Source organism: Boleophthalmus pectinirostris, unplaced genomic scaffold (genome assembly GCF_026225935.1).
Source record: "Boleophthalmus pectinirostris isolate CB_2022bp ecotype Guang Dong unplaced genomic scaffold, ASM2622593v1 HiC_scaffold_10, whole genome shotgun sequence".
Classification (NCBI taxonomy): Eukaryota; Metazoa; Chordata; class Actinopteri; order Gobiiformes; family Gobiidae; genus Boleophthalmus; species Boleophthalmus pectinirostris.
The window spans coordinates 15348523-15464507 of NW_026570971.1; the positions used below are offsets into that span (position 1 = coordinate 15348523).

The following is a 115985-nucleotide window of genomic DNA, read 5'->3' on the forward strand; positions in this document are numbered from 1 at the left end:
CTTCTCCGTGGTTCTGGGTGGAGCTGAGCAGGTCCGTGGCAGGACAGATTGGGAAGTGTTCTGATCCCGCTGGATCAGGAGGTGTGGACGAGGTGTGTGATGGGGGGTATGAGGGGTGGGGGTGTGGGCCCGCTGCAGGTCAGTGAGGTTGGCAGGCCCAGGCAGGCGGCTCCACATGGCGCAGGGACTGAGGGACGCAGACAGATGGCACCTGGTGGGTGACAAACAATTAACAAACCAACAAGAATAGCTGGATCGGCAGTATAGCCACAAGCACAGGAGATAGCAGAAGCGGTGCATCTGTGCTCAACACTTCTCTCTTTACTTTCCCTGTCTGCGACTTGTGTTTGCTATAACAGTAGCATTTTACCCATGTGTCTTTTTCACAAAAACACTCTCGTTGTCATGCCGCTATAGAGCGAGCTAAATAAAGCCGTGTTGAGCATATGCAGCCAGCATATGTTTCTGTTTATTTCAGAGCACTTTGGAGATAAGAAGTGGGGGATCTAAATGCACTATGAATGTGTGCAGTTAATATTTGTTCAAATGTATCCTCTTATTTACAGATGAATGAAACCACCGCTGAAGGAGCAGTTTCCTCTGGTCAAGGTGAGTGTGGCTCCAGACTACAGTCATTGTGTCTCTGTGTCTGAGGTGACCTACTATTCTGACCACTCTACTTACCTTGTTTAAATTTCCTCCAGTATTCCATTTCAGATCATTTTTGTTTTGTTTTATTGGACATAAAACAGAATCTTACAGAAATGTTAACCCCACAAATACAATAGTGTTCTCCACTCCACAGAGGCATAGGCAAACTAACTGGCATTTCTACCAATTCAAAATGATTGCATATTATTATCGATTGTTAGAAAGTACTTAAAATAATTTTGATTTGATGTCAGTTACGTATTGCACTATTTAAATCTAACAACAAAGATGACATAAAAATGACAATAAAGATATACATTATAATTTAAGAAAGGGTGTGTGTATGGTGCATCAAAAACACCGGTTTTGAAGTTGTCTGTCAGCAGCTCCTCTTTATTTCAGATGGAGTGGGCCGACCTCCCACGAGCTCTCCGAGATGTGACACTTTGGAGATGGCGAAAAGGAGGAGGTCGTGGAAAAACATTGGCACACGTACATGGATGCGCGGTCACATATTAGCACATTTCAAGCCAATGCGTGCACACTTCCATTTTTAGGACTCCATCCCAATGCTCTTTTAACACTTCAACGCGCTCACATATCTGCAAAAGTTCTCCAACAAAACAGATGCACGAGTAGAGCATCCATACCTATTCATAGAGTCAACAATGGGGTCTGGATGTGCATAATGGATGAAACACAGAATGTGACATCTCCTAGAATTCATCAGCTGAATATTTGATGCGTTGGAGTTTCACCTGAGAGCGGAACATATGACCCAATCAAAAGTTAATGTGCTACACGCAATCTGTTGAAAGGATGAAGTGACGGAGGAAAGGCGGAGGCTCAGGACAGAACTCACTTCTGAATTTAAAAGTTGTCAAACATTCATCCTGGTATTGGTGCCAACCTTATGCTGGGAATTTCAACTCAATAGCATCAGCCTGTTCATTGTATTAATACGTTTCATTTACTCACGTGTTTTGTACAGTTACAAATAACCACACAGAGCAGTAAAAATATAATAGAATTAAAATAGTTATATGATTTTAGAGAGATAACATGTTCTAAATCTGCCTTTAAGTATTACTTTCTATAGTAACACTATAGACATAGAAACAAAGAGAAGAGATCTAATTCAGTAACTGATGACATGGTAAAAAAAATTATGTTGTCAGACATCTTTTGTTTGTTTCTTTCATTCTTTTACGATAATTATGGGAGCTGTATTTTTGAACATGCTGAAAATAAATCATGTCAGATTTGATGGTGCTGAAGTTACTCTTCCACGGGGCATCCTGGGACTATGTGGTCTAAGGGTGTGCGATCCCAAGAGCAGTCAGCCAGACCTGTTCTAGACTCAAGGCTGCCATTTGTCACAGGGATGGTTCAGGGTTATAGATCCAAACAATCAAACAAGAGCATCTCATGTCCTTTTGCCCTCGTAGTAAGGAGCGGTCCATTCCCAACACATCCTGCCCTAGGGTATGTGTTACAGTTATGGTCTATTTTATATCCACCAAGTGTTCCTAGGAGATCCCAAGCTGCAGTATAGTGTTGGTGAGGGCTCCACAGGTTGTGGCTACTGTGAAAATGAACTCTTTTTAACTGTGGATATCTGATACAAGTGGTTAGTGTGTAGGTGAGGGGGGGCCTGCAGGTGTGACTACTTGGAGAGTAGTTGTTGAGTTAAAGACAAGAGCAGACAAAATTGGATTAAATTGTGTGTCAGTTGACTGTGGGGAGGTAATGAGGCTGCTCTCTGCTGCTAAAGGTGAAGTGAAATGGGAGCAGTGCGTGGCAGCGTCCCTGTGGCACACTGATTACTGTTTCCTAATGTGGGGCTAATGGGATGTCAGGGGGGGCCGGGCCCCGACAAGAGCCCTGTTCAGAGCACACAGATGAGCAGACACTAGCACTAGAGCACACTAGCCCAGGGGGGCATGGATGCAGGCCGTGATACAACAAAGTGTCACAGATTTTAAGGTTCTAGCATAAACAAACCTGCAGTGTATGGATTTTACTCAGGTCAGTGTGCAGTCCTCAAGTAATGATGGCACTTCCTTTGTCAGTTAGCATTGCGTCAGTGAAATGTTGCATACTGTTACGTAGGTCTACTGCCAGCTTCAGCTGCTCCTTGTATATTTGATGAGACTAAGAGGAGAATGGTGTTGCAGTGGGTCATGACAATTGCAGAGAGGCGGCTTCTGATGATGAAACAAAAAGAGAAGCAAAGGTGGCCCCAGGGCACTGTGTAGATGAGGGGCTCCTCTGACCGTTTACATGCACTCAGTATTGGGCAGGAGGTGCTATGGTGACTGCAGCCCCTTCTGTTCTATGGCATTACTAGCACATAATAGCACAACTATAAACTCATGCTTAAGAACAAAAATGCTCAGAAAAGCTGATCTTGCATGATATGTCCAAATGAATGTCAAGTTTGGGGCAACGTGTGCATAGAGTGGGGGTAGAAGGCTGCACATGAATTAGAGACAGGAGCAGTGTCACAGATATATGAGCTGGGGTATGCATATATGGAGTGAGAATAACAGTTTAATAACACAAGTCACAGATGGGAATACATTTATGAAGTCTACTCTAGGCATACGTGTGGGCTGTGAAGGCTTTCAAACATGCTACTCAATGTTCTGTCTATTACTGTATGCACTGATGATCCAAGAACCAGACTCCAAATGAAATCAAAGAGTACCCTCACGCTGTAAAATATATAGCTATTCCTCATTAAGAGTCAAAGTATGTGTGGAAAAAAAAGAGTAATGAGTGAAAAGTACTACTCACATCTGATGTCTTGCATCATATGAGATACTGATATATAAATAAACAATAAAAAACCCAAAACAGAACCTTGTGGCCCTCAAACTCGCTCTTTACATAATTCAAATAAGTATTCTGAAAATGGCTGTCATGTACCAAGTTTACATTGCCAGAGTGCTACAGCAGTAATTTTTTCACCAGGGAACAGTGGCCAGAAGTTCAAAGCACATCTATGTCAAACCATTCAAACCAAAAAAAAATCTGAAAATTTTCATAACATGACCAAAACAGAAGTTTGAAAACATTTTACAAAAGGCTGACCCCCAAAATGAGTGGGTTCATTGGTAAGAATAACCCCTCAGACTGCAGCACAAAGGCACAGTCTGTGGGCTTTGTAAACTTTTACCAACTCTTCAACACTTATGTTTTGTGGTTAAATGTCCTGAGAATATTTGAGGAATACACAATTGTGCAACAACCAAAGGCAAGTATGCAAATAACAGTGAAAAAATGTCCTGGTTAGACATAGCATGTTTGAGGTGTAAAGGTGCATGTGCCTTTAAAACGAATAATCATGACTGATTGTGAAAATGAACTTTTGCATCTATGTCTTCCATTCCCTACAGCCATAAATACTAATGTGATAATCAATTAATTCGTAAAAAGCTATCTGTTGCATAATGTTATTTTATGGCTCAGTAATTTATTATGAAAATATCTATTATAAAAATATTTGTTTTTGCTTATTTTAAACAAAAAAATCTACAGTGGTCCAAAGCTGACACATCACAGATCCACTTTACATCTTGAGCCATTTCAGCTGAAATCACACTTTCTTGTTTACTGCACTCAACTGATTTCCTGATGTACTCCAAATCCTCCAGTGACTTTCTTTCTCTGAGCACATTCTTATCTTATATTGGTGTTTCTTATCTGTCAATAGTCTATTCTGAGATGTGCTGTTTATACAGTGTCAGTGCTGTGTGTGTGTGCTGGAAAATGATGAATGGTGCGTTAGGCAGACCAGTGGGATCTGCGTGGAAGGAGATTGCACCTGTCCTCTCTGTTTTGTTTGGTTTATTGGCAGCGTGCACATTCTGGATCTCACAGTTTCTCAGGTACATTTGCGTCCATGAGCGCCCTGAACAGCACTGTGATTGTCTATGTGGCTCTGGCCATTATTCATAATGGAGAGACTGGCGGGCCGGCCAGCTCAGCCATCGCTCCTGCACTATCAGAGAGCACATAAAGGAGGCAGGTGTGAGAGGAAATGAATGTAAATCCATCAGTCTTATTAGAGCTACGCTCCCACCCAAAATAAAGAGTCCCTCTCTCTCACCCATCGGCACTGTGCTGAGACTCCACCCGCGATCTCCACAGCACACACCCTGACTCTGAGCTGTGCAGTGTGCAGGTGCATCATGGGTACACTGTCCATTAGACTCCTGCTGTGAGCACAGCCAGCAGCGCCACTAACAGCTTTACCTCATCTGCCTCTGCTGCCCCCTCAAGCCTGTGGAGACAGTACTCACTTATTTGAAACACAGCAAAAAAGCCATTCAATACAACAGATTTTTCTTTTTCTTTTTTGCATTACCTAGAATTACACTGTCAGCAGGGCTTTACACTGGTATTTTTGTCAACTATAACAAATAAACTAAAGACAACAGTATCAACAGTATAGGGATTAGTCTATTTAATGCAGGAATGTTCTGCTGCAAAGATGACTTCACAGAGAAAGTGTGAGGTGCAAAGTGTAGAGGAAGAGTGAATGAAGAGGGCTGATTTCTCCACAGCCACGTAAGAGCTTTTGTTTTGTTCACTGACATACAGAGAAAAGTATTCATTACATAAGATAATTAACACTATTCTCTGTTTTTGTCAGTGTACTTATATATATATATATATATATATATATATATATGTATAAATATAAATATATTTATGTTGTCTCCGATCTCTGTCCAAACCTTAAACCACACTCTATAGCTCTAATAATATAACTTAGCCAGTTATTTCATTTGAGCCACCAGTTACAGCTGCTGTGCTGTTTGTTCAATACTCACACAAAGAGACTGATGCAGTGTGTCCAATTTAAAATCTTAGATCAAATCTGTCCCAACTTTTGAATGACTGACCATCATCATCTGATTCACACATTATCTGTCCAAGAGACGGTGCATATTTATTTCCAGAAAGTGTTTACATCAAGTTTGTCCTGTTTTTAACTTTGTTTGAAAAAAAGTGTCTTGGCGGACACACAGCACACACTGGTGGCTGCAGGGAGCCAAAAGCACTTTATTTCTGTTTGGAAGCCTGTGTTTGGCAGCGACTGTGGGCTGTGGTGCTTGGCTTCGCTCCTCTGACATCTTCTCCTCTTGAGTGTGTACATATGCATTTAAATATGTTTAAAATTACTCTGTGTCTTTCCCTCTTCAAACTACTGCTGTTATAGTTTATTTATCATAAAAAGATATAGAATACAGTTCATGAGGAGCATATTCCAGAAAGCAAAACTATGCTATTCCTATGATTGTCTATTTCTGCTTTGTGACTGTATGCACACTGTTTTCATGGTATGCACACTGTGTAACATTGGGTCCCACATTTGTTCTATATGGTTAAGGTTAAACTTAAACATGTGCTTTATACTAGACAGTGAACAGTCTTATTCAGTGAATAACAGGCTGTGGGACTGCATAACAAGTTCACTTTAAACAGCACTTTATACATATTTGTAAGAAATTCCTTATTTGTACAACACACTGCAGTCTTAGGCCTATTTGAAATCCCATTTGGCTCCCTTCATGTATCTAGTAGATAATATATGCATGAGGCAGTGAGGGCCAGAGGTGGACAGCAACATGTCCCTGTATGCACCCATGAGGTATTTGCTCTCATCAGCCCCATCCTCTGTGGGCCACGAGGCCTTTAGCTCGAGTGTGCTGGAAAGGAGCAGCAGAGGCCAGCAGAGACGGGGGCACCCTGGGGTGCTCCAGAGCAGCACGACGCTCTAGGACTACCACAGACTGGCACTGGATTCTTGGTAGCCTTCATGAGCCTCTCATCGCATCCTCATAAGAAAATGTTGTTTTTTACTTTAGATGTAAATTTGTCCCTATATCAATCATATACTGTAAGAGTTTTGCAGCTGTGGACTTAACTGGGAAATAGATAAAGAGCACATCAGGTGTCTGCAAAGATGAGCTGTTCCCAGTGTTACAGCAGCCAAATAAAGCTAACTAGCTCCCCCTTCTGTTGAATCACAGACTCCCAAAAAGGACTCCCATTAAAACTGAAACGTTCATCTGTTTTTCAGGATTAGGTTGTACCATATTTTTTTGTATTTATTGTGATTTGTTATATATGTATACATTATTTGTCTTAACCATCACACAGTATATAGGCTGTGTCCAGAGGACAACCTCAGGTCCTCTGGGAGTTTGGGTCATGTTATGTTTAGAGACAAGTGTCTCTGATTCAAACGAAGAGTGAAAACATCCCCAAAATGAGACACAGTGTTCCATGCAAGACTCTCCCTTCTGTACCTGTCCCATAGCAGTGAGCACAGCCGCTGTGCTGTGATGTGCCGCAGGTCAGATGAGAGGGGGAGGGGCTGGGCACTCAGGTGACCACTGATGATTAGGGTTCCAGCTGCCTGGGCCAGATTGTGAGCTGTACCAGGCGAGATGTGGTGCCCTGAGAGGAGAGGCGCATCTGTCTGTCCCTCCCCACAGACAGCTCCACCAGCCGGCCAACTCCAACCAACTGCTAACAAGGTCACCAACTCTTCTTTGACTGGCTCACTCCCACCCTCCATGTGGCCAGGACTGTGCTGCGCAATATGACAGAGAATATCTTAGAGCATTCTGTTAAAAGAGCATCATGCAAATGTTACTGGAGCACTATAGTTTTGTGTTAGGAGGAAGTGGGTACAAAAGAATCACCAGGAGAGGGACAATTCCTCCAGAAGGCATATTGAAACTTTAATTCCAACAGCTTGTTCCACAGGTAGATCCCTGTGACATCATAAGCCCCAATATACTTCCATCCTAAAATCTAATCTTTCACACAGCACAGGGTTGTGTGTCATATCTTATAGAATTTCAAGCCAACCTCACTTAAAATGTTTTTGATTGGCAAAATGACGAATAGAAGAAAATAACCATGACCTACATAAACAAATCTAAATATGCACACTCCATTGATACAAAGTCTTGAGTATTGTTATATATTTGAGTGAGGGAAGTTATTCTTTAAAGGTAGTTAGGTACAGTGTGCACACTTTACTCTCACTGGTTAAAAGAAAGTACAAGCACAACTGAACCTGGGTTTCCAGTGTATTCTTAGTTCCTATATTGAGAATTCGGAACCTTCAGAATTCACTGAGTGAGCTGCAGAGACTGCACTAGCACTGGTTAAAGATTGGCTGCAGGTGCTGGGTTTAGGGAGTGAGAATTCAGATCAGAGACAGTAATTTTAGGTTTAAACCAGCTGGATTTCAGCACTGAAACTGGCAACACAAACGTGAAACTGAAAACTGATGTGAGGCTCATTCTGCTTTCTGAAATGAAAATGAAATGAACAGCCAACAATGTTTTTGTCATTAAGAATAAATCAACATTACATTCATTATCCGTCAAATCAGTGTTTGATTTGAAAAAGTGGACACATCATGTTTGTGAGACTTGGGGAAAAAAATTCTACACTGCAATGATAAAATGTCATTTGCCTATCAAATTTACCAAAGTGGTAACGAAGACAACTATATTTTAAAATACAATCTAACTACATTTTAGGATGACCTGTCCAAACCTGTCAAAAACATTCCTATGTTAGTACAAAAAAGTCTAATCTGCTAACTGTGTGTACATGCATTGAAAAAAATGATCACATCTCTCCTTTATTTGGGATACTCTGGATGAATCTGCTGATTGATCATTCAGATCTTATGACTTTGTGCTTGAGATCACGAGAGCTGGACCAGATTGCATAGCTGCTTTAAATGTAATCTGTCATTTTAAACTGTGAGTGGCTCTTTAACTGGTTTCAGAATGTAAATGTGTAATTAAAATGTTGGCTGAATGATGGTGTTTTGTAATTACAAATGTATAAGTGTTAAAAAACAAACTGGTAACATCAGCATGTATATAGAGTAACCCATGCAGCACAGTGCAGCGGGTACATGTATTTTACTGAGCGTAATCCAATTGAAGCCCTGCTGTGCATGAGTCAGAGATGAGCAGGGCACTGCACACCCAAACAGGTGTGACACAACTTTCTGCCTGAGCCCGAGCACACAGCCGTGGTCCAGGGCACAGCACCTGGGCCATTGTTGGAGCACAAAATGCCTTTTAAGTGCAAATTTCTCTTGGTCCTAAAGGAGACCTGGCCTCTGCACTTGTCTCACTCATTTCAACCAACTCATTTGCATAATGGGCAGAATGAAACGAGGCCAAGACAAAAAGAAGAAAGCACATAGTGATAGCGCTGTTGTTGTACATCTGCCAACAACAAAGCCTGATCTTGAGGCGCATTTGAGCACTTTTAATAAAGATCAGAGCCTCTATTAAACTGCCTCAGTAAAGCTGTCTGAATGGGGAGCTAGGCTGACAATTAGAGCGCATGTAGCGGCTAAGGCTGTAGTGGCTTGGTGACATTGGTCAAGGTCTTGGGTTTGATTCCCAGAAAGGGGTCCTTTCTGTGTGTATGCATTCTCCTTTTAATCACAAGGAGCATACATAGATTTCCTATAGTAACTTCATAAACTCTCCATAAACATGAAAAGTAGGCCAATCCTCCAGTTTGGTTCTCCTGAACTAGATCCTGGCTCAAGATATGAAGATGGGTTATCAGACATTGTAGTGTGGTTGCCCACTGCTGCGGACTCAGACGTTGGTTCAAGTATGGATCAAATACAAACACATCCAGAGGGACTAGAGTGTAAAAACTCTCCATGTATCCTGGAGCTACATGTGTTCTCGCTCCCTTCTTGATCTTCCTCAAAAGCCTTGTGTTTCTGGTTCCACTTTATGTCTCATGTGCATTCAGCCGGTCTCCTCTGAACCTGCCATCTCCTCTGCACCTGCTGTCTCCTTTGGACCTGCCATGTCCTCTGCACCTGCCATCTCATCTGGACTTGTCATCTCCTCTGCAGCTGCAGCTTCCTCTAGATCTGCTGTCTCCTCTGCACCTGTCACGGACCTGCTGTCTCCTCTGGATTTGCCGTGTCTTCTAGACCTGCTGCCTCCTTATGTCATGGACAGCTAAGCTGTTGACCATAATCTTGGTCAAAAGTGGTAACACTAGTATGATTTTTTTTTTTTTTTTTTTAATGTTTGGCACTGTGCAGGCTGCCTCCTCTCACACAGACATGTACACACACAAACACACGGATGAAAGGATTCCTATGGAGAGCTAAACGGCTAAAGCTCCTTTCAGAGGTTGATTTGTTTCCCTTCCCACTGGGAGGCGGTGTTAGAACATTTGTAGGTTAAAGTGATATTTCCAAGAAGCCTCCGCCCATTTTATGTGAGGTTTCTTTTTGGTGGTGCCACTTGGGCACTAAGGTATTTACTTTGGTTTAATCTTGGGAGCTTGGTAAGGCCGGGTACACGTCTACATGACTGTGACATGGACACGTACACACAGAAGCTAAAGCCGGGCGCCTTGTTCTGTGCAGAGGTAGATTATCTGTGAATTCACAGAGAGATTTCTCGGGGGATGTTTTGGCACAGAGTAATAAAACTCAGAGAGTGTTGCGTTTGCCAAGCTGAGACATCTGGTCACCTTATCACAGATAAGTGGGGGTTTGTCCTGGCATCTGCTAGAATGAATCCATTTTGCAAACACAGTTATCCTAATCTCCTAAATATGCCGTAACAGTGGAAATCTATAGATACTGTATGAGATGACCTGTCTTTTGATGCTTACAAACATCTATAATGTTGAGAAGTGGCACAAAGAGGAGTGAAGGCACCAGCCTACACCTGCCCCTGTGCACCAAACCACTCTGCCACACTCCTCACATCCCGCATGAATATTTATGTGGGCGGATTTGTCTTTTGTTGCCTGCCTAGTCAGCAGTCACAGAACACATGGTGAGTTTTGGCAGGGGCCGGCTGAGGTAGAGGGGCCGTGGACGGAGGCAGGAGGAACCAGGACCTGTGAGGCTGACTGACATTTCCATCTGTGGCAGGGGCGCAGTAATTATCGGGGAGCGCAGCGCCCGCAGCAGCGCACCATCTGCTCCAGGAGACGGCTCAATGAGGTATGAGCACGCGCCGCTCTCCACCGGGCCACTGCCTGCCTCTGACATGAGGGCTCGCATCTGCTCTGAGGAGCGGCCTGCCCAACACAAGCTACACCCCCACCCATAACCCCCACCCAACAGCACCACTGCCAAGGAGCACTCCACTAGCTTCTTACTCAGAAGCTCAACACTCCTCTGATCTGCCCAAGGACATCTCATTCTAGGCACTGGTGTGGCTCTAGTACCTAGCGTAGTGCCAGCACAGTGTCTCCCATACTCTCACACCTCCAAAGGGTGTGTCCCAGGGTGGGGTCTCCTTTCTATATGGTGCACAGAAAGACTTGAACAACAAAGCAGAATTTTTATACCCAAAGCTGGAACTTCACTTCATCAAACAGCTGCAAATCTTTTCCAAATATTCAGACACATTTCTGTTCTCCTGTTTACTCTACCACACTCTCCTACTGTCACTCAGGAGGCCCCTCTATACTGTGTGAGCGTGAGTGGATAGGGAGGGTTCATGTGACTGTTTGGACAGATTGGTAGAATTGAAAATGCAGCACGGGCCTGTGATGTGGCAGTAACGAGCTTGCCACCCCACTACTTTTCTCTGCACATGTGTACACCGTAATCTATCAGATCAGCTGTGGAGGGGGCAACAACCATCTCTGCAAAACGCTCGGATCATTCTCAAGTCAAACCCCACTTGTGAAGAAGTTTGAGGTGCGCATAGCTTAAGACTGTACACAAATAATACTGCTAAAGTACATGCTTACAGTGTAGCCGCAGCTGTCAATTACCTACAAAATATCTCTGTGATAAGGACGATTTGAATTTGAACCTCTCTGCACTTGGAGAGGCTTTTTCAGACGTCGTAGCACTTATGAGAAATTTGTGACAGCATCAACAGCTCCTATTCCCCATTCAAGCGCATTAACTCTGTGCCATGTGTCTAACAAACGGAGGCCATTCTGTAGCCGTAATGACAAGGCTGCTGCGCTCCTCTCCGCTCCCCCGCGCTCTTTTCAAATTGCTCTCTAAATGAAGTACAGCTGTGTGGACCAGGTGCTGTCACCCCCTTTCAGAAAGAACAGGAAATTATGAAATCCCCAAATCCTGCTCCAACGGTGGGCAGGAGGGAGGTGTGAGAGTGAGGGCCTGGTCCATGGGTCTACAGCTTCAATCAGGCCTATGTTTCAGATACAGACCTTCACACAGCACATTCAGGGCCACCTTTGTCTTTAGGTACAGCATTTACAGCTGGATATTCTGGAGAAATAAATGATAAGCACCACTGTGTACTTTGGCTTATTGCACCTGCTGCTTTTTTCTTCTAGGTGCTGGGCTGTGCTAGGCCTTCCATGGACGTATTAAGGAATTTAGAATATTTTAACAAAGCCTTTCATATCATTGTTTGTTTTGCTTTGTTATTCAAAATCGGCTTTTCAGAGCTTTTAACCAGAGCTTGTTTCTCCTTCTCATTTACCCTCTGGAAGTATTTGGAGTGATTCATGCATGTTTGAGCAATTTTTACTCACTTATTTTCAAGATGCCATTTTGTCAATCAACCATTGTTTTCACCTCCACTGGCATATGCCCACTGCTCTGTACTTCATTCCTCCAATTTATTTTCTTAATTGATGATAGGTGTAGAATTTGGTTAGGATTTTCATCTCATTTTCATTTTCATTTTGGTAAAAAGATTTTTTTTAAATCTGCTACTCGCTGACGTGATGTGCAGCTATTCATCAGAGGTATCGACTTTTTGTTGTGATGACGTTTAGGACGTCAGCTCCCAATGGGCACTGCAGTTTTCTAAAGCTTAAATCAGCGGACTTGCTTCTTTTATTAAGTTGTTTTAGATCCATTTAAAATGTGATAATTATAACATAATGATCCACGGGTGTTTCAAGGGTGTTTCATATTTTGTTCATTGTAAATTGCTATTGCCACTTCTTCATAGTGGAATTGTAGAAAAAAGTATGCATCATTTTGTACACCCAACATGTATGACCCGGAGTTTGAATTTTTGGATTAGTCATGAGTACAGACCCTAGGCTGATAAGTGAAAACAGACATTTTCATGGCACCCAAGCCAATATGCATGAAGTGAGGTTCTGGTGAGGGAACACCATCAAAAGCTCCCAAAAGTATGTCCTAAAATATAACCTAATATTTTGTTAACATAATGTGGTTGCCCTTTGAATGATTTTAGGTGAGACTGCATGTCCAGAAGCAGAAACCTTGGTTATAACCTAAAAGGAATATCTCTGATCTGAATTCTCTCTACCTAAACCCCTGTGGCCAGTCATTAGTCAGTGCTAGTGCAACCTTTGCAGCTCAGGGAGGGAATTCTGAAGGTTCTCAGCTTTCACTTGAGACATAGTCTGCCAGTACAGGACACAGGTTCTGTTGTGATGTTAGTACTTTTTAGTAACCTTTAGTACCTTTATATAATGTCTGTTGTTTTATAAGGTTTTTATACCCTTGCTACATGCAACTATCAATCAAATGTTAATCCATGGTTATGGCTGAGTTAGGTTCAACAAGAAAACTGCCAGATTCATGCAGAGAAAACATTACAACATGATTGAAATACTGACATGTCTCCTGAAAAGTAGCAGGGTTCACACACACGCATGCACACGCATACACACACACACACACACACACACACAGAAAACTGAAAGCATTCCTCAATATTCTCACCGCAGGCTGTGCGCAGGGGCCTGCTGTGGGTTCGGACAGTGCAGAAGTGGCTGCAGTGTTTGAGGTTGACTTGTGTGTTCCATAGAGGCCCAAGAGCTGAAGGAGACTGTCCATGTGCAGCTGTCGAGGTCTCCATAAAGCCCCATATCCATAATAGACAAAGCACTCATCAAGCGCTGCTTCATCTGGCCTCCCAGATGCCCTATCACCAGGGGCCAATCCCATCCACGACAGAGCTGCACCAGCCAGATGTGAGCTGGCAACATGGCCCTGGGGTCAACACATGGCAAAGGTAGACCCCATAAATGAATTATACTCTGATTATCATAAATGAGGCATCTCAGCATGCGTACTAGTGCAGGAGATGGAAGTCACAGGGCACGCTGACGGGTCAGTACAGTGTACGGCAGGGCTGCCACAGTAACTAGCATTTATCTCATTTAAAACTGAACATTTTAGGGCCACATAAAACAGATTCAAACAAACACCATTGTGGTGTAGGATCTGTGTCTGTGTACACTGTGTATGAATGTGTGTGTGAATGGTCCCTTGACACAAAGCACTTTGTATGCCTTGAAGGTGGAAAAGAGCTTTATAAAATGTGACTTTTTTTTTTTTTTATTATTTGAAAGTTACTGCAGACAAAGCCTTGACATGAATCAGTTGTGAAGAAGCAAACTGATAGTTGTTATGCGGTGTGTGATTCCTTGCCATATGCCCTGTATTAGTAGAATTCCACAGTGTTCTAGGTCGCTTGTTGAAATCTATTCTGTTTTGTCATATGCCAAAAGGACCTTTCCCCATCTCTGCCTCCTCTCCTCAGCTCCACACGTGCGCTAACTGGCTGCCCTGGCTCCAGTCTGCCCCTTTTCAAAGTGCCATGCCAACTTCAGAGGACCCAGGTGTATGACTGCATTATCAATTCCACTAACAAGCGTGCTTACTGCGATCACAGGGCGCGCCGTGGCTCGTCTGAGCCAAGGCTGACCTGAATTGGAGACAGGCAGCCCCCTGCTGATAGAAGCACCCTCTGATGGGCAGTCCCTATCCCACACTTGGCCAACGCTCCGCCTGCAGGAGGAGGCAGCTCTTTGAAATCCTGCGGATCCATAAAGAATTGAGAAGCAGAACAGAATCAAAGGCTGAAGGAAGAACCAATATTCAGTCAAGATGCAGCGTAAACAAATGTCTCACACAGGAACATGGGGCCTCCTGTCCAGTCCCAGGTGAGAGCAGTCTAGTGCAGCCTTTACATGACTGAGAGGAGAGAACAGTATCATTCCAAAAGCTAGTTTAAGTCCTTCAAAGTGAGATAATAGACTCCTTCTCCTTTCTCACTCTTCTGGAAAAAACACTGAGCTGTTCTAATTGAGCTGGAGCACACAAGCAGTAATTAATATCTGTAGTATGCCCAACAGTTGTTGGACATACTAGGCTTTTTCTTCAGTGCATTGTTTCTAGACAAGTAATTTTTACACCTCAATGACATGTCAAAGCATCAACATTATGTCACTCCCCACTATGCAATGGGCAGTAGACGGTGGATTTACTTGTAGCTTCAGTTCTCTCATTTCCCCTTATACTATTTACATGTACAATAGGGTCTCCCCTGAACTGCCCTGGTTATATTAAGAATAAATACATCAAATAAAATCTTCAAATTTGATCAGCTCACATATGGAACTTGTTTTGGGTAATTTGTCTTCTGAGAAAGCAGAGTGCAGGCTGCTCATTGTACTATATTAGACTCATTTGCCCATTGGACAAGCACTGTATCAGCGAACCCCCAGTCAGGCCCCAGTGTCACCCCATCACAGCTCACTCAGGCTGTGGCCTCAGGGGGACACTACACAACTGACTGCCCTGACCATGATTCCAGGTAAAGTAAAGTTAAAAGGGGTAATAGCTATGGCCTGTGCAGGCATATTTAGGTATTTACACGGACCAAAACAATAAATCCCTGAAGATGCTAAGCACCACATCTTAGGCATTGATCTACACCATACCAAGGATGTTCCTCACTAAGTGTAGATTAGATAGCAGTATGATGGATTGATAATGCGTACATATCTTGTCAGTGCCACAGCTTGTTAGGGTGAAGTTTGCGTGTGGTGAGTGGGGAGCAGACTGGCACTGTGTTCGTCCACCTGTCTCAGTCTGCCAAGGCTTCCAGGGCTGCACTCAAATCTGTTGGCCAGATGGGGGCCGGCTTTTTACATGTCACTAGAGGGACGCCCAGGCAGCACAGTCCACAGCCCACAATGCAGTGCGTTTGAGGCGCATGGAAAGGGGAGTGCAGTCCTGGCGGTCTGTGCACACCTTCTGCCACACTGCTCCACACCAACTCGGCATCTTTTATTTATTGTCTGAAAGAAGGCCGGACCCTGACGGCAGCACGCGCTCACAAATGGGCCTCCTTCTGTTACTGAAAAGTCGGCAATTATGGAGCGAGAGGGGAGGGACAGTTGGGATTTGCATATGTCGTTGAGAGAAGAAACTACATCTCCCACAAGGCCCGGCAGTGGAAATGAACCAGCTGTCTATGGTTTGTAGATCAGAACCCATCCTCTTGATTACGAAATCACAGAATAATAAGGAGCAGAAAGTTGCGGGCTTGTGTTTGTTCCTGCTCTGTTGTTCCCTGGAACAGAAGTTATTTTGCTCGTGCTGCCTCTGAGCGCTTCGCCATGTGCCAATGTTTGGTGCACTGTGCTTCTGCTCGGAAGAATGTGACGGCTGCAGCCCTGGCCTTCCAAAGCTGTCATGTGAACTCCCACCTTTTGTTTCATTTACATTCAGAGGCACAGCTCCCTGTGACTGCCCCAAACCCTTTCACACCAACTGGCTTCATCAAAAATGCACAGTTCAAACTAATTATTGACATTTGGCCATTTGCGGAACTTTCCCTCTATCCAAGCTTGCCATCTTTGAAGCTTGGCCTTCTGACTGAGAAGGATCTCCAGTCAACAGTTCGCATAGCTTCGCTTTTGGACTAATTGCGGGACAATGTGCTGGCTGCAGTCTGCATGACCATGTCTGCAACTACACAAGCTCCGAAAATTACCTCACTTTGGAAAAATCTGCAATGTCATTTCAGCTTACTTGCTTATAGAGCACAAGATTTAAACATAATTCCTGTTTTTAATATATATATATATTATATATAAAATGTATAGATAGATATATTTTACATCTTCTTTCATTTGAGTGCAATGCAATAGGCAGCAGTTGTTGAACTTTATAAAGTTGTGGTGTTGTTTGTGTGGGTGTTGCAAAAGGCATCTGTCTCACTGGTTAAAAATACCTCTGTGTCTGAAGGCTAACATCTGCACAGACTAAAATAAAGAAGTCATGTGATCCCAGTGTCACATGAAAGCTTCATTATCTGTGAAGAGGTAGATTTGAGAGAGACGCCGACTGTGGCCAGAGCTGCCACAGCTGCTCAAGGACAAACAACAGTATTCTTTATTCTGCAGACTTGACTTTTTGAGCTCTTAACCATGTCATGGGTCAAAAATATACATGGAGTAGTTTCATGCTTGCATGTTTCAATAATCCTGCATGTAAGTGCAACCTTAGTACAAAAGACAACCAAAATAGTTTTCTTTTTCCTTTATCATCTGACTTTGTTGAGCACAAATGGAAAATAAGAAAACAAATGGCATTCAATGCCATAACATGCTCAACACAAGATTATAGCACACCTCTAACATAAATTAAAACATTAATGCATGCAACAACTCACCAACCAAAGACTCACCAAACCGTGGTCTTCCAATGACAAAATAGTGCTGCAATGTATTGAGGATCTTTAAAGTCTATTTCTATTTGCCGCAAGAACAAGATTTCTAAGGCTAACAAGAAGCTAGCCCTAAGTTGTATGCATGCACACTCCCGCCAAACAAGGGAAAAAATAAATTAGAAGATTACAAAATTCACATTGTTATATGTTACTTACCCCTCCAGCACTTGTGATAATGAAGTCCCTCAATTTATATCTCATGCACACCGATCATAGGTGCAGAAATGACAATGAATTACTGTGGTCATTTATATGATGTGCAGTCAAATGGCCTCGGCTAATGCAGGTCCACAGCTCATCAGTGCTCTTAAAGGGCCCATAATACTCTACTCTCTCATCTATGCTATAGTGTTGCTTGCTCATTACAAACACAACTTGAGTTGTGTTTTGTTTCATTCATACCTTTAACACACAAACCCTGCCGAGTTCTTCTCTCAAACAGAAAACACTCCATCTTGTGATGTCATGGCCTAATACAGGAAGTGCTCCAGTGTGTTACTAAACTCCATACACCTTGACTTGTATCATTTGGATAATTTCAGCCCTGGAATTTCCAACTTGCTGTAGGTAGCAGTAGCTGTTAACATGAAAACTACCACTTTATGACATCACAAAGTGGAACAGAGCATGTTGAGCTTTAGAGTTGTAGACAGACTAATATTAAAGGGTTACATGTGTGAATGAAACAAAACACAACACCAGGTATGTTTTTCAGAAAGTAAAATTCTGACATGACTACTTGGCCACACTTTTCCATTGGAACAACCTGAAACAAAGTATGTACATTGGAAATATCGGAATGCCCTGTCAGTAATTATGTCAATGTTCAATGTTATGTCTGTGCTCAAGCAAGCGATTTGACTAGGTAAATAATGGTGAAGATGCATGACATTCATAGATTATTCAGGGATTCGGAAGAGGGCGCTATGTGCTAATTGATAATCCAGTCAGGTTTGAGAAAGGGTTAAAACGACTGAATATTACTAGTGCAGGTGTCAAACTCAAATTCACAGAGGGCCAAAATTAAAAACTGGGAATAAGTCGTGGGCCAAACTAAATATTTATTGAAAAATTTCAACAACATCTGCATGTTTTCTCTTCTTTTGTTAAACCTTTTTTTTATTAAAATAAATGTTTAATAATAGTTTTGCTTAAACATTGAATCCAGAACAAGCATAATATAAAATAATAACAACATTTTAAATAAATAATGTCTCTATAGTCTATCTGTAGCCGGCGGGCCAGCTCTAATACATATTTGATATGACCTCGAGACCAAATATAATTATATCGTTGTTACGGCCCTCACCCCAAACGAGCTGGATCGTAACAATCGTGGGCCAAAATTGGCCCCCGAGCCTGAGTTTGACATGTCTGTACTAGTGGTTTTGCGTGGTTTGGACAAGTGACTTGCCTTCTCAAAGTAACCAAAAACATAATGGGCCATTTGTAAGAAATACGGTAATTTTTGCTGAATTATTACAGGTTTCTGTTATTCCGGTATTTTCACTTAGAAATGTAATACCCGCAAATAACTTAAAGCATGAATTAGTTTGGTTTATAAATACTGTAACAAGTAAAAGTACCAAGTGAACCCTGCACAGATGAGACGTGTCGATATTTGTAAAGACATGTGTGCCGTTTTAAAGCACTCTGGCGCCCTCTTGTGGCAAACCATCTGCATAACGCAACGAGTCACAGTGCCCTTAAGTTAGTTATCATGCAACAGTATACTCTTCTCTACTCGAGAAACCTGTTTAACATTATTTGACAAAATTATTGGGCTAAACTTCAAATACAGTCTCAGATGACACAGCAATGAATGGGGGGGAGAAAAAAAACACAGACACTTAAACAGGTCGAATGTTTATAATGAACAAAACTGCCATTTTACAAACAGGTAGGCCTATACAACCAACAGATTTCATAGAGACAAAGTGATACAGGCTCAGAGGGGGCAGAGAGTGCAGGAGAGGAGGAGTTGTGCTGCAGCCCTTGGGAGTGTCCGAGCGCTGTGCCACGGATGGCCCTGCTGTAGGGGAAGGTTGCATATCAGAAGATTCTGCGTCACGTGGCAGTATAAGCAATGTGTACGACCAGTCTCCGTACATTGTTCCAACCCGCTCCATGTGGCACACAGTAAACATTTTAGATAATCTGTATCTAAACAAAACACCACATACCTCACATATTCAAAAATGACCTAAAAGCATCCACAGCAGCCCACCACTGTATAACTGCCTGGACTCAGAGTAACATGATGGAATATACTGTATGTTGAGATGAGGGGCTAAGGATTAGACTTTGCCTTTGTGTATCAGTCACAATTTGACCAGGTTTGTCAAAATAGCGGCAATGCAAAATGGCATATTTTTTACGATTCTTGTGAAATCGGTATTTACAGAGTTAGCCAGAGAAAAGAAGCAGCTTGAGTTTTGAATATGTTGGAGGCTCACTGTGGCTCACACGAACTAGTAGCAATGTTAAGTTTGCAGCTGGAGCTATAGGGTGCTGTAGATTATGCATCTCATGTTGTGTCTGGGGACAATGCAGACATCTTATCTGGAAACTCTCACTGAACACAACCCAAATAAAAAACACCTGTAGATTATAGCCATCATCAGAGGCATTTGAAGGACATCATTCAATCTTAGGAGTATAAAGGGTTTATAGTACTAAGGAGTGCACATGCATCCACAGGCTTTCCCTGGGAAACTTCAGACCCCACATGGAAATTGCCAGGTTTTGGCTAGTCTCATTTTAAGGCTACTTTTTTCTATTTGGCTAATCCTGCCAGGTATGAACTGGGGACATGTATTCGGCTGCTCCAACAGTAATGCACTTCATTAACACATTTCTACTGCATTCAAACAAACACAGTGCAGGCTAAAGGACAATAGTGTAAAGAATGGTTGGTACAAAACTGGTTCTGTAAGATCCATACCAGGACCTGGTTATGTTGTTATGAAGGTATGCTTCTGTTTTGGTTTTCTCTGCCATTTAAAATAATTCTGGTTTAGGGAAAAAGGACTGAATAGCATAAAAAACGGCCAGTCAGATAAAAACAAAATCTGTGTGTTGGTTTTCACTTTCAGGGCAAGAACAGGAAGAACACATGAAGATGGCACTGGACTTAGAGATTTAAAACCGTAAAGTGAAATATTGTCCGTCAATCCAACACAAGCTGACATTGTTTACGTGTGAAATAAAAGTAGTGTGCTCCTCGAGATCCACATACTTCAGAGATGCCCAAGGGAAACAAACAGCACTCTCCAACACAGCAGAATAAAAAATAATTGAACTTTGAACCATTTAAAAGTGTTTCGAGTAGAAACACAGCTGTCCGCTGTTCTGCCAGTTTAAAATAATGACATCATCAAAGAACTGTACATGAACAAGAGCGCCACTGCCAGGACAAAAGTAAAACCATCTTCTGTGTGCTAATGACCTCACACCCACCTGTTCAGAGGGAGACTCGAATGCTACATCGAAGTGTGGTGGTGGAGAAGAGCTGTAGATGTTCTGAACAGAAATGCTGCATATAAAATATCTGCTGATGTAATCACTGGGTCACACCAGGGCCTGGACATGGTCCTGTCCTGATCTCCCAAATCCACCTACAGCCCAGCACACAGAGTCTCCAGACGAGCTCCAACCTTCACCTCGGTCATGAGGCCCGGCTCCTCGTGGCACAGCCCAAACAGAAGCGCATGAAGCAGGTGGAGGAAAACAAAAGGAGGGAGAAACACAGCAGTGTCTGGAGAGAGCTGCCAGTGTTAGGTGGGCAGTGGGTCATCATCCCCTTTATTGCACTTGCATTTACAGCACAACACAATGGGCGTGGCCAGCAGCAGGAATGGAGAGGCTACCAGGAGCAGGAGCCCGAAGCCTGCAAAGATCCCCACCACCTGCACAAAGAAAGCAGTCATGTTGGTGGGTGGGTCTGAAGTTTTATTGAAAGTGCAGCTGTAGTCTAGAATTTATGTACGTTTGAACAATATAGTATTTCTTCAAAAAACATAAACACTTAAAGAAAACATAAGCACCACAGTTTATAAATGAGAAAAATGTCCTACCACTCTCAGTGAACACCACACTTCTCAAACACAATCTGAACCTACATTGCTGTTTTGTAATAATGTTTTTTCCCAGTTTTGCTCAAATAGTATATTTAAATAGAAATCACTGTGTGTTATCCCAAAGTATGTTAGTAATATATGTGTGTGTAGTCTGCAGTGTTCCAGTTGTGTATCTGGTGTTCTATTGTTACTTGCTTTTTTAGATGCCAGATGCAATCGAAATATTAAGCAGATCTGTAGATGTTTATGTTTGTTATAAGACTGGAGCAGTAGCAGTAACATACAACTGATTCTGCTTTTGCCACACAAAGTTCTTAGTGTTGTGCAGGAAAAAAATGTATTGGAGGAAAGTGGGCATTAAACTGGGACCAGAAGAGGGCGCCATATAACAGTTGATTCTAAAACAGATTGGGTTGCAATACATTATTTTGGTAGACAGCTATGTATTTTTAATTAAGTTGACCGTGCATTATATTATTTTAATAATCAACGTGCCACACCTTATTGCAGTGGTCGGGAAAGATGCAATAAGTGAGTGAATGGGGAGAGGGAGAATAGGTGGTCTGTGTTAATAATGCAAGCCCAATATCCAGTGGTTAGTCTAATGGTTAAGCAGATTGTGAGCATTCTTTCTGTGTGGCGTTTGCATGCTATGCTCATGTTTGGGTAGGTTTCTCCCAGGTGGGGCAGCCCAAATACAGAGAATTCCTTACAGTAATCTTCTATTCACCACATAGTTTGAAAAATCTGATACTGGTCCGTGTGTTTAGAAAGTGACTCATCTGGAGTGGTGTTGTGTCAGTTGATCATTTGCAGCTGTAAACAGGCTGGGCTCATGCAAAAAGCACACTATTGCTCTAGCTCATTTCACATAGTGGTGCTGTTAGGGAAGTGTACATGTGCCCTCCCTGTCCATGTCTCACCTGCGTTCTGTGCCAGATGACTGAAGCCCGGGAGTGGCCCAGTTTGTTCCGACAGGGCCCTTTGTCGTAGTGGATCAGGAGGAAGTCGTCCTGAGAGGGCACATACAGTTCAGTCAGGGCATCAAGACATTGACAGCTGCACTTACCAACTCACAAATTTACAAACTACAGTACAGCTGGTTCTTTTTACCTTTAGAAATTCATGAATGCTACTGTTTGACCCTGTTGTATTTGTCCTAAAATAGAGCTTTGACTGGAAACTTCAGCAGCAACTATAAAAAATCTGTGCACAAGGTTACAGTTTGCCCACTCAATACTTCTAGCCTAGGACCCATTTCTCAGAAGTACATTCACACTTTGTAAAAGGACTGGTCACTTCAGATCTGACAGACAAGCCACATGGTTGTGTTAACTCTAACTTCAGCTAAAAATGATATTATTTTCATGAACACTTTTATTTTAGTGTGTCCTACAGAGACCAGGATAAAGGATAAAGGCTAAAGTAAAAGCTGAGACTCACATCAAGGGACTCCAGGCAATACCAGCAGAATGCATGTTTGCAGTTCTTGCACATCATCTGTGCACAGCCTTCATCACGCTCTATGTACACTTTGCATTTGGGACAGCGCTTAATAGGAGCATCATCCTCCTCGTTCTTATATAAAGAGCTGGAGAGACAAGTGAAAAAGAAACATTTTTGATAAGTACACATCCCATCATGTAAAAGTATTCACACTTCCTTCAAGGTACATGCTGATAATATTTAATGTTGCCTTTTTGTTCATTTTCAGCAACTTGGGTTTAAACTAACTTTACTGATGCACAAGGGAAATTACTTAGACACAATAGTTAGCTAGAAGAACAGTTATAATACTCATAACAAAAAGCACAAACGTACGTGTACCATTCGTTCTTTTGAATTTCAATTAAGAACGAAAAACAATAAAATGGGAAAACAGTTTGTTATTTCATTATTCAGGTTTTCTGTCACAAAAAAACCAGACAAATTTCAACCTCTATTTCTAATATGTAATTTAAAGTTTATTAAAATAACACTGAACACTCTCATTTTTTTGCCCCGGAGGTTCTGTTGCTAGAAGACAATAAAATATCTAAATTAAAATATGCACCAGTTATTGGTGTTATTTGAAACATTTAAATTAAATATTTGAAATAGAAATCTGTTTTTTTTACACTAAAACAGAATAATGAAATAACAAACTGTTTCCCATTTTATTGTTTTTCGTCTTTAATTGAAATTCAAAAGAACGAATGGTACACGGACCCACAAAGAATGGTGCTTTTATTAGAGTTTATGCCAAAGAATATGTGTGAAAATATATGTGTCAATTAGACAGAATTATATATGTGTATGTAAGAGATAGAGTGAGGCAATACAGTGTAACAATGAAGCTGCTACCATCTTCATCTTTTGACATGACATAAGGTTATCTGTTACATAAGGGCGAGTTGTAATACAAGTTAAACAGTGATTTGGAATAAATGATCATTAGCATACTTTATGTTCGAGGTGTCAGGACTCCCTACCTGTTTTCCCCGGGGAGGAAGGTGGCGATGGGCAGGCTCTCGCGGCAGGCCTGTCCAGGGTGCCAGTTGGCCTTACAGGCTGAGCAGAACTCCAGAGCGCAGACGGCACACTGCACGAGCTGAGGCCGGGGAGGAGAGTCAGTCTCCTGCAGCTGGCACACGGCTTGGCACGAGGACGAGGGGCACCATGTCCGACAAGGGTCCAACAGCACCTCTACAACAGCATCATCATGAGCACAAGGCTAGCATCGGCGGTCACTAACTACACAACGCAGAGAAGCACCACTCCTCATATTAATGTCCATCTTTTCTACTTAGAGTTAGTGCTTTTATTCTTTAAACTTTAGATCAGACCACAGCTAAATGCAGGACAGTCTCAACTGGTATCTCCTTAAATGAGGTTGCATTATTCAATTATTCTATTTTTACAATGACAATCACACCCATGTGCGACATCTACTGTCACCCACGGCCAAAGAAAAAACTCCATTCACTCCTGGTTCACACTGTGTGCTGTAACAGAGATGAAACAGCCAAAGCCTGGGAAAACTGTTTATTCTGCAAAATACCAGACACTTATCATTTGCCTAAGTCTAGCTTCCTGTCTGGCTTGTCATTTTCTTCAACTTTATGTAAACCCCCACGCAGCAGTCAGTAAAAATAGACTCGTGGGGTTTTTTTACCACTGTGCTGGATCCACATATTCACTGAATAAACACTTCATTGTTTTATATTTCCTAAAGGGGATTAGGGTTAGGATCAGAGTCCTATTTCATTATCTGATTATCACTTACCTCTTTCAAACTGAAGCTTCTTGTATCTCTGCATCATCTCTGTGGCCACCATGCATTCAATCTGAAGCAAATCAGGACAACAAAGAATGAGCAGGTGACAGTCTGAATAGTATTAGCCCACAAGATCAAGAGAGAGAAAGAGAGAGAGAAAGCCCTTTGACTCTGTGGAGCCCCAATGAGCTCACACTGAAGCCTGTCTCTGGATCACAGGCCCTGTTTGTCTCTGCTGTCTCTGGGACAGTGCTGCATTTCTCATAAAATCTCAAACATGACTTGAGCTCAGAAACCACTCAAACAGCAGGGGTGTGCAAAAGTATCAAAAATATCGATATATTGTATTGTTTAATGTGATGATACAATATCAATATTGTAATACAAATCTTGTGGTTTGGTTACAAGTCTAAAAGCCTACCCTTGTAATCATTTAAAGTTATAAAATGTCAAATATTATTTGAAAGATAAATAGGCACATAAAAATATCATGGCTCCTTGTTAGCCGTTATAGAAAAATTTTTAGGCTGATGCTAAATTACTAGACGCCATACCCTGAATGTCTCTCAGCCCCGTTCCCAACTCTTCCACTTTGTGACATGTGAGGCTTTACCTCATTCTCCAGCAGGTGTCCTCGTTTGGGGCAGGCTGAGTCGGGGCAGCTAATAGCAGTCTCAAGACCTTCTTTAATCAGGAGTTCCACATACTGCTTCAGGCACTGAGGGAAAACAACACATAAGAGCAGAATTACATAGAGTTCCTCTGCCCCCACCATCACATTTGTTTGACTGGTCTGATCTGTCACTGGAGCCTCTCTCACCCCTGCCCTTCTCTTATTCAGGATTACATAAACATTGTGAAACTGAAGGGGAAGACGAACTGGCCTTGAGACGATTGGTTAGTCATTGTTATTGCTATAAAACTACATTTGTTTTGACTGCACCACTGTTTCTCCTTTGGTGCAGTCCAAGGCCAGGCAAACAACATAGTAGCGTTTTTGATTGATTATCTGACTGCTCTGATCACATGGGAGGATGGTGTGACCTGGTTACTCAGCATGGACTCGGAGACATCATCTCAAATCACTCACAATCAGCAGCTTTTCTTATATTATTTTCACTTCTAATATGTTAATGAGCCCAGTATGTGTTACAGTCCTTTGTCGTATGCTGCTGTTTGGAGTGGCTCACCAGTGTACAGAAGACGCATTGGCACTGAGAAATAGTGGTCATCTGCTCCAAAGGGAATTCCCCAAGGCACAGCTTACAGGAGACCAGAGGGTCTGCAGCCAGCTCCCAGGTGGGCCGATAGCGCGCTGTCGTCATCTTCACCGCTTCACACCTGCCACGGAAAACACAGGAGAGCACAACATACAATAGTAAAAACATTTAATTGATGGCACCCTCATTTCTTAGAATAGACAGTGTGAGTCAGCTAATTCTTAATGTTATTAGAAACTCCAGGAGGATGAGGTGGAACATTCTCTGGCTCTGGCTCTGGCGTACATTGTGAAAGCGTCCGGTTTGTTGGCTGGGCGTCACTGTTGGCTTATTTTAGTGTCCCCAGCAGTACTCAGCTGTTTACAGGAAGTCCACTACAGGACCAGGATTCTGAGGAACAGGCTGAATGAAGGCCTTAAGGCTGAGCTGAAGTGAGTTGTATGTTACAGTGGTACATTTGTGTGCCTTTACACCATTGGTCCCTCTGACCACAACACACACAACATTCTAGGTGCATAGAAAGAAAATTAAAATTCTGTCAAATAGACAAAAGTTTTTGGTCCTGTTTTTTTTCACATTACATGCTATGGATCCTACCTGGATGAATGAGGGATTACACCAGTATTCAATAATATTGTGCATCGATTAATCAACAAAAGCTCTCAAAATGATTAGGAGAAGTAATAGTAAACAACATAGTCATAGGTGAAGAAGCAGATTAAATTGTCCAGTCACTGCCATGACTGACCACAGGAGCCTGCAGTTCAGTCGAGTTCATACATATCTCTAGTTGTTGTAGAACAAGCTCTGAATTTATATAACGCTAGTTAAATGTAAATATTCCAAGGCACTGAACGTGTACAGTCCTGTCTTCAGCCTGCAGTCAAGGCCATAACATACTAAAGTGTACTTTATGAAGCTGTGAAATGGACTGAGTTGCTTTGATAGAAGAGGTTATACTGAATTATAATAGTTTGGTTTTCTGTAGCACATACAGGGGTAAAGCACAAAACATTACCATCCATAAAGAAGAAATAGGCACAAAGAAATCACAAACAAGAAAATAAACAGGTATCAAACCAATGTGAGCTACTGTAATAAGGCAGTTTGCTGCTCTTTGTATGTCGCCTTTGTGCTAAGACTGAAGAAACAAATAGGCATTGTTAACAAGAACTGATAAAAGAAAACTTACGTGGTCAAGGACACACAAGTGGTTGGTGAGAGCTCAGAACAGCTACAACTCACACTCTCAATGCTGTTTAGTGGTCACCATGGAGACTGGAACTTTATTTATTGTACACATTTAAACATAAATGACTAATTGCACTGGTCTTTTATACAAAGGTGGACACATGACGCAGGGGAGTATGTACCAGCCCCAGAACAGTGAGTGCTTCCATCTTTAGACACATTATTGCCAGCTCTACACTGCTATTTCCTTCCTCAAGAAATGCCTCAGTAAAAGTAACAAGGAGGAAGTTTGAAAAGTAATGTTTTGCCAAAAGAAAGAGCCCTGGCAGGGCACAGGAACAGTTCAGCCATCACACACAGTCTGTTATGTTGTTATGCAATACCGAGGAGAGAGAGAGGGGGGCTACACACAGTGGAACATTTACAGTGCAGCAATCCTCCCACATCAACACAAGATACAAAAATAACAGCACAAACAAACGTTGCAGAGTTTGGACCAGGCTCAGTTCAAGACCTAAAGGTCACTATAAAACTCTCCCACATAAAGGCTATATCAGCCAAAATACCATGTATATTAAAAATAACAGAAAATCTGTGGATCTTTCAAACAAAGCTTTCTAGAGTTATATTTCTGCAATTCAGTCTATTTAATGCTACGGTCTACTCCCAGTTTTTTTTTTTTTTTACATTTGACAATTCAACATCAGATTTTTTAAGCTTTAAGCTCTTTAATTAAGCTTGAGCAAAATTCCTGCCATGTCTTAATATTAATATTAATATTAATATTGATATTAATAATATTAATATTATGCTATGTGCAAGCTAGGGCTTTAACATACACTCAAAAGTCACTTTACAATTTTGTGCATTATTCATTCACTCCATACTGGCTGGCAAGTTACTACTGTTACCACAGCTGCCCTAGGGTAGACGGACAGAAGAGAGGCTGTCTATCTGCGCCCATCGACCATGACCAACATACACCACATTCATACTAAGCATAAGACAATGTGGGTGAAGTGTCTTGCCTATGGACACAATGGCAGTTTTCCCCACAGGGAAACCACTGTGGCACCTGATATTCCCACTGGTCTCCCATCCACGTACTAACCAGGTCTGGCCTCGTTTAACTTGACAAGATCAGGCTTTGACAAGGAAGTTTGGCCACACATAATGAGGATAATGAGAGTCAACTCTTCAGTGGAAAACAGGAGCATGTATGAGAAAGGAGGAAATGTGGTGGCCTATAGCTGAAGAGAAGTGACAGGCCTGAGCTGGTTCAAAAGCAGAAACAGATCAACAAAAGGAGTGTGTGAGTCAGAGCAGCTGTACAAGGAAATGAGTGAGTGAATGGCACTGGTATGAGTGTTATTTCAATTCACTTTCTTTGTGCATAAACTACTTAAAGCTGCTATTTGTAAGCATATTTGATTTTTTTTTTTTTTTTTTTTTTTACCAGTAATTGGCAGATATATGTTCCTCTCTCCACTTACCTGACCTCTTTTCTGGCTTACCTGTGCTATCTGGTCTTCTACTGTCTGTTTGTCTGTCTGTTTGTCTGTCTCCCCCCCCCCCCCCCCCCCTCACACGGGACTAGTGTCTGTCTACCCCCTCACATGGGTGCACTGTCTGTCTGTCTGGCTCCCCCCCTCACACTGGGCCAGTGTCTGTCTCCCCCTCACACGGCGCTACTGTCTGACCCGTGACAGCCTCACCCCTGCTGGTCCGAGCGTGCTAGCTGCCCCTGGAGTTGGCCTGCTGCTGGTGCCTGGCTGTGTCTGGAAATCACAACATCTCCTCTGGTTTCTCTGAGTGGGGAGACTTTTTGTGAGACGATGCACTGCACTAAATGCAAAGGTCAGAGCTGCAGCAGACACAGATCTGTGTCAAAGACTGTTTGTACAAAACAGGCTAGCTCCTACCTGGCTCAGCTTCGTGATGGTTGTCGCTGGGACCAAGGCGGAGGATGAGCTCCTGAAGTGGATTAAAGGGCGTGCGGCCAGGCGGCAGAGAGATGGCGGGACTGGGGGTATCACTGACAGGGACTGGTGTTCATGTCTGATCCGAGTGCCTCAAAGCGCGGAGCAGGGGTTGGATGGCCTGCTGTTGTCGTGTCCAGCGCCATGGAAAAGCATGAAGCCCGTACTAGAGAGATAAACAGAGCGCAGGGAAGCGCCATAGGCTGCTGCGACACTCGCCTCTGACAGCGCCGCTCTGCTCGGGCTAAACACACACAAATACCAGGTACGCCGTGTCCTCTTTAGTTTGCTACATCATTTCCACACAAACATGCGGTTGTGTGAACGCAGACAGCTCCGTGGGCGTCGTGTTTATTAGATCTGCGTTAGTGCTGCCGTGCAGAGGAGATCAGCTGCTTCTCGTTGGAGAGACGCCATCTTTCTACTGTCCTATTCTGCCGCCCAGCGGACACAGCGCGCACTGCAGCAACCACACATACACCGCAGCGCCCTCTGCTGTCTCAACACACGCATATCACCTTCAAGAGAGGAGAGACACGACAACCTGAATTTGTGTCACGGAAATCAAAAAACGAACAGTAGAAAAACAATAAATATGCCCCCAATATCAACATAAATAACTTATTGATTTTTTAAAATAGACTGCATAGAACATAATAACTGGAGTTGATGCCGTTTGATCCGCTCCAGCTGCCATTTTTGCCTCGATCCTTGTTTTCTTTTCACCTGAGCTGCTATGCTGTGACGACAGGACTGGGCACTCTTCATTGGATTATGTGATTTTCAATAAATTCCATAGAAATGGCTTCAACTAGGCTATTTGGCATTTGGCCTTCCCGTTAGTAGTGTATCCATAGACTATATAAATGAGTGAATCCTCAAATGGTGGTTTTCTTCGTGACAACACCTGGGCTAGACCTAGGCCTATACCTAAGATAAATGTTTTATTTCTGGCTAGGTAGATACCGAACAATTTTCCAAAAAATTTAGGCCTACATGTGAACTTTAGTTTGTAGTCTGTAGATCTACCACTGGATGGCGGTAGGAAGCCACAAATGTTATAGTTTGAGAATAAACCTATAGCAAGATTGTGATACACGCAAAATGGGTCCCCAGCCTGGATCTAGACATTCGCAGAAGCAATCGTCACAATGTACAGATTAAGACAACATGTGGTGTTTTGCGTGTCATGGGAATTGTGATTTCTAACCCTAGTTGAGACGCTTTTACTTCATACATTTTGACATTGTGTCTGAATCCTGTTTGCCTTATATCACTTGTCCGTCCTTTGAAACATCCAAATTCACTTCACTGATACAAAACAAAAACAAAACACAAACAAAACAAAACAAAGTGTGCTGGCAATGCGATTGTCTTGCTTTATTGCGCTTTTCCAAACTCTTTAAGCCGATTTACAATGTCGTGCATTATTAATTCACTCCACACTCGGTGGTGTTAAACTACTGAAAAGCTACAGCTGCCCTCGGGGTACACTGATGGAAGAGGCTGCCATTCTGCGCCGTGGGCCCCTCCGCCCACCCCAAACAGTCACGTAAACAACACTAGGCAAGGTGTTTGAAGTGTAATTACCTAAGAAAACAACGACAGTTGAATGCCAGTTTGGCACACGATATCCCCACTGCTCTCCCATCCAAGTACGAACACGACCTGCTTCCGAGATCTGACGAGATCAAGGTTTAACAAGAAGGTTTGGCCTCGATGTAAAAATAATAAATAAATTAAAAATTATATATATATATATATATATATATATATATATATATATATATATATATATATATATATATATATATATATATATATATATATATATATATTCTATCTTCAGCTCTACCAGGCAGTCGGTATAATAGGCTAAATAAAGAAATAAAGAAGACAGTTACAAAAGCACTATAAATACATTAATATTAAAAGAATAAACACAATAAAACCTACGTTAAAACTACAAAACGCGTAAAAACAATAAGGAAAGAAATAATAGGCCTAATGTTATCTTGCAATGCACACATGGTGTTGTTGGCTTATTCACACCGTTGGAACAACACACTCAGACATGTTCCTGGCCTAACCTATAGTTCAAAGCTTGGCCTCTCTTGTTAGTCTGATAGTTAGATAGCCTAGTTAGTTACTTTTCCCGCACCATAATGAAGAGCTTGACCCCTGAGACCCTTTGTCCTACTGCCCACTATCAGCTCCTCCATACAGCCTGAGCTCCGCGGGCCTCTCTCTCGTCGGAGCTGCCCCTGTCAGGGAGAAATTGATGGACGCTGTTGTGATTGTCTACACAATCCCAAGGTGCCTTTCCTCCGGTTTCCTCCGGACTCCTCCTGCTCCACACTTGATTAGGACAAATCAATGGGAAGGGTCAGAGCTTGTGCCAGGCCATAGCAGAACCCACTTAGTCCTGCATCCAATGGAAATCACACATGTCTGTTAGTGGCATTTTATGAGAGCACGCACTGAATTAGCATTTACATGTTTTTATTGATGATGAACCATATGTACAACTGGAGTAATTTACAATAATAGCAACAGATCAGATCAGTAAATGAAAATAGGAATTTGTTGCGCACTCAAGCCTCAAATGCAGACAACATGGAGTAAGCTAAGTTTGAGGGAACAGTGCCATTAAAAGCTGATTGAAGTAGATTTCAGAAGGCATTTGTGTCTTCTGAAACTTCACACTTCACTGCAATTGGCTAAACTCACCTGTCATTCACTCACAGCCAGAGGTGAACCAACAGGAGGAGAGGGTGGGAAAAGTGTTGGTGTCTCTATTGTATATTAAAATAACAGATTGTCACAGGGATGAGGGCACGATTCGATTTGTATCGCTCTAATGCCCTAGCCAGGCAGTTGCCAACTAGTGCCTCTATTCAATTTAATTTCTCTCCAGCGACTAGGTCAGGAATCGGAATACACTAGATGGTTTGCAAGAACCCTGGAAGTTGTAGACTGTACACCGGCCAATCAGCGATGAGCTGTGAAGCCATGACTTCAAAACTCAATAGCCTGTCTGGGTCCCTTTTTGTGGTACAGCACCGCAGTAAACAAAGTGGTCGATATGGACTTAGACGAACCAGACATTCTGTGTTGGCAACAATTCCAGAGATTGAGGATTTAAAGCCAGAACAAAGAGAATGTTTGGTGAAGTTTATCAAGGGGAAAGATTATTTCACTTCTTCCTACAGGATTTGGCACATAACATACGTCATGACCAAATAGAAGCGGTTGGTTAAATAAAAAAGTACCCACCTACCGTCGAGTGAAAGAATGCTAATGCTGTGAGGTCAGACGGTTTCCACGAAGTGAAACTGGCTGATGACTCAAGCTACTAATGCTCAGCCCAAGTAACTGAAAAACCACCCTGGAGAAACAAAAGTTCTATTTAGATCAACTTTGGACCATCTCCAATAATATTCAGACAGGAGACTACAGTACTGACCCCTAAAATCTTACAAAAAATGATAAATCATTTGCACTGAAACAAGCCCAAGATTCCAGGACTCTCGAGACAGTAATCCATCTCTCAAAGCAAATGAAACACGCTCACTGGACATTCCCGTTCAATAAAGTGGTCTGATTTGGCGGAGAAAACACAAACCAATCAATCAGAGTGAATGACCCTGTTGTCCACACACATAGCATAGCAGACGATTACTGTGTTAACCCCTGCACGGTTCAGACAGGACTCACATCACATCCACAAGGCCTCATTCTCCTACTTTAATTAATACGTTTGTGGTAATGAGAATACACAAGGTGACTACCCTGTGAGACTGGGGAGAGCAGGGGAGGGGGGATTAAAAGATATCTGCCATGGTCCGACTCACAGCGCACCAGGAAGGAGATCTGAGCCCAATTGAAATGATTGTATCAGATAGAAATCAATAGCAATCCATGGCTTCCTCAGTGCTGCCTGGCTCCAGATGAGAGCTTCATGCAGGCAATCTGTGAGCCATCAGAGAGAGCAGATCGATACATGCTCCTACACCACGCTTAAGTTTCAGCTACGCAGCAAAAGTCTGAAAACCAGAGCAAGAGGAGCCAGCCAAACATATAGTCACCACTTCAGCAGCACCGCACACAGGCATAGGACCCAAGCCTGGCTATTGCTCCCATGGTTCAAATGATCAGTTTCCTCTGTCATGTCTCTGGTATTGGTCTCTGTTCTCTGTCATTTAAAGGGTCTATATACAGTATAATATTTTCTGATCTATGTTATAATGTTGTCATCATCACAAACAGACCTGGAGTGGTGTTTTGTTTCTTCTCTTCTCAAACAGAAAACACTCAGATTTTGTGGAATATAGGACTTTTTATTTATTTATTTATTTATTTAATTAGAATTACTTGAATGAGGAAAGTGGGTTTTTTTTGTTTGTTTTTTAAGCCCAAGACAAAAAAACAAAACAAAACAAAAAACAGGTCCTGCAGATTAAAATCATCTTCCAGAATTTCACTTAAGGGTTTTCTAACACTTACTTGTAGCTTTGTTGCCCTACCATGTTGTGGGATTTATATTGATTTTGTTGAGCACGTGCAGGGAATCTTCCCCAACACCTTCCAGCAAACGCTCTCATACTGAGCCTTGAGGAGTCCAGCCCTCTGCTCTGTGTGTCTGAGCTGGAAACCTGTCACACTGCACATAAAACAATATATGAGATGGGGGGGTGTTTCTTCCTCTAATCAGAGTACAACTAGATAATGAAACTCTGATTAAGCTTATGAGGCACTGAACCTTGAGCAATAAGCAGGAAATGATTTTTTTCCATTTCTTGCTCTGTTTTTGTCCAGAGCATCAATGGTCCAGCTCCTTAGTGTGAACACTCTGAACTGGACCAGATTTGTGAAAAAAGATTTCTTCTTCTACTGAATGAGAGTTTGATCTTAAGTGATACAGCTCTCTGAATCCACTCTCTGTATGACACGTATTATGAACAAGAGAAAACCAAAAGAGCTTGTGTCAGTCTGGACTAAAGCTGTGCTTGGGTTTAGAAGTGATTTTTATAGAAAAATGAGCCTGATCCTGCACAGACATGTATTGATTTGTATGAGACTATAGCTGGTGTGTGGTGGCTGGTGCAGCACAGCTCTGAGCAGATGTCTAATGGTGTTTAGAGACACTCCTTTATCATGTCAGGACAGAGCTGACAGTTCAATGCTGCAGGGCAATTCAAATGAGAGCCTGCCTGATTAGAATATCATCATCATGGATAGTAGTTATGTCTGGCTTCATATAATTATAATTAATTATGCAAAACCAGTGCAGCTGCTACTGGCTAGAGTTAACTGACTTTCTCTCAATATCTCACTCTTGGATAAATGACAAAAAGATTTAGGAAATAAGCTCTTTATCTGCTTGCTTGTCGCCCATTCAAAGGGCAAGGCACCCCCTGAGCACAGGTGGCATTGAGCCTCAGCTCCAGCTCTGCTCCAGCCAGAGCAACCCAGTGCCAATCTGTCCAGGCTGGGGCCTGAGTGGGCCCAGTCTGCCTTCTCTCTGGGAACCTGATCATATCATTGCCATTGTATAAAATTATTATATTATTAGTATAAATATGCATCTAGTCACTGCATATGTGCATGCATGTGTACAGTATGTATGTGTATGTATCTTGCAGAAAAGATAAAGTTTGACTGCTATTCCTGCCCTCCTACACCCTGCTTTATTTCAGACTACTCCACACTCCTGTGGTGGGTATGTCCTGCCAGATAACCACATTAGATGCAAGTCCAAAACTGTTGGTCGATTTAATAAAGTGCAGCATAAAGCATGTTCAGTGTGTGTCACCAGTGACATTATTTAAAGAGAGAGCTACAGCTCACCAAAGACATTCAAGCTGGTAAAAGCATTCACATAGTGATCAAATGCACAAGAATGAATGAGCTAAGTTCATGTGGGAAAAAGGCCACATTCAAAGCAAAGGTTATAGAGAGGTTTAAAACAGAACATTACTGAGCTCAGCAGAGCACATCCACAGCAGAGCGCACAGCTGTAAGTGTCACTAAAGCTTTCGGAAGTGGCAGCTTGAATGTCATTTTAGTTCTCATTCATAATGAAGCAGCTCTCACAGAGGATTGTGGGCAGCCTCTCCTCTGACCCAGGTAAGCTAAGGAAGTGCATCTCTGCAAGAGCAGTTCAAAGAGGTTAAAGGTCATGCCAACTTATCAAACTTTAGGTACAATGAGCAAAGCAATAAAAATATTAATTATAGCAAGAGTAGCTTTAGCTTTGTACTTTAACTGTATTGCTTTGCTTTGTAAATTGTAATAAAATGCTATTGTTTAAAGTGTATTTGTAGCAGTCCAGCTGAAGCCAACTTCAGTTTCCCAAATGTCTCTTTATATTTGGACTTAGCTGAGGGGAAAACCTGACAGTTGCACTCAGTTACATTATTATTTACTGACTTCAAAATGGTCCATATCATCTTCCGTGGTGCCCCCTGTAGTGTGCAAACGCAGCCCCTGTCCTTGTACCTGGCTCTGGCATACAACTCTTTCCTCGCTTCCTTCCGGCGTTTGATTTCATCTAAATAATGCAGCCACAGGAGCCATTGGGGGGATCCATTATGGAGCAACTGATATAGAACGCTACATGCAGGGGCAGACACTCAGCACTTACACCGGGCATGTGGTGCATGGTAGATATGGGGTTTGTGTGCTCTCTCTTCTAAGTGCTTAACCCTTTGCTCCATGTGAAAGCAACACACTGTCTTTGCACCGAGCAGATAGAACAGTATTTACTCTTCTTCTTTCTCCCGCAGTAGACCATCCTCTCGATGGGACCAGGGCATATTGCATGTTACATGTAGAGTGAGGTGAGTGCATGAGCTTGTCAGGGCTCATGTCATAGACCTGCTGCATTAGAAAAATAGCCTTGAAACTCCTTGTGAGTGTGTTGGTGGAGATTGGGATAGTGTCATACTTCTGATTTAGTAGCGACTCAGTGTTTTTTGTATAATATTTTTTGGCAGATGTACTGTATTTGGCAGATATACTGTACTGTGTCTCATGCTTGCAACATTACTGCTGTACTTTTTCAATCACATTGGATTTATGATGCATAATCCTATATTATGCTGGCAGTAAAATGAAAACAGACAGCCAAAGCACACACTAAATGCAGAAATTCACACTTCCATAAGAACACATGGACCCAATTAAGTAGGATTATGGAAAGGGATCATATGTGTGTGATTGGACCTTGTGCGCATGTTACAACAACAGAGCTAATAACACAATTTTTCTTCCCTCTGAAACCCATGGACAAGAGGTGTCACCTTGACTGTGTGTTTGGTGGTCAAAGGTGCAGACTGGCACCTAATCTATAAAATAGACAATATATTGAATTCAAATAGTTTAATGATCATACCAATCTAGTCACCTAAATCTGCAGTGCATTGTTACCTTTTAAAATTCAAATGTATTTAATGTGCTGCTGCTGAGGCTGTGCTCTGATTGGTTAGACATTACATCAGGGTGATGTAATACTCCCAGGACCGGCTAGTGTGTCAGTGAGGCAGAAAAAGCTTATAGAGCTGAAGAAGTCGCCTGTGGCCAGTGAGTGCGCACAGTGAGTGTGCACACTGTAATCCCCAAGCACAGGAGCACAACAATTTCTGTGGCATCTATGACTGCAGATAAGCTCCTATGTACGTGTCCACTCATGTGGCTCTGTGCACAGTGTACAAGCTCGGCTCAAATTCTATCATTGTTAATCATTATACAGAGAACAACTGCATGTGCTCATTCACAGTCAGCTCAAACACAAACTCTATTTACCTGATTTAAAATGTAACTTTACTAAATATGCTTTGACATAAGTGTAAATAATCATTTTGCTCTATTTGTGGACTTTTGACTCACTGATCCAATGGATCATTTACAAGGACACTGGAAACAGAAAATGAAAGGTCATCTGTGACCGAACAACTGTGAGGTTCTGCCTCCCCTCCCTCTTCTCACCTTGTCTCCTTTCTCCTTGTCCCCTCTCCTCCCTCCTCTGGTTTCCAGGGGTGAGGTCACTACTCGTCTGCTTAAGGCAATCAGGTGATGCTGCAGACAGTATGGTGCTGTATGCATTATGGCGATAGTTGAACCTGTGATCGTCCTGTTGGTGGGCTGACTCTCGCCACTGTGGTTCTAATAATGTGATCATAATCTAAACATAGTGGTTGTCAGTAGATGTGATCAGTTGTGAGCAGCATTACTACTACATGAATATGATGTCATGATCCAGGCTTTTAGGGAGGAGAGCATTAAACGTGTGCAGAGGAGCAGGACTAGATGAGGTCACGTGATGTGCTGTCTTTGTTCATGACCCTCTCCTGGACTGTGAAGTACTTCTCTGATGAGTGATGGGACCAGGGGGCGGGACACATTTTCTTCACATTCTAATGGCTCCTGAGCTCAGGGAAGGAGGGTGAACCTCGATGGAACAGCTCTTTCAGCTCCACATTTTAATGAACTGCTGCACCCATTGTCTCTTATTAGGTGAAAGCGACCATTAGCATTTTAAATGACCAGCTATCTTCATTATAATCAGGCCCCCATGCATTGGGATCTATTGATTGGTTGGCAATGTCAAAGTCTTTGTGAGCAGTTTCTAGTGTAGACCTGTGTAGGCTGACTAGAGGGCGTGTTCTAGCACCCCCTATACATTGCATAATGTTATATTAATACATACATACTTATTAAGACTTTTAGAAACAAGAACAAAAATGCATGTATGTCTTTCACCTTTCCAATGTTTTCTTAATAAATAAAGTCTAAATTTGACCCAAATTATACTTTTTAATCATAATACTTTTTAAGTTTTGTAGGATGACCAGATTTTTTAAATAAAAAACTGGGACATCACTGGTTTGTGTTGGTTGGTAATACTAAAATTGTGAAACAAGTCCTTAATTAAGGAAAATTGTTCTGCACTCGGCACTAATGTGAGTCAGTATAGTCACATTTTCTTTGTGCTTTCGTCATTTTTAAGCAGCTTTTTTCTTCATTTCTAACCAAATGACAATGTATGCCTCGCTTTACTGGTGGCAGGGATCAGATTGGTCAAAAATAGGGACACCTGGGACATTTCTTGTATAAAACTGAGACAAATCATTAGTTTTATATAAATCTGCTGGGGCAGGGGACACAGGGCTCACGACTAGAACTGTCCTGGGTGTATCTGGTCACCCTAAGTTTGTGGTGTTGGGAGACCTGGCTAATACAGACAATAGGAAACTACTTTTGTACCATCTCTTTATGTAATGCTTTGGCTATAGCTTTGTTAGATTCATTATGCATTGGAAATCTAAAATGTTATATTTATACTGTGCATCAATAAACAGGAAATAGCTGTTACTAATGTGCACTATCTTTATTTTGCTATAAGCATCTCAGTTTGATAGATATGTTGCCATCACTGAAAATCTATCAGTTTATCACAAGATCAATTTAGAGTTTGGTGAGAAATTATTTTATTTTATTTTTTTTATGTTGTCTTGTTTTCACCTGAGTCTGCATTCTATTATGTCCAATCAACTGCTGTGCTGTTTGACCTCTTTAGCTAAAAGTGGATCTGGAGCCAAAGAGGGTCACAGGGCTTTGAAAGGTACTACCCCCAGGGTCTGCTTCAGACTCCTCAAACAGGCCTTTTTCCTCGAGACAGTGGAAACATTTCTGGACTGTTCCTATCTGCTCCAAAGTGAACCAAAGAAAACAAGGTTTAAGCTGCTTAAACTGCTAATGGAAACATTTTTATGGAGAAGCCAAATAGTTACATTGAGAGGAAAACAGTCGAAAAACAGTCAACATCTATGAGTGTTTAAAGTGCTATTTATACTCTTTAATACAGGGAGAGCTGTACCAGGGAACACTAGGTCAAATTAAAGAAAAAGCAGAGAGAGTTCCACTTTTGTGTTTGATATAGTTTCCTTCTGGTTAAAGTACAGCTGTTCTCATTTGACTCTTTCTTAGTGCCTCACTCCTTGGCCCCTCCCTGTGTGTTTCTCAAAGCCCCCCTCCTCATCCTCGGCCTCTGGATGGTTGTGTGAGGGGTGACAGAGCCGTGGCCTGCATTACCCTGAGGGCGTGAGGTTAGCACACAGCCCCAGGGCCGGCAGCTGTCAATTAGTGATAACTGCCCAGGAAAGACGCGCTCACTCACGCACAAATCCCTTTCTCTCCCTCCCGCCGGCCTTAATCAGGTCCATCCCCTAGCAACCGTCCTTAAGTCTGAATAGAGCAGCAGAGAGGGAGGGGCGGGATTTGAACCCTCATCACAATGACAGCCCAAACCCCCAAACACACACACACACTCACATGCTGGGTATCTTCTAAAGGCAGAGTCTAACCTGGAGCGTAGTTTGCATTAAAGGGTTCTCCATCTCAGCAACTGCTGCTTGGTCATTCAGTCTTCAGAATAATTTAAATCAAATGTGCACCTACTGAAGTTGCATCGTTATTATAGAATTTGTACACATTGTACAAGTGGTACTAACACATTTAGAACTGGTTGAAAGTTGGCCTGGCTCTGATGGTGAGTCAGTCATCATGGATCTATACAGTCTCTATACTGGCCAAGGCAAATCACTGTTTGTTCTTCTGGTATTCCCATCTCAGTTCACATTCCTCTTCTTGATAATATTGTTGTTTTACAGCCTATACATATGTGTAAAAGGATACAGGTCTGTAAAGCCTATATTAACATCTTTAAAGTTAAACTATGCAACTTTTCTCCAAGGTGTTGTTTCTTTGCCTGTTACACAGTGTGATATTTTAAGTTTTTAAGTCATGTTACAATGTTGTTACCTCATTAAAAACATACCTGGGGTTGTTTTGTTTCATTCACACATGCTTGAGTAATCTTGCATTGAAAAATGCAGTTGTTTTCCAGTTAAAACCTTTTACAATTAGATCATTAGAGATTGACAATTCCAGGGCTAAAATCATCCACATGATTCTAGTGAAGATGTATGGAGTTTAAAAACACATTTCCTGTATTACCACATGATATCACAAGCTTTTACAGAGTGTTTTCTATCTGAGTGAAGAACTCACCTAAATATGCAGGGTTTGTGTGTTAAACATCTGTTTTAAAACAAAACACAACTCCAGATATGTTTGTGTTGAGGAAACAACATTATAACAGAGATCAGAAAATATCATAACGTAGGCCCTTTAAACTTCCTTTGTATTTCATTTCAGGAATTTCTGTTTTTCAAAAATACCTTGAAAACATACATTCTTGTGAGAGGAAGGTCACCTCTCCACAGATCTAGCCTGTAATTTGGCCTATTGGCATCGCCAAGCAATATCACCTCCATGGAGAAATGTAGGTGGCGGTCCCTCCACCGGAAATGTTACATAGTGCACCTTTAAACTGGCACATGACGCACAGAGTGGTGAACAGCTGAACAGTTCAGTGCGGTCCTGTCCCACAGTAGGCCCACACTGTAAATGTAGGCCAGACTGTGGAGCTGCTCTTAGTGATGATCGGTACATGGTTAAAGTCAATCAATGAAAAGCCTCAGCACACCTCTGCCCCCTGCTGGGCTCTCTAAAAAGGGGGCTTAGGGGCTAATGACTGGAATATGCAATTTTGGAGAGCACTGGAGCAAGCCTTCTGGAGCATATAAGAGTGAAGCTTCTGAAGATCCATGTAAAATCTTAATACTTTTTATATAGAAATTATAGCTGATTTGTACATTCTTTCCATGAAAAACTCTTTGGTTTTTAGTTACTCTGGCACATACTGTGAAAGTGTCATTGGCCCACTACTCTCAATCAGTGTCAATGTAATTTGAAACCATGTGTGAGCCCTGAGCTCACGGCCCCTCCCTCCTCCTCTGCAGTCCATGCCCCACTCTAATGCGACTGGCTGTTTTAAAGGATGCTCCTCATAGAGTAGCCCCAAATAGTAGCCCCCCCCCCCAAAAAAAAAAAAAAAAAAAAAAGAGAGGGGTGTTAGTGAAACAGCAGTCGTTGGGTTACTGGGCAAAAACATGCGTACTGTGCCAATGATATGATATTGAATGATTTATACTTTATTAGCCTATTATTTGACTCATTCTTTGAAGGTGGTGGAGACCAATCAAAAGCAGTTGGCAAATGCAGAGTTACATTTGGTCAGGGACTACTTTAGCTGGTGGATTGGCCTAATGCGTGATTTAAATTAATGAAGGAAACTGGTAACCTCCCAGCAAGATGAATTCTTGTGATATTTGTGAGTTCACAAACCCAGGAGAATCCATCTGGCCCAGCTCCTGATTTTGAGATTGCCCAGTCAACCAATAGTGCAGCCAATCACAGGGCAGCATTGAGGTTTGGACAGAAGCCAAAGGTGAGGTGCTCAAAGCAACAAAAACAAACACGATGACATCGAAAGATGTATTTCAGCCTATTTTAAAATGTGAAGAGGCATGATGTCTATAGTTTTCTCTCAACTGGATTTAATAAAAGTTTGATGTCACCGAATAAGTTTCAGTTTCCTGATTTTCCCAGTTGCTTTCAGCAAAACCCATTCCACATTGATTTGCAGAACAGAGTGCTGCTTCACATATCAATCTGGTGATAGTCAGGTTGGACACTGGAGGAACTGGAGAAAAACACTCAGCATGGAGAGGATATGAAAGCTCCAAGCATAAAGGCTTTATCTATCCCAGAGATCGAACCTGTCCTTCCACTGAGGTGAGATGGCTAACCACTAAGCCACAGTGCCAACAGAAAATCACAATTGTTTTTGTTCAAAGCCTTTAAACTGGGTTATCAACCCAAATCCAGTGCCTAATCCAGGACTAACCCCACCCAGCCTCCCTCCCATCTCTAAACCAGGGCGAAACCTTCTCCTGAGTCCTATCAGTCGTAGTCATTGTGACTTAAGCGGTTAAATAAGAACCTCAATGTGAAAACCATCTCCCAAAGTCAGAGAAATGGGATGTGGAAAGCATGGATAATAAATTGCAATGCTAACTGGGGGCCGTGGTGGAGATGGCTCTGTGAGAGGACGAAACAGCCATAAACGAAAAGATGTACAACAATAACTAACGGAAGTTAAGAGCGCTGACAGCTGAAGGCTTTCCTCTTGTTTAAGACAGGCTGAGTTTGCACTGCATCCAAAATCAAAATGTCAGACACACTGATTCAACAAATATAAGAAAAATGTCTTTGCAAATGTATAAAACTGTGAGTCAGATTAGGTGTGCAGTCTGGGTCACCTTGGAGCCTCTTTGCTGCTGTCAGAGGGCATTTTCTGTGCTGAATCATATAGTGCCAACATTTGAGCAGCACATTTAAACATGATTGAAAGAGAACCGCAATCTGCTCCCAAAACACAGGTCAGACCCTACCCCCATTTGCCCCCACCGACCATCCATCCATCTCCACCCCGCGCTCTCACCCCTGGCCCTGTAGGGCAATCTCGGCCTCCCATCTGTTGTCTGCAGCCGGGAGCAGCCCACTTCCCCTGCCATTCGCATTTACAATTCAATTAAAAGCAGCAAGCCCCTTCTCCCTCCGCCTCCTCATCTCGGCTTCTTTATTCGGATGAGCACAGCAGAAAGGCCCCTGCCCCATGTTGAGATGCTGTCATGACACACATGTTTTGGGCCAGGCGGGAGTAGAACTAGCTCCAGTAATCATGCCATGTACACTCTAAGGGTTTGTGTTTGAGACAGAGGCAGACTATGCCTAAGTGAAAAGAAAGCCACACTGCTGGGTTGAACAGAGAACAATAAGAAGTAGAGAAGTGGGGTAGACTTTGCATTAGAATAACATATAGCCTCCTGCACTTATGTAACAAGCTAACTGCAACGGAAAATGAACAAGGCCCAGTTAAACAGTACTATATTATTGATTGATTGATTGATTGATTGATTTTTCACTTTCAGACAAACAATTAAGTCAATTTATTTTACAATATTTTGTTTTATTGTTGAACTTATGTGAAGAATCTTCTATATCTACAGCCCTGGCAAATCCAGAATGACATCTCTCTGTATCTGTAATACAGGGGGACACCAGGTCACTGTCCCTCTGTCTTGTCTCAAGCCCAAACTAAACACATTTGGTTGAAATACATCGATTCTCCTTGATACTGCAGAAATGTTTTTCTGCCTCGTGATTTTCTCTCCAAAATTCTTGCAACATTTAGAACAAAATATACAACTAAAATAAGTTATAGTTTTCCGCTGCGATTGTTGATTTTGCAAAAACCTGCGCTGTTTGTTAGTACCTTCTTTGTTACGTAAACTGCTATGTTTGTTTTTGTGGCGGACTATGCTTTTCTCTGCCAGATAAGAGATTCACAAAGACCAGACTCACATGTTCATGAAATATTGAAGAAATATGTATTCTGGATTGTGGGCAATCCATTCTCTGAATTCCACAAGAATTCGCTTATACTGTTTAGTCAAATAAACTACAAATACAAGAATTTCATAAATAGCTTTTACTGACTGTTTTATTAGTATTTTTTGCTGCCTGTCTTTCCCATTTGTGATTCATAAGCATTTGTCACCTAAGTCTACCCTGAAATCCAGCCTCATCTCCAGTGAAGTCCACTGGCTTGATTTGCTTTGGGTTAGTGTCCTCATTCATCCAGCAGACTGTGGACTGGAATAATTAGGCCTGTTCTCCTGACACCTGATCAACAAATAGTGATTTATGAGGCCGTCTGCTCCAGAGGCGCAGTATTGATTCAAAGACTGCAGAGAATAGCTGTTTGCATGGACACATTCCCACACACACACAACCCACACCTGTATTTTGGGTGCCACACTTAAACAAATGTACACATCCTGTTTGATGGATATGATGACAGGCAAGGTCCAGTAAAATACATTTTCAGTGCTCTTTTACTTTATAATGCTGATGCTACATTATAAGTCTTGATGTCTGAATAACACATCTGGAAAAGGCTCCAGGAAGGCACTGACCAGAGTCTTGGTTGAGATTGAATGAAGTTGGACTGGAGGATCCACTCTGTGACAGGAGAGAGAGCTGTGAGGGTGTGGGATGCTGAGGCTGTGGAAGATGTGGAGTTACAATGTTATACTGTATAATATTGTATATAAGAATGTCTCAGATACACAGACTATGAGCACAGGATCTCCACAGGGCTCTATACTTTCTCCCCTGTTTTTCCCCTGAACAACAGCTACACATAAAACCACCACTCAAAGCTGACCAAGTCTGCAGAAGACACCTCCATCACAGGGCTCATCAGATAAGTCTGCCTATAGGAGGAAGGTGGATCGGCTGGTAACCTGGTACAATGGTAACAACTCAACGCTCCCAGATCAAGAAGGTCCAGCAGAGGCTGTCTGTCCTGCCGAGGGCATCTGAGGAAAACCAAGCTGCCTTCCCAGAAGATGGTGGAGTTCTACATGGCCATCATTTAGTCCATCATCATAACTGTAATTAACCAGCTTTATTTAAAAAAATGTTTAGTCAAATTTTATATTTTAATTATTCACCACATCAAATGGGCCAAAGTAATTTGTGAATTTTGTTCAGTGACAATGGCTATAAAGCTTTTGTGATTCTACTAATCAGCGGTGGTTTAGATGTTTTCACAGATTTATTTGCATTGCTCATCTTATTCATTAAAAGTACATTTTTCATACATAAAGCACACTCTGCACTCCTCCTTTTGCTGTTGAGCCTGTACTGTGGAGGAGAAACTGTGCTGCTGCTTTTCTCAATGGAGCTTGTGCCACACACTGAGCAGCTCCTGTTTCCTGTCTCCATGGAGACCACCAGTCCCACCAATCACAGCACACGGAACGGTTCAATTTGTTAAAGGGGCAGTTCCTCTTTTTGCAGTGAAATCGAAATTCACCACATTTAACTAATACATATGATTTCAAATAGCTTCTAAATACCAGTGAATCACTGCAATAGGTGGTAGATAGGCATTTATTACAAATAAGTCAAACATACGTTCCCAAAAGAAAAGTCATATTCCACTGTATCAAACAGGCTGTATCAAAATAAACAGTGTTTTAAGTGCAACAAACAGAAACACATATTTATGAGACTATTTAAAAAAAAAAAAAAAAAAAAAGGCATTTTGCAGTTTTTCATTTCATGAAATGAATATGGAATGTTCCCTTTTCTTTCCCTTCTGGACCACACCAGGACCCTCTGGACCCAATCTCACAGTTTGCTGTAACATTCAGTACATTTGATCAGTTCCAGCTGATTTGCTGCAGTAGTTGATGGCCTGTATGGAGTTCATATTGCACATAAATAAATTGGAAAAAGCATGTGCCATTTAACAGAAAATATAGTTTACTTTGATTGGGACCATCAACGTGTTACGAGTATGATACATAAAACTCCTAACATTACTATGATATAGTACAAGTACCATCTTCAAACTAGCTTGAGGTGTATGATCCCCAGTATTTTGTTCTAAAAAGCTGGACTACTGTACAAACCTGGTTTGAATCAAGGCATTTGAAGTGTTAAAGGAGGAGCCCTTTGCATGCACCAAAGAAATGGTAAAGGGACCAAGTGCCTAAACTTTCTGAAAACACGTAAGGACATTCCCCTTGTGCTTTATACAAAAATATGTTAAAATATATTTTTTCTTTTAAAAAATGAGGTCTGGTTTTATCAAAATGTTCATCAGGCTGCTCAAATTGTATCAAAAAAGGAAGTAAACAAATGGTTTGGAAATGAGGTGACCCTGAAGTGTGTGGCTGTTGTCCTCCTGTGCTGGTGTAAAAGATACTGTTACAGGAGCCCAGGGCTGGGTCAGGCCAGTGCATGTGGATGACTACACATGCACTCTGCCTCCTCTCTGTCTAAAGACAAAGCATCACTCCTCAAGGAGGTACTTTCCAATGTACTCTATAATGAGATAGTCTATATTTGACCAATGCAGCAGATAAGATATAAAACTGTTCATTACAGTAGGGCTATAAGTAAAGCTATACGTTGTAAAGTAAATCTTGTCTGGGATAGTGGAGGCTGAGGTCTGCAGCCACTTCAGGAGTCTCTGACAACAGGGTAATCCAAAGTCTGAATCAGTTTTATGAGGTGCCTGAATTAGAACTGATTTAGATCCAATTCTATAATTCAATAATAAACAATGGCTATTATTAATAAATACAACAGTGCCAGTGAAGAGTAGTTCACTCTGTCTGACCACAGTCCACTGTTCCAGGTGTTCACAACCACTTTAGTATGTGAACACCAAGTCAGAAAAGTTTGTCTCTAACCAGTCCCCTGCGATCATTTCACTCAGTTCCGGGGTGCAATAATCGGGGAACTCGAAATGCGAGCCCATGCTGCCCTCGCTGTACGAGTCTAAGTCCTTATCCACCAGAGACAGGGAGAGGTTTCCTGAATTGGGGTTCCCCAGCTCAGAGCCTGAGCCCAAGCATAAGTCAAAGAGCAGCTCATCCCTATCCCCCGCAGAGGAGGATGAGGAAGAAGAGGAGAAAGAGGAAGAAGAGGAGGTAGACGCAGACCTGGAGGGCGCGTGCTGCTGCTTGGTGATATTCTTGATGTTATAAAACAGTCTGCTGCCGCTGCTCCGTACCTCTTCGTACATGCTTGTGCCCTCGGACTCCGCTGACGAGCTTAAAGTTGGGCTCGCGGGTACTTTGGCAACATGGTAAGGTTTAGTGCGCTCTTCTTCGCGCGCGTAATACTCATCCTCGGAGTCTTCATCCTCTTCGTCTGAGGGTTCACTTTTCACTTGAACTTTGTAAGTGGGGAACACACAGTCATCGTATCCGTGCGAATGCTTACTTGGGCCCTTACTACTTTTAAGTTTTGCGCACTTCTTGATATTGACCTTAGACAGTTTGCCGCACTTCTCTGGAGAGGGAGCCAAACTCTTGGAGTTTTCCTGTTTCGGCTTCTTCTTGGGTCTGTATTTATAGTCTGGATAATCTGCCATGTGTTTTAACCGTAGCCTCTCCGCCTCACGGATAAACGGGATTTTTTCGGTGTCCTTAAGCATCTTCCATCGCTTTCCCAGCCGCTTGGAAATCTCCGCGTTGTGCATATCAGGTGACTGCTCCATTATCTTTCTCCGTTCAATCTTAGACCAGACCATAAAGGCGTTCATGGGTCTTTTGATGTGTCCGTTGGCCGTCTTGCACCAGTTGGGATTGATTGCCACAGGGCTGCATGCCATGAACTCACTCTCCTCCGAGTCGGTGGCCTCTCTGGACATGCTCCCGTCTGTCTCGCCGTGGTCCATGTGCTGCACCATTCTGTCTGCGCACGGAACTCTCAGCCGGCACTCGTCTGCACTCTCTCCCGTGGACGCAGACGTCTCGTGTGGCTGTGCTCTCTATTCGGAGTTCCAAACTGCCTTCTTAACTAGTGCACGGCTTTTGTATGTTCTCTGCGTCACGTCAAGCGCACCAACCACGACTCTTCCACTCCGCCCCAAGGACTAGATCCAAGACTCCCCTGAACCTCCGTGAGCCCCCCCATCCCGCACCCCGCCCTCCTTCTCCCTATAGCCCCCACTGGAGAAGAGGGGGCTGTGGTACATAATGTCTGAAACGAGACGAGAATATTAAACGCTGTTCGTAGCCTACAACGTATTTCTCAAACCAGCATTACAACTACAGTCCTACTTCCCTTTGCGTAGCCTCTGCCCAACATAGGGCAGGATATTATATAAAGGATAATAGACCTACATTTTGAGTTATATTGTGGAAATAATCTCAAATTAAGCCGAAGCATTGTGCTGAGGATAGCTTTGATTGGACAAAACAAAACAATTTCAAACAAATCATAATAATAAATCATAATTTATCCCAATGTAGGCCTAGTGTTGGCCCCTGTCCTCGATTTGAGAAATATAGGTCAGTGGTACAGGAAATTCCACATTAGTCATTACTGCGAGTTATAGGTTAAAAGCATCAGGAATACTAATAAAACACTAAACATACAGGACTGCAATGGTGGGGAGCTCCTCTTCGCCATTTTCAGATAATTTTAATTAATTTACTCCAATTAAACTATTGTCAATAAAAATAAATCATTGAAGGCTACAATTTGAATAACATTATATGTCATGATGATTACACAAGCAAATGTGCGGGACATGCAGAGCTAGATGAAGGCCGTGCATTGATTTTACCCATGCGAGCTGCAAAGCTGTCTGTGTGGCTAGACACCCTGCATGCGCTCACGCCCCTCCCCCCGACAGCGGTTACACGAGCCGGAGGGCTGGAGGCGCTTTACTGTTTTTATCCTTTAGAGGGCACCCTTATCCTCACCTACACTCCATTTAGTGGGTGGGTTTTCGTCTGTGCAGCGCTGATTTAAAACTGTGGGGCATGTGAAACTGACTTTGTTTACCCTTATTTTCTGAATCAGTGGATTTAGAAGGTGTGTGCAACAGGTAAAGTGCGCGTACTACACACATATCATTTTGTACCTTTGATCTAGAATAAGGGGTGATATAATGTGATGATGTCATACTGTCAGTATTGATTTTTACGAAAAGTCCAAAAAGACAGATGCATAAATTTGATCACTTGATCATTTCTATGTGACTGAAACCCAGAAATGGCAAATACACACATCTTTTTTATTTTATTAATAATTCGTGGTCTAATACACATTTTTATGTTCTCCTTAATTTGGTACCTTTTGTCCATGGACACACTCGCTCAGAGAAAAGCTCTGACTGATCTGTTTTATTTAAATTAATAAAACAATGTTTCATATTTGCAGAGAGAAAGGCGTGTGTCCTCATATGACTTTGCTTCTGTGTTTCAGATGGACAACACATGCCAGGGTTAGACATGCCATCTGGAGCATGACTTGGTCAGTGAGTTACATGGATGTACTTCTACAGCCCAGTCAAACCATGGAGAAGAAAGGTACACAGGGTTTGATCTTTGATAAAGTGTACCATGTGCTGATCCTGCTCTGATCCTACAGTCTTATGATGACCGTCACACTGGTGAGAGAGTTGGACACTAATCTGACCATGCTCAGCTAAGGATTGATTGAGACATTGCAGATCTACTTTATAGATAAGACAGTACAATTTGCAGCTATAAAACACACACCTACAATTATATGTTTTGAATAATAGACTCAACAATCATAGTTACATTATTATTAATAACATTATTTTTAACAATGTATTATTCATCAGTCTTGAGGGCTAAGAAGCTCTTTCCACCCATGATGGTGCAGGCTAGTTTTTCATGACTAATATCCAAAGTTTGTTAATGGGTTATTCAGGAGGAGGTACTGTTTGTTGGAAACCTGTTCTGAGGGCAGATGTTTCTCCACCAGTTCAACCAACCATGTGTAACACAGAAGTACTCGTGTGTTGGTCAAGTCCACGTCTCTGCTGATAAACCCTGAACTCCCTCTTACTTTCCCTTTTTATTTGTCTTTCCACAAGACACATGTAAATACAGTCACACAGGCCGCTCCTCATGCATACATGTAGAGGTTGTTTGCTCTCTGACCTTCACCTCCTCAGCACAACTCAGATGACCCTCTACCTGTCCAAGTGCACATACACCTCCCAGTCGATCTCCTGTGGTTGGGTTGGCCTCCTGTTGTTGACAGGTGCCATACTGCTTATGTGTGTAGGTCAGCAGTGTGTGCATGTGTGAGTGCCACAGACTGTGTAAGAGTGCACATGTTAAGTGTGTAGCACACAGGGGGCTGTGGGGGGATCCAGAGGTGGAGCGGTGAGAAGATGCACTTCAGATGTAGGATATGCATCCACGTGAAATCTACTCTTTGTACAAGAATGTTTTTTATAAAAACTTCTTAAATATGTGATTCTCCTAAACACTGGGGAAATACAGATGTACAGCATGTGTACTGTCAACTCCAGATATATTAAAAACCAAGGATTGCAGTAATGACCTATACCACTCAGTGTAGTGACAAGGCCTCACATGTGAGTGGGGCTGGTTAGGTCTCCTGAATAGCTTGACTGTGTTTTGTTGAGCAGCTCGAGCTGTGAAGAGTGGGCCACACATACCTTCCTCTGTTTTTAGGACTATCCTTAGCCTAGTCATAAATGCCCTGTAAGCCCCCTTACAGAGCATGCACCAAAGCCCCCAGTAGCATTTCTATGCCTGAATAGGAAGGCATCAGCCACAGTGACCCCAGCGACCCCTTGCAGCTCAGTACTCATTGTCCCTAAGCCCTTGCACCCTCCGAGCAAGAGAATCCACTTTACCCACCACTGGTCATCCAGCTCATTGGTTGCAGGTCAAAGGCCAACTGGGTTGTGAAAGCATGTGAGTGTTTACAGCTGCCTCATACAAGACAAAAACAGTACTGTGTCCCAGACCCAGCTCAGTACAACCACCCCATGGCAGTAAGAATCTTCAGACTAACCTGGCTGCATCTGGTCTGTGCTTATCTGTAAACTCACTCATTAACACTTCTCTCTCTGGTGCATCTTCCTCCGCCTTCTCACTGACCACTGATGATATCCACAAACTTTAGTTCAGATCTAATGACAGTACATTTCACATTGACTGTAAACCTTATGACACATTTCCTCATTGTACATTGTACTTTGTGAGTGCAATGTTATGCCATTTGAAAAATATCAAAACATAGTGTCTGTGTCCAGATTAAAAACAATCATTAGTCCCTTATCCTCCCAGCCATGCTCCCAATCAACAGTCATAACTGAACATCACATTCAGATCGCAAGAGCCACTCCCAGGACAAATGGCAGGAACAATATTCCAAACCATGTCATTTATATATTCAGCTTAAAGAGGTCATTATTTTCTCCAATTGGGCTGCTACTATTGTATTCACTGTTTATGAGCTAAGTAATGTAAAACAGTCTATGAGATACAGTATGTAAAAAATATTATTTTAAAACATAAGTTTAAGATTAGGTGCACATACATCTTTGAGTCAGGGCAGATGTTTTGAGTCAGCGTTTAGTGTTCTCAATCTGTGGTACTTGTAACGCTGGTGGTACATAAGCATACTCCCTCTCTCCGGTGCATAATCTTTTGCTTTAGCCCTGGATTACAAATGTGGTTTGCCCTTGCTTTATACCTGGGGCAGATAGTGGACTGTACTGGTGTGAACAGTTTGACTGGTTATGTGCGTCCTTGTTTTATGTAGGCCCTAAACCTATATTGAAAGTGGAAGCATGTGCACATGTTCAGGTGTATAAGCCTGTAATACTCTGTTGATGATTAATATTATCTTTCAGATGTGCTTTTTTCAGTGAGGACTGATGTGGTGATGACACAACCCTATGACATAAGAAGTATAATTCCTGTTAGAAAGGAAAGAAAGGAGAGAGGAGTTTATTGATTTCCAGAGACGGGAACCTAACAGTTTGTGAATGATGTAATTGACGACTATTGACCAGAGGAACGATAATGGGGCGCTTACAGATGGGCAGAAGGTTTTTCTAGGACAGGAATTCTGGGACAATACCATTAAAGACTCAACATATATGTTTATTTAAACAGCTTAAACCCTGTATGAGTGATGGTGGAGGTATTTATGGACCTGAAACTGTGTGCAGCTGAGCTTTGATGAATCCATTTCACAAAAAACTGTGAAAAACATGATGGAATGGATTAATTACAGAGGTGTTCTGAAGAATGTCCATTAAAGAATAAAAACATATTTTACAAAACAGCCGAGGACAAGACAGAACTAAAAACACACAGCTCACCATCTAAAAGACATTTCTTCTTTTGTTACTCTTTAAAATGTACTTTTAATTCTGTTGTTCTGAATATAAACAGCTGACTGTTCCAATACAGTTCCACCAAAGTTGTGCTTTACTTGTTACATCTGACTGTAACTGAAGCAGTGGTGCCCATAAAACACAAAAATCCCTCATGTGGGTGGGTAGTAGACTGAGAAGGAAGTCTTGGTATCTTCTGATGAGATGACTTTACCAATCTGCCAAAGCATGATTGATGCTCCACTTTAAGGGGGAATTTAACAGCACCTCTTCAGTGCTCTATGCCTACCCAATTATGCTACTGAGCTAGTAACCTTGAATTTATGTCACCATGGCAACAAAATCCTGGTCATGCATTATGGATACCATTGAAATTTGACACTGCGAGCTAACACAAAAAGAGTCTGGGACTTAATCAAATCAGCCCATTCTGCATGACACAAAGTGAAGAAGGAGCTCCCATTGTGCAGAGGCTGAGGCTGGAGAGGCAGGCAGGCCCCGGGAGGGTGGCCTATGCAGCAGCTGCAGGCCCCCGCCTCATAGTCGGCCCCATACACATCAGTGGACATGCTGACAGATGGCCCTTATTGCAAAGACTTCCAACCCAGGAAGCAGCTGGGCTGTCCGCTCACCTTGTTGTCATGGAACATTGAGCAGAGAAGGAGAATGGTGACGCAGAGCTGAAGTGGGTGGTGTGTGGGTCACCTTAGCCATGTCAAAAAAGCAGAGAAACACTTCATATGTATCTGTGGTTTGCACACTAAATTAATAAAATTAGCTAAAAATGAAGCAGCCCTGCGGTAGTGTCTTTCACAGGAGCAAAATGTACACAGTTAATTTGTCTATACACTTATAATGCATAGCAAGGTGTCTTTGCCAAAACACAACTGTTTGAAGGAGAAAAGGTGATTGTATTAATTTAGTGACTCACACTGAACCTTTGTCATTGTTATACAGCATGTGAGCTGAGTGCCCTCCATAACCTTCTCCTGACAGATATCATGCCAGGAGTTAGAAAGGTCATGACAGTGCTTCTCTGCTGTGGTGTTTGCATAAACTTCATGCAAATCAGCTTTAGAAACAAGGATGATAACTGCCTTTATTTCAACAGAAGCTTACTGCTGTGGAGTCAGACAGACCCATGTCTCTTTTGAATTATACTACACATGTTTGTGGTGTAGTTTAGTGGGCAGTGTGCTGTAGTTTAGTAGACCGTGTGTGGTGTAGTTTACCGGACAGTGTGTGGTGTAGTTTAGTAGACAGTGTGCGGTGTAATTTAGTAGACAGTGTGCGGTGTAGTTTAGTGGACAATGTGTGGTGTAGTTTAGTGGACAATGTGGGGTGTAGTTTAGTGGACAGTGTGGTTTAGTTTAGTGGACAGTGTGGTGTAGTTTAGTGGACAGTGTAATTTAGTGGACAGTGTGGGGTGTAGTTTAGTGGACAGTGTGGTGTAGTTTAGTGGACACTGTGTGGTGTAGTTTAGTGGACAGTGGGGTGTAGTTTACTGGACAGTGTGTGGTGTAGTTTTGTGGGCAGTATGGTGTAGTTTAGTGGACAACGTGTGGTGTAGTTTAGTGGACAGTATGTGGTGTAGTTTAGTGGACAGTGTGGGGTGTAGTTTACTGGACAGTGTGTGGTGTAGTTTAGTAGACAGTGTGTGGTGTAGTTTAGTGGACTGTGTAGTTTAGTGGACAATGTGTGGTGTAGTTTAGTGGACTGTGTAGTTTAGTGGACAATGTGGGGTGTAGTTTAGTGGACAGTGTGGTGTAGTTTAGTGGGCAGTGTGGTGTAGTTTAGTGGGCAGTGTGGTGTAGTTTAGTGGACAGTGTAATTTAGTGGACAGTGTGGTGTAGTTTAGTGGACAGTGTGCAGTGTAGTTTAGTGGACAGTGTGGTGTAGTTTAGTGGACAGTGTGGTTTAGTTTAGTGGGCAGTGTGGTGTAGTTTAGTGGACAGTGTGTGGTGTAGTTTAGTGGACAGTGTAATTTAGTGGACAGTGTGGTGTAGTTTAGTGGACAGTGTGCAGTGTAGTTTAGTGGACAGTGTGGGGTGTAGTTTAGTGGACAATGTGTGGTGTAGTTTAGTGGACAATGTGGGGTGTAGTTTAGTGGACAGTGTGGTTTAGTTTAGTGGGCAGTGTGGTGTAGTTTAGTGGACAGTGTGTGGTGTAGTTTAGTGGACAGTGTAATTTAGTGGACAGTGTGCAGTGTAGTTTAGTGGACAGTGTGGTGTAGTTTAGTAGACAGTGTGTGGTGTAGTTTAGTGGACAGTGTAATTTAGTGGACAGTGTGGTGTAGTTTAGTGGACAGTGTGTGTGGTGTAGTTTAGTGGACAGTGTGTGTGGTGTAGTTTAGTGGACAGTGTGTGTGGTGTAGTTTAGTGGACAGTGTGTGGTGTAGTTTAGTGGACAGTGTGGTGTAGTTTAATGGACAGTGTGTGGTGTAGTTTAGTGGAGAGTGTGGTGTAGTTTAGTGGACAGTGTGTGTGGTGTAGTTTAGTGGACAGTGTGTGTGGTGTAATTTAGTGGACAGTGTGTGGTGTAGTTTAGTGGACAGTGTGTGTGGTGTAGTTTAGTGGACAGTGTGTGTGGTGTAGTTTAGTGGACAGTGTGTGGTGTAGTTTAGTGGACAGTGTGGTGTAGTTTAATGGACAGTGTGTGGTGTAGTTTAGTGGTAGTGTGGTGTAGTTAGTGGACAGTGTGTGTGGTGTAGTTTAGTGGACAGTGTGTGTGGTTGTAGTTTTAGTGGACAGTGTGTGTGTGTAGTTTAGTGGACAGTGTGTGTGGTGTAGTTTAGTGGACAGTGTGTGGTGTAGTTTAGTGGACAGTGTGGTGTAGTTTAGTGGACAGTGTGTGTGGTGTAGTTTAGTGGACAGTGTGTCTGTGGTGTAGTTTAGTGGACAGTGTCTGTGGTGTAGTTTAGTGGACAGTGGAGTGTAGTTTAGTGAACAGTGTGGTGTAGTTTACTGGACAGTATGTGGTGTAGTTTAGTAGACGGTGTGTGGTGTAATAGATGTGAACACTAAGAGTGGTCTTATTTTAAACATAATTTACGTTCTGTTTATATAATGGCTCTGAGTACATTTGGCAGCAGTTGCAGTCGTATAAACAATGTGGAATAAAACAGTTCAATGCGGCCAGCAGCCATTGAGTGCAGCACCTGCTAACAGCACATAATTAGGAGTATGTTTTGAAAAGTGGTTGAGATATGGGGGGCATGGATTGAATGCTCCTGTCCTACACTGTATGGAAATAGGAGTTTGAGCCAGCCTTCAATTTTGAGGTAATGACAGGACAATGACGTGCGTTGGCCCGGGGGAGGGAGTGGCTGTCCCAGAGGACACTGCACAGTAAGACTCTACAAGACAAATAGATGGTCAATATTTGCACAGTAAGTAGAGAGAGCGAGCGATGAGGGGGGTGAAAGGGGTGCATAATACTTGGGTAGGGGGCCTCTGCACTGCTCTGCGAGGAACAGATGGGGCCTGATGAATTCTGAAAGGGAGGCAGTACCTGCCCTCGTCACCAAGCCGTACAATTATCACACGGCTCTGGGTTCATTGTCGATTAGAGTGGCAGTTAAAGGCAGGCAGCAGCTGAGGCAGATGGCCTGGATCTGAGGGGGGTGGGGGTAGACCCCTCCCTTTGCTTCTGCATGGGCCTGACACTTCCACAAACAGCATCTTGCAGCTTTTGATTAATTATGGTAATTCGTTTCTTCTAATTCCTATTTTTGTATTATTATTTGAATGTATGTTATGTTATTTCCGTCATCATGTGAGGTTGTAAGCTTTCTCTGGAACCAGCTGCAGGAGGATGTGAACTGCTGCAGAGCTCATGTCCAGAGCTAGATGGAGAGGGATGGGGCTGGGGTTAAATGTCCTCAAATCGATAAGTCTAATTTTGGATAATGCTCTTGGGGTGTCAAGAGTACTCCCAAAGGGAGTGTGGTGAAAGTGTATGTCAGTTACAAAAGACAGATCATATTTCACATTTGGTTAAAACAATATTCATGGCTAATTTAAAAACATAAAACAGGCACAATGCAAAATTCTCCAGCTATTGCCCACTCCTGTTGACCTGTTGCCCCAGTGCCACTGAAGGTGTGGCAAATGCAGAGGATGAATTTTTTTACAGAGATAAATAAAGTTTACCAAATGTACCTTACTGTTACAGACAACATTTGTGAAATATAAAAGTGCCATGCTTTAAGTACAATTGAGTTAATACTCAGAGATATTCCTGATCTCAGTCCATAAATGTAAGCTGTCTCTTTTCGTGGTGTTCTAGACTCTGGCTTCATTCATCACAGGAGCGGGCCCCAGGGTGCATCAGTAGGGGGCTGCACAGACAGCAGTCACACTCCACTCTTCTAGCCACACAAAAAGCTCCTGTTGTGTTCAGCACAAGCCTTTTGGGCTCGGGCCCTGCCCCCGTCCTCTGCCTCTCTCCACCCAGTAGGGCATCATTCCTTCTACTTTGTTCCGCCAATGGTGAGCCTGGCGTCTGGGCCTTCCTGATAGCACAGGAGATGTAGCAGCCGATCCATCTGGCTGCCGTGGGCATGCCAATAAAGAGAGAGGGGTAGAGGTCCTCATTCAAAACAAAAGATATTAACAAAGCTAACAGAGCTGCTCCAGGAGAGTGGAACTACAGGACCATAGGCCCAGGGACTGGAGCCATGGCCTGTCATCAGGCAGAGTTGGGTTATAGACATGTATTTATTTCTTCTTTTCTTTTCTTTTTTTTTTTGATAACTGCTATTTCTTTGAACAATCTGGCTTCAGTACTTGTAGACAAAAGTAGAGCAATACAAAAAAGACATTAAAGTGTACAGGCAGTCAGGTAAATCAAAGGCAATTTAAAAATGTACTTTAAAAATCTGACAAAGCACTTTGGACTGTGCTTCTGTATGGTCAGCAGAGGGCAGCAGTGAGAATGAACATGGGGAAAGGACAGTGGTTGAGGAGCCTCTCCACTCTCTAGAGGCCTCAGGAGTTTAGGTCCTATTCTGACCTCTTTGCAGATGGACCCAATCTGAAACAGGAGGGACATATACACACCTGCTGCTCTAGAAACACAATCTGGTGGGAGTTTTTGTTGTTGGTGGTGGTTTTTTTTGGCTCTGAGGCTTTATTAGCTGAGTTTTACTAACACATTGAATTGGACAAAGTATAACACGACCAAAATAGCACAAATCTGTGGCAGGACAGTATACAAAACTATGTGCATTTGATCCAATCATTTCTGCAGTTTAGGATCCAGAGGTGCTGTAGAGTGGCCATAGGTCCTGTGCACATCAGAGTACACAGATATGTGGCTATTATCATGTGACTGCATGTATATGAGTGTAGATTTACAGTAACTATACTTACATGTTCAGGGGGAGAGTAGAGCCCTGCACACAGAGGGAGCTGTCATCTTCTCCCATTGTCTTGACCTCACTCTGAGCAGAGAACAGTTTCTGTAGGTGACTGCAGGCTTAGACATTTGTTGTTTACATGTCACATTACATTACATTCTGTCCACATTGTGCATTACTTATTGTAGACTATGCCATTTTTAACTATTCTGTTGTTTTAGTCTTGTGTGTACCTGGTCTGTGGGCATTCCCATGCTGAGCCAGCCATCCTCCTGCACTTCTGCAGCCCCTGCCAGCTCACTCCTCCTTCTCTGTGCCGCGAACACACTGCCCTCTATGAAAAGGCATTTGTCTTGTACACTACTATGTCCTCTCCATAACTCTCTTCATTATCATCCTCATCATAGATTATGATTTGCAGATTGTGAAACTGAGCTCACCAAGCACTGAGGAGGCACCGGACAGCTGCCTCTCTTCTGCCCTCATCTGGCCACCGGTGGTCTTTTCATATTTCTGTGATAGGTGCACACGGGCCAACTCAAAGATAAACAAGATTTTAAATGATTAAAAGCCCACACATAACAAATATGTCTTTAAACTAAGACCAACTGGAAATCAACCAGCACTCACCAGGTTTTGTGATTTACTCTGCCTTCCACTAGGGATGTGTGCAGGACAATCATTACATCATTACAATAGATTCATAAAAACATTCTAAAACATCTTAAATATAAGTGCCAGTTCTTCCTACCCTCCATATGAGCCGAGTTTACTGCTGAGAGGTCTGTAGTGGAGGCGCTGGTCATATGGGAGAGCTTTAAACTTCTCTGTTCCCACAGCAACATAGTGCTGCTGGTTCCTGAGCTGAAATGGGCCAGACAGAGGCCGGCCATCCATTGTGCAAAGTCTGGAAAAATATATACATCATTCCTGATTCCACTGATTCCATTTTGCTGTGGTTTTATTTATTTATTTTTTTTAATCTGTAACACCTTTTGAATACTGGCACAAATGCCTTTTCTCCAAAATACATATAATATAACATGTATGTGTCTAAAATCAGCTAGCGACATCAAAAACACAAAGTTATCTTACCTGTATACTGCCCCAGATCGAAGACGCACTTTCTCTGTCACCATGGCCAAAACATTGTCCCAGCTTTTCAGGGTGTACTTTGGTATACGTATTCTCACTGGAGGAACCAAAACCTCCCCGTTTGTAAAGACACTACGAGACAAATCAGAAATGATGACTAATTATGTCATGTAATATCGCCTAAAGAACATGTTCGAGCTGAAAGCCTCTCCCTACTGTATTGTGCAGGTGCCATCTTTAATTTTGCTCCATTGAGAAGACACCTGGATACGGCTATGGACTACAGGGTGGATCTGGAAGTTACACGAGAGGTGAGAGCAGAGTAATTTGTTAAAGCAGGTTTCACTCTTTTAGGTGTTAATTTATTGCTTACAGCACGTATCAAGTTACTCTTACAGACAGCTTCTCATAATTACACTATGGTACAGGCAAAACTTATTTGAGTAAACTTATTTTTTAAATTAAAAGAGTTCATGCCTGTATTTTTAAAGTTGAGATGTAACATAACTGAGCCTGTCACACATTGCAGACAGCCATTTGTGTTACATTACAACTGTTTGTAGTTATTTATTTATCAGCAGAGAGTGGTCGCTAGTTGTAGGATCTGGTAACCCACAGTGAGGAGTTCATTCAGTCTTCTACATAAGATCATTGGCCTAAGAACCAAAATGCAAAGTGTAAACAGATATGATATAATTAGAATAAAGTAAAAATACAATGGCATTGATTAATATTAGATTGAAATGTGAAACTATGAACTTTTCTGAAGACACAGGTCAATAATGAAAACATTATGAAAAAAATAAAGAACAATCCTATGCACTGACTTTAGTACCACATCATAATAACTGCATTATTTCCAATTAGTAAACTACTTAGTTAAGGGGTTAGAAGTTAGGTTTGTGGTATTAATTAAGTAGTTATTAAACCTGAATCATTCTTATTGGTTCATTATAAATTCAGTCTTTGTTTGTGCTTTATTAAGGCTATTAAAAATTATTCTAAAGTGTAACCCTCACTTTTCCTACTTTTTTACTCTTCATCTTGTTGCCATTTCAGAGCAGTTTGGATCAAACCTGTTCCCCATAACAGCTGCAGTTAAGAAAAACTACAAAACTTAACTTCAGAAAGCTCTTTACCTGCACATTCACTTTAGTTTGTGGTTTCCTGGCTGTTATTTCAGAGTAACTGTAATGCAAAGAAAAAAGTCAGACATTTTAACCAAACACATTCTGCTATGTTTATACTCCCACAGCCCCATACTTACTGCAGATGTTTGAAGCTCTCATTGCCTGCTGCCACGTACCGCCCGCCTGCCTCCACCTGGTCCAGCCTCCGTACCCTGAGTCCCTGCACCGTGAAGAGCCTCCGCACAGCTCCGAACTGTGGCTCCTGTCCTGCACCCGTTCGCACCGATGACAGGTAATCCAGCAGAATATCTAGAGTGGACAGTCGTGGGTGTACCACTATCTTTCTTCCAACAAAGTACCCATCTCCATTCCTGTACACAATGATGGCTTTGGTATTAGGGAGCGGACCTGTCTTCATTCTGTGGCTGCTCTTGTGAAAAATGCTTTCAGAACTTTCTGGCAGCAGCAGCAAGTAACAGGAGAAAGCATCTGATATGGAAACCAATTCTTCACATGACAGCTCGCCTAACATCAAGGAAATCTATCCAGCAACCGTGCACGTGCATGCATTCATCATTGTGTTGTCACTGCTCTTTTACTGTTTTTTAAATATTCCCAGCTATTGTTGCTGCCAAGGTCTAAACCTCATTCTTTAATAAAACAAAATGAAAAGAAAATCCAGTTATTTTTGATCCCAATTTTAATATGACATTGATCATATAAATCTTAATAAATAAACAAAAAAGCCTTACATTATAATGTATTCAGCTATACAATACCAGGTCATCTAAATGCACATTTTCTCTCAACATTAATTATTCATTGCTCAGGGGAGTAGCTCTGCTTTAATAGAACTGTGCCATACATAGTCAAATTCATCTTGTAGATAGACATCTGTTTGGAGGCCTAATCTCCTCACTAAAGCAGCAGGAGCTGGTAAAATATGCTGTAGTGGAGCGCTCACTGAGGACATGGGCCACACCACTTACTCTACCGAGCAGGACTTTCTCCAGTGTTTAAGTGTGTCCAATAATAAAGAGCTCTCCTTCTCACTCCATGATGCTGTTGTGTCAGATGCTGTCTTTTGTGAACTCACAGACAAAGTACATAGTAGGGGTACAGGACACATCAGTCCACTCTCCAGAGGAGAGCAGGTCTGTACAGTCCTCATCATCATAGGCATTGTTGGGTTCTCCTCGCCTCCAGGCGCTGAAGGTGCTCATGGGAGAGGAGTCCACGTAGGTGAAGACCCCCTCACGGTCCACATCGTTCAGGCCGATGTAGACTCTTCCCACCCCCTGCTCTTGGAGGTACACAGCCAGGGCGGAGTTGGACACAGCGTCTTTGGGCATGGCCAGGTGCCCTCCCCTTGCCTGGCAGTAGAGCTGAGCGTCCCAGAAGCGCTTCTCCTCCTTCACCAGCAGATACACCTTACTCTCTGTCTCTTTTATGCCAGCAACAGCTGCAGGGGAGGGCAGGGCTGAAAAATGACCACTTGTATTTCTATATTTTTTGCTTTGACCAGTGAGTAAGCACACAGAGGTAAGGAGCAAACATACCATTTTTAATGAATTTCAGTTCAGAGGATAACTGGGCAACAAGGAGGTCCATCTCTCCAATCATCTTTCTTATTGGAGCACACTCACACGGCAGCCCTGAAGACACAAACATGTGCAGTTATGTACTTTTAAATGTCTCCTGTATAAATATGCACACATGCTGCACTGACCTGGCTCTCCATTTGGACCTCTTGGACCAGGGTCTCCCATTTCTCCTTTGTTGCCTGTTTCAGAAAAGTAATACATGTATATTTTCACATTTTACATTTTATAAAAGATGAAGAAAGTAACTCAGGGAGACTTGGAAGCATTCCTATAGAGCCTACTACTAACTTTTGAGTGAAGATAAATGAGTGTGGAGCACTTATCTGCTCGGCCAATGACCTTTCATTCCACTGGGCCCCACTTTTCCATGGCGTCCCAAAACTCCTTTGTGTCCTTTAATCCCAGGTGGACCTAAACAAGAGCCCACATTATTAGTACATTGATTTGTATTTATCAACCCCCATTCTTCAGTTCTTCAACTGTATGAACACAAAGTGCACAGACAGTTACAGTACCCATCTCTCCTGGAGGGCCCACTCTTCCTGGTCTTCCTGGAGCCCCTTTCAGGCCCTTGTCCCCTGGCTCTCCTGTGAAGCAAAGAAACAACAGGAGGCAATAGAGAAGCAGATTTTACACAATGAACATAATGTCTCACCTTTGAGCCCTGGGACCAGAATCTGAATGGTGCAGGACTCCTCCAGCTGCTGAGCGTAAGACATGTGCACTAATGTCAGAGCAGACAGGACCAAAGCAGGCAGCAGGAGCATGTGAGGAGCCATGCTGCAGTCAGTGTCACAAGAAGAATAGCTCACTTTTAGTCACAGTAAAGAAGAACCAAAAATTAGATATAAAGTAAAAGACAAAGTAAAAGTAAAAGAGTAAAGGAATCTATTGCACTCAGTTGATGTTGTGAGTTCTTACCTGTGGCCAAGCTGTGTCCGGTTGGAGCTATAGTCCGTGTGGAGCGTGGAGAGTGTGTGAGGAGGCTGAGGCTGTGGCAGGACAGTGATAGCGTTTGGAGTAAACAGTCAGATAAGGCCTCTCGCTGAACATAATTGGCTGGGAAAGTATTCAGGGGTGTCACAGGACTGCAAGGGTCACAAAAATGTACTTGTTAATCACATATTTTTAGATTCATGATGTTGTATATTTTGACTTTAAATGTTCATCCATCAACATTGTTTTGCTGTCTCCACTTTATTGTGTATTTAATACATAGGCCTGCTACTATGAGATTACTGAGTTTGTAATGTTTTTGTTTTGTTTTTTTTTTGTTTTTTTTGTGTTTTATCTTTTGGGGTCCTCTTGGATTATAGTGTGATTAGTTTTTTTGTTTGTTTGTTTTTTGTTTGTTTTTTTACTTCTAACTTGTTTCTCTCATGCATTGCCACTTGGTGGAGCTATTGTCACAGCAGAGAAAAAGTAGCCCTAAGTATCTATACGCCACGTAAATTAATGCAAAAGTAGAGGAGCTTTCTTTGAAAAAGTGCACAATTCTACTGAAACAGTCCTGATGAATTAGGCCATACTTTTTAAATCTATAATTTAGCGTATGTATTTAAGAATTTGTATGATGTCGTATTGTTTGTAATAAGATAGGTCTCCGTTCAGACCGATCAGGTGTCCTCATTAGAAAAACAGCCAGTGGAGGATAAGATGTCTTCTTCTAACGCTCCAAAGTGTTGAGTTGCTTTCTGAATTATTTAGGACCCTTGAGGCGCAGAATTCGCGGATGTAGACGATGTCAACAATTCACAGTCAGAGCGTTATGGTCCCGTCCTGTGCTGTCTGCTGAGCCGGAGGCTGGTCTAATTTAAAGAAGGCAGGCATGGTAAAGTTTTAAGCAGAGCATCATTCTGTCATCGGGGTGTTCACATTTTAGGACAGTTTTCACGCAGCCTTAAATGCTGAGCTCCACACTTTGTGAAGTGGCAGTGGGCTGCTTTTAATCGCCTATAACAGCACGCATTTAGCCTCACAAGGCGCAGACACGATGTAAATGACCTGACATAGGATCTTACAGGAGTCTGCCCACGCACCTTGAGTGGTGCCGACACCAGTGACGTCATCGGGCTCACCGGCGCAGGAGCCCAGGCTCGCGCGCCCACAGTCCTGCGCTTTCCTGGACGGATAAGGAGGAGCAGGCCGACCGCTGCTGCGCATGAGGAGCACACACTGTGAAAACGGAATCAACTCTTTGAAGAATATTGCCTGTAAGTAAGATTTCTGTCTGTGCATACCTGTGTATCCAGGTACTTTGTGAACTTGTTCTGTATTTTAGCTGTAGTCACTAGAACAGCCGGTCTTTTACCGCTAAGCCACTTGATTCACTGCCAAAGTCATGGACTTCATTACGTTGATTTAACCAGCTCCTCTTCCCAGTGCAGAAAGGCCATGACATGTACACACTGCACTTCTGACTTGTCTGTGTTGCCAGTAAATTTGCCTTTATGATACATTCATATTCATTTACATTACAAGCCATAAGAGGGACCATTAGGAGCCTACTTTAAAAAAAAAAAAAAAAGAATACTGATAGAACATGAAATAAAATATAATTTTTACTAGTTGTCACCACGTCACTCATCATCGGATAAATCCTTGTTCATCACCACTAAGTAGTGTTGCATCATCACAGTTACAAGATACTTGACCTGTTACAATGATCTTTTTAAACTATTTTAAAAAGATAAAGCTGCTATACAGCTGCACAGAGTAGAACAATAAGGGCTGCCATATATGTAAATGCTCTGGACATGTAGTGTGTGTGTGCGTGTTCTTTTGGCTGTCCCATGTCCTCCTCTCAGGCAGGAAGAGGAAACAGTCTATTTGTGTGTCACACTTCAGGGCCCGGCCTCTGCTGCTAACACTCAGTATATCACAATATAACCCACTGAACTTTACTGTCCAACACTGGACTGTCCAACAATCTGTACTTTAACTCTTTAACACTGTTAACAGTGCAAAAAGGTAGACTGGACGTACTATACAAGTGTAAGAGTGTCGACTGTAAGAGTGTGATGCTACTACATGAGATATATTTGGTATTTATCTCTTCTTTGGACAGCCTTTATGTCGGTCTCATGGGTGTTGTGGGGTTTCATTTAAATGCAACACACGGTGTTAAAGGCCTTACAGGAATATCTTGGGGTAAACATATTACATTGAGGATGGTTGGATGGTTGTTTTAAGCCCTGGTTCATTTGTTTTGAGCAAACCAAAGGTTTTCTCAGGGGATTTTTGTGTTTGGTGGAAAAGCCTTTGACCTGTTGTCTTCTATGCTCTCGTTTACATATCTGCAGAGAAGTTCAATGCAAACTTAGTAGCCTGTTTTGCATTACGCACGTCATTCCTTTTTGCCTACTGACATTTCCTCATTGTTACCTTGTCCACAGACGTGAGCTGTACAGACAACAGGTGAGCCATGGAGGACGGGAAGCCAGTGTGGGCACCACACCCCACCCATGGGTTCCAGCTGGGCATGATCGTAGACATTGGAGCGGACGCACTGACCATCGAGCCGCTGCACCAGAGGGGCAAGGTCTGTGTCACTCCCCAGTCCCAAGTCACACTTAACTTGCTGCTTTCAGTAACCCCACGGGGTCAGCTCAAAGTGCATCAGAGCACTGAGGGAATCTAAAAGTTATTATTCTATTATGTGTCAAAAATGATCCACTCTTTTACACAACTGAATGAATGAATGAATGAAGTAGTCAGCTGAATGGAGGAGTGACTAGAGTCACTGATATCACACAGTGTATTCAAATGTGATTCTTCAGAAATGACAGTGGTAAGCATATAATACAGTCATAAAACAGTGACAGGAACGCTCCCTGTGGTACACACATTTGTGCTAAACATATGTCAGGTACAGCTGACCAGGATGAGGCAGTGTTGTGTTGCTCTGGGACTTCCTGAGCCGGTCAGTGGGGCAGGACTCAGACAGCAGACGGTCACTGAAGATGCTCCTCTTCGTCCCCCTCCCCCTTCTAGCCCTCCTCCCCCATAGACACATTGATAGAATCATCACACCCATATACAGGTGACATTAAAGCCTCTAAATGAACATGACACCTACACAATTAAAAATCATTTCAAAAGAGCCTAAACCTTTTGACATATTTACATATCTTAAATCCATTCACTATTTAGCACTTATATTTATAGTATTGTTTTTCGGCCCCAGACATGTTGGTCCAGAAAGCTTGTGTGCTGCCACCTAAACACAGGGCCGTGAGGTGATGTGTGAAACGGGAGCCTCGCTGTGCACTGAGCCATGAATAAGTAACAGTAGCAGCAGCAGGCGGAGATAGTGTTGCCCAGAGCAGAGAGGCTGATTAGGGACTGAAGGCCACCTGCTGCACCTGCCGCACCTGCCCCACCTGAGGCACTGCCTGTTTACCTGTTTACCGGAGTCTCACTAGAGCGTGCACTGCCATTCTCTACATGGAATATAAGCGTTTCACTGCTTTTCAATTAAGGTGCAGAGTTCTTTCAGATCTGCTACTGAATTTGTTGTATTAGTGCAACAATATTCAAATTTTAAGCTCAATTTTGAAAAGGAGTGATTCTCAATAACAATTTAGGTACCACAATGATTATAAAATACAAACTACAAAGAATTAGAAAAACAAAGAAGTTAGAAGGGTTTAAATTATGTAGTTACTTGCCCGAATCATTCTTAATAAACTATTAGTTCTTTATGAATAAAGTCCTTTCCTTTTTCATAAAATACACTGCATTTTCAACACAAAATAACACTAGTGAAATAATACTATACAAGGATTTAGATTCTGGAATTATGTCCTTTTTATGTAATTTTTTTCAGTATTGACATGAGTCCAAATTAGTATATTTTGATATAGTTTTTGTATTAATTAGTATTAAGATGTCGATATTTTGCCAACCATAATTCAAAGATGTCTATTTACACCTGTCTCCAAAGGTTGTTTCTGTGCTATGGAAAGAGTTGGCAGCCACTTTATGGTCTATTGAATTTCCCTGGGGAATATGAACTGAATTGAATGAAAGGCAGGCGTGTGATTGGCCGTTGTAGCAGCTCATTAGCCGCTCCTCTTGTTCATGGCAGTACAACATGTTTTTGTGCTGCGTTTGGCCCTCGCTCTGAGCCTGAGTATTCACAGGGTGATGGGAGATATTTGCCCTCCTGGTGCATGTTTTTGGAAGTTTAATCATCTTTAATAATGATTTTAATATCGCGTGTTCTGGGAAGCTTATCCTATTGCTCTCTCTACAAATTATTCATAAGTTTGTGTGTTCCTTGGTTCTGTTGTGACGTTGTTGTTTCACTAACTTTAAAGGGTCCTTTTTACATTATTTAAAATTTTTTATCTATGTTATGATGTTATTTCCTCATCACAAACATACTTGGAGTTGTGTTTTGTTTCATTCACACATGTTTAACACACAAAAATCTTGCATATTTAGGCTGATTTTATTTCTCAGACAGGAAAAACTCCAACTTGTGATGTTTGCTTGTCGTGTTTTTAAACTTCATACATTTCATTTAGATCATTTCAGCCCTAGAACTGGCCATTTCTACTGAACAAAAGGTAAAAGAGTAGCTGTTAACCTGAAAACTACCGCATCATCAAGGTGGAACAGAGCGTTTTGAGGTTTGGAGATATAAACAGACTAATAATAAAGGGTTACTGAAGCATGTGAATGAAACAAAACACAACTCCAAGTATGTTTTTAATGTGGTAACAGCATTACAACATGGCTTAAAGCTGTCAGTGTTATGTAATATAAGACCTTTAATTCCACTGTCTCAGACTTTGAGACTGAAACTCATTCAAAGGTGAGCTGAAGCTTATCTTATATATAACAGAGTATGGCTTTAAACCTATCTATCATATCTTGTTCTATTAGAGGTGTTTTATTGCCTTGAAAAACATCCATACTTACTGTGAGCGGTTTTGCCTCTTCACAGATCTGATCTGTAACTTGGCCTTCTTTACGTTTATTGCCATACTGTAGATCATCAAGCAAAGCAATAAAATATCCATGGAGACAAGAAGGTGACAGATCCATCACCAGAAAAGTTACACAGTGCACTTTTAAGATATACATTAATTGTACTTTTACTTCACTTCTTATTACTAAAGTTTTCAGAATCTGAATCTGACTCTGAATCTAAGTCTCATGATTAGGGGTGTAACGATATCCAAATCTCATGATACAATATTGTCACAGTATGAACCTCATGGTACGATATTTATTGCGATATCGTGGGAAAGCTCACGATATGGTGGGGAGGCTCACGATTAGGGATGTAACAATATCTAAATCTCTCAGTACAATATTTTTTGCGATATTTTGTGGAGGCTACCAAAACTGTTATTTATTTTTACTCTTAAAATGCCTTAATGCAAAGAAATAACTTAAAGACTTAAAAGTGCTTAGAACTGTTATTTCTTCTTGTAGTCTACACTGAAATGGAGCAAAAGATCATGGTCTGTGTAGTTCCCCTGCACCATAGCTCTTAATTTAAGCAAAGAGACTTGTAATTTGAAATATTGTGATGGTCCACGATATTATTGTGAGAATTTTGATGAATTCAAACATCTTTTCCAGACATTTCTTGCTCCTATGAATGAAGTCTATCCGGCAGAAGAAGACGTCAACAAGCATGTGGACGACAACTGTAAGTTTACTCCTATGTCTTGGGATTTCCACACCCAAATTAGTCTCTGAAATGGTTACTTGGATAAAAATAATCCATAAATCCCAAATGTGACAACACAATACTAAAAATATACACCGTCAACTCATTAATGTTTTCTGTCTGCATTTATGAGATTGATTTATGCTGATATCTCTTTTGAATTTGTCCCAGGTTCCCTCATGTACTTGAATGAAGCCACACTCCTCCACAACGTCAAAGTGCGGTACAATAAAGACCACATCTATGTACGTTTCTTTCTTTGTATTTTATGTATTGTTTTGTAGCTTGGCGTTTCTAAACTTTTACAAATGCCATGACGGAAAACAAATGGATGTAGGTACAACACAGGTAGCAAAACAAAAGGTTGGCCTATCCGTGTCCCTCCCTTATCTTCAGGGACAAACAGCATCTGGCAGCCAGCACTAGTGAGTCAGACGAGGCCCCGATAGGCCCAGCCAGCGTACTCGGGTCCCAGTAGTTGTTATTTTGTTAACTGAGCCCTTTCTACCTGAGTCGTGAATATGAATTGATACTGTCCAGCTGATGATATCAATGTTCCCTGGAGATGTTTATTTGTTTGTTTATTTATTTCATTCATAAAGTATAAAAAGACAACAGCAGTGTCACAACATCAAACATCCACACAATGAATGAAAAGGAACAGAAAGATGAGTGTTATTAGTGTCTTATGTACAGAAGCCGAGGGGGTCACAACAAACGCAAACGCCGCAACAAATATAAATGTGACAACACAACAAAAAGCCACAACACACCAAAAAAAGCCACAACGGAAATGACCGCGGGACTCTATTTTAATGCAAACGCTGCAACAAATACAAACGTCACAACACATTAAAAAGCCACAACACATTAAAAAGCCACAATGGAAGTGACCGCGGGACTATATTTTCCAAAGGACCAATCGAGCGCCAAGTGAAGAAGAAGAACTACAATGTAGCTTTTTTTAATTGATTGTTGTGGCATTTGTATTTGTTGCGGCGTTTGCATTAAAATAGAGTCCCGTGGTCATTTCCGTTGTGGTTTTTTTGGTGTGTTGTGGCTTTTGTTGGTTTGTTGTGGCTTTTTGTTGTGTTGCCACATTTGTATTTGTTGTGGCGTTTGCGTTTGTTGTGACCCCTCTCGGCTTCCGTACTTATTTTATCTGCCCACTTTTCCCTTTTCCAGACAAAACGTCAACAACAACTGTTACTTTAAAACATTTCAAATTAGCATATTTCAGTTCAGGCACAAATATTAATCAATTGCAAACAGAAATCTTCACTATTATACACAACAATTTAGTTTCCTTTTTCATACACATTGCATTTCATCACATACACATCACATTGCATTCGATTTTATAAGTTTTTTTTAAATGCCATCATTGTATTTGATTCGTTTATATCTTTATCAAGACTGTTCCATTAACATGTAGGTTCCTTTTAAATTGTAGTGGCTTGTTCTCAACTCGAACAGTCTTTGAATGTGTGCTAACTGTGGGCTCTGCTCTGTCTGAGGCTTTATTAGACCTTAATGTGTGCTTTATTTTAACACAGTCTGACCAATCAAAGAACTGTCAGGTGAACTGATTTGTGCTGTTAAACAAACTCCTAAACACTTGTATTGATCACAGGCTCCTGAAAGTGTGTAGTTTAAGTTTTCAGACAGTCTTAAAACTTTTTTGATAGTGTGAATTGTGTCACCATGGTAATTCCTAAACATTACACCATTAGACAGAGGTGGGACCAAGTCGTTGTTTTGCAACTCTCAAGTAAGTCTCAAGTCTTTGACCTCAAGTCTGAGTCAAGTCCCAAGTCAAAGACATGCAAGTCCAAGTTGAGTCTCAAGTCACTGGCCCATATGTCCAAGTCAAGTCCAAGTCATCTGCTTTGAGCTTCAAGTCATTTCAAGTTTTTAAACCAAACACCAAATATCATTTAGATTTTGGCAATTTATATACTTTTTAAACTAAACTGTACTTAAAATCATATGTGATTATGTATATAAGAGTTATCAAAATGCAAATTATTACGGTCAGAACAGACAGAGTTAAGATTTAAGAGTGCTTAATAACAGCTAATTTGTCAAAGCATCAAGTCTTCTCAAGTCACAGCCCTCAAGTCCAAGTCAAGTCCCAAGTCTGTCTATAATAGTGACTCAAGTCTGACTCGAGTCCAAATCACAAATTACAAGTCCTCAAGTCTGCCATTCGAAATACATGTAGAACACCCCCAGCTTGATGTCACTGCAAAGTATTAATAGGTTGCATCTGAAACTTTCCAATGTAACTGAAAGAGGCAAGAATGATTAATGAAATATCTGAATTAAAAGAATCTATCCATACATTGTTGAAGCATTTTTATTACAGGTTTGGTCTTGAGCTTGTGGCCAAATTACTATTTTTGAATGAATGATGCCAGTATTAAGAAAATAATTTCACACATAGCTTAATTTGAGCTGACAGAGAACATATTGAACTTCACACCAGCTTCTGTCTTGTAGGCTTAATTAAAAAGAAGCTAATTCTACCACCTGCCCCCACTTCAATTTTAACCCAACCCATTTTATTTAATACATATTTTGTTTTATTTTACAGACTTATGTGGCAAATATCCTGATTGCTGTCAACCCTTACTTTGATATCCCAAATCTCTATGGTCCAGAAGCAATCAAGTCCTACAAAGGGAAGTCTCTGGGAACTCTTCCTCCTCATGTGTATGCGATAGGTAAGCACACTTTACTGTAATACTGCATTAGGAGGCTATAGTATTTAAGATGTGTTTTTTTTTATTTTAGCTGATAAGGCATACAGAGATATGAAGGTTCTTAAGATGAGCCAATCCATCATTGTGTCTGGAGAGTCCGGAGCAGGGAAGACTGAAAACACCAAATTTGTGCTCAGGTAATTTTATATTTTCAAAATTGTTTTTTTTTAAATATTTTTAGAATTGGTTATATACACACGAAATTTAAAGATTTGTTCCTTGGATGTTGAGATTGTTTATGGTCTGGTTTGCAACTTTGGGACTGAAAAATTGAACTTGGATTTAGTGTAGTAAAATATCTACATTTAATTGTAGTTAATCAGTGTAAATTTATGAAAAATTAAATGAAAAATTACATTGACAAAATTCTAATGATACAGGTATCTGACTACAACTTATGGAACTGGTCAAGACATTGATGAGAGAATCGTCGAAGGTGATTATAAGCAAACTTTTTTTTAAAGAAAGAAAAATAAATATGTTTTAGTAGAGAATTTATCATAACTATGTCTGATCATGCGCAGCTAATCCCCTTCTGGAGGCCTTTGGGAATGCCAAGACTGTGCGGAATAACAACAGCAGTCGATTTGGAAAGTTTGTAGAGATACACTTTAATGAAAAGGTACAATGTGATTTTATGTCTCAAATATTTAAACCCCACTCTGCAGTTTTAACCAATTAATTTGACTTTTAATAGAATGCAGTAGTAGGAGGGTTCGTCTCCCATTACTTGTTGGAGAAGTCCAGAATCTGTGTTCAGAGCAGCGATGAGAGGAACTATCACATCTTCTACAGACTCTGTGCTGGAGCCACGGAGGAGCTCAAGAAGAAATTCCACCTGGACTCACCAGACCACTTCAGGGTTCGTGCACAGACTGAGACTTAGATCTTTTTGTTGAATCATGTGAAATATTTTTGTTGTATATTTTGTTTTTTTGTCAAAATATCATCTAGAACAATGGACACATGAGTTTTTCTCTTATAGTACTTAAATCGAGGATGCTCCAGCTTCTTCGCCACTAAGGATTCAGATAAACAAATCCCACAACAACGGAAAAGTGCTGAGGTGAGGCTAACAAAACTATGAATTTAATAAGATTTAAGTTTTAGAGACATTTGTAGTGTTCACATTGCTGTTCATTCAACCATTAAAAATATTTTAATATATAATATCTTAATTGTTATGTGAAGTTGTGAGAGTTGATGGTTCTAATCCCAACTTTCTTCCCTTCTCACTGACAAACACAGGACTCCAAGGTAACGACACCTTAGTGTGAAGTGCTTTGTTCTAGATCTGTAGGAGTTTTGCATGAAGCTGGTGCAGTACAAAGGTCGGCATGTTAATTTAAATGTGCATGAACAGGAGGGGCAAAACTTCAGGATTGTATTTATTTATTAGCTGGTTGGTTGTGTTGCTGGTGATAGTTGTGTGCCTTCTGAACATTAGCGGTGGTGGGTCTTATACATGGCTGTAGGTTTGTGACTGTTTACATATTCTGCAGCATTTGAAGAGTGGAGCCTTGAAGGACCCGCTGCTCGATGACCTGGGAGACTACAACAGGATGTGTGATGCTATGAAGAAGATCGGCCTGAATGACATAGAGAAGCTAGACCTCTTCAGAGTGGTCGCCGGAGTTTTGCATTTGGGCAATATTGACTTTGAGGAAACAGGAAGCAGCTCTGGTAATAATGATTTGCAGAATATGACCATGATAATAAAGGTTACAAGTTTTAACAAAGAGTGTGTGTCTCGTAGGGGGCTGTGTGCTAAAGAACCAATCTAGTGACTCTCTGCAGTTCTGCGCTGACCTGCTGGGTCTGGACCAGGACGATCTCAGGGTCAGCCTCACCACCAGAGTCATGCTCACGACATCAGGGGGTGCCAAAGGAACTGTGATCAAGTAAGTACATCGAGACTGTGGTGTGAAGCTTCCATTGAGGGAGGCTTGAGAGCTTTCTATCGATATATAGATTAGACTATATCTGTGAATATATTCTCAATATTCAAATAAATAACATTACATAAATCCTTTATTATTACATCAGCAACATGTTCAGTATGAATATATGGTTTAATAACAGCAAGTAGTGGTTATGGTTAAAGCTAAGATCAGTCTCCAGGAAAAGAATGCAAGTCAATGTGATGTGGCGAAAAAACATAGACACCCAGTATGTGTGTGTGTGTGTGTGTGTGTGTGTGTGTGTGTGTGCGTGCACGTGTGTGTGTGTTGGTGTGTGTGTGTGTGTATGTGTGCAGCGTGTGCGTTTGTGATTAAATCAAGTTTGCATTGTATTCTTCTCATGCAAGGGAACTGGGTTTGATGAAAAAGTGGTTCCAGGCTGGCATTGGCTGTTAATGGTTTGGTGCTTGAATGGAGAATGGAATTAATATTTTAACAGGGACAGATGCTGCTCTGGCCTGGAAGTGTTTGCTCCATATGAATAATAGAGGCTGTATCTGAAAAGGCAAATGATTAAGACCTGGCTCTGGAGCTTAGGGGCACATCCGAGGATTCAAGTTATGAAGTGACTATTTATCATTTTAAAACAGATTTCAGTTCATTTATATTAATGCGGTGACTCCTCATTTCCTTTGGTATGTGGACAGACATACAAACAGGTTAAAAGAAGGAGACACAAGGACAAAACTACTCACACATTTATAATTATGAGCTGTTCCAGAGCTGTACACACTAATCACTGAATACACTGCATTTCCTTTAATATCCCCAGGGTCCCTCTGAAGGTGGAACAGGCTAACCACGCCCGGGACGCCCTGGCCAAAGCCGTGTACAGCCGACTCTTCGACCATGTGGTGAGGAGAGTCAACCAGTGTTTTCCCTTTGAAACCTCCACCCATTTCATTGGCGTTCTGGACATTGCAGGCTTTGGTAAAAAATAAAATACTTGGATTTTGTTGTCACTCCTCGCATTATACCTTGTCACGTGGTGTTTTTTTATGTCAAATATTAGAGTACTTTGAGCACAACAGCTTTGAACAATTCTGCATCAATTATTGTAATGAGAAGCTCCAGCAATTTTTCAATGAGCGGATTCTTAAAGAGGTAAGGGGTGTATACACTCTTCTCTTTATTTAACTTTTACCTCTTCCCTGTTCCATTTCTCTTGAAAATATTTATATTTGTGGTGCAGGAGCAAGAGTTGTATCAAAGGGAAGGACTGGGGGTGAGTGAGGTGCACTACGTCGACAACCAGGATTGCATAGGTAAGATTTCATTTGTTTATGTACAACTTTAAAGCACTTTTGATGCAAACCGTGTAATAACTGGCAGACCTTGTGGAGGCCAAGCTGGTGGGGATCCTGGACATTCTGGATGAAGAGAATCGTCTCCCTCAGGCCAGTGATCAGCACTTTACTGTGGCTGTTCACAGCAAGCACAAAGACCACTTCAGACTCACGGTGAGGCCAGCTTCGTCCTGTAAACTTTAAATGGACATCACGCATGTAGAATATAGGGATGTAACGATATCCAAGTCTCATGATACCATATCGTCACAATATGAACCTCATGGTATGATTTTTATTGCGATATTGTGGGAAAGCTCACGATATGGTGGGGAGGCTCACGATTAGGGATGTAACAATATCCAAATCTCTCAGTACGATATTTCGTTGAGATATTTTGTGGAGGCAAACAAAACTGTGAATATGCTACTTTTTTCTCTTAAAATGCCTTGACAAGACTTTATCCAAAGAACTAAGACTGAAAAGTACTCAAGAATTTCTTCTTGTATTATACACTGAAATGGAGCAAAGGATCATGGTCTATGTAGTTCCCTCTGTCTTTTTTTGAGCTATTGCTGCACCATAATACTTAATTTAAGGAAAGAGACTTGTAATTGGGTATATTGTGATTGTCGACGATATTATTGTAAGAACTCTGATGATACGATATCACAATATTTCGGTTATTGTTACATCCCTATTAGAATATCTTATAGACGGAGTTGGTGCACATCGGGAATGCATGGTTGTCTCTGCTTTCAAATCAACAAACACGGACACAATTATGGTCAATCTTTTATTAAGCTGCCTTTTTCTTATACTTTATTTATCATAATCTTCAATTTTATGAATGAAATGAAAACTTATATCTATGATAATACCTTTATTTGCATAGTAATTTTTTAAAACAAATTACATAGTACTTCACAATATACCTCATATGCACAAATGAAATGTTAAAACAATAATAGGACACCATAACTAATAAATAACTACAATTTCCTCCCTAAAATATGTAATTAATTAATTTCAATAAAAGAAGGTATGTGTTTCATTTATTTTTTTGTTAGGTTCCGAGGAAGTCAAAATTGGCCATTCACCGGAATCTGCGTGATGATGAAGGCTTTATGATCAGACATTTTGCCGGAGCAGTTTGTTATGAAACGGTAATACTTATATATTTGAATAACTTGTTGTACATATTTTGTGGCAGAAACAGATGAGAGTCAGTTAGTTTAGTTATTCTGCCCTGAAATTTGCATGAATCCCTGTGTTTTTTGTTGTTGTTTTTTTTTGCCCACACAGACACGCTTTGTGGAGAAGAACAACGATGCCCTGCACATGTCCCTGGAGTGTCTGGTGTGTGAATCCAAAGACACATTTGTCAAGGAGCTGTTTGAGAACTACAACAGCACCAAAGATGTCAAGCAAAAGTCTGGCAAACTCAGCTTCATCAGCGTTGGCAACAAATTCAAGGTCTGGATCCCTGCAGAGTCTGAGACTGGTTTATATTCTTCATTTTCCCAGCTCTGTTTTACTTCCTCTTCCAAGTTCTCCTGTAGACTTCCTTCAGTATTCCTCCTTTTCTTCTTTGAGCTCCTTTGGGGATAAAACAGGATCAAGTCAGATCAAGGTACAGTTATAAAGAAGCAGAGTTCAGTTTCATTCCTACTGCATCCCACCCTGCATGCACAAAGGCAAACATTGAGTTCTTTCAGCATTGCCCCCTGATGGATTTATACCCTCTCCAAACAAGCTACATAATATTGACATAGACTGTGTGACAATGTGCATCAAATATTCTAACAATAATATTCTTTCTGATGTACAGACTCAACTGAATCTATTGCTGGAAAAGCTTCGTAGTACTGTAAGTATCCATGTTTTCCTCCGCACAGCTTTGGACAGGAAGGGTGGGGATCCTACCTCAAGATTAGGGATTGAATGAGCAATGTTTTTCCCGTGCACTTAGGGCTCCAGTTTTATCCGTTGTGTGAAGCCCAATCTAAAGATGGTGAGCCACCAGTTTGAGGGGGCCCTGATCCTGTCTCAGCTGCAGTGCTCTGGTACGTTCTGTGTTGTAGCATTGTCCTCCTTCACCTTTATTTGTGAACCTCTGCGTTTGACAGATGAACTCAGGAGTTGATGAATAAAAATATTGACATATTTTTTTGTAAAATGCAGCTGTTAGTTTTTTTAAGCAGCTCCTAAGTGTAACATGGGCACTGTTGCTTGTTGGTAGGAATGGTGTCAGTGCTGGACCTGATGCAGGGGGGCTTTCCTTCTCGTGCTCCCTTCCATGAGCTCTACACCATGTACAAACAGTACCTACCCGAAAAACTACAGCGACTTAACCCACGACTCTTCTGCAAGGTTTGACTTACTCTTTGTAAATAAATACACTGATTCTTCATATAATCATACTCCATCTGATTATTGTGCTTTGGTTTTTGTGTCAAGGCCTTGTTTAAAGCTTTGGGACTAAATGATGCTGACTTCAAGTTTGGGTTGACCAGAGTCTTCTTCCGTCCTGGAAAGGTAATTTATGTTTTTCGACAGCCTCAGTAATTATTTTTTAGCATAATCACTGTCAGTATGAACAGACTGTTTTGTTACCGTCAGTTCGCAGAGTTTGACCAGATCATGAAGTCCGACCCGGAACACCTGGCAGAGCTGGTGAAGAAGGTCAACAAGTGGCTCGTGTGCAGCCAGTGGAAAAAAGTGCAGTGGTGCAGCTTGTCGGTCATCAAACGTGAGCCAGACTTTGAGCAGTACTTTCCCCACAAACAGTGACAGTGTAACAGAATATGATAATTACAGTGCACTTGGACAAATAGCAGAGCTGTTTGCATCACCTAGGCATAAAATGTCTTATATTACACAAAATATATTCTTATGAGCTGTAAGCCATGTTAATGTTGTTACCTCCTCTGAAACATACCCGGAGTTGTGTTTTGTTTCAATGAGATATGTTTGAGTGATTATTTTTTTTATTAGTCTGTGTACATATCCAAAGCTCAAAATGCTCTCATCCTTTGTGATGTCATGTTTACAGCTTCTTTTTATCTTCAGTTCAGAGTTTGGCAATTCCAGGACAGAAATTATCCAAATGATTCTAGTGAGAGTTTAAAAGACATTGGAACACTTCCTGTATTACGACATGACATCACAAGGTGGAAAAGAGTGTTTTCAATTTGAGAGAAGAACTCCTAAATATGCAGGGTTTGTGTGTTAAACATGTGTGAATCAATAAAAACACAACTCCAGGTTTGTTTTTGATGAGGAAACAACATAACATAGATCAGAAAATAAATAGGCACTTAAAATATTGTGTTTTAAGTGGTTTAAAAGAGCCTGAGGTGTCTGGGTACTGCATACTAATAAAAAATATTATTGTTTTCCCCAACAGTTCGTAACAAAATGAGATACCGAGCTGTGGCCTGCATTAAGATCCAAAAGACTGTTCGCATGTGGCTCTGCAGAAGAAAACACAAGCCACGGTGAGTCCTACTGCATTTTCAGTTATCACTGTTCACATCTCTTGCATCTGGGGGTGTTTTGAGGCATTTTTGGACTTTGGGACACATGCTTGTTGCGAGGAAAGTCTATTTACATGGGTTTGTGGTGTACAGTGTGAATGGATTGGTGAAGGTTCGTAATCTGAAGAAACACATGGAACATTTGACCAAAGTGGTAGACGGGCTGAAGGAAGGGAAACAAGATGTGGCCAAGCAAGTGCACGAGCTGGCTACTGCGATAGACCAGCTGATGACCAAGATCAAGGTGAGAGGTCAAACAGGTTGGCTATAAACATAACTTTAAGCTGACTATAATATTTTTACACTTGCCACACTTATTATTTATTTCTATAGCATATGCAGTTAAGCAGATAGGTGTTTATTTTAATTACTGCTCATATATTGAAATACCTATGTAATTGTTTTTCACTGTTAAAATTATCCTGGCAGAATTTTTCCCCAAAAAACTTGTCAAGACCCTAATTCAGACTGAAGCTGTTTCTGTATTTCTCTATCTGTTCTCATTTTAAGTGGTGTCTCAATCAATCAAGCAAGCAAATGTCATCTTCTTTTTTTTTTTATTTGTGGGGTTTGCAGTACTAATTTATCCAGATTTTTCCAGAATGGTTGATTTGACTTTCCCATAAAGAAAATTTGAAAAATTTTTTCACATTGCTCTCACTGTGCAGACCACTGTGATGAGCTGGAAGGAGATCGACTCGGAGTACCAGGCCTTAGTCCGACGCTCGGAGCAGCTGCTGGGCTCCATGCAGAAGAAGAAGCAGGAGCAGGATGAGAGCGAGAGGCTGAAGCACATAGAGGAGGAGATGGAGAAGGAGAGGAAGAGGAGAGACCAGGAGGAACAGCGCCGCCTGCAGGAGGAAGAGGAGAGAAGACTGTAAGACTTCTACACTTTCGGGCATCTGTGCCATCAAAAACTGTGCCCCCTCCTTTTAAAATGCAAAGATACACTATGCAACTTTTCTAGAAAGTTCCCCTGCAGTAAACTAATCTATCTCTAAGTTACATGTCAAGTTTTAAGAGGTGAACCCTGACACCCAGACAAGCAAGTGATGGACCCCCTACTTGAAATGTTACTTTTTCCATTTTTGTAGTTTTACTGTGTAAGATTGGACAATAGAAATCAAATATTCTTCAGAAAGTTCTTCCCAAGTCTGTTGCAGAAGTTTCCATAAATGTGTGGCACTTGTAGGTTGCTTGGCTTTACTCTTCTGTCCAGTTCAGCCCAAACCAGCTCAATGGGTTTAAGTCTGGAGACTGTGCTGACACTTCATATTTTCAAGCTTATCTTGTTCTTTTTTCCTGAGGTAGTTTTGGCAGAGCTTGGACTTGTGTTTTGTTATCTTTTATCTTAATTTTTAACCTCTGACTGTTCAGTATTGACCTTTGTACCATTTCAAGTTCTTCATTGGACTTGAACGACTTGAATTTCAATAAATAACTGGAAAAATTTGAGTGTTCTAAAACTTTTCATCAGTAGTGTATACCTCATGTAAAACAGTTCATGGAGGGATTGTGCGTTAGTTGTCTACATACCTGCTTTGAACCTTCAGAGGAGGAGTGGACCTCATTTGCATAGCGCTCATTCAACTGCAACATCGCTGAAAAACACACAATATATATTTCAGTTCATACATGCAATGCTTGTTTCAGAAATATCTAAAACTAAAACAATTTAATAGGGATGGAACAAGATCTCACAAGACAAAATTGCCACAAGATTAAAAATAATCTCGTGAGATTTTATTTCCCCATTTGGATTGGACAAAATAGGGTTAAGTGCTGATGATCTGAATCTTTTGAGAAGCCATAGTTCCTAAAAGCACAACAAAAATATTCACTGAAGTAAGTACAAATTCTGAAGCCAACTTTGGGAACTAATTCGGACAATTTACAGATTAGAAAAATGTCAAAATCTCGTCTTGTCTCGTTCATGTGAACCCAATCTCGTGTCTCTTTTCATCTTGTGGAAATTGTATCTTGTCTCATCCCTACGATTAAAGCCTACCCTTACCTTGTGGGTCTAGTCGGGGGTCAACAAAGCCCCAGTGCTGGTACAGAGCGGCCAGATCATGGGGACTGTAGTGTTTTTTAACAGGCTTAAAATATTTATATCCATTGGCATTTGTCCCGTTGATTCACCTTTTCCCTGAGCGAATAGGAGAGGGTCCAGATAGGCTTTGCTCCCATGTACACCCCACATGTTCAAGGCTGCCCACAGGTCGTGACCTTTGAGACCTGAGGTGGGGTCACATGACTGTCTTTGGGAGTGGAGTCTATTTGAGTTTGATGAAGTGCTACTGTGGTGGTTTCGGGCCAGCATAAAACCCAAACCCTCTTGTGGGAAGTTGCCCTTAACTCTGTACTTTGGACTGGACTGGGCACTGGATGTACTCTTGCTTTGCCCCACAGCGCCTGAAGAAGTAGTCCCCTTACTGCCCCCCACTGCTGCAGACTTCTGGGATGCCACTTTACCTGCCCCAGCTACAGAATGGGAGTCCTTTGGATGAGTCGTCTTGGGTTTGGAGACAGTTGATTGGCTCTTGTTGCTTGAATTCTTGCTGCTACTATTACTACTTGTGCTACTTCTGCCGCTACTATTTGCGTTGGTTCGAGGAGGGTGAGTCCGCTGAGTTCGTGGGGTGGGTAAAGCAGGGCAGTCTTTGCCCTCAAGGAAAGGGGGAGGTCCTGTCCGTCTCTTGGGTGCGGAACCTGTTTTTAAACTCTTGAAGGTGATTGGACAAGGGGCCCATTTTGGAGCCATGGAGCTGCTGCCGTCCACTCTGTGTGCGACGCGCTGGTGGATCCACAGCACTTCAGGATAGTTGGATGTGTGGGAGCAGTATGGGCACTGATTTTTGACCAGACCCTCTGATTTGACAGAGGTTACAGTGCTGCCCTCGACAACGGACAGATTGAGTAGTGTGCCTGGTTCACCTTTGACCTCAGTAGAATTTGGCGTTTCAGTTTTTATGTTCTGTGCCTCTGAAGACCCCAGGACAGGAGTGTAAGTGTAAGGGTTCCAGTAGGATTGACTGAGCAATGCGCTTCTCGTCCTGAGGTAGTCCATATACCTGGAAAATACACAAAAGTAATACAACATTCAGTGAATCACCCAAAATAACAAAGGTGTTTTGGACAAACTATAATTACCAATTTTGTGATATAGAAAGATAAATAAGAGGTTATCATAACAAAACAAGAAATTTACTTGAATTGGTAGTAGAAAACAAAAAAAAACTATAGTGAATGTTGTTCTGAAGTTCTGCAAAATTTAAATATTAAGTATATAGTTTAGAATAAAAAATGCTGATTAAAAGAAGTACTGCACTTTTGTGGGACCGCGAGTTAGCCATGAGAATCGCCCAGAGTGAGGCGGAGCTTATCACAGAGGAGGGACAGCTGGACCCGAGTCTGCGCAGGTGTGTTTACCTCATTTGAACTCATAACACGCAACTATTGTGACGTATAAATAAAACACAAACAACATCAAACCAGGTCTTAGTGTCTCATTAGGGCTGCAGCAATTCAGAAATGTCACAACTTATTGAATATCAAAATAATCATAATTATATTTTGTTAATTATAATTATTATCTGCACTATACTGACTGATTGATTATAAAATCCAAAACACAATACACTTAATTTGTAAAGATTCTATGTGTAGACACCTTAAGTCACCATATTTATGTACTGTAGAAATGTACCAGAGGTGGGACCAAGTCGTTGTTTTCCAAGTTTCAAGTAAGTCTCAAGTCTTTGACCTCAAGTCCAAGTCAAGTCCCAAGTCAAAGACACGCAAGTCCAAGTCAAGTCTTGAGTCACTGGCCCATAAGTTCAAGTCAAGTCCAAGTCATCTGCTTTGAGCTTCAAGTCATTTCAAGTCTTTAAGCCAAAAAAGTACCAAATACAGCTTAGATTTTTGCAATTTATTTGAATTTTAACCTAAATTGTTCTTTAAAAGTCATGGTATATTTATATATATGAGTATTTATATAAGAGTTGTAGAAATGCAATTTTTTCCTTTTTAAATGTCTTGACAAGATCTTAGTGTGAATCATGACAGTCAGAATAGAAACAATTCAGATTTAAAAGTGCTAAATAACAGTTATGTTGTCGTGTAGTCTGCACTGAAATGGAAGCATCATGTTCTGTGTAGTTCCCTCTGTTTTACTGTATTGTACTGCATATTACTGCATAGTACTGAATATTACTGTAGTGTACTGTAGTGTACCGTACATTAGTACATTTGAGGGTACCATCTCACAGTACTTCAATTCCATCCAAAGTAACAGAAGTAGGATGGACATGTTCCAGTTTGTTCCTGTAAAATTAAGCACTGCGTTTATCAACTGAAAAGAGAAAAGTATTTTCAAAAAACATATATCTTTTTTTATCAAGTCATCTCAAGTCACAGGCCTCAAGTCCGAGTCAAGTCCCGTGTCACTGACCTTCAAGTCCAAGTCGAGTCCCAAGTCTTAGTCCATTTTATTAAGTCAAGTCTCAAGTCCTAAAAATAGTGACTCAAGTCTGACTCCAGTCCAAGTCACAACTCTCTGAAATGTACCATATTAATGTATTTAAAAAAAATTTAAAAATTTAATTTTACATTGTAATTGATGCCATCACCATTCTCTGAGGGCATGATGCTAACTGTAGGCATGCTCTGTTTGAGGCTCTGTTAGACTAACACTAACACAATCGGACCAGAAAAAGTAAAAATAATCATTTGTTGCAGCCTTCACTAGCCCTCCCATTATTTAAAAAAGCAGTTCCTTCTTGATTTGAAGGACTTTGTGAGGACCTTTCCCTATTCAAAGTTACAGTATTTTAAATCAAATTAATTGCTGTAACCACAGAGGATAGACCAGAGTTTGAAATCTATGAATAGAAATACTTAGTAATAGCAATTTGCAATTCCATTATAGTAATTATTCGATCAGTGTTCAAAGTTTATTTTTGCATTATGAATCTTTAATTTGCTTTATCCACATTATTTACTCCAGTCTATAACATTGTCCCTCTCCAAACCTCAGGGGGGCGCAGGTGCAGGCCACAAAGGCGACTGCTGGTGTGAAAAAGTACGACCTGAGCAAGTGGAAGTACGCAGAGCTCCGAGACGTCATCAATACTTCATGTGGTGAGCTGTACCTCAACTAACTGCTGTTCTAATTCTTATAAGTGCTACATTTTTAATAGCCTTAATAAAGCAAAAACAAAGACCTTTTCATAATGAACAAATATTTTGATAAGAATGGCTCAGTAACTTCCTAATTGGGGGGTTAGGGTATTAATGAAGCAGTGGCTTAAGTGCTTAAGTATTAATCTACTGTGTTTCAGACATTGAGCTGCTGGCTGCATGCAGAGAGGAGTTCCACCGGCGTCTGAAGGTGTATCACGCCTGGAAAGCCAAAAACAAGAAACGCACTGATGATGACAGCAACCAAAGAGCTCCCAAATCTGTCACAGACTATGGTCAGTTAGATCAGTGATTCTTAACCATAGGGCCGGGGGGCCATTTCCTGGGGTCCCCAAAATCAGTACAATATAATGCATTTTAATATGAGATAGGGCTCCAGGTTACTTTTTTAGAAAAAGTTGGGCCCAAAAATTGAAAAGGTTAAGAATCCCTGAGTTAGATGAAGTACTACCTAAGATTATATTTTGCTTCCCAAGTACTACCAGGTCTATAACATGATTATTCTATGTCTAGAATAATAGGACTACGCCATTGCCCCACTAGTTATGACTAAGAAGTTACCCAAATGAGGACAAAAATGTGTATTACACTGACACTACATTAAGTATACAGTAGCACTATAGATTACTGCCTGACCAACATTCAATGTCTTCCATTTAAGCAAAAATAAATAAATAGAAATAAGTAATACAGATCATAGTTAGAGCTGACTACAAAAATAGCTGAAAGTGTACTTGGTGCAGCTTTGCAAAGGGGAAAACCTTATTTTGTTAATATATGACCTTGTGCTAATTTTCCATCATGAAAGAAGACATATTGTCCATATATATTCAAACTGTAAACAGACTTTTCACACTGTCCTTTGTGTTTTAGCTGAACAGAATCCAGCTCCTCCAGCCGCTCAGCATCAGGAGGTGGCCATGAACAGACAGCAGAGGTACTTCCGCATCCCCTTCATTCGGCCCGCAGACCAGTACAAAGACCCCCAGAACAAGAAGAAGGGCTGGTGGTACGCACACTTTGACGGGCCCTGGATCGCACGCCAGGTGGAGCTGCACCCTGACAAGAGACCCATAGTCCTGGTCGCAGGTTAGCAGATATTAACAAGAATCATTAACAAACATCACATGGAGTTGTATTTAGTTTCAGGCAAATGAATGAATTACATGGTATCTACACTATTGCAGCTTAAGCCTTTCAATCATAATAATACCCAAGCCATTTTTCTTGGCAATTTAATTCACTCTACATACTGGGTTATGATCATATATAGAGTTGGGAGAAACATTACTAATATGCCAATGTTTGTTTTAGACATTATTTTTAAAATGTTGCTCACTAAATAAAAATAAAACAAACTTGCAATCTCGTTATACAGTGGTATAGAATGTCTATATTTAGTGCTTAATTTTAACAGTATCTTTTTGTGCAACCCTTGAATCTTAAGCACATTTAGCATATTTTTACCATCAAGTAAAGTAGATTGACAAAAGTTATGAACATAATTGCACTTTTAAAACCATATTATTTCCATCTTGCCATTTGATAGCTGCATTTTGAATTTTTGATGTGGGCTAAATGTTTTGGTTTCAGTTTAAATGTTCCTGTGTTTACTCAGGGAAAGACGATATGGAGATGTGTGAGCTGAGTCTGGAGGAGACAGGACTGACCAGGAAGAGAGGAGCCGAGATCCTGCCACGACAGTTTGAGGAGATCTGGGAACGCTGTGATGGAATTCAGTACCTTAAAAAGGCCATTGAGAACAAGCAGGCACGGCCCACATACGCTACAGCCATGCTTCAGAGCATGCTCAAGTAATGCACCTGCCCTGGGCCCTCTACTGCCCCCTACAGCACGTTTTTCATAATGTCATTTTTATCACTGATGTTGTTTTGCTCTTCATGGCCTTAACTATGTTCTGTTTTTGTTTTGTTTTTTACCTTAAGTTAGTGTGGCCTTTAGTCTGTTAAGATTTAAGAACAATCAAGAAGTGAAAACAATCCATATTTCTGAGTACAAAATATAGATGCTTATGAAATATCAAATGAAGTAATTATTTACTTTTTTCAGTTCAAAACTTAAAAGGAGACAGATAACAGACTAAACCTTATATATTCAATTTTTAATATTTATTTTAATAATTTGTTGCCATGCATTAGACAATTCCACTGTACAACCCTCACAAATGGATGTTGTACTTTCCATGTAGAACTGTTTTGTAGAAGATTATTGCAGTTATGATTTGCAGTTTTGTGAATTTCGTGTTCTTCAATACCAGTGGATGAGTGTGTGTATTGTTAAGCAGGATGTTTATAAACCTTTTGTTCTTCTGTTTCATGATGGCCTTCACTCACCAAGAGAAAATAAACCCTCAAGACAGGCTCTTGGCTTATTTACTGTGTTTCAAATGGTACTGTATTATGTAGTCACACACACACAAGGCTACCAAAATGACAATACAAGTATGTTTGATTTTAATTTATTTAATGGATTTTAACATTTTCATTTTAATGTAAAATGCAAATGTATAAATGATACTTCATACATGGCAATTATGGCTCTCCAGGTCACATATCACATTTATTTTATGTCTATGCATTTGTATCACCAATTTTATGTATCTAATAAATAATAAATACCTCATTATGAGGAAATAACCACCTCAGACAAAGGAAACAGGAACATATCCTACTCTTTGTACGTAAACTAAACTCACACCACAGTTACTTCCAAGCAGTCGTTTTCTGAAGCTCTCAGAACACAGCATGTTCTCCCTGGGATTTGTGGCCGCCACGTCTGTGAAGCAGAAAAGTAATAAAATATGAGCTAAAATGAAGGAGGGAAAAAAAGAGTTCATTTGGACTGTTGGTTTAAGTGGGGCAAGCGTACTGTTAATATGCTTATTTTGTGGTTTAGGTGCATAAAGTAGAGCGATTACTATTCATAAAAAAATCAGGTCAAGCATATATTTTCCAGATCTTACAACTGATACTTTGCAGCTGATTTCATCAACATTCCCTCGGAGTGTGATGCTAATTGTAGGCTCTGCTCTGTCTGAGGCTTTATTAGACTTTTATCTGAGTTTTATTTTAACAAAATCTGACCATAAAGAATTCGTGAACTGTACTGTTATACAAGTCTCCCTCTCACATAAAATTACAGTCACTAGGTGAAGCTAGTTGAAAATCAAACACCTAAACATGACCACAAACACTCCTAAAAATGTGCTGTTTACATCCATTTTGTGTTTTTTCTTGAGTTTTCAGACAATCCTAAAACCTTTTTTGACCGCGTTCACTATTCTGTGCATTCGTCTCAGTGGTAAGTGCTGAACATTTTACTACAGAGACACATGTAGAATACCTTCACCTTCTGTTCACACACTCACATAGACACACACATGGTTTGTGCATTTCCAATCATGAGTGACCTGGATCGTGTAGCACTGAAGGTGTTGATGGAGTGTATGTCACTTGCTGCACTCACCAAACCAACCAACATGCTCCAGTTTTTAAGTGAGTATACGGCAGATATAGTCAGATACCGAGATCGGCACCAACTGAGCGACCCATTGTTGCTATTTATGACTATCAACATGAGTCCTCCAAGGCTGTTGTCCAGAAACTATTAGAGGAAAGTGAGCAGGCAGACGCAGTGCCCACTACTATAAACAAAGTCACAAAACCACAAAAGCCAGTTGAAAAGACTGTTCCAATGAATAACAATCAAAGGGCCAATGTGGCGGCTCCCCCTTCTTCAAAAACCCCTCTACTAAGTAAGAGTGAACCAAAACCCACCACAGTATTGCCTCTGAGTTCAGCAAGAGATTCTCGTTTATCAAAGAACACTGTTGCACCCAATAAGGCACAGTTAGACCATAGTCACCACACACATGCTCCACCTATGCATTTGTCAACAGCCCCAAACTCCCACCCTGGTGCTCACAGAAGCATAGTCAGACCAAGTGTAGCCCCACACACAGCTCAAAAGACAAGGGTCAGCAAAGCCACTGAGCGTCATGCAAAACCATCTATAAACAGTGTAGCAGCCAACAGCCAACTGCTCCCAGGTCCAACTTCAGTGTACCTGCTCAGGGACTCCACGTAGATAAAGGCCAACAAACACTTGGAACATAACCGATGTCTCAATAAATCTCCCCATTGCAAACAACAGTTTCTGGATTTATTTGTTATTCTTTTGTGTATTTTTGTCCTATATGTGCACGTCTTACGTCATATTTGTGCGACAAATGACTAATAACTTCAGTTCAACCTACTTACAGTCTCATTTAATCAATCAAATATGCTTCACTCAAACAGTTAATGACACCAATTGTGACATTTTACAGTCATGGGATTGTATATATTTGTGCCTTACCTGACTGTGTGGTATGCAGTGGTGGATGTCCACCATATCCGATACTAACTTTTCTGATCTTGTTGTGTAGAGTTGTCTGGGGATCTAAAAACAAGAAAAGATTGTGAGTGATACTATACATTTTAGCTGACATGAACACTATATTTATGTTTGGAATTTCCGATTGTTCTTGCCAATTTGGTGATGTTAAAAAAATAGAGCAAGTGTTTGCAAACTTTACACAGGAATACAAAGTGTTAGTGTCTGTAATATTAGTCATACAAAGTGTCTACATACAATATTAGTAACTAATGATTAATGGGGCTTATGTTTTTAGTGGGACAAGCTTAGCTGAGGTTAGAGACTTCAGTCTTCAATACCTCAATACTTAGATGAATATTTTCAATTGAAGCGAAATGCTCTTGCTCAGATGCTTGTGACTGTGAAGACACAGAGCTCGAAGGATAAGGCAATGTGGACACCTGAGTTAGCAACTCATCATCATTCTGAAATACAGGGTTCACCCGCAACGTGTGGTCAAAGGCATAAGGAGCCACTGTGTGCCTACATGAAAAACAATGTAATGATGACAAGCAAACAGCAGTCACACTTTAGATCATATACTTACATCGTAGTTACAGCTTTTTGGGGCTTGATGCATTTCTTGTTAATAAATATTAGAATGCCGATAACAGCACCGACAAGGCAGAGACTCCCCACGAGGCCAGTGAGAATGAGCGAAGTGTCCAGGGGCAGAGTGATGAGCTCATCACAGCGCTCACCATGGTAGTGCCAGTATTTACCAACAGGGCATCTGAAATATATACACACGAAATACATTTTTAACAAATAAAATACAAGCATTATTGATTCAGTGTTTTAAAAGCACGTATTTTAACTATTTCAGTGAATTTGTGGATTTGTTTTTAATGCTGCAGAAAATTCTATTCGTAAACAAGGACACTTAGTCACTCAGCACTCAATAGTCATGGCCCATGAGTCAAGTATTCATATAAGCAATAAAGGTGTTATAGTTTTTGGACATATGCTGATGTGAGCTGTACCTGCAGGTGGCGCCGTGACCTGGTATGTTTTGACACAGACCTCCGTTGAGGCAGAAGTCTGGCTCCAGAGTACACAGGCTCTGACAGGGCTGGCCATTCACTGCACTGTATCCAGGATCACAGACACACTCAGCTTCTCCACTCCAGCCGTTTATCATACAGCGGGAGAACTCTGAGCATGTGATGGACTGACAGGGATCTGGCTCATCAGCTGAAAACAAAAGGTCAAGAAACATTTATTACGACAATGCAGTCTTCATATTATTTGAGGCTACTTATGTTTTGGACATTGGCCACATGAGCATGCTATACTGACCTGGTTCTACCTCCAGAGAGCGGCTGTCCACCTGGATGTCGAGCTGGCTGGAGGCGGAGTTACAGAAGTCCTCCAGGACACAGTGCACTGCCTCAGTCACGTTGTATGGCACAGCTTTGTTCAGCTTCATCTTACTATTTACTATTACACTGCCATTCTGGAAGCTCAGGATCTCCAGAGCTTTGAAGCCCGTCAGGTTGGTTGCCAGATATGGAAGAAGCTGTCAGAACAGTTTTGTGGGTTTAATATTTATTCTATTTCAGTGTGATGTTTCCACATTTGATGATGATAAGCATGTGTTAGTACATCTTGGTGTTTGAAACAACAAAATGTCTATGTATGCTGATGCATACATAGACATACATACATGCTGATTTTATTTACAGCATTAGCTCAAGGTTAGTCCCAGTGTCACACCTGATTCTGCTGTTGGTCTGGGTTAGCTTATATAACTAATGCATGTTACAGTCACAGATATTATGATTAGGTGATTAGTAAGGGTAAAGCAGGGTTCTGCACATGTGGCAGCACAGTGGCAATCCACCCCCCCCCAGCTAACAGTCATGCAACTCAATCATGCAAAAAACACAATGTAGATAGTACTGATAAACTTTCTTAAAAGTTGCTCAAGATGCTTTACAGTGGGAATGAAACCACAGACCTGTGAGTTACTGGGTGAGGTACCACTGAGCCCCTGGTGTCACATAGTTAGTTTTACTTAATCACATATTATTATTCATTATATACAGACCCTGTGTTCTCACTAACCTGGGATTATGTGCAGCATGTCACAATTAAATTACACTGCAATGTTGTCAGTAGACTATAGTGTATAGTGTGTAAATCACTAAATCATAAGATCCAGGCAGCAGTGGCTGAATAAGTTATAAATACATATTATATTTTTAAGTGTTTAATGTCCCAGATTATTGGAAAACAGCGGGGTTTGAATTCAATCCAGAAAAACAAACTTGCATGTGCTCAGAGCTCAATTGTGCAAAGGTTAGTGAACGCAACAGACAAGGCATTCTCAGGGACATGAACATCCCCTAAAACAAGGGAGGAATGTACCGGGATGGAGGCTAAGGTTCTTAAACTGTGTGGCCCTGATTTACGAGAAGCTCCAGGGTTCTGCTGCTTTCTGAGGCCAGGCCGCTGTGTCTATGTGAAACAAATGATTTTATTCCATTTTCTGATCACGTGAGGTTTTGTTCAAACATGCCAGTGGAACACCAGCATAACACCAGTATGAAAGCACAATTCACAACAATACAGTTGTATACACAAACTAAATGCAGCCAAAGAGAGATAAGCTGCAGACAAAATGAACTGTAGCTAATTCAAGTCAAGTCAAAATACTGTAAATAGTAGCATAACTATCTGTGGGCTATATCCTACATGATACAAGTAGAAGACATAAAAGTATAAAAACCTACCAGCTCCAAAAAGGTGTTCTCCAGGGACTTATACTCAGCAGAGTCTTTGTTGAAGAGGTTGTCTGTAAACATCATGTTGGAGACCCTCAGGCGAAAAAACACCACCAGGTCCTTGCTCCTCTCCACAGCTGACATCAGAGGTGTGCTGACCTGTCTCATTGCAGGGGCAGGTGTCCACTCGTACACGCCTGTGTCAGCATCAGAGGATAGTCCACTCCCACTTTCCCCCTCTGTGGGGGTGCTCTCAGAGGAGAGTCCACTTTGCCCCTCTGTGAGGGTGCTGTGAGGGTGTTCATAGGACACACTATCCCCCTCTGTGAGGATACTCTCAGGGAGAGTGTTAGGGGACACGTCAACCCCCTCTGTGGTTGTACTCTCAGGAACAGTGTCAAGGGACACACTGTCTCCCTCTGTGAGGGTACTCTCAGGGACAGTCTCAGAGGACACGTCAACCATCTCTGTGGGGGTACTCTCAGGAACATTGTCAGGGGACACACTGTCCCCCTCTGTGAGGGTGCTCTCCTCTGTGAGGGTGCTCTCCTCTGTGAGGGTGCTCTCCTCTGTGAGGGTGCTCTCCTCTGTGAAGGTGCTCTCCTCTGTGAAGGTGCTCTCAGGGACAATGTCAGGGGACACATCATCCTCTTCAGTGGGGCTGCTCACAGGGACAGTCTCAGGGAACACACTGTCAACCTCATTGTCCCCCTCTGCGAGGGTACTCTCAGAGGACACACTGTCTCCGTCTGTGGGGATGCTCTCAGAGGACACACTGTCCCCCTCTGTCGGGGTGCTCTCAGAGGACACACTGTCCCCCTCTGTCGGGGTGCTCTCAGAGGACACACTGTCCCCCTCTGTCGGGGTGCTCTCAGAGGACACACTGCCCCCCTCTGTCGGGGTGCTCTCAGAGGGAACAGCATCCCCCTCTGAGTGGGTGCTCTCAGGAAGAGTTGCAGTAAGGGTACTCTCCGGGCTGCTCCCCGCCGAGGTTTCCTCTTCTGCTGCAGCTGTCTCCATGTTTGTGTCTCCGTCCTTGTCGTGTTGTTCAGTCAGGTCCAGATCAGTGGGGACTGTGACCTGGATCTCTGTGGTCTGTGTTGGTGTATGATCACTGAACAAATGTACATCCACTCCAGGTTCTTGTAAAAGAAAAAAACAATAATTAGCAATATTATTTATTTATTTATTAGATTTAATAACTTATTCCAAGCTATTTGTAAAAAAGTGTAGTCCACCAGCTCTGTCAATGCTCTGTATGCTCTCACCTGTCACCGGGGACTCTACAAAGAACCCATCTTCTTCTGTGAGAGGTAACTGTTCCACATCTGTCACAGCATCCCCTGCAGGATACACAGGAGTTTGCTCTGGTTCAACCCAAATGACGTCTGTCAGAGCTTCAGGGATGAGGGTCATAATGGTGTGTGTTTCTGTTGATATGCTGGAATCTTCTGAGTGTTTAAATGCAGCCATAGCAACGGTTGAACTCTCCTCTACAGGGGACACTGCCGTAGGTGCTTTTTTGTTCACATGGTCTTCCACTTCGTACACTGTGACACAGGAAGAAGGTCAAGTTAAACTTGATGAGGTTTTGTTATCCCTTTATTTGGGCCATTTCAAACTTACATTTTGAAGTTTCCACATAAGCCCCTTTGACTATGACATAATGCTTTCAGACATTAGTGCAGACAACATACCTGCATCAAAGCTGAGAGTATTGAGGTCCAGTGGCAGTGAATGATCCTGCTTCAGGGCCTTGACGATGATGTTCTGAAGTTTGGGTGCAGTCATGTCCCTTTGTGTCTCCACATCAGTGTTGTGGTACCCCTCCGGCTGGTCACTGAGTTCAGTGTCACCATTAAATAAAACTGCATAGCGCACAGACACATCCTCTGCCCTGAGGAGCACAGAAACAACTCCTTTGTATGCCCTTTGTAATTATTATATTCTAGCTGCAGAAATGTACTCTTCTACTTACCGAAATCCCAGCACTTGGATTTCTTTGAATCCAGGAATTTTTGCAAAAACATGATACATCTGAAAATGTAGATGTAATTTAAATTTAAACCACCCACAATTACACATTCACAAACACTGTTGTTAAGTGTCTTGCTCAAGGACACCATAACAAGATGATCTAGCTTGTGACAGTACCTTGTCTCTGAGCTCCCGAACCACATCAGCATATTCAGGAGTAGAAGGGTCTCGGAGAATCTCACTGTAGAGGGGGTCCTCCACAGTCACACTGAACTCCACTATCCACTGCTGCTGATTCTCAGGAATCAGGTTGGCCTCCTCTAATATCTAGAAAACCATGTCAGTTTAGTTAACAATATTTTTCATCCAAAATGACAGAAGTTCAGGAGCATGTTTACCACTGCAGACTCTGTGGGAATGAAGCTGTTTTGAGCAGTCCAGGGGCCTAAAAAAAGAGATACTTTGTAGGCACAAATCTAATGAAAGTGCTTTAAGGTTGCTTACTACAACATTAGGCGATTACAACATTACTACATTGCCCTGAACCCTGCATGAGACACTTACAGTCTTTGCCTGGCTCGGGTGTTTCAGCCAAAGCTCTGAAAAATAAAACAACGTATTTAAAAAAACTAAAAGATGAATGTAATGTAAACGTGTCTGATGTTTGGACCTACCCCTCGTTATCTGCCAGCTCAGCCACTCTCTGCAAAGAAGCACAAACATGAGCTTTGTTCATATTATAGATCCATAATTTAACTCCCAATCTATATGACCCCATAGTCTTAAACAGGACCTCATAACGTAAACAAATTACCTAAACACACAACCAGTTTACCAAATCCATCATAAGGTTAAGATCTGAACTCACTCTTGCTATCATGTCTAAATGTTCAGGAGAAGAGCTGAAGTTTCTGGCCAGGTCATCCATGCAGAGGTTTTCATGTTGACACGTGTGAACCCAGGACATGTACTCCTCTGAGTTGGGGACACGATCAAAGAAGACTCGGAATGCTTCCCAAATGGCTTCTTGGCAAACTGTAAATGGATAGGCTATTAGAGATGGCTATTTTACTACCACTGTGTTGTGTTTGTGTATGTCACGTTGAAGAGTTTATTCATAAAAGCTGCTTATACAAGTTACACATTGTAACATAGGTCAATAATTTGTAAATGTCACTTAAAGGTCCTATATTACGTAAAACTGACTCTGAACTTTGTTAGAACATTGTTGCTTCCTCAAAAACATACCCAAAGTTATGGTTTGTTTCACTGACACATATTTGAGTAAGCCTGGATTATTAGTCTATCTACATCTCCAAAACTCAAAACGATAATATAATAATATAATAAAATAATAATATAATATAATATAATAATATAATAATGGGCGACAGTAGCTCAGTTGGTAGAGCATTCGCCCACTGATCTAAAGGTTGGCGGTTCGAATCCAGCTCTCAACATAAACATCACAGGTTGAGCGGTCAGATCCACTGACCCACAGGTTAGTCAGCTCCCACAGATGAATGCTGTCGTTGTGTCCTTGGGCAAGACACTTAACCCACCTTGCCCACAGTGTCTGCGTACACTGGTGTGTGAATGGGTGAGTGGTTCCTTGTTGTAAAGCGCTTTGAGTGCCTTGAAGGTGGAAAAGCGCTATAGAAAAATGTGACCATTTACCATAATATAATAATATAATAATATAATATGGGCCCTTTTATATATGTGAGGTTTTTAGATTAAATTAAAACACACAATTGACCCACATCTGACCTCTTAGTTTGTAGTAAGCGCGATGGCTGCTGATGACCGCTTTGGCTGTTTCCTGTGGACACACTTTGACCCCTGTACTGAAAATAGCTGAGCGCTTGGTCCTGCTGCTGCTGCTGTAGGAGACAGAGTGGGGAGCCTCCAGGAAGTGTCTGTATCTCACATCTCTGAGTCCAGCCAGGCCCCTGTCTTTTCAGAAAAAAAAAAGAAGAGGAACTTAATAGAAAGTCCACAGCTACATTTTGCTAGATAAAATTAAAGTGCATACGGCAGGTTTGACTACTCAGTTCACGAAAACACAGTTAACACAATTATAATTAAGATTTTACAAAAAAATCTTGCATAGTTCTAGTTGTTTTAACTTCTGTGAATCTGTAACTTAGCAACCATAATGTTAACAAGGGCCAAATCTTGTCTAAATTAAAGCCATGATTAGACTAACAAAAATAAATGAAATAATATCATCATTTTATTAAATGAAAATTTTAAGTGCTAGAAAAACGTCTTACTTGTGCATAAACCATCTCTGCAGTTTAGAGGGAATTTTACATGTTGATGATGACAGAGGTAGAAATATTCCAGTTTAGAACTCCTTTATTCCTTTCTTTTCCATTTTTTTGGAGGCACTTGACAGATGTGAAACTATGATAAATATTTAATATAGTATTTTAGTATAATTTTAAAAAAAACATGTAAACCTGTCATATGCGCATTAAACTAACAAGCTGGCACAATACAATCTGTAAAAGCTACAAAATAATGGAAGATAAACAACATTAAGACTTTTCTTTCTTCACCTGGCCTCTTGTTGCAAAAAATAGAGGACTTGTGCAACCCCGGCGCCCCCTTGTGTCCCTGTCTGGTGTCAGTTCTTCTGTCCTGTCTTTGCATAGTTTTCTTTTTGTTACAATCTGACATGTTCTCAAAGATAGAACACTGCTCTATATTCTGTCCGTGAGGTTCCTGACCTGACGCTCTTGGATTAGAGTGACCCTTCTCCAGGTGTGAACGGTGAGGAATTACAGTGGAGCATAAAGGGATTACACTCAGGTAGGCCAATTGAACGAAGACAGGTTTCTGTGTTGATTTTACGTGTGCTACTTTAGATGTTAAAAAGAAGAGGTTACAGCTAAAGTCAAAAATGTAATATTATTGGAAATGATGAGATAAAAGTATTATAATAGTAGGGTGACCGAAATGTCCCTATTTACCCGGGACAGTCCCAGTTTTGAGCCCTGTGTCTCCTGTCCCAGTAGATTTATCCAAAACCATTGATTTTTCCCAGTTTTATACAAGAAATGTCCCACGTGTCCCCTTTTTTGACCAGTTAGATAATTGGTTTAGGTAAAATACAGAAAAGCTACTTAAAAATGACCAAAATACAACAAAAATCTGACTATACTGACTCACATCTTAATCATGAATGGTCTCTGCATAACAGTTTTCCTTAATTACACACTCATTTCACAGTTTTATTATTACCAGCCACCCCAAACCGAGGATGTCCCAGTTTTTAATTTTGAAAATCTGGTCAACCCAATAATAAACTTCTGCACTATATCAAACTAAATGCCAGCACAAGGGCTTCGTTGCAGCTCAGTGGTAAAAAAAAAATCTGAGAACTACTCAAGCCATGATTCAGTGTCATCACAATTTTGTAGACATGCACCATGCACCATGCATCAGCATTGATACTGCAAAATTTGCTGTGTCAGATATTGGCCTCCAAATATTGGTTAAGCTTATATCCTGGTTGGACATTTAAATAGATCCATCAAGACGATTTACTGATCATAGCCAGAAAGTCTCATAATGTTTGAACTTTTATTTATACAAAGCTGTTTTGTGGTTACTTGAAATAACGGCTAAATCACACATCCAGATCAGTTTTGTGTTATTTTACTTTAGTTTAAAGGGAATTAATGTTGTTTTCAGTCTCTGCACTGGTATCAGATGATATCGGGTATGTACAGATACTTAAAGCTATTGTATCAAAACTGATATGGTATCAGAACTGAAAAAGCTGGATTGGTGCATCCCTACAAGTCAGACAGAGCATATTTAAATGAACAAATTCTAAATACTAAAATGCATTACAGTTCTCAGACAGATATGGATATGAAATGCAGCCAAATAGACCTTGTGAAGGCCTCCTACAAGCCACAAGAGATTAGTGTCCTGCAATATTAAGAACAGAATGGCTTTTGTTTCCTGTTGGATAATGAGCTCACACAAACCCCCCACTTGCCCTCACTCCCCCTTCCTCCCAGACACAAACACAGCTGACCAAAACATGCAATCTATGTCAACGCTGTACTCGCAAATATGTTTTTACGCCATGTAAATAATGTATTCAGAAGAGCAACGATCCTCTGAATTCATAAGTTGTTAAAGTAATAGTCAAAGCACATAATAATAAGAACAGTAGAAATGTTTAAATATTTTCAGTGCTAGTTACTTACCTGTATCTTGGCTTGCTTGGAGACTGGACAGAAATAGGAGTAACGGTATTCCAATCTTCACAATCATGATGAGTTATTTTATCTCCAGTCCTTCTGCAGAACTAGCACGGTTGTCCTTGCAAGCGCAGCTACGGTCTTGTTGCTCTTGTTGGCATGCATCAGGTACCAAGCACCGGTCAGCAGCACCCGTTCCTGGTGCCACCCTTGCCACAATTGAGATGTTTCCTCATAACAGCATGGGCCAAGAGGAGCAGCGATATCTCAGTGCCAGCGCATGAAGAAGAAGCCAAGGTTAAAAGCCAGTTTGGTTTCAAGTTTAATCTCTTTACCTTGCTCATGGTGCTTGTAATCCACAGGGAGGCCACGTGGCTGCTCTCATCCTGTTATCGGCCTTCTGGGCAGATCAACAAACTTGGGGAGTGTCCAGCCATTTGGGGCTTACAATATAGCCCCCCCACTGTTTCTGTCCCAGGACCTCTGCTCCAGTCCTGGACACAGTTCTGTAATACAGGCCCGGGTGCAGAGTAAATTGACTGAGAGAGCACCAAAAGGGTGCAAATACTTTTCAGTGTCATAATTTTATACACCTTAAATGAGGGTGCAAACTCTTTTAAATGAGGTTGCAATGCACACTTTTGCAAACCAGTTGACCAGGGCCTGCTGTGATTTGTATTTTTATTGCTCAGTGTCCACTAAATGATGTAAAAATAAAGACAAAACTTCATTTAGTGTTGTCCGTAAAGTGTAAAATATATAACAAAAAAATCCTCAGGATTAGGTTTGTAAGTTCTAAATGGGAAGTGTGTCTGTCTCTTCTCCAACTTCTCGTGTGAAGGAGATTAACTGGAAAAAAAAAAGCCTCAGTCAAAGCTGCACATGACTAACCTGTACTGCTGTATTGAAAATATATTTGCTCTCTCTGTTACCTGTATCTGAGTACACCTGGTAGCAAGAGAACGTTTTGGGTGTGAATCTCCTCATCTGATTTGCCAAACTATTTGGTCCTTCAAAATGCATCATCTAATAGCAGCAAGGGGCAAAATCAAACACACAAGGAAAAAGATGAACTGATTAGGAGAGAGAGGAGGGTACAGTTTTCTCTGTGGAGCTGAGCCTGGGTCGTTTTTGTTCAGCATGATTGAATATTCTTGGAAATTTATAATTGTGGCAACATGCAATATTAGTTCTTTCTTATCTCAGCTGTATGTTCATAATACTTTCTCTTACCACAATCTGAAAACGTGATTATATGTGTAAAATATTGTGGTATGAGTTGCCAAAAACATGGTTAGTTTTATACTTGGGTCATATAACAGGGCAAGGCATATCAAAAAAAAGTCACTGATAAAAATCTTGGCAGCTTCAGAAAAAGCCATCACAGATAAAGGTGAATGGAAAATCCACCAACAATTTACAACTGGAGGGACATTGTTGAAGAATTTCACATCATGGAGAGACTTAAATGTAAAGTTACAACAAGGAAAATCCAAATACCAAAATGCAAATAGCTGTTTATCTGAACAACTGACCATTTGTCCTGTATATTTCACTGTTTGTTTTGTTGTTTGATTATAGTCGAATACAAGGATTAAAAAAGAATATGTGATAATCAACCATCACCTTCTGAAAACCCAGCAGAGACTTCACTGAAGCTACCATCAGTCTCAATCCTCTTGTTTTACAGAGCAATGGTCAGCTCCATGACCCTGGAGCGGAGGAGCAGTGTCTAATATTAGAGTGGTGCTGAAAATCCCCTCTGGGCTGATTATGACAGAGAGTCACTGGACATAACCTGCAGCAGCAAAAGTCCCATGCTGCTCACTGTGAGGGTGTGGCCAGGCTGTGGCTCTTCAACTATCACTATCCTTAATATTAATGGAGGGTTATTAGCAGCCCTCACTTTAAAAATTATTGGCAGCTGTTGGTGAGGTAAAGCAACTTCTACATAAAAAAATCCAGAGTAAATAATGAATAATAATGGCTCTAAAATGTATTAATAATGACTCTAAACTTGCATGTTAGTTGGTTAGAATTTGAATTACTTAATATCCAAACTCTCCCCATTTTTCTTAAAGGTTTCAGGGCACATTTGGAATCTGTTAACAACCATTTTTATAACAAAATTCTAAGATATTAGCTTCATAAGATGTGATGCCATATCTATTATTCAAAAACAAAACTATAAATCAAAATGTCTACCTTCAAATTAAAGGGAAATTAGGATTCTGGAGGCGTGATCCCTAAAACCTTCAGTGACAGCAGATCTGAGTACTAGGATGTGGACTGGGGGCCTGCAACACAGTTTTATAAATGAAGAGCAACAATGTTATGTGATTGAAGAATGCATCAAAAAATAATATAAAAACAGAACATATGACATTTTCATTACTGACTTTAATTTAAAGACAAAATATACAAATTAGTTCATATTGGTCCAGTCTGATATTGGCTGGTACTATATAAAGGAACTATAATCCTATGATATGAAATAGAAAGTGCTTTGAGCGACGCTAGTGCCAGTTTCTGGTTAACAGCAGTATTTTACATCCACGGTGCTACATTGGGGGTCTCTTTCTGCATCTGCAAAGAAAAGAAAAGCACTGTTACATAGTAGTTATAGTAGTGGTATATAATAGTAATTTTTAGAAGAACTCAGAATACTTTTAGGTCCTAATGTCATATGTCATGTGTAGTGCATCGCAAGATTGTGTGTTAAATAATCCTGATTGATGCCTTACCTTACACAGCTCTGGAAAAACCTCTTGTATTGTGAGATCCAAAAGCACATATGTTAGCTAGGAGCAAAGGAGCACATGCTTTATTGGAATCACCCATTTAAAAGCATGTAACATCTGTAGCTCCATTAATTGATTACAAGTCATACCTGTTTATTGAGAACCGGCTGCTGAAGGCCATCAAAAAGAAGACAGACCCCTTCATATTTTGCCTCTTCTCCAATGCATTTGCCAATAATGTCTAGAGAGAATATTCATTTGGGACCATAAACTTAAGAACTACTTTTTTGCACTAATCATGAGTGGAAACTACAATTACCTGGAATATAACTTAGCATTTCCTCAAAGGCTTTTTTGGCCCTCTTGTGTTTCTCCTGAGCCGAGCGAGACTGGCTGGTCTCACAGAAAACAGCATCTGATGAAGAAGAGGGACTCATGTTAATAAGTTACCAGAGTAAACATAGATAAGACAATTCACTTTAAGGAGGAGTTAGTCTGAGTCTGGTTGATGTAGTGTACCTCGGAGCAGGGTGATGAGAGACACAATGCGATGTTCCTCCAGCACCTGACTCAGTTTGGACTGCAGATAGTGATGGGAATAAGCCTCCAAAGTATTCTTGAACAGGATTCGACCCCCCATTAACAAGTGGTGCAGCCAGTCAGGAATGTGAAAGACAACACGGCCTAAAGGACATTTGCACATGTCTCATTCATATTGCCTGCACCTCTGAAGGTGAAGAGATCACTTTATTGGGTGCTAAATTATGCTAAATCGTCACCAGTAGAGGGCAAAATTCCCATAGATACGACACAGGTTGTTCAGTAGATGTACTGAGCTCACTTACCTATGTACATCAAATAGTCATACAATCCATCCACAGTTATCATTTGCATGAAGTAATTTTGGTTATGTCTCTTCTCCAAGGTCTCTGAGCGGTTGGCATTGTTCTTGTAGAGGTCATTGAAAAGCTAAGAACAGAATATGGACGTGGTGTTATCATTGAAGCCTAAGAAAGTAAAAATTATGTATGTGGTATATGTAACTTTCTTAAAACTTTTATAAACACAACCTGTGTCCCAAAATTCTTATGAAGTAAACCTCTGCAAATCAAACATTAATTTTACTAATAACAATTATCATTCATAATAGTTATCCTTTACATAGTTATCCCATTTTAATTGTATAGAACCTTCATACATCCTTTTTTTTTTTTTTAAATACAAAAACATGCTGTACCTTTTTATCGTTTTCAGAGGAAGGGCTTAGAATAGTGAGCTCCGGGTGGCTTGGTTTAGGTTTGGGGGATTCACATGAGTTGAAGAAAGACTGAATGAAAGGCTCCAGGTGCTGTCCTTTCTATTAAAAAAAAGAATGCATGCTATTAATTGCAAATACCTGAAGAATTTTTGTGTTCTCTGATCATTATTGTCTTATTCTTACCTCTTTTATCAATTTACTGGGAACAGCCTTTATGATTTTCCCTGTGAATACAAACTCCAAATGTCAAGATTTGGCTGCACGGTAACCAATTACATTAATTAATATCTTTTATTATTTTACCAAGGTTAACATCAGGCAGCATCTTGTCCAGAAACTGTGACTCCATGCCATGAGGAGAAAGGAAATCGGCCAAAAGCTGACTGTTACTGAGCTCTGGGTGTTGCAAAAGATTCTACAAAGGTAAACAAATATGAAAAGCTTGTGTTATTTTCCTCTCTCTAGTTTGAGTCAAATCCCTGTTACTGACCCAGTAAAAGTGAAAAAAAAGACCATTCATTTTATGGAATCAGGATAGGATGAACCAATAAGCATGGTGAAAGACCATGTACCTGAAGGTACTCCTCAAATTCCACACGTTTAGAAGCAAGAAACTCATAATTCTTAGGGCCAATGATCCTCTTGGATGGCAACTGTGCATCTGGGAAAGAGCCTACACGGATAAGGAGAACAGTTATCACTTACAAAAGCAGTGCTATCAGGTAGATTATTTAAAAACCTACCATGAAACTCAGTAAGTTTTGATTCAAGAACGTAGAACTCGAGGTATCGTCTGTAAACTGACCAGTGCTCTATCTCCTGACCCACTAAAAAGAGAAGAATAATGTAGTAGTAGTAGGTCAATAAAGATTGGGCAGAGGGAGGGTCCAGGCCTACCAGTCTTCCGGTCATTGCGCTCCACATCAATACAGAATACAGGTATCCTCTCCCGCTTAGTGTCATCGTCATAAAAATCAATATAAGGAATGCTGATGCTCCATGCTGACAGGTTCCGTGGAGGAGTGCAGGGAGTCGAAGCAGCTTCTAAAGGAGAGTCATCCTCCAGGACCATCAAGGCCTCCTCCACCTGTGTGTGAAGGAAAGTCTCATAGTAACACAAAGGAGAGGGAATTTCAACACCAGTGCTTTACATGATTTAACCGATGCATCCAGTCCCATCTGTCATTTACTTCTGCCAATATATTGTCTGAGTGGATGAGAAAATACTTCAATCTGAGACTTGATCTGAATAAACTGTATTTGGCATTTAAAACACTTGTTTCACATTAGATGACCAATGAAGATATAACCTCCTCTTATAAAATGGCCATGTGGTGCATCCCCTCCCTCCACAGACAGCAATGAGAACAGCTATGAACCGAACAACCTCTACACATGCTGCACTGCCACGCCCCCTGCTGATCAAAGTCTGCAGTGCATCTCCACTTGAAGGCAAATGCTATGTTTCAAAATTGTGTTTTTGATATTATGCATCTATTTCCTATATATCTATTTAATGTTTCCTAGTACTTTCTAAAAGCCAAGAAAAAACTGAAAGAGAAACAGAAGTAGACTTTTAATTATTTGCCAGAGGAAACATTCGTTACCAGATCATCCTCTCCTTCCACCAGCCCATAGGACGGCAGCATGGCCCCCTCCATAGTGGTGCTCTTAAATACTCCTTTGATTTTACTGCCGATGCGGCTGATTCCAAAGGACTCTCCTCGTCTCGATGTGCTCCTGCAGACACACTTCATTACTGAGTGACTGTGTTAAACTGAATGGTGATGGTCACAGTCCATAGGCACAGAATGGCAGTCAAGTTTCTGACATTCTGCCCCAAGGTATCTGTGGCTACAGAAGGAGCATACCACCAACATCCTGATTGCCACTGGGAATTTATACACTTGTGAACAGCAGATGCAGCTTAAGAAAAAGACTCAAGGAACAATAATATCTGATATCTTGAATGGTTTTCTTAATACAGCAAAAATCTCTTATCCAACTGGTTTCATTGTGTAGTGCAAATTGTATCAAAAAAGGATCAAATTTGCATCATAAACAAGAACACACAACAAAAGGTCTTTAGAGGTGCATTATGAAACTTTTTTAGAGGGTCTGCAACCTGCTCATCTCCACGGAGATCAATACGTTAAATGCCACACTGTGAAATATCTAGATAAGGCAATAACATTTCCATTGAAGCAAAGAGGTGGTATACCCTCCACCAGAAAAGTGACATAGTACACCTTTAACACAAACCAAATAGACTGAGAGTATGCATGTTTATCAAACAGAGGTCTGGGTCTCATGCACTTGTCACATGCAGGTGGGAGGTTGGCTGATGTAAGGACTTCACACTGGGCGACATTGGACCATTGACCCTAACTTACTTGGGCGATGAGTGACGGTGTGGGGGAGTGGTGAACGGGGCATGGATGGAGTTAGAGGATGCAGGTGAAGAGCTGGCAGAGGCCGTGGATAAAGAAGGGAGGGACTCAGGGCTCCAGTCCCAGTAGCTATGAGCAGAGCAGGGTCGGGTCCCCACAGAGTTCAGGGAGGGCCCGGAGGCAGAGCAGGAAAGGCGGAATGGAGGTTACACAGATTAGACAAACAGCCGTGGGCACAGTTAGCCTACATGTACGCACACGTTGTAAAGACCAGGGCCAGGTGACATCACAGCCAAACTACTCTGTGGTCATACATGTCATTTCTGTCTTTTGTATGGTAACTCGGGGAATTCTGGAACTACATACTTATTGTCCATTGATGTGTTCAAGGATATTGAAAAAATGCTATTAATAACAGCAGTTTATTGAGGTTTCAGTGTTGTAGGACTCAGTGGCCTGTATCTCTAGTAGAAAATATGCATGTCTTCATTTACTGTTAGTAAAAGTAAGTTTGAAGACAGGAAAGACCTGCAAAAGAACTGCATCACCTGAGAGGTGATATTCTAGCAAAAACATTTTCATGGAGTGTGTATTATAGGTTTATCAACCATCATGTGTGACATTTATTTTGACTAAAACATTGGACTATTTGTAGATTCATCATTATGAAGAGTTTGAACAACAAGGGCATCCTGACAAGGCTGTTTATGTAATGGACAAGCAGGATCATTTGTTCTATGCAAGAATGAATGAATGCTTCTGGTTTTGACTGCAAATACAACAGCAAAAGTGCTTTATATCCAATATTAGATTTTTCCGCATCTATTTACTCACCGGATGTCATCCAAACTGAGGCTAGTTCTGGAACATATGCACATAATGGAGTTAGTGGCAGGGCCCAGTGGCCTCATACACACTATACCCCACACTCTTCCTATGCATTGGTTTTATACGTGAGGCAAACAAAAGCACTATCTGTGTAAAAGCTTAGGATGTACAGTGATAACTTGACTGAAAATATACATTTGGATATGAAGTGCATTACAATACAGTTTTTTTTGTCTTCAGGAGAAGACTAATCTTACCTGCTCATCCTGGATGTCCTTGAGGGGGATTCAGCCCCTTTTAGAAGATGGCGAAAGTACTAAGAGAAGCATATACAAAAAAGAATAAAAGATTAGGAGTAATTAAAGGCAGTCGCTTTTCTATTTTGTTCAGAATCAGGACTAGCAACACTGGGTCTTCTTTAGTATATGTTATATTGTCTAGACTGTTGTAGTGGAGGGCAGTGCTGACAATGGTGCTGCTTCAATTTACCCTTTTGTATTGAACCACACAGTGAGGGGTGAAATCAGGTTTGGCAGCTTGGCATAAGGCCAAGGTCGCCCCATTAGCCACAGCGTGTCGACTGATGACGCGGCAGATAGTGATTGGAAGCTTAGCGCATGAGAAAGGTTTGAGCAAATTAGGTCAATTTCCACCAATGAAACATATGGGTTTGAAAATAAAAAGGCCTCATGAGAAGTGTGACTGACCTCGTCGCTGTGACAAAACATGGGCGTGAAAACATTTTCCAGGAGGGACAGCACATGTTCGTAAGCCTCAAACAGACATCGCATGGTCTGTAGCTTTACAACTTCTGCATATGGGCCCTCGGCAACTGGGGGGATTACAAAAACAAGATTATTAAAACAACAATTATTCATTATTTATTTATGTTATTTTTTAGTTATTATTTTTAAAGCACGCAAAAATCTCTGTGCTTACTGCGACGTATTTCTTCCACGATAAAGGGATCAAAACGGATTTTATCAATGCTCTCATCCAAAATGTAGGTCTCATAGATCTTCTTCACTTCTTTGTGTAGCATCATCTTCTTGGAGTCACTCAGGTCTGGATCCAGAATACTATTGTTGAATTCCTCTGTAAGGAAAGAGATATCCAAGCATCTCGTAAACAGATACAATAACTAAATTAAAATTAAAGTGGACTTGCGCTTACCAACAGCAAGGCAAAACTGGAGCACATGCACTGCACCTTCATGCTTCAGGAAGTTCATGAAACGAAACAGCAAGTCCTGCTGTTGTCGGATTTCTCTGAGTTCGAGCTTTAGTACCTGATCAAACACAACACAATGTCAAAGTAGGCAACAGCCACTCATTTGAATAACAGTGGGGTAAATGGACTTACTGAGGGCTTTTTAGAACGGGGGTCAGCATATTTTTGTAGGAATGGAACCATAGCTGAAGATGGCTCTGTCGCTTTTTCAGGCTATGGACAAGAGCAGATTAAAATGAGGTTTTAATGTTTTATTTATTATTTATTATTACTTGGTTTGGAAGGATAGTAGCTGTGGTCAATATATATGTCATAGTTTTAAATCACTTTTGTGGTGATTTGTGGAAAAAAGTTGAGAAGAAAAGTGCAAAAATCCAGAATATATCTATCAATCATCAACAAAAAATTCCCTCCAAAATGGAATGACAATTTACACAGAAAGAAGACACTTTTCTGACTGTTTAAACATTCACTTAAGAAAATAAAGTTGGCATTATATTTATTAGTCTAATCATAATTATTGTGCAATTTAGACATGTTTTGGCCCTTGTGTTGCTAGGTAACAGTAGAGGAATTACCTCATATATGTCTTATCAGCTGCCCTTTTATAAACGGGAACTAAAATTACAGACTATATGAAAAAAAAAATGAAAAAACTAGGCAAGATTTTAGTAGTAAAATCTTAAATATAATGATGTTTTAAGTTCAAATGTTTTAGTGAAAGTGTCACATCAAAACAAAGACAAAAAAATAAAAAAAAACAAGTCACATTACTTACAGGAGAGTTGTCAATGAAAAGCAGTATCAGATGATTCACTGTGTCCTACAAAAAAGTCATAGCACTGTAAGTCTTATTCTAGTTCAGTTTAATTCAATTGCCAATTAATTTTATTAGTCTTATTAGTGCATGCATGAGAGATCCGAAGACTGTCTAAACTCACAGGATCAGCTAAGTAGTCCAGTGAAGGGAGGAAGACAGAGCCAGCTAAAATTTCTCTGATGAGGAGAGTGAGAGATCTGAAAAGAGTGGAAAGAGGAAGCCACAGGTGGTGAAACAGTGAACAGGAGAGTGGACCTCAGCAGACCACTTATAAAGTAGAAGAACTTTAAAGGTGCACTGTGTAACTTCTGCATTAGATATATCTATCTTGTATTTATTCAACTGAAAGATACCTTCCAAAACATGCAAAACCTGTAACTTGTACAGATACGTTTAATGCCATACTGTGGAATGTTCCATGTTGTTTTAAAGCACCTGCAATCTGTGGCTTTAGGAGGCAGGATGTAAGGGAAGAGCATCTCAGTCAGTCTTCGGAGGTAGAGCAGTTCATCTCTACGACTACGAAGAGCCACGTGAAGATCCGGTCCGTACTCCTCCAGCGCCGCTTGTTGGAGTTGTTCTGTGTTTTTTACTGAATACAATAAAGAGTTGAGGCTTATTTGCTTTGACCACAACTTGAGTAAAGTAGTTACCTTTCTGTCTGGCTTTGCTAATAATTTCAATGTGCTTCATGGAAACTTTGAGAAGCTTCTTTAAGATAAGTGATGCAACATCCACCTGAGTGAGAAAATACATTTGAGTTTGTTCAGATTAAAGGTGTAGGTCTAGTCATACTACAGATGTTAACAGACCTTTTGAGTTCTGCGGACTAAAACCGCAGCAAAGAAACGTAAAGTCATCCTAAGCTCATCCACAAATGCTTCATCATCTGTAATATCTCTGTAAAGTAGACAACTAAGATTATTGATGACACAGGCAAAAACAACTGCTGTGTGATGCCTACCTGTACCATGGGTACACAAAGTTTTCTAAGACCAATTCCAAAATCTAGGAGGGGAAAATAGAAACGTTTCATCACCATTTAACACATCCACACACACACACACACACACACAAACACACCATTAGATACACAATACCTGTGAAAGAGAAGCATCCACTTTGGATGGAATCTTAAGATCAAGCCACGGTTGATAATTTTCCAGCAGTAAGGTTGGCCTTTTGGTGAAATGTTTAAAAAACATTAAAACCATGACCACTAGATGGCGTGCGTGAACATAAAACAATGACAGCGTAAACATAAGTGGATGTCTGTGTTTACCTGTGCCTTTTGCATTTGATATTTCCACAAACAGCACAGCTGTGTCCTAGAGGGAAGAGCTCCGGCTGATAGACCTTTTTCTTTGCTTTAATTGATATTAGGACGTTAGGTAGAAGAGACTCGGGCCCCAAAGAGCAGTAAAAAGTGACAACTCCGGCCAAAAATGACCAAATCATCATAATTATATGAATATATCTGTGAGGAGTAGAGGGGGAAGTTAAACCTCATAAAAATAAACGTTATATGAAACAACAAGCACTAAAAGTGGGAGACCTGTTCAAGAGCACAGTAGACAACAGAAGTAGCAGCAGGAGAAAGCAGAATAGCGGATATTGGCGTCCAAGTTCGCGGAGCAATCCAAGCCGCATCCTGCTTCTCATCCTCTGCACTACAGCACTGATACAGCCCATGTCGGTCCGTGCTGGAGGAGGATGGCAGCTGTATTTCTGAAAGCTACATGGTACATCTGCGGAGGAGAGACCCTCTGAATGCGATGGTTAATCTGCATGCTATATCGTTGTATTCATGGTGCCATTTTCGTCTGAATATATCCTACAATGCACGATCAGAAAGGCGGACATTTTCTTACTGACTTCGATACACCGTAGAATCTTAAGGAAATAATCCCTTCTTGCCGATGTGCCCTGCGCAGCTGTAAAGCGCCGCATTAGCAGCCGTCGGTGCACATCCTAGGTGGGCTGTCCTTGGGCCGTGCACGTAATACGCAGTAACGAAATCGTGGTCACCTCCGCCCAGACCGCGCGTAATGCGGGTCTCTCGGCGTGCTCCTCTTTACAATAGCATGAAAGATGGGCACGTGGGATTGTAGAATTTAGTATGTAAGACTGAAAATTAATTTTCACTTTCAGATATATTCAGATGTCTCCTGCAAGCCTGAACATTGCATGGTCTTCTGCATTTTGAGCAAAGGCCTCGGTATTGGCCTATGAATTACCAATATGCAAACTATACTGCAAAAAGATATCCCCAAGAATATTCTCTATTATAAAAAAAAAAAAAAAAAAAAAAGGTAAGCAGTGGTAGAAATCAAAAACTTTATTACAAAAATAAGTTACACTCACCTCCATTTTACAGTATAAAACAATTTGCAGGAATGCAAAAAATGATGTTGGCCACCAACAATAGTTTAAAACTGCTAACATTTTTTCTTTTTCAAAAGTTGGTTATGATTTTTTTTTTTTTTTTTTTTTTTTTTTAACGAGGGAGTTAACTGTAGAAAACTGGGACTGAATCTCAGTTTCCTTTTTGCTATGTGGAAATAGAAACTCACTGCAGTATCCCTTCACAGCCACTGTAGGAGATCGCACCAACAAGTGGACAGTCAATTTGTTGGGTAAAACTCAAGTTAAATGGAAACTTCATTATTTTTTTTATTTATTTTTTTTTTTATGTTTGACCTCAAGAGTTACATGATCTAAGATTTATCATTTCACATTTAAACATTGTTTTAATCCAGAAAAGGTCACTGTCAAATTACCGCGGCACAAAAGGGACACTGCAGGGCTTTATTTTTTATTATTTTGTGTGTATTTTTTGTTAAATCAAAGGCAATTGGATACCTGTGGTGTTTAAGCCTTTACAAAAGTAACATTTATCCAAAAACTATACAACCAGTAACTACATACTCTGAAAAGGCATTGCAGCCAATTCAGTTCAAAATAAGATAAAAGCAGGGTTTGTTTAGACTCATCACATGAGATCATTTTGCATGCCCAGTTTGACTGTTAGCAGTGTCTGAGCTGCAGCTGAAATGATTAAATTACATTAAGTACATCGTTTTTGCTGCAGCTCTTGTGCATATTTTATTTTAAAACAAACCCTGCTTTCATCAACATAGTTTCCCTATTTACAGTACAGGCCGGGTAGTTTAGTCCTCTGTACTGAGGTAGTCAACCAACCCTTTAAAGACAAGTTCTGAAAAGAACCACGTTCCTGGAATGCCTGACTTATCCATGCCAGGTGGGTACACCTTAAAAACCTGCAAATGTTCTTTCTCATTCAAACATCCAGATCAAACATTTAAGATTAACATGGATATTCCGACAATAATAAAATTGCAAATAGCACAAACATATACATAGCATCAAGCTCCTTCGAGCCACTTCAAACCTAAGAAACTTAAAAGTGCAAATTCATCAATAATTATCTTTTTTTTAAATGGCATTTAGGGATAGGGAAGGGGTAGATTGTTAGGGCAGCAAGCCCTGTATCAGCTCTGGACAAAGACCATGGCCTGTAATAAATCCTAAATCTTTTTTAAGGTGGCAGTTTCAAAAAGAAAAAAAAAACATGGGGAGGGAAATGCTTCTTTGTAAGGCTGGAATATCATTGGACCTTGTGTCATGCTCTTTTGTATTAACATCCATTGCAGCTTACGGTGTAACCCCACTCATCAAGTCAGTATCCACAGGGACAGGTCAGGAGCGTGCCCGGCCTCGCTTCCCTGCTGAAAAGTAAACGTCAGTCATAACCTTGGTAAAAACCAGGAACTTGCGTGTGTATATGAGAAAGAATACATTAATCATATTGAGAAATAGTCGCCTAGTTACCTCGGGTAGTTCCTGGCCCACCTCGTTGAGAGAATCCCATACGGCCACGTGTAACAATCGCACGGCCACGGGTTTGACTGGTGGTTCCTCGAATTGCTCCTCGGCCTCCTCGACCTCGCCCAGACCCTTGGAAGTCTTCATAGCCATAATATGGGTCATCGTAGCCTCCACGGTAGTTATGATAGTCATATCCATAGTAATCATAGTAGTCTTCATAACAATAATAGTCGTGAGGATATGTGTAACCACCTCGTCCACCTCTCCCTCTGCCTCTGGTGGGTGGAGCCATGTGGGGAGGCATATAGTAGTAGTAATCGTCATACCTGAGAAAACATTATGCATAAATGGTGTTAACAGTGTTTTGCTAAATGGGACTTTCAGTTGACAGCTTTGTCACTTACATTTGTGTTTTGGCGGCTTGTCTCTGGGCTTTACGCTCTTTTCTCTTCTGATCAGGGGGTTTTGCGAAAACAATTTCAATATGCTCCCCCTCAAGTTCTTTTCCATTCAGATCAGCCAAAGCCTGTGCAAATCAGATATTTAATTCCACTTTCTTTTTTAAGTAAGAGTTATTTTAGCCTCTCTATACCTTCACAGCACCATCTCTTTCTTCAAAGTGGATGAATGCATAATCCTTAAGCTTTTTCACACGTTCCAGTTTACCAAACTGATTGAAGGTCTTTTCAAGTATCTCTTCTGTAACAGTGCTAGCCAGATTTCTAACAAAGAGCACCTTAACCTAAAACAGATGAACAAAACATGAATATTACAATAAGCAATACTTCACTCAATATTGTCAAGAAAAATGTTTGTACCTTTGCCATAACTTCAGGGTCGGGGTCCTCAATAGGGTCAGCCCATTCTACTGTGACCACATTTCCCCACACCTTAACTTTGCCACTCATAAGTCTCCGGCGTGCCTGTGCAGCCGTCTTATGGTCCTCATACTCCAAGAAACAAAAGCCTCGGTTCTTCTTCTTGTCATCCGGTTGGTGATACAAAATGACATCATTTAGGCCCTCTATCAATGGAAAAAAAAACAACAAAAAAAAAACAACAGATATTCAAAATTGAAGTACAGGTATTCTACAATACACAAATCTTCACTCAGAAGCTTTTATAGAATATGCTTGTGTAAAGTCAGATCTTAGCGGTAACCATTCATAGTAACTGAAGTCACTCTGGTACGTCAGTCATCATTCTGACACAAGTATTTCATTAAGTGGTATATTAATGTGACAGGAGGTGGTGCTCAGCAAAGTAAATACACTTACCTGTGACTTTTGCAAATTCTTCAACAATCTGCTCTTTTGTTTTACTCTTAGGAATTGACCCAACAAAAAGCCTGTTATTGGCCACAGAGATACACACTCCGATCTGTTTTCCTGGTCGTATTTCATTATTATTGCACTAGAGGAAAAGATCAAAATAATTTGCCAACACTGTACATCAAATTCTAAGTTATACAAAATGACATAGTACATACCAATTTGACAGCTTGCTGTGCGGCTTCTTTAGTGCAGAAAGTGACAAAGGCATAGCCTCGGTTCAGGCCACTGAAAGGATCCATCATAAGACGCAGGTCCCAGATGGGGCCAGCTTTTTCAAAGAGTGGAACAAGCTCATCCTCAAAAAGGTCTCTGGGGATTTTGCCTACAAAAATCTAGCAAATTAAGAAAATATGAATGCATTATAATACAACAAAGATATAATCGCTTGAAACTCATAGGACTGAATCCTACTGGGTTAGGGATGCATCCTTTCTAATGATTACTGATCAATCCATTACTTAAAATGCATATCAGTGCATGAATTCTTCAGAATCAACAAGCAACACACTAAACAATTGAAAGTAAAGTAAAATTACAAGATTCTAAGTGATACAAGCCCTATAAAAAGTAAGAAAAAAAACTGACTGATGTGATTCAGTAATTAAAAACTAAATATTTTTTGAATAGTCAAAAGTACCTAAAATGGCACCTTTACACAGGAAATTACAGTATGCCCAATAAAGAGATTATGGTGTACTGTATGTAAAGCCATATTAAAATACTAATAGCCTTGAAAAATGTATATGCCCTTAGAAAGTTTACTTTCTGGAAAGTTATGCAAGCTTGCAACAAATCTGTAGGGAACACTGTACATTTATTCTTACCTCTGTACCAACAGAGGGCTGTGCCCCAGAGTGAGCACACTCTGGCGGGGGACCTCCATATTTTCGCTGGCCTGTTGTCACGTCAAGTGTGTAGCCAGTCCTTTCCAGTAGAGCCTAATAATTGAAAAGAGTAATGAGAAAGAAACATTTATTTAGTCTGAAAAAAAAAATTGTTTAGGATGGACCAAGTTCTTACTTTAATTTTTGCTTCATCTGGTCCTTTAATAGTGTCCGACACTTTGGTCCCCTGTTTCTCTCTCTGTCTGTAGGTCTTCATCACGCCACAAAGAAAGGCACTTTTGTTCTAAAATAAGAATATTGAAAAGTGGATTAGAGCTTCAAACAAAAGTTAACAACTCAATGACATCTGTCCACTGTAATTACCTGAACATGTGAGAGGTCACTGTCCTTAAACTGTAACAATACTTGAAGAGCACCTTCTTCGTTGAATTCTTTCAGAGCCTCGATAGCTCGATCATCAAGATCACTGTGAGACACCAAACCTGACAAAGAATATAATTAATAAAAAATTCAAATATCTGGATAATGAGCTGGATGCAAATAATTTGGCCAAAATATTGCATGACACTGAAAAGCACAAATTAAAAAGCAGGCACTGGTCATGCAGTACTGTAGCCTACAAGCAGCATGTTTGTCCAAAACGAATCACAACAGATGTCAAAGTGCAACTCGATATGCCAGTGCTCCTCTGTGAGGCTGCGAGTTTCTAATGAACCAGACTCCATTCTGCCCTAAGAGGGGGTCATCACCTGTCCCATGCAGCTACACCTCACAGCTGCCGCCATTGTTTCTTCCTTGGTCCCATCTGGCTCAGTGGGTCAGTCCAAATCATTTTAGACCTGACGGACAGACTGCAGTCCTGACTTAACCTCTGAGTGCAAAGCAGCAGATACTTTTCCTCAATTATAATATTCTGTGGGCTTCAAGTAGGCAAGGAATGTAAAGGGCAGAACAGATAGGCTCAATTACAAACTCCCAGGTAGAGAATCCATCACTCGCCCTGACGCCAGTATTCATAAAGCCAGCATGGCCATATGAAATGCTGCAATTAGGTTAACAGGTGATATGCATCCATATTTTTATGCCAACATGCATCTGTTTGATATAAAATTTTGGCAAGTCTGCAGTACCCATTTTGGGGAGAAACCACAAAAAGTTGCTTCAAGAACCCAATTCCCCCATTCAAAAAGATAAAAATGACAGTACATGCAAGAAATTGATAAAATGCCTATTTTATATGCAAGCATATTCAATGTGCCTTACCTGCTAGGTAAATTTCATCTAGTTTTTCAGCAACTTTCTGTGGTAAACCAGCTTCTAATAAAGTCTGGAAGTGCTCAGAATGGGTAACTGCAGCAGAGGTGTCCATTGGATCTTCTGGACCATTTCCATTTATATGCTCTGTGGCCATGTCTCCAGAAATCTGTGTGAATGCAATGAGCCAAATTAATCCTGGGTCAAGGGCAAGGCTACAGTAATGATCAGAAAAGTGTAAAGTCTCAGACTTGTTACTGCTTTTACAGGTACATCGCACCCCAAAATGTTTGATAAAATAGTGCATAAGAAATTAAACTGCAAAACTTTGGGCCAACAACAGTCTGAAGACTCTTCACTATCTGAACTATGAGAAAAATGCCAGCGGTCTTTATGCAGCACAAGACTAAGACCTAGGTGTGATGACAAGACATTTAAGTAGCATGATGCAGGCCAGGGATATAAAACAAATCTTAAATCTTTAACTTTGCTGATTGTACCACCCAGTCGAATAATGGTGGCGCCCTTAAATCGTACGTTAGATTACCTCTTCACTGCTGACTACAGCACAGGCTGATAGCCGATACACGTGTTCTTTCAGAATGAACTCAGTTTCCGGTGACTGACCAGTGAACAATAATGCACCGTTTAATGTTCTGTATTAATGCTGAGATGAGTCAATGTGAACGGAAGGGTAGCGCTTCATAATCCAATTTAACCCAGCTAGAAGTTATATTATTGTTACTATACTGACCAAAAGAGCATTCACAGGGCCGTCAGCCTATGCCGCTGTTTGCTAAAAATAATTTTAGGATGTTAGCTTAGTGTTACAATAAAGACCCGTCAGTGGGAACATTGCACGGGCTAATACATTTTGACCTTCGCTGTGAGCAAGTGCCATTACGTTTTCGCTTGTGTGCTTATCCATTACCATTTCGACGTATGGTTAGAAATAGCGGGTGCGGATTGACCTGCACATGTTTAAGCTAACTAGCATAGAAGCTAACTTGCAAGGCTAGGCTACCATAAAAATCATGCTAGGCTACAGTGATAAAATAGCATAGGCTAACCGGGGTTCCAAGATAGGAGAAAATACCATTTCTAACCGTGACTTGTTTAATAATAACTATTGCACCAAGCGGGCGAATTAAGACAACATAAATGAACAGCTTCCAATTGAAATGAATGCCTTTTGAGGGTTCACTGTTAGCATATAGTGACAATGAGCATCTAAAATCTGCGATCTGTCAAAATAAGCTAGCATGCCAAATTGAGCATACATTCAATGAGGCCATTGTTACCAAGGCGTTTCAAAATGTGAAACACATAATAAGGCGTTTGACTGTAATAAATTAAGCGAGAGTCGTATGGCTAGAGATTTAGCCTGCTGGATGCGTGGTTTTGCCAACGTGCCGCCACATAGGAAGAGTCCATTTTCAAAAAGCCGGTCTGGAGAACTCGTTCCCAGCCACCACCAGTTTCCACATTGTTTGCAACAGCACGGCGCGATTCCGCCTTTAGACATCAACTATCAAGCAGTGAGATGGCTGATTGTAATATTTTGCCCTACCTGCCGCTGGATCACCAACGCGTATGATGCTGATTGTTTTTAAGGGTGGATTAGATATTTAAAATACAGTAAAAGTGTAAAAGTCCCGGCACTGGTCCGGCTTCAGTCATTCACTCTTGATGATGTAAAATGGCTGCCACGTTCACGCCTCGAGTTTTGTCTCGTCGATGGGGTTTCTTGGACGGCCTTGCACGGGCATGCCTTGTATGCATTTACAGTTTTACAGTAAAGCTGCAGAACACAGACAACAGCGCGGCCACAGCGGGGTCCGGTTATGAGACAAGATAAGAGGGAAATGGAATAATAGATATACTGGTATTACGAATTGCTCCTTATGCATTCACACAGAAAAGTGCACTATTAGCATACAAAGTTTCAGTTTACAAAGGAACTGCCCAGCATAATAAGGCCATAGATATTAGAGCCTAATGGCTACATTTACATAGCATGTTTAATTCTTTACTTGTTATCATGAATAAAATATTTTCTGGAGATATCTTGGCCAAAAATATACATTTGTTAAGGAAAATAGGACAACTCAGGAGATTATAAGCAGTGCACTAGTCTGGAAGTTCATAGTGACAATGACAAATTAAAGAAGAAAAAATTGTGAAATGAAATGTGAAATTAAATGAATCGGTTTGTCTCAAGTCTTTTCAGTCCTTAACATAAAGTACATGCATACAAAGCATGTTCTAGTTAGCATCATGACAACATAGCCATTCTGCTAGGCCTATTTGTAATTACTAGATTATAGAAAGAAAAAAAGCTCAGTGTTGCCAGCAGAGGGCGTCAAGCACTAATTTCAAGAGCTTGAAAACTTTTTTTTTTTTTCTCAAATATACAGTGTAATATACAATGGTATGAACATTGCTAGCGTCTTAGAAATTCATATTCATAAGGCTCAGCATGTGCAATATCTGTATTATGCATATTACAAATGTAGAAAAATAATAAATGTTATATTTCAAATTCCATACAAAGTGCTTTTGTTGTTCATGGCTATGGGATTTGTGCAGTAATTTAGAGAATTTATATAAGAGGACAAGAAGAACTGAAATACAACAAATCTGGGCTTCTGACTAAGAGCTTGAAAACTTGCAAACAATTTTACATCTTATAGTGAGGTCCCAATATTGCTATGATTAAAGGAGCCTCGTATAGTGCCTATAGTCCATAGTGGTTGACTATTGAAGGATAGGCTAGATAATTTCCCCACATGATCTAAAAGGTCCCTTAGTGCCTTACACATTTGTTTTATTATTTTTAATTTGTGGTGCCACAGTTGAGCTTGTATAGCACTTTAGTTGATGGCTTTCTGTGAGTGTGCATTACAAACCTAGACCTTGACCTTACATTACATTAATTATGTTTATTGTATGGAAAGTAACCCATAACTGAGCTTCATCCAAAATTAACATCTCATAATATACAAAGTACTTTGCAATTTGAATTACTGGAAAGCCAAAAGATGATGTGATATACAGTAAAGTGGCAAAGATGCAGAGAGCTTTATCTGAGTAAAATGGTTAAAAGACAATCACGTTTCTATCAGGGCAGATTTGTCATCAGTCTATCAATTGATCAATCATATTGAGAGCACAGATAAAAAAAGGACTCCCGTGCAATGTTTTTTTGTGTGCCAAGTCCCTGTCAATAATATCTTATTCCAACCCCTTCTTCACCATATCCTAAAATCTACTTGTTAGTCATGGGCATCTTGTCTGGCAACATTAAACTCAACATGCTTCCTGCTCTATGTCCGAACCTTCTCAGTCTGGGCTTTCTGAAAATAACATGAGCTGTCCCACTGGTAGACTCCTTCATAATCTATTCATTGCCACTTTTCAAAAGCACAGTAACACCCTCCACTCGGCTATGTTTGATTTTTTCACTGAATCCCTAATATTTTATAGCACTTGTCAATCGGACATCAAAACCTTTGCATTACTGGCAATTGTAGCATCCATAGAGATTCACGGGCATAAATAATGTCCAAAAACTATAAAATGGATGTGGAACAATCTCATAAACTGCTGGTCTCTTGAAAGTGTCCCTCAACATTTGCATTGGGAGTTTGCTCAAGGCAGAAGCAAGGGCTGAGTGAATATGGCTTTATTAAAATCATAACCGTATATCATCAATATTTATTTGTAAGTAATGTTGTGAATTATTAATTTTATGCACATCAAAGAAACCAATACACATGGTACACATGGTAAACCAACACCATGGAACTTTCTTGAAGTGGCACCCGCATA

General features: G+C 41.1%; 9 protein-coding genes across 18 annotated transcripts; 2 read left to right on the forward strand and 7 right to left on the reverse strand.

Annotated features, from left to right (window-relative positions):
• Positions 1–19039: 19039 nt before the first annotated feature.
• Positions 19040–29348, reverse strand: rnf144aa (ring finger protein 144aa). Its single transcript, XM_055155857.1, has 8 exons — positions 28858–29348; positions 25715–25865; positions 25138–25242; positions 24534–24594; positions 23740–23953; positions 22712–22859; positions 22192–22281; positions 19040–21097 (listed from the first exon to the last, which is right to left on the reverse strand). The coding sequence occupies exons 2-8, from the start codon at positions 25847–25849 to the stop codon at positions 20966–20968; spliced, it is 885 nt and encodes a 294-aa protein (XP_055011832.1). The 5' UTR covers positions 25850–25865; positions 28858–29348; the 3' UTR covers positions 19040–20965.
• A 16766-nt stretch (positions 29349–46114) lies between these two features.
• On the reverse strand, positions 46115–47158 carry sox11a (SRY-box transcription factor 11a). The gene has a single exon (XM_020919708.1). It carries the CDS (start codon positions 47156–47158, stop codon positions 46115–46117), a length of 1044 nt encoding a protein of 347 aa, XP_020775367.1.
• Positions 47159–56851: 9693 nt separating this feature from the next.
• On the reverse strand, positions 56852–59729 carry LOC129409282 (doublecortin domain-containing protein 2). Its single transcript, XM_055154996.1, has 10 exons — positions 59335–59729; positions 59207–59255; positions 58284–58360; positions 58068–58199; positions 57724–57879; positions 57603–57630; positions 57413–57509; positions 57178–57306; positions 56986–57091; positions 56852–56900 (listed from the first exon to the last, which is right to left on the reverse strand). Exons 1-10 carry the CDS (start codon positions 59727–59729, stop codon positions 56852–56854), a joined length of 1218 nt encoding a protein of 405 aa, XP_055010971.1.
• A 383-nt stretch (positions 59730–60112) lies between these two features.
• Positions 60113–62008, reverse strand: colec11 (collectin sub-family member 11). 3 transcript variants are annotated; one of them, XM_020919709.2, is made up of 7 exons: positions 61723–62008; positions 61457–61581; positions 61317–61388; positions 61141–61212; positions 60927–60980; positions 60757–60852; positions 60113–60677 (listed from the first exon to the last, which is right to left on the reverse strand). In XM_020919709.2, exons 2-7 carry the CDS (start codon positions 61578–61580, stop codon positions 60268–60270), a joined length of 828 nt encoding a protein of 275 aa, XP_020775368.1. In that variant the 5' UTR covers position 61581; positions 61723–62008; the 3' UTR covers positions 60113–60267. The 3 variants fall into 3 exon arrangements, with proteins under 3 accessions (XP_020775368.1, XP_020775370.1, XP_055011841.1); XM_020919711.2 differs by having other exon boundaries at positions 61457–61612; positions 61723–61908; XM_055155866.1 differs by having other exon boundaries at positions 60113–60659; positions 61457–61612; positions 61723–61774.
• A 745-nt stretch (positions 62009–62753) lies between these two features.
• LOC110155412 (unconventional myosin-VI) lies at positions 62754–77921 on the forward strand. Of its 2 annotated transcripts, none has more exons than XM_055155764.1 (26): positions 62754–63014; positions 64197–64342; positions 67399–67468; positions 67661–67734; positions 70086–70215; positions 70286–70391; positions 70635–70690; positions 70779–70876; positions 70952–71116; positions 71240–71320; positions 71757–71937; positions 72011–72155; positions 72988–73145; positions 73228–73319; positions 73408–73480; positions 73548–73675; positions 74572–74667; positions 74807–74977; positions 75333–75371; positions 75474–75567; positions 75744–75874; positions 75962–76039; positions 76124–76253; positions 76911–77001; positions 77134–77284; positions 77709–77921. In XM_055155764.1, exons 2-26 carry the CDS (start codon positions 64226–64228, stop codon positions 77919–77921), a joined length of 2868 nt encoding a protein of 955 aa, XP_055011739.1. In that variant the 5' UTR covers positions 62754–63014; positions 64197–64225. The 2 variants fall into 2 exon arrangements, with proteins under 2 accessions (XP_055011739.1, XP_055011744.1); XM_055155769.1 differs by lacking the exon at positions 62754–63014 and adding an exon at positions 63688–63845.
• Positions 77922–80346: 2425 nt separating this feature from the next.
• On the forward strand, positions 80347–84752 carry LOC129409284 (unconventional myosin-VI-like). Its single transcript, XM_055154999.1, has 5 exons — positions 80347–80462; positions 82079–82182; positions 82383–82517; positions 83116–83331; positions 83861–84752. Exons 1-5 carry the CDS (start codon positions 80347–80349, stop codon positions 84058–84060), a joined length of 771 nt encoding a protein of 256 aa, XP_055010974.1. The 3' UTR covers positions 84061–84752.
• On the reverse strand, positions 84710–97249 carry impg1b (interphotoreceptor matrix proteoglycan 1b). Its single transcript, XM_055155757.1, has 22 exons — positions 97232–97249; positions 96538–96631; positions 96199–96454; positions 95941–96111; positions 95612–95803; positions 93153–93338; positions 92251–92417; positions 92057–92085; positions 91947–91981; positions 91781–91827; positions 91560–91709; positions 91384–91442; positions 91103–91302; positions 90674–90955; positions 89415–90547; positions 89050–89139; positions 87979–88198; positions 87663–87873; positions 87227–87412; positions 86979–87162; positions 86620–86703; positions 84710–85038 (listed from the first exon to the last, which is right to left on the reverse strand). Exons 5-22 carry the CDS (start codon positions 95676–95678, stop codon positions 84955–84957), a joined length of 3414 nt encoding a protein of 1137 aa, XP_055011732.1. The 5' UTR covers positions 95679–95803; positions 95941–96111; positions 96199–96454; positions 96538–96631; positions 97232–97249; the 3' UTR covers positions 84710–84954.
• A 660-nt stretch (positions 97250–97909) lies between these two features.
• LOC110155572 (sorting nexin-14-like) lies at positions 97910–107042 on the reverse strand. Of its 5 annotated transcripts, XM_055155790.1 has the most exons (29): positions 106428–107042; positions 106155–106349; positions 105973–106051; positions 105837–105880; positions 105685–105772; positions 105526–105610; positions 105308–105464; positions 104994–105069; positions 104831–104875; positions 104185–104265; positions 103996–104110; positions 103762–103917; positions 103530–103654; positions 103080–103138; positions 102829–102855; positions 101998–102123; positions 101212–101344; positions 100502–100691; positions 100348–100431; positions 100177–100277; positions 99908–100019; positions 99788–99828; positions 99584–99703; positions 99192–99315; positions 98866–99030; positions 98666–98761; positions 98496–98587; positions 98350–98406; positions 97910–98191 (listed from the first exon to the last, which is right to left on the reverse strand). In XM_055155790.1, exons 1-29 carry the CDS (start codon positions 106562–106564, stop codon positions 98153–98155), a joined length of 2949 nt encoding a protein of 982 aa, XP_055011765.1. In that variant the 5' UTR covers positions 106565–107042; the 3' UTR covers positions 97910–98152. The 5 variants fall into 5 exon arrangements, with proteins under 5 accessions (XP_055011765.1, XP_055011755.1, XP_055011751.1 ...); XM_055155780.1 differs by lacking the exons at positions 101998–102123; positions 102829–102855 and having other exon boundaries at positions 97911–98191; positions 106428–106620; positions 106748–106852; XM_055155776.1 differs by lacking the exons at positions 101998–102123; positions 102829–102855 and having other exon boundaries at positions 97911–98191.
• Positions 107043–107195: 153 nt separating this feature from the next.
• On the reverse strand, positions 107196–113884 carry LOC110155575 (heterogeneous nuclear ribonucleoprotein Q). 3 transcript variants are annotated; one of them, XM_055155828.1, is made up of 12 exons: positions 113725–113884; positions 112164–112323; positions 111264–111382; positions 111076–111183; positions 110880–110993; positions 110211–110387; positions 109999–110134; positions 109540–109745; positions 109314–109463; positions 109126–109247; positions 108725–109047; positions 107196–108618 (listed from the first exon to the last, which is right to left on the reverse strand). In XM_055155828.1, exons 2-12 carry the CDS (start codon positions 112309–112311, stop codon positions 108593–108595), a joined length of 1629 nt encoding a protein of 542 aa, XP_055011803.1. In that variant the 5' UTR covers positions 112312–112323; positions 113725–113884; the 3' UTR covers positions 107196–108592. The 3 variants fall into 3 exon arrangements, with proteins under 3 accessions (XP_055011803.1, XP_020775365.1, XP_020775366.1); XM_020919706.2 differs by having other exon boundaries at positions 107196–108621; XM_020919707.2 differs by lacking the exon at positions 112164–112323 and having other exon boundaries at positions 107196–108621; positions 113725–113878.
• Between the last annotated feature and the right edge of the window lie 2101 nt (positions 113885–115985).

Bases quoted from the DNA above. Each gene is read 5' to 3' on its own strand.
- LOC110155575 (XM_020919706.2), bottom strand. From the start codon at position 112,311: ATGGCCACAGAGCATATAAATGGAAATGGTCCAGAAGATCCAATGGAC. The intron at 110,994-111,075 runs GTAAGAACTTGG...TTCAATTATTAG, and splicing joins CAGATGAAGCAAAAATTAAA to GCTCTACTGGAAAGGACTGG. The intron at 109,248-109,313 runs GTATAGAGAGGC...TGATTTGCACAG, and splicing joins AAAGAGATGGTGCTGTGAAG to GCTTTGGCTGATCTGAATGG.
- rnf144aa (XM_055155857.1), bottom strand. From the start codon at position 25,849: ATGACGACAGCGCGCTATCGGCCCACCTGGGAGCTGGCTGCAGACCCT. The intron at 24,595-25,137 runs GTAAAGCCTCAC...GATTTGCTTCAG, and splicing joins GACACCTGCTGGAGAATGAG to ATTGAATGCATGGTGGCCAC. The intron at 23,954-24,533 runs GTAAGTGATAAT...ATGCTGTTGTAG, and splicing joins GAAGCTTCAGTTTGAAAGAG to AGGTGCTGTTGGACCCTTGT.
- LOC110155572 (XM_055155790.1), bottom strand. From the start codon at position 106,564: ATGGGCTGTATCAGTGCTGTAGTGCAGAGGATGAGAAGCAGGATGCGG. The intron at 105,611-105,684 runs GTCTGTTAACAT...TTTCTCACTCAG, and splicing joins TAGTCCGCAGAACTCAAAAG to GTGGATGTTGCATCACTTAT. The intron at 102,124-102,828 runs GTGAGTAAATAG...CTCTGCTCATAG, and splicing joins CTCAGTTTGGATGACATCCG to CTACTGGGACTGGAGCCCTG.
- LOC129409284 (XM_055154999.1), top strand. From the start codon at position 80,347: ATGCTGATTAAAAGAAGTACTGCACTTTTGTGGGACCGCGAGTTAGCC. The intron at 80,463-82,078 runs GTGTGTTTACCT...TCCAAACCTCAG, and splicing joins CTGGACCCGAGTCTGCGCAG to GGGGGCGCAGGTGCAGGCCA. The intron at 82,518-83,115 runs GTCAGTTAGATC...TTTGTGTTTTAG, and splicing joins CAAATCTGTCACAGACTATG to CTGAACAGAATCCAGCTCCT.
- LOC129409282 (XM_055154996.1), bottom strand. From the start codon at position 59,729: ATGTTAGGCGAGCTGTCATGTGAAGAATTGGTTTCCATATCAGATGCT. The intron at 57,631-57,723 runs GTAGGAAGAACT...ACACATCCCTAG, and splicing joins AAACTCGGCTCATATGGAGG to TGGAAGGCAGAGTAAATCAC. The intron at 57,307-57,412 runs GTGAGCTCAGTT...GCCTTTTCATAG, and splicing joins CGGTGCCTCCTCAGTGCTTG to AGGGCAGTGTGTTCGCGGCA.
- sox11a (XM_020919708.1), bottom strand. From the start codon at position 47,158: ATGGTGCAGCACATGGACCACGGCGAGACAGACGGGAGCATGTCCAGA.
- colec11 (XM_020919709.2), bottom strand. From the start codon at position 61,580: ATGGCTCCTCACATGCTCCTGCTGCCTGCTTTGGTCCTGTCTGCTCTG. The intron at 61,213-61,316 runs GTACTGTAACTG...GCTCTTGTTTAG, and splicing joins GGGCCCTCCAGGAGAGATGG to GTCCACCTGGGATTAAAGGA. The intron at 60,853-60,926 runs GTCAGTGCAGCA...TTGTGTCTTCAG, and splicing joins AGGTCCAAATGGAGAGCCAG to GGCTGCCGTGTGAGTGTGCT.
- impg1b (XM_055155757.1), bottom strand. From the start codon at position 95,678: ATGATTGTGAAGATTGGAATACCGTTACTCCTATTTCTGTCCAGTCTC. The intron at 92,086-92,250 runs GTGAGTTCAGAT...GCTTCTTTGCAG, and splicing joins ATTTAGACATGATAGCAAGA to AGAGTGGCTGAGCTGGCAGA. The intron at 90,548-90,673 runs GTGAGAGCATAC...TTCTTTTACAAG, and splicing joins TGTAGAGTCCCCGGTGACAG to AACCTGGAGTGGATGTACAT.
- LOC110155412 (XM_055155764.1), top strand. From the start codon at position 64,226: ATGGAGGACGGGAAGCCAGTGTGGGCACCACACCCCACCCATGGGTTC. The intron at 64,343-67,398 runs GTCTGTGTCACT...CATCTTTTCCAG, and splicing joins CGCTGCACCAGAGGGGCAAG to ACATTTCTTGCTCCTATGAA. The intron at 73,481-73,547 runs GTAAGATTTCAT...AATAACTGGCAG, and splicing joins CGACAACCAGGATTGCATAG to ACCTTGTGGAGGCCAAGCTG.